Below are 144,179 nucleotides of genomic sequence, written 5' to 3' on the forward strand. Positions count from 1 at the left end.
ACGGAGTACTCAAGCTTCTTCCAGAATGCATATTTTTGTGCTTACATAAAGGAAAGAGAAATTAAGGTGACATACAAAAAATCTTAAAATAAATTCATGTCATAGAATTCTTTCCCCCTAAATCTCATAAAGATTAAAGAGCCCTGTGGCTTTTTTTTTTTTTTTTTTTTTCATTTTTAGACTGGGCTAGATGTTTTTGAGTGTTTCACTGGAGAATTGGAGAAAGCTGGGGAAGCTCTGGAGCAGCTGCAAAAATAATGACTCCACAGCCCTGGCTAGAGAGCTTGGTTGGTAGAGCATCACCCTGAAGCACAGAGCTTGCTGGTTCGATCCTCAGTCAAGGGTACATACAGGATCAGATCTATGTTCCCATCTCTCTCTCTCTCTCTCTCTCTTTCTCTCCGCCCCCCTTCCTCTCTCACTAAAATCGATAAACACAAATTAAAAAAAAGTAATTACTCTACAGCATATTTCAATTCCTAAAAGCTGAGAATAGTTGTTTCTCAGCTTCGAGAGGTTATAGTTCAAACATAGATGAATGGGGATTGTTTGGTGTTTTGATCTGATCTTCATCAGCACCAAGTGAGAAATGTTTAAGTACTTCTGTAACAGTAAAACTTAAGAAATCCTACAAAATCTTAGACTATCATCTTCACTGCTGCACTAGATTGGAGCCCACAATCATTAAAGCAGAGTGTCTCAGGACTCAGAAACATTCATTGTTCACCTTTGCACTCACCAGAGGACCACGTTGTGTTGCTGTTTTGTCTCATGACCTCATTGTACTTTGGAGTGTAAAGCTGTGTCTCAGACTATTTAGAATCTAAATAAGACCAAGGCAAGGCTTAATGACAGGCATTGCAATGTCTACAGCTAAACAATGTGAGTAGCACACTTTATTCATTTTTATTCCTCTGATTTTAGAATTGCAGTTGGATTTTTATAGTTACCCATAAAAGTCCCAAGTGGCAAAGGCAAGGCATGAGCATAAGACAGAGGCCACATCCTGGTGGCCTGTGTGCCAGGCCACCTTGCAGATGTGTTACATTTTGTTTGGCCTTTAAAGTGTTTAAAGAAATTGTTTTTCTGAATTTTGTAGACAACATTTTGCAATCTGGAGAAGTCACACAAACATCTAAATTTCCTGTTTCTCTTGAGAAATCTATCTGGCCACAATGGGCACACAATCCATTTACTGATGAGTAAATGATGCTCCCTTTAAGAGGACACATTGTTCACTTAAAGGAGGCTGCCTAGCTTATTTTTGGTTCCTGCAGAAGCCTAGATATTTGAGTTTGTGACCCTGCAGACTCAACGATGACTTTTCTAATGCTTGAAGTCTAAAGTGATTTATTACCTTGGGATGCAGACAATACACTTATTCCATTTGTTTTGTCAGGTTCAAAGCCACTTTGAAATGTCTCTGTTGAGTTGCTTTTAGAATTTTTGACACTCATCTGACCAGTCTCCTTTGAGCAAATCTTCGTCCTTGAATCTGATTTTTGGAAAGAGTTTAGGGAAAATTTGGAGCCAAGTTTGAGGTAAAAAAAATATGTGTGACTATGAAATGGTGAAAAGTTGTTTCTCTTGGGTGGTTTGTAAGCTGACTCAATAATGTTTTGACAGATCGCCTTTAGTTCTTCCAGATGTCAGTAACCCTTTCCACTAACTATTGAAACACCCAACTTGCGACTCTATAATGCACACGTGACCTGGGTTTTAATTTTTTGTTTATTGCCTTCACCCCCTTGGACCAGACTGAGATCTACTTGGGAAAGATGTACTTTTATTCATCTTTGATTTGGTATGCAAAGTTGGAGGCCAATAATTTGAATTGAAGGATTCATTATTGAATGAATGAATGAATGAATGAATGAGTCAACATAAATGGAAAACATCCCAAGTTGAGTACTTTAAAGGCGACAGAACACACTTTATATCTGTTAAACACCTGTTCTCATTTTTAAAAACAATTGGATATATTCGTGTAGTTAAAGTTAATTGAAAATGAGTTGTTCTGGATTGTATAACTCCTTGATCAGTGAAGGCAGTCCCATTGAAGTCACTAGTTTCCGTCTGACAGGCAAGACTCCCTTCACTGCACATTTGTGGTTTTTCTGATGACCAACGAAATATAAAAGCTGTAGAATCAAAGGTGAATCAACACCTGCTAAAAATCATGGCCTACTTACTGTTCGTGTCCTGGTTCAAAAATAAACTATCAAAGTATTTCAGATGTCATGAAATGTTTGATATTAGTAGCCAACTATCAGCATCAACCTCAGGATAGGGCAACATGATACTCTGAAGCCTTGAATATAGAACGTGTAAAAGAACTAATAAATAAATATTTTAAAACAAGAGCATACCCAGAAATCAATCTCTCTCTCTCTCTCTCTCTCTCTAACACACACACACACACACACACACACACACACACACACACAGTGGAAAACTTCCTCATGTTTTGTAAAACCAGATCTTTAAGGTTGGATGTTTCTCTCTCAGAGTAGCGTAGGTAGTATCGGAGCTTTGAAGGAATTATTGTTCATTTCTACGTAGGAGGGGGGAAAGGCTGCGGTCCCCCATGCTTGTCCCTATAGTCTATTTGCATATTCACCCTTAGAAACACGATTCCGTCCCGACTCCGTGCTTCCCACCTTGCAGCGCGTCCGCTGCATCCCTCCCCTCCTGCTTCTCCCGCTCTATTTTTGGGGCCCCATGATCTCATGCCCTTTGCAGACCACACTGCAATTCCAGTCCAGCCCGCGCCGCGAGGCCACGCAGGGCGATTCCTGCAAGTATTCGGAAGGTGCCCGGGGCGCGGGGAGGGGAAGGCTCTGGGGGAAGTTAAAGACGCGCCCACGTAAAGGACCCAAAATAACCGACACACAGAGTGCCCGAAATCAGACAGGAAGCCAAATAATCCGGGGCGTTGAGTTGCTTTCCCCTCGCTCCCAGCGCCGGGCGGCGGGCCGGGAGCCAAGGGTCTGGCGCGAGGGGCGGGCGCGGCCGGCGGGGCGGGGCTGCCGCGGAGCCTATTAAAGGCGGGTCGGGCGGCGGGGCGGGAGCGCCCGCGCCACGATGGAGCGCGACGGCCATGCGGGGGGCGGGAGCCGCGGCGAGGGCGGGCACGGCCGCCGGGAGGGCCCGGCGGGGAACGGCCGCGAGCCGAGCCGCGGCCACGGCGCCGAGGCGCCCGGGGACCCGCAGACGGCCGCGTCCTTGCTGGCCCCCATGGACCTGGGGGAGGAGCCGCTGGAGAAGGCGGCGCGCGCCCGTCCGGCCAAGGACCCCAACACCTATAAAGTGCTCTCGCTGGTAGGTGCGCGGCGCCCGGGGCGGGGAGGGCGGCGCTCGGCTCCTGCGCTCCGGACGCCGTCAGCACCCGGGCCCCGGAGAGAGGCAGCCGGTGTGCAGCCCGTCACCTTCACGCTCCGCTCTGCGGGCTGCAGAGCGTGCTCATCACTCCCGTTCCTTCACTTTACCCCAGGGCACAGGTCACTCTCACTTGTATTAACTGATGCTTGTAAAAGAGCCTGTTGACGAAAGCAGGCTGCGAACTTTAGCAATATCACCTCTAACCCTCCGAAAGTACAAGGTGTTTAGAAGGGGAAAATGACCAGCCAGCAAAATGTTGGTCTTAGGAACCAACCACCAATAATGTTTTACCCCTGCTGGGTGACCTTTGGATGGCTCTGGGGACAGCGTTGATGATGACTTTTCTGATTCCATTAACTGATTCCACTTGAATAGATTGAACAGAGCTCAAGTTTTACCGGGAACTTTAGAAAAAATACTTTTTCCATGGGCTCTGTTTAGTTTAGGAATTTCCTCGCAGCTGTTCAGAAATTCCATCAATATGCATGTCATATGAGTGTAAAAAACGTTTACGATTCTCTGTCCACTCTTTTAACCACAGGCTACACGATTTTTGTTGCTAACAAGGGTCGTCATTATTCTTCTGCTATTTTGTTATGACAAGTTGCAGGATCCACAGTCAACTTGATGAAGTGTGGGGGTTGTTTTCCAGTCGAGATCTATGGTGAGCAGTGCTGGGCTGAGAGTCAGAAGCATGTGTTCTTGGTTCCATGGCTGTTATTAATTGCCTTGTATAACCTCTCACAAATCTCGGTTTCTTCTGTGTTAAAATGAGGACAACCTCAACCCTGTTGCACATCACATAGGATTTTATTGAGGATCAAATGAGACAATGTATGTAGGGAAGTAAACTGAAAACTTGGGTTATTTTGAAAGATTTCTATGTATACTGTACCCTAAAATACTTACATTGTATGATTGAAAAAATGCTATGTAGGGAATATATTTTTTAATTTTGAAATCTTTTCCTTTCATAAGAATTTTCATTTTCACTATGTTTTGGGTATCATGAAAATGTTAAAGTACTTTGAGGAACCAACATTCCTAGACTAAAGAGATGGTGTCACTCCCTGGCGGGTTAGAGTGTTGTCTGGAAACATCAAGGTTGCGAGGGTTCCCATCCCTGGTCAGGGCACATACGGGAAGCAACCAATGAATGCACAACTAAGTGGAACAACAAATGAATCCTTCTCTGCCTTTCTCTCTCTCTTCCTTTCTCTCTTCCTTTCTCCGTCTCTCTAAAATCAATAAACTTAAGAAAAAGCAATTTAACTAGGACATTATATTAAAAAAAATAAGACATGGTGTCATATTATTAGTATTTAAAAATAAGCCTAAGATTTAAGTAAGTACTTTTATCTCAAGATATATTTTTGCATCAGTATCACTGTTTAAGTTTAGAATACATGCTATTAATGAGAACTTAGTTTTCGTCTAGAGAGTCTTTCTGGTTTTTGTTAATAGGAAACCTTTTATATCTCAGTCACTTAAATTATTCAGTATCAGTACTTTTGGGTATTTAGCACACTGTGAAGTATTCAGTAATTATACATGGAATCTGTTTGTGAACTCCAATGTGAAATCATATCTAAATGCCCCTACTCTCGAATGGTTGCTAAATTTCCAGTTGCTAAATTTAGTTTTTAGATCTTTCCGACTCATTTACTTAGAGATCCACTGTCAATGTCAATAAAAGTCTACCTTTGGAGCATGCATTCCAACCTTTGACCACTGCAATCTGTTGGTGAAGCAGCATTCTGTTACGCCCTGATAATGCAACTCTTGAGTATTTGACATGGAAGTGTTCTAGGACTGACTTTCACAAGTAGAACAATTCTGAATATTTTTTATCTCATTAGGTAGGGTCTTCCGCTCTAACACAAATTGAATTAGAAAGACTTTTTGCTGATGCCTTTCGATAAAATACTGTGGGACGTTAATATCCACCCTAACTTGTTGCTGTGTTTTTTAAACTTAATTTGCCCATTCTTCTTTCCCTGCCCTACTTCAGTACCCTTCTTCCCTCCAGACCTTTTCCAAATAATGCACTTCCCAAGGGAAAGATCTCCAAAAGGAATGTGACAGCTGTCATCAAAGAGCTTGGGGACATGGCTTCTATCTAGAAAAGAGCTGCAGTTATGGGGTTCCTTTTTCGGATTCAGCATGAGCCTACTTCTCATAATGCTGGAGAAATGGGTTGACTCATTGCACCTGGGGTTGAGGTTATGAGAGGACAGCCACCAAGGAGGTCATCATCAAAGGTTTTATCAGCACGATAAACACAAGAGTCGCCTTCAGGAGATAATCAGTGACGACATAACTTTGGCATTTTTCTGAAGGTATTTCAGCTAAACTTAAATGAAATAGGTATGTCAGAGTGGATGCAGAGGCGGACAATGCTGCCCTTCCCTTGCTTCTCCCAGTGTCTTGTTTGATCCCAGGGGATGCTTGCTGGCTCTGCTCTGGGGGCCTTTGATCTTGGGGCCTGGAAGTGCTTGTCCCCAGGCACCAAGTCAGATTGTGGAAACCTCCAAGTTTTCTACTTCTATAGGAAGTAGTGTTCTCTATATGATTCAGTAGTCATGTTAAACACTGTTAAACACTAGACGCCTTTCCTTGGTTCCAAATTAACTTTGGAACTGAAATGTCCACTTGCACTGAGATTGGACTTGAAGACTTATTTGAAATGCTGTTGTTCCTTGGCGTCATTTTAAAGGGTCAGGTAACTTTCAACCTTATGATAGTAAATTTCTCCATTCTCCAGGGAGCTGTTCTGCAACTTTATTTTTGGTTGTGACCTTCTGCTATACGTATGAATGCACGGACCTCTGCATGTGGACAGGGCCTTGTGGGTCGGTGGTGGTGAGGGAAGACTACTTTCACGTTTCAATGAAAGAGTTCTTTCTAAGAGGCAGATGTAGCCTTGTGTATGGCCAGGAGCTGCCATCGTGGCCATTCACATGCAGGTTCCCATTTGATTCGGACAGACGGTAATGAAACAACAGAGCTAAGAACTGGTAGGCCATCATCTTTATCCTAGCTTGCACCCGGCAGGCAAGAAATACACACAGTGGGAAAATACTTCCCTTTCCATTCAGGGCTCCCAAAGCCACTGACTTATCCGAGTTTCCTAGAATCAAAGTTTTCTACCTCAGCAGCCTATTCACCTCTGTTCCCCATCTCCTTCTCTCTGCACAAACTGGCTTCTCCTTCAGCACTCCACCATCTTGGCTGCTTCTCCTGTTCTCCACATGGCCTTTCTCTGCTCTCCTCTCTAACGCTAATCTCAGGAACTGAGAGAGAGCAAGTTCCCAGTCTGCCCCATTTTATAGTGTAGAAATCAAAACCTTTAATCTAATATACAAACAAGGAAGTCTGTGATACAAAGTCATTTAGGGTGGGAAAGCATTAGACTTAAAACTAAGCCTTAGGGCAGGGGTTGGGAACCTTTTTGGCTGAAAGAGCCATGAACGCCACATATTTTAAAATGTAATTCCGTGAGAGCCATACAACGACCTGTGTACGTTACGCATTATTCTTTTTTTTTTTTTTTTTTGTATTTTTCTGAAGCCAGAAACGGGGAGAGACAGTCAGACAGACTCCCGCATGCGCCCGACCGGGATTCACCCGGCACGCCCACCAGGGGCAATGCTCTGCCCCTCCGGGGCATTGCTCTGCTGCAACCAGAGCCACTCTAGCGCCTGGGGCAGAGGCCAAGGAGCCATCCCCAGCGCTCGGGCCATCTTTGCTCCAATGGAGCCTTGGCTGCGGGAGGGGAAGAGAGAGACAGAGAGGAAGGGGGGGGTGGAGAAGCAAATGGGCACTTCTGCTATGTGCCCTGGCCGGGAATTGAACCCGGGTCCCCCGCATGCCAGGCCGACGCTCTACCGCTGAGCCAACTGGCCAGGGCCATGTTACGCATTATTCAATAAAAATTTGGTGTTGTTCCAGAGGACAGCTGTGATTGGCTCTAGCCACTGGCAACCATGAACACGAGTGGTAGGAAATGAATGGATTATAATACATGAGAATGTTTTATATTTTTAACGTTTTTTTTTTTTTTATTAAAGATTTGTCTGCGAGCCAGATGCAGCCATCAAAAGAGCCACATCTGGCTCACAAGCCATAGGTTCCCGACCCCTGCCTTAGGGTATAACAACACTGCCTGCTTACAGCCTGTCCCCCACACCCATTGCAGACTATAAGTGAGCAAACCTATATATCATATTTACAAACATATGTGACCAACATCTGTTTATCAGAAATTTGGATATGAATGTTATTAATTCTGTTAGTTTCTCTCTGCTTCCCCTTGCAACACATTATCTTATTTCTAGAGTACAGCATGGAGAATATTCGAGATAGTTCTCTGCTTTTAATCTGATTTAGAATTGACATTGCCCTTTGGTTTATAAAATTTAACATCTGATCAGCCATAGTTTAGCATTTTATTTCAAAATGACCAGAGGAACTTTGGAAGTGACTGAAGTTGACCTTATTTATCAGAAATTTGGGTGTGAGTTTGTTAATTCTGTTAGTTTCTCTGTATTTCCTCTTGCAACACATATGTTATCTGTGGAGTACGCATGGAGAATATTCAAGATTACTTTTTTGCACCTGAATGGTGTAGCACAGAAAACCTGGAATGCTGAGTTCCCAGGTTTGAAACCCTGAGGTCGCCAGCTTGAACAGACTCTTCAGCTTGAGCGCAGGGTTGCTGGCTTGAATGCAGGATCATTGACATGATCCCAAGGTTGCTGGCTAGAGCCCAAAGGTCGCTGGCTCAGCTTGAGCTTCCTGGTCAAGGCACAGATGAGAAGCAGTCAATGAACAACTGAGGTGTAACTTTGAGTTGATGCTTCTCATTCTTTCCCTTCCTGTCTCTCTCTCTCAAATTATTAAAAAAGAAAAAGTTCTTTGCTCTTATTTTTACCTGAAATTGACATTGGCCTTTATAAAATTTAACATCAATCCAGCTATAGTTTCATATTTTATTTCAAGATGACCAGAGTATCCTATTTATGGTTCTTGTTTTATGTTCTAATAAAATGAGCCAAAGATTTCCAGATACTGATCAAGACTTGTGTTTACTACTGGGACTAACACAGTGCCTTACACTCAGTGTCAGCTTTTGGTTGAATGAATGAACGAATGAATGCACTGCATTTCCACTTAGACTTGGTGACACTTTGGCTTGGAAAAGGGCAAGCTGGAAAGGCTAAATGTGCAACCACTTACTGATATGGCCAATTGAAGGTCAGGAACCCAAATATAAGTGCACTAAGAGAGATTACACTTGGGTATAAATTCAGGGAGGTGATCAAACTGGGATCAAACATTTTATTAGCATACAATGATGATAATTATCACTATTATGTATAGTAATAAATATAATATATATAATCATTTTAAAACAGAGATGGTAACCTGACCTGTTGTGGCGCAGTGGATAAAGCATTGACCTGGAACATTGAGGTCACCGGTTCAAAACACTGGGCTTGCCTGGTCAAGGCACATATAAGAAGCAACTACTACGAGTTGATGCTTCCCACTTCTCCTCTCTCTTTCTCTCTCTAAAAATCAACAACAACAATGTTGGGCAGATAAAATATGTTATGCTCACTTTGTTAAAGATGGCGCTGCCCACGTGCAAGCCCGTTGCCCAGGTGATAATATTAGTTATGCCCTTCTTGCTTGGGATGGACATGATTATGTTAATATGTGTTGGGGGAGGGCTTTCGCACCAAAACGTTTTAAAAGGAATAGAGATCATGTTGTTCCGGGGGAAGAGTGATTATGTTCTAGGACGAGCCCATGCTGGAGGAGAGCAGAGAAAGGCCACGTGGAGGATAGGAGAAGCAGCCAAGAATATGGAGTGCTGAGGGAGAAGCCCATTAGTGCAGAGTTTGTGCAGAGAGAAGGAGATGGGGAACAGAGGCGAATAAGGCTGGTGAGCTAGAAACCTTTGATTCTAGGAAACTCGGATAAGTCTGTGGCTTTGGGAGCCCTGAATGGAAAGGAAAGTGTTTTCTCACTGTGTGTATTTCTTGCCTGCCGGGTGCAAGCTAGGATTAAAGCTAATGTCCCACCAGTTTTTGGCTCCATTGTTTCATTACCTTCTGTCCGAATCAAATGCGAACCTGCATGGGCCAGGCGGCTGTGATGGTGGCCGTGGCTACTGGCTTGACAACAACAAAAAAAGGGAGATGGTAAAGGCAGCTAATGAACTATAAACAAAAGCTACAAATAAGGCCCTTGCACTTAAGAGGCCAAGCAGGGACTCTGTGATAATGGTAACTAGTATTCAGAGTTTGCATCTAGCCCCTGGGCATTTGCTCAGGTACAGACAACCCACGTATGACATCTGACATGTATCGGTAAGGCCATCCTGCAGGTGGAAAGTTAGTGAGCCTCTTTCGCTTACACCAGGGCCTCTTCTGTCTTGATGACTTTGCTGTCACACCCCACATTCAGTCTGTGACTCTGGTCGGGGACTGTTTTCTCCAGCCTTGTTTTCTGAGGCTTCCTCTCCTCTGCCCTGAGTCACATTCTGGTCTTTCTCCCTCAGCATTGCAGCTCAGATGTTTTCCCTCCATGCAGTCTCTTTCTCACGGATACTCAGCCCCTCTTTCAGTGTCTTTCTTTCTCCCTTCTATTCCACTTTTTCAGTGAACCCTGGACACTCAGTTTTGCTGTCCCCTGCCTCATGATGTCCAAATTTTGTTTGTGATGATTCCAGTAGAAAATTTTTGTGACTTTTAAGACATAGAAAATGCATTTTATCTACATTATGGGCTTACTGGACAAGCCAGGGAACATAACTGTGATTCATAATTGTTTTTTGGGTGGGGAGCCAGGGTAAGGGCATGTCAAGTTCCAAACAATTTAGGAACAAATAAGTTTTTGGAATACACCTTGTAATTAGAGATCTGCCTTTGATGAAAATAATCATGCCTCTATCAACCATAAAATATTCTCCAAACAGCAAAAAAGTAAACAAAAATACATTTAGCAGAACAGATACAAAAATTGTTTATCAGAATGTTGACCTAACATGAAAACCCTTTGGCATCAAATAAGAGCTAATTTATTTATTTACCAGGAAAGAAAGTATAGTAATACATTTTAAGAGGGATTTTTTAAAAAAAATGCCAGAATGTTCAGCTAAATATTAACTAGATCACATTATTTTCTGAGTATTTTATTTATCTGAGATTGAATTATAAGAACTATGGTAACAGCTATAATATTTTTCATCATTTTCTTCTTCACTCATAGTTTTTATAATAGGATTTGGTGCAGATGTAGGTAGTAAAAACTTAGGTGATTATAATCATCCCCATAACTCTTAGCAGTTTTAGAAAGTATTTTCCCACATAGTCGGGTTTGTTTTTCTTCTTTTTCTTTTTTTTTTTTCCCCAAGTGAGAGGAGGGGAGATAGAGAGACAGACTCCCACAAAACCCTGACCGGGATCCACCCAGCAACCCCACAACCGAGCTATTTTTAGGACCTGAGGCGGAGGCCCCACGGAAGTTCCCCAGGGCCAATGTGCTTGAACCAGTCTAATCATGGCTGTGGGAGGGGAAGAGAAAGAGAGAGAGAGAAGAAGAAGTGGGAGGGATGAGAAGCAGATGGTCACTTCTCCTGTGTGCCCTGACAGGAAATCAAACCTGGGACATCTACATGCCAAGCTGAAACTCTACCACTGAGCCAACTGGCCAGGGCCCTCTATACTCTTAATTGATCCTCAACACCTCAATCACTTTGAAACAGGAGAGTATGGTGACAAACCTTCTTCACAGATAAGCAAGTACCTGGCTCACCGTGGTATTATCAGGATTCTCAAACATTAGTGTGCATGGGAACCACTTGGGAACTTAACGACATGGATTTTGGGGTTCCAGTCCCAGAGGTTGTGATTTGGAATATCTGGAATTATAATGGAATGAATGTTTGTGTCCAGCCCCCACCCCAATTCTTAGGTTGAAACCCTACCCCTAGTGTGATGTTATTTGGAGGTAGGGCCTTTGGGAAGTACAATTAGGTTTGTATGAGGTCATGAGAGTTGGATTAGTGGCCTCCTCAGAAGAGGAAGAGAAGGGAATCTTTTTCTCTCCCCCTGCGCTCACTGAGCACATGAGGACACGCGAAGGTGGCCATCTGCAAGCCGGGGAAGAGCGCTTTCACTAGGAAGCAAATTGGTCAGCATCTTGATCTTGGACTTCCCAGTCTCCAGGACTGTGAGAAAATAAATTTCTGTTCTTTAAGCCACCCAGTCTCTGGTATTTTGTTATAGCAACTGAGCAGACAGAGACAGCAATGGACCCTAGGAACTTGCATTTTTAACAAGGTGCCTCTGGGTATTCAGATGTGAGTGTTTTATTTACTCTACTTCTAGAAATCATGGGTTAAATTGATAGGCAAAAGTCATAGTATTAGTAAGTAGCAGATGATAAACAAAAGGAATTTTAACTCATATTTTATTCTGCACTAATGGCTATTGCCTCTTCTGTTTGGCATTTGTAATGACAAACCTCTTCTGTTTGTCATTTGCACTGTGCGAAGTCGGTAGCCCGGAGCTACTGTGACTTTCCAGGGTACACATCTTCTGGGAAAGTGGCTTTCTTCTTTTTTTGAGTTTCGTTCTTGCTATGTTTAAAATGTAATAGAGGGCCTGACCTGTGGTGGTGCAGTGGATAAAGCGTCAACCTGGAAACGCTGAGGTTGCCAGTTCAAAACCCTGGGCTTGCCTGGTCAAGGCACATATGGGAGTTGATGCTTCCTGCTCCTCCCCCCACCTCCCCTCTCTATAATGAATAAATAAAATCTTTAAACTCAAAAAAATAAAATAAAATAAATAAAAAAATAAAATGTAATAGAATAGGGAAATAGGTAGGATAGAAAGTTGTTTTGGAGAGAGTGAGTTTTCCAAGTGTTTCTTGTTTGTGGATTGCTCATGTTCTCATCATATCTTAGGACTTTGCACATATTTAGGTGGCAAACATTTTATTCCAAGTATGATTTGGGACCCTTTACGATCATTTTATACTGGCTTTCAGGAGAATAATCCTGAGCGTGTAGCTTGCTCTAAAGCTGGTTTCTTTCCCTTGAAAAGCTTTTTACATTAGCAGACATCTGGAGCTTGTGTTCTCTCATGGAGAGAACTGAAAGGAAACTCAGGTGGTTTTTCATGATGCTATTGTGTGGCCAAATAAATACAACCACCGTGAGATTGTTTTTCAAACAGAGCCTCATTCTCCAGAGTACCTTTATGTGATTTTGGATAACTATGTTTATAAATAAGATAACACAGGTAGAGTCGAGTTTCAGCCAAACTGTTTCAGGTGGCAGTTCTCAAAGCCTGGTGTGTGTATCCCCTGGAGGTCCTTCAGGGGAACCGTGAAATCCACAGGACTGTAACAGCAGCGGTAAGATGTTTGCCCTTTTCACCATGTTGATGTTTACACCGATGGCATTAAAACATCGGTGCCAGTAAAAGTGCTGGCGCCTTAGGGGAAATCAAGGCATGGCACCAATTGTACAAGTAGTCATCCACTTATAATTAAAAAATATCTAGATGAAGCAGTAAAAATGTCCCTAATGAAGCAGCCTTGATTGAATTTCAACAAGGCTAAAGCAGCCTAAATTACCCATCTTTAATATTCTGTATGACAAAGTTGGAACAATGCATAGAACTGCTATGCACTCTGAGAGGCCCTTGTTTGCCGGAGGAAAAGCAGTCGTGCAATTGTTGATGTTGTAAGCTGAACTGGCTGCTTTTTTTCTTGGATCATCATTTTTAGTAGAAAGAACAACTGGCAAACTGTGATTATTCAGACTTGGGTATTTGGTACATATTTTCTCAAAAATGAATGATGTTAACATTCACTTCAAGGAAAACAAATGTATATAACTGTTGCCTATGATAAAACCTGAGCTTTCAAGCAGAAACTAGAATTTTGAAGAACTTGTATCTGTCAGTGTATGCCCAACAGCTTCCCAATCTGGTGAAATGATGGAGATAGGAATGTAATTTTTTTATATGGCATAATGTGACGTGTCAACATTTGGAAGAACTGCATAACTCAGTGAACCAAGTTTTCAAAGGACCATTTCCAATGGATGATTTATAAAACTATGAGGGGTTTAAGTGCCACCTAACATGTAAAATAGACTGATGGATTTTAATGTTACAGTATGGGAAGTTCATTAATATTGTTTCAACTTTCGCGTTGCATGTTGCCTTTAAGAAGTGGCCACTTGTAGAATTTTGGTGTAGCTTTAAAGAAGAATGTCCACAATTACCTGAAAGGCTTCTTAGGGTCCTCAGTATTTTTTAAGAATGTAAAGGGATCCGGAGACCAAAAATTGTGGAAATATCTGCTTTAAAAGAAGGCGTGCAGCATCCAATACTAGTTTAAGAACTATGGAAGGGAGGGGGAGGAGATGAAGGCATAAAAAGAATCAGCTACTTACAACAATTGTATCTTTATAAGTAAGATGCTTTATATATTTCAAAATATTTCTACATCTAGTACCTCCTTTGGAATCATAGCTCTGCCATTATTACCAATACTAGAGATGAAAATACCACGGCTCAGAGAAATTTGGAGGGCTTTCCACAATCACAAAACTAATAAACTTTTTAATTGCATCACTTGAGCTTATTGATGAATGGTTTTGAAGTCAGACAGAATTGGGTTTAAATCCTGGTACTGTTATTAGCTTTTTAAATGTAGGCAAATAACTTAAGTTTCCTGACTATCAGCTTCCATAACCATAAAAAAGATGATAAAACCAGGTTAGGTATTTTTAGGAGATTAAATAGATGTGTATACAAAGTAGCACATAGTGTTCCCTGAATAATTCGTTGTTTTTCTTGTTCTCATTGCTAAGCTTCAGTGTGACTGCATTTGGTTTATTTTTCCTTAGTCAGAAGCCCCTTTAATCCTTGCTACCCAAAGTGTGGTCTGCAGACTTGCATGTCAGTGTATGCTCAACAGCTTCCCAATCTGGTGAAATGATGGAGATAGGAATGTGATTTTTTTATATGGCATAATGTGACGTGTCAACATTTGGAAGAACTGCATAACTCAGTGAACCAAGTTTTCAAAGGACCATTTCCAATGGATGATTTATAAAACTATGCAGGGGTGTAAGTGCCACTCAAAGTGCAAAATAGACCTTGAAAGGTGTAAGTAATGCAAGATCCTGGGCCTCATCCCAGACCTACTAAACCAGAGTCTGCATTCCCATCGATCTCAGGGATTTGCACACTAAAGTGGGAGGAGCAGCATTCTCTAGGCTGGGAAGGCATAGAAGACACAGCAACTGCAATTTCTTCATCTGGGTCTTCTTCTAATCAACGCTTGTCCAGCCACTGACTTCATACATGATGCTACAATAAAAACTAAGAACAGTACTAAATGTCCTTCATGTCTTCAACTGTGTTGGTGTTGGGTTACAAGGCTGCTGCTGCTGATTGCATTTTGCCCCTTTTCTTCCATGGACCTCAGAGGTGCACTGATGAAAGGAGCCCAGTGCTCTTGTCGTGCGTACAGGCCCCCCGGATACACAGTCTCTTACTCCCTTCACTGTGCAGTTTCCATCTCTCAGGAGCCTACCTGTGCTCTCATTTGCTTTCTTGTCCTGGAGTTGCCTTTTCCTGACTCTGCCCTGGCTTGTCCTGTAATTGCTCTTTATTAACTCTCAGCCATGTCAATCTCTGGCCATTGCTGTGATCCGGTTAACGTTTGTATGTTCTTTCCAGTTCAACCATTCATCAGAATATGGAATGGATTTCACTTTACAGCTTACCACCAATAGAGCTCTTCAAAGTTTCCATAGCAGTACCTTCTCCACAATCAACAATACACTTGATGCAAACCGAGACAAAGGAATCTTATGCCTGAGCTTTTTCAGGTGGTGGTGGAGCCGGTTAAATGTCCTTGGCACAAAGTTTGTTCCATAATAACTTACATGGCCAAACACACTGGCTTCCTGTAAAGTGCCATCCAGCATCATTTACCTTAGAAACTTCTGGAGAGTTCGGAGCAGGTGAATGAAGTATATTCAGGGGGGAAAGTATGTGGGTCAGGGACATTATGAATAGACTGTGTTGTCCTTTCTGTTTTGGGGTTAACCAGGGAAATAAGTACAAAACAACTCTATACTTGTACACTATTTAAATATTTTACCGCCCGACCAGGCAGTGGCGCAGTAGATAGGGCGTCGGACTGGGATGTGGAGAACCCAAGTTCAAGACCTCGAGGTCGCTAGCTTGAGCGCAGGCTCATCTGGTTTGAGCAGGGCTCACCAGCTTGAGCCCAAGGTCGCTGGCTCAAGCAAGGGATCACTCGCTCTGCTGAAGCCCCCTGGTCAAGGCACATGTGAGAAATCAATCAATGAACAACTAAGGAGCCACAACAAAGAATTGATGTTTCTCATCTCTCTCCCTTCCCTTCCTGTCTATCTGTCCCTATCTGTCCCTCTCTCTGACTCTGTCTCTGCCACAAAAAATAAATAAATAAAAATTTAAAAAGTGTTTAAAAATAAATAAATAAATAAATAAATAAAAAATAAATATTATACCAATCAGCTCAAAGGAAGTAAATGCGAAGCATGTTGATATATAAAAATGTTTTACATCTGTCATCTCTTAGAAACTTTCGAAGAAAAACAACATTGATTTTTCTGGGATGATTCAGACAAAAGGTTTTGAGAGATAGGGATTGGGTAAAGAGTCTTAAACTTGGAGTCACAGGAATTATTTACTATGTGACCTTTGAACAATTGCTTCGCTTCTCTGACTTTTGGTTTCCTTTATCATAATAAGAGCGATTTAGATTAGGTGGGTCCTTCTAGGTCTAAAATCTTTGCAGAGAAAGCTTACGATATTTTCCTTTGTTATAACAATATTACATATTGCAGAAAGTTGAGAAAATGCAAAAAAGTACAAAGAATCTAAAAATTGTTATCTTATTATATGCTATTTATATTTTGGCTTATTACCGGAGGAGCTTTATTCTGTGTATGGGTCACTTATTTTCTTTTATTTGTACAAAAATGGGATCATATTGCCCATACTGTACCATTTCCTTTTTTCCAATTATGTTCAGTTGTGAATTTACTATTGCTAGAAAGCTTTTCAACATGTCTTTCAGGAATAAGATTTGAGACTTTATTAACATTAGTTCATGGGGTAATCTTTGAAATCATCTCTACGAGTACCTCAGACATAATCAGTCCTCAATAATGTATTATTTCTTTAGTACAGATTTTTAGTTTTATTTATTTCTCTACTCCATTGCCATTGCTTGTGTCTCTTTTCTACGGTTTGATTATCAATTTTCCTAAAATCATGACTTCCCTTTGTTATGATTCCGCTCAGAGTTTCCCAGGGACTGCTACAACATGTGTGAGGAAATGTGTATTCCTACACTCAATATTCTTTTTAGCCTTATTTCTCATCACTTGAGTAACACTCGAGCTTAGTATGAGCAGTTTCATGTGTTCACAGCACTCCTGATGGTCTCTATATAACATATGTGTGTAGTCATTTATTCATCAGTATTTGTCAAGCACTTAGAGCAGAGCCTTGTACACAGTGTTATGTAAATATTTGTTGATTTTATACATGCCTTCATTGAATTTACTCTTTGGCAGACCCTGTGTTAAACACTTTATCTCCTTTAATTCAGTGGTCCCCAACCCCCGGGCCGCGGACCAGTACCGGTCCATGGGCCATTTGGTACCGGTCCGCAGAGAAAGAATAAATAACTTACATTATTTCCATTTTATTTATATTTAAGTCTGAACGATGTTTTATTTTTAAAAAATGACCAGATTCCCTCTGTTACATCCGTCTAAGACTCACTCTTGATACTTGTCTCGGTCACGTGATACATTTATCTGTCCCATGCTAAAGGCCGGTCCGTAAAAATATTTTCTGACATTAAACCGGTCCGTGGACCAAAAAAGGTTGGGGACCACTGCTTTAATTGACACAAGTATGTGAGAGAGCAGGGAGCAAACCTGTTGGCTGGGAAGTAAGTACTGGTCTGGGACGCACACCTCTGTGGGACTCTGTCTTTTCTCTTATAAAGGACGTGTATTACATGCATAACTTGGAGTTAAGAATTCAAAGGGCTCAGGTATTTTTCTGTCAACTTCTGCTCTCATTGCACTTTGCCAGTTTAGAGAGTCGGGCTCCAGGTGCCTCTTTCTGCACGTGATCTTGATGCTTCGCTCTCAGAAATGCTCCGTCTCTGCTGAAACGTATCTTTGATTACCGTCAGCTCAGACTTGTGTGGATTATTTCTGGTCTCTACCCCAGGAGTGACCTTTTCACTTCCCTTTTTATTATGCAACACACTGGGATCCAACTCAATTTATCCTCCCACGAGAGACATTCTTTAGCTGCTCTTTGCTCTGCTCTCCCTTGTCCCTGAGCTAATCAATTGTCACTTAGGCATATCCAGGCCACAGAACTTAGTGGTGAAGGAGCTGGTTCCAGAGCCAGACTGCTGGTGTGTGCGTTCTGTCTCTGCCAATAACTGCTGTTCGTCCTTGGGCGGGTCCCGTCACATCGCTGTGTCTTAGTTTCCTCACCCATAAAACGAGGATAATAACAGTAGCTGCCTCATAAGTTTATGTTGAGGATTAAATGAATTATTATATGTAAATGAATCATAAAAGTGCCCGAGAGACAGTAGATGCTAGATTAGGGTTTATTGTTATAGTTAGTGACTTATTAACAACAAGCATTTAGTTTCTACTGTGTGAGCAGTTCTTTGGAAGAGGTGGGGGCTAAATAGTGACAAGGGGAGAGGAAAGACTTATTTCCTCTTCTCATAGTCCATCCCCACAGGACCAGACATTTATTTATTTATATATTTACATGAAAGTATATTTGACATACAATATCATATTAGTTTCAGGTGTGCAACATAGTGACTCGACATTCATATGCCTTAGAATGTGATCACTTCAATAAGTCTAGTAATCATCCATCACTTTACAAAGTTAATATGATATTATTGGGTATAGTCCCAGGGCCAGATGTTTATCAGAGAATTCCAAAAGATTGTATCACGTCGCAGCTGTGATAAGTGGTGCCTAGAAACTCTGCACAGGGTGTAGTCATAGAGGTCTGAGGAAGTGACAGGCAGGCAGAAGAGGATTCTGAGAGGGGGCAGCAGCCTGTGCAAAGGCCCCGGGGTATCAGGGAGCATAGCCATCTCAGAAAGGGAGAAGGCCAGCATGGCTGGTGCAGAGAGAGGTATGTGTTGGGTGACAGGATGGGAAGGGCAGTCAGGGGCTAGGCAGGGTCTTGCAGACCATTTTAGGAATTTTGTTTTTTGTTTTCAGAGCAATAGGAAATTACTGAAGCTTTTTATCCCCCCCCCCCCACACTTGTTTTCATTTTTAGATATAGTCATTATGGTCCAAAAATTATTTTAGAATAAAAAGAAAGAAATCACAGAAACTTAACTGAGGGCAATGTATTTTTTTCCACCTTTTATGTTTCACCTCTGACCTACTACCTGAATAGGCAAGAAACCTGCTGAGGCACGAAAAGCAATGTCTTAGATAAAACCCTGGTGCTTTACCTTTTAGTAGGCTGTTTTATCCTCTGCCTGAGGGTAGGAAGGGCTGTCCTGTGTCAGAAGCAAACTACTTTTCCTGAGCTTACTTTTAGTTAAGCTCAGGAGCTTAACTAAAAATATTTTTTCTAAATTATTAAATACTTTCACTTACTGAGTCATATCTTTTTAAATCATAGCTTTAAGAAACACAGTTTTCAGGATTATTTTTGCGTGCTGTTTTTCTTCCTTGAAATTCAACTGAAACAAGATGTAATTGAAATATTTTTTTGCATTTAAGAGATTGAGAATTTAAAAGTGAACCCTCAACACAGAAAGTTCTTTGCCTATATTAAATTTAGCTTGGAGTGTGCCCTGGTGTGTGTGTATGTTTCTGTCATATGATAATTTACTCTACTGGCCACGGTGTTCAATCAAAGAAACAGAAGCCATAATTGGTCATTTAATCAGGAGAGTTTAATATAAGAAACAAGTTACAAAAGTGTTGGAAGAGCTGAAAGCCAAACCAGGGATGGCGTGGCAATGAGGCAACCGTAATTATTTCCCTTCCTTCACTGGAATGATGAACTAGGCTGTGACCTTCGAGTGAAGCTGGCCCATTGTGCACTTTCAGCAGCCAGTCCTTTTATTCCTTCATTGACCATTTTACTGTGAGGATGATTCAGGCATATAATCTGGGAGAAGGAGAAAAAACAAATGTGTTCTCTCATGTGGTCAGGGAGCCATGTTGGTTAGGTCTACCGACTTGATAAATTCATCTCTGTTAAGCATCTGGTCATCAGCTCTGTAGACTCCAGAACCTCTCAGTTTTTGATGAGTTAAACAACTGGGAAAGGTGTGTCTGGGCAGTGTGGTTCAGAGACTGTCTTGCAAGTATAGTCAGCTAGATGGTGGCTGGAGTTGCAGCCGCAGGGAATAGAGCATCTAGTTGCCGGCCAGGTATTACTCTCTCCCTTCCTGTAGCTTTAGGACAGGGGTCCCCAAACTACAGGCCCGCAGGGCGCATGTGGCCCCCTGAGGCCATTTATCCGCCCCCACTGCACTTCCAGAAGGAGCACCTCTTTCATTGGTGGTCAGTGAGAGGAGCACATTGACCATCTCATTAGCCAAAAGCAGGCTCATAGTTCCCATTGAAATACTGGTCAGTTTATTGATTTATGGTGTTGTTGTTGTTTTTTTTTTATTAATTACTTTTATTTATTCATTTTTTAGAGGAGAGAGAGAGAGAGAGAGAGAGAGAAGGGGGGAGGAGCAGGGTTTTGAACCGGCAACCTCAGCATTCCAGGTCGAGGCTTTATCCACTGCGCCACCACAGGTCAGGCAGTTTGTTGATTGAAATTTACTTGTTCTTTATTTTAAATATTGTATTTGTTCCCATTTTGTTTTTATACTTTAAAATAAGATATGTGCACTGTGCATAGGGATTTGTTCATAGTTTTTTTTTATAGTCCGGCCCTCCAACGGTCTGAGGGACAGTGAACTGGCCCCCTGTGTAAAAGTTTGGGGACCCCTGCTCTAGGACTTCCCACCTGGTCTCTAGCATGGGGTAGTTTGGGTGTACTCACAGCATGATATCCTTGGAGTAGACTGCTGATGGGGGGTAGGGTGGACTGAAGGCTTTAAGAACTCTCTCTCTGTCTCTGTATATATATAAAAAAAAATTATTTGGGTTTAAATGGAATAACTCTTTAATTTATAGTTCTTTGATTTTAAAATGAAGGTAAATATATTTTTAGCTGTTTTATTTCTTTAGACATCTTGTTTATTATTTTTGGTATTACAAAACTGTGGGTTATATTTTCCTACTTGATTTTTATACATTTATTATCGATCATGGACATAACCATTGTCATATGTTGAAAATGATTATTCTAGTTTCCTCCACTCCAATTTTGCTTGTAGATGTTTTGTTTTGGGTTTTTTGGCTTTACAGAAATTTCTGTGGATTTTCATGGATTCAAATGTATCAAATTTTTTCATTGAATTTTTGAATTTGGCGCAATGCTTGAAAAGTTGTTTACCACCCCAAAATTATAAAAATATTTGCAGAAGGAAAGAGGGGAGGAGGAGAGAGTAAGGGGAGGGTAGGAGACAGTAGGGGTCGTAAATGGTGATAGAAGGAGGCGACTTGGGATGGTGAATACCAAATACAAATATTGTAGAATTGTACACCTAAAACCTATATTAATTTTTTTAACCAGCGTCACCCCGATTAACTCAATAAAGAATATCTGCCCATATTTTCTTCACATGTGTTCATGGTAAACCTTTACATATTAACTCCAGTTGTCATTTTATTTTGTTAGGAGGTGAGAGATAGTAGTGCAGTTCACTATACACTTTACTCAAGATCTTTTTTCTCGATAGATTGTTTTCCTTAAGAAGCTTATGTAAATCAGAAGATTATATAAAGGCCACAGAAAGGTATTTTGCTACACTAACAGTCCTACTGAAGACAGAAGACAGGTACATAAGCCATCAGACCAAAAACAGAGCACTGGTAGTTAATAATTCCGTGATCACTTGTGACATTACCCATTTGCAGGAGTACAGAGAAGCCCTCGTGAGGAGCACAAGGCTGTATGTGAGGAGCTCCTCTAGCCTCCCTGAGTGATCTGTTTTATGTTGGGGTGTTTTCTGTGACTGACCGTGTTGATTAGGCGCGTGTGTCTCAAGATTGAGTGAGGGCACACAAGTCATGGGGTGCAGGATGCCATCCAAGCCGAGTCTCTACTGAAACCATTACTTTATATTATCAATGGATGTTTTATTCTTTGACCTTTAACTTCAAAGAGAAATGGTCTGTGAAAGTACTTGGTGAGATCTGGGAGAAGTGGTTTGTTCACTCAGGCAGAAGTGTAAGTACCAGATCTTCTTTTCTTTGAAAATGCTTGGTACTTTTTGAAACAAGAATGTGTCAGCAGGATGGGAAGGGAGAATCCCATTGTCCTAGATAAATCAGCTCTGCGGAGGTCCTGCAGGGCCCCAGGAAAATTTCTAATATGAAGGACATGGCTCAGGACGTGAGTTCAGGAGGGATCCAGATAAAAGTCGGAGCAATTGTCAGGGAGAAGCAGATTCATACGTATCTTAGTTTTATTAGGGACTGTGAGACTATTCAGTCCAGTCCAATGAAGGGACGACGGGTGACATGATTTTCTCAATACCACAAAGCCCCACATGTCATGCACATCTTAATGAGGGTTATTGGTCTTTTTGTGATTAGGATCACAACTCTGCTATTCTTATATTTTAAATTTAAAAAATGGCAAGAATTTTAACAATTTTCTTATTGTTTATGGTAAAGTACTGGCATTATTTATTTTCTTATGCCAGCCTTACAAATTGACATTTTATTTTAATCTGTTCTTGTAAAAAAATAATATATTTTTCAATGATCATTACCAGCTCCCATGCACTAACTGATAAGAGCTTTCTTTGAGATTTTTTTTTTAAATGCTTGTTTACCAGAATAATTTGTTGAAAATCTGGGAAATGATGAAATGACTATTTGCTTAATTAAACAAAAGTGCCAAAAAGCTTTTTTTGGACTATTAATTTTAGTTTAGAGAAGATTCTCACAGTTTTATCTCCCCAAGAGACTAGTTGAACCAAATGTATACTGTGCTTATTCAAAATAATTGTTTTGAATGGCACTTTCTGTTATTAGTGACTCCTAACAGATTTATATTAGATTGGGGACATTGTCTTCTCTATCTCTCATATACATAGTGTCATACCTGAATTAAAAAAAAATACATATCAGCTGTTATCTTTCCTTTGCACTTAGGAAAGGGTTAAGAAGTTCAGAGCCCCTGATTGGCACTGGGGAACATTTAAGAGAGCCAGAATTTAGAATACTAATAATTTAAGGACTTCTATTTTGTGCCTACCTCCTTCTGACTTTATTTTTCTTCTGTTCTTTTTTTTTTAAAGATATGAGATAAAGAACATAAAGATCCCAAAGAAGAGTGTGTGGTTTTTTAATGTGTATATAGTTCTCTATACTCACAACTAGAATCCACTTTGGTAAAGTCTTTTCTAGTCAGCTTGCCACTGATTTTACCACTCACTAAATATGAGAAGTAGTTGGCATTTTAAAAAATGCAGATTCGCCCTGGCCGGTTGGCTCAGCGGTAGAGCGTCGGCCTAGCGTGCGGAGGACCCGGGTTCGATTCCCGGCCAGGGCACACAGGAGAAGCGCCCATTTGCTTCTCCACCCCTCCGCCGCGCTTTCCTCTCTGTCTCTCTCTTCCCCTCCCGCAGCCGAGGCTCCGTTGGAGCAAAGATGGCCCGAGCGCTGGGGATGGCTCTGTGGCCTCTGCCTCAGGCGCTAGAGTGGCTCTGGTCGCAACATGGCGACCCCCAGGATGGGCAGAGCATCGCCCCCTGGTGGGCAGAGCGTGCCCCTGGTGGGCGTGCCGGGTGGATCCCGGTCGGGCGCATGCGGGAGTCTGTCTGACTGTCTCTCCCTGTTTCCAGCTTCAGAAAAATGAAAAAAAAAAAAAAAAAAAAATGCAGATTCATGGCACTATTTCTGACATAAATTAGAAGCCAGTACTGTTTGAAATGGACTGTTTGTCAATTCTATTAATCATTACTGTAAAAATTGTGTTGATGGATTCTTGGAAAGTCAAACAAAATTTCTGTGATATGTCTTTGAAGCTTGTTTGTGTGGACTTACTACCTCTCACTTTTTTCCTTTTATGTTTGTGGAAAGTACTATACTACTATCCACAGAACAGAGATTTATTTATTTTTTTAGGGCAAAGATTCTTTTTATCTACAGGAATAGGAATCTCTCTGAGGGAAAGTTGTGTGGCTTGCCATTTTAGCTTGTTTGTAATAGAAGGTCCTGGGAGTGCCTTAGCAACTGGGTTTCATCATGTTGTGACAAGTTCTGTCTCACATGTTTGAATCTGTGCAGAACCAAAGGAATTTGTCATTGAGTTTCCCTCTGATATCATTGGCCTTCTGAATGACCCTTTAGTTTCTCTTACAAGCAGTAGTTTGGTAACAAATGGCTTTGTCCCCCAACACCCTAGATATTTGGGGGTTTGTTGTCATTGTGTGTGTATGTGTGGTTTAATAAAATTGTTAATAATTGTTTAAAACTTTATAAAATGACTCTTACATTCCATGTATTTTAGCACCATTTTTACTGTCATCATAGACCTCAATCTATGCTATTCTTTAAGTTGCTAGATTTTGCAATAATGGCTTATTTGACTCTTGATTGAGACCTGTTAATGAAATAATAAACACTATCACTATTCCCATATTTTCCAAAGCTGACATAATTGTAAAGATAAAGGACATTCTGTGTAAGACAGTTATATTAGATATTGTACTGGCACATTAATATTTCTTAAATCTAATTTGATGAGGTTGAACATGGTTGAAAAGACAGAGATATAAAGGATATACTTTGAAACCTATCATAAATTAGAAATAGAGATAAAGTTTTGAAGTCATAATTTTACTCTGTAAAGAAATTGTGGTATTGTTTTGTAGAATTAAACTAATTGAAGAAGAAAATTCAAATTGAATTACATTTCACAGCTCTCAACATTGTTGATGAGAAATGCCCTACTGAAAACTCTTCTGATTGGGTGTTGTTTAATGGAGTAGCAGCAGGTCATCTAAATTTCATGTTTTGTGGACGGGATTATAGATAAGAAATGATTGCTTGTGTTGTACTTTTGTCTCAGTTACATGCTGTGCATTATCTTATAAAAGGTAAATCTAAGTAACATCATTTAGCAAAGAAGAGGTGATTCAAAAAAACCAGTGTACCTATTCTGCAGCTTAAGAAGAAGGTTGGCCCTGGCCGGTTGGTTCAGTGGTAGAGCGTCGGCCTGGTGTGCAGAAGTCCCGGGTTCGATTCCTGGCCAGGGCACACAGGAGAAGCGCCCATCTGCTTTTCCATCCCTCCTCCTCTCCTTCCTCTCTGTCTCTCTCTTCCCCTCCCGCAGCCAAGGCTCCATTGGAGCAAAGATGGCCCGGGCGCTGGGGATGGCTCCTTGGCCTCTGCCCCAGGCGCTAGAGTGGCTCTGGTCGCGGCAGAGCGACGCCCTGGAGGGGCAGAGCATTGCCCCCTGGTGGGCAGAGCATCGCTCCTGGTGGGTGTGCTGGGTGGATCCCAGTCGGGCGCATGCGGGTGGGAGTCTGTCTGACTGTCTCTCCCCGTTTCTAGCTTCAGAAAAATACAAAAAAAAAAAAAAAAAAAAAGAAAAGAAAAAAAAAAAAGAAGAAGGTAAAGGTCTGCATCTACCATGTGTGTTTTAAGCCAATGGTTAGGAAAATAAAAGTGATAATCCTGGAAGTGAATTACAAATTGAATGTAAATGGGGTGATGCAAGAAATAGCTAACTGTGGAATGTTAACACTGCCTCAGTTGAATAGACTCTAGAAAAGGTAGCCAGGGAAATTTACTGGTAGCAAATTTACTGATATAAATGACTTGGTTGTGATGAAAACGATGAAGATGTCTCAGAGGAAGTGACACTGACCCCCAAATTCATATTAAAGGAACTCTTGGAGAAATTTCATAATATTGAGAGGAAAAAGTTGAAGCATTGGAAACTGATCTAAACTTAGAAAGTAACGTGACAATTCACAAAGACAGACAAGATTCTCACTCTGTATTTAAAGGTATAAGATAAGATAGAGCACTGTTTAAACTGTTCTTGAGAAGTTTATTACAAAATAAAACTTCAATTCTCTATGTTTTAAACTGTAGTATATTAAATACAGGTTAGTTTTACTATTTTCTTCATTTCCTTCAATTATATAGATTTATAATTGATTCCTAGTATTTTTGACAGATATTTTAAAATTATGCTTCTGTATGGTTGTGTCAGTTTACCATGCCATCAGAGGTTTAGGAGAACCCATTAGTACTCTCTTCTGATGCCTCGTTCTGTCTCTGCCCTTTTCAGGGATTTGTCCAGGCTCTTCTTCTAATGGTTCCCTATTTTAATAGATATAAATTCACTTAGGTTTTTTGTTTCCTAAGGGAGGGTTTGGCCTAGACGTTGTTGTATTTTAGACCCATGATACTCTTGCTCTTCTTTCCTTCACCCCCAATTTTTAAAAATAAGTTAGATCTGTTTCTTCAGTTTACTTCACCATTCACGTCCTCTTTAGTGCTTGCAGTCACCTGAGAGGAGGCCCCTTGAGGACAGAGGGCATGTCTGTTTTATTACTGAGTAGCCCATGCCTAGCCTAGAGGCTGGTGTATAGCCATTACTCAATGTTTTATTTGAAGAAATATGTCATAAAAGTCACTACCCACCCTTCACCCTGCCCATTTACCCGTTCCTCCCATCTCAACTATCTCCTCATCCTGACTTTTGGGAAATACCACTCCACCTTCCTGTTCCTCTACCCAGTGTCCAAGTCCATTCCCCTCTGCATTTTCTTTATTCCAGCCAAAGTAGACTGTTCAGTATTCATCTGCCGCCTTCCACGTGCCTTCTTTTCTCTGAACTTTTCCTTACGCTAGCCTTCCTCCTAGACGTCTGTTCTGTTCTGTCCTCTTCTCGTTCCCGTAGCTCTGCCTGCAGTATCAGACCGTCATTGCCCCTCTTCAGAGCTCAGCCCAGCGGCTTTCTCTATGATGCGCTGATTTCCCTCTCCCCAACCACCCCAGACTTTCTCCATCACATGCTGTAGACTCTGCAGCAGCTGTGGAGAGGCAACCAGATATGAGCCATTTATTCTATTTACCACCTCCACAAAGCAGAAGCTCCCTGAGGTATCTCTTATTCTTCCTTTCAATGCATAACGTAATTCTTACACATAGTTGGTATTTAATGAATATTTTGTTCCAATTGTCCTCAAAGTGAACTGTCAGGGAAACTCCATCCCACTAAAAATATTGAGGATTGGTATATGGATTCTTCTTCTTTTTCTTCTGACTCACAAATACAAGTTCTGTTATTATTCTTTGGAGTTGTATAGTATATCCACTTATTTTAAAGTGTCAAAGGTCAGAAGAATATAGAATGAGAAAATACCAAAACGTTAGAGCCAGAAATATTTTTAGAGATCCATGTAGTCCAACCCTTTAATTTTACTGTTTTCTTTACTTCCCGATAGATTTATGATTGGCACTAAGAGAGTTTTTACTGTTTGTGACAGATACTTTAAAATTATACTTCTTTAGAGTTGTGTTAATAGACAGTTTATTCTAGAGAGAATAAACTGCTGTCCAGAATGGGTAAGTGACTTGTCCTAAATCATACAAACAACTTGTGTAACATGTGGACCAGAGATGTACCATATTTTTCGCTCCATAAGACACACCTGACCCTAAGACACACCTAAGGTTTTAAGGAGGAAAATAAGAAAAAAAATATTCTGAATCAAATGGTGTGTTAAAATACTTAATAAAATATACCACAATAATATTTCAACAATGTAAACTCAACAGCAGTATTCCCAACCATTAGCACTGTTATTAACAAATGAGAAGAGACTTTAATGTTCAAATACTCTTCTACAGTGTGTCCGTAAAGTCATGGTGCACTTTTGACCGGTCACAGGAAAGCAACAAAAAATGATAGAAATGTGAAATCTGCACCAAATAAAAGGAAAACTCTCCCAGCTTCATACCTATTCAGTGCAGTACGATGTGGGCTCACGCACAGATTTTTTAGGGCTCCTTAGGTAGCTATCCCGTATAGCCTCTACAGACTCGTCACTGACTGATGGCCTACCAGAACGGGTTTCTCCACCAAACTGCTGGTTTCCTTCAACTGCTTATCCCACCGAGTAATGTTACTCCTATGTGGTGATGCTTTGTTATAAACGTGCCGATATTCACTTTGCACTTTGGTCACGGATTCGAATTTAGTGAGCCACAGAACACACTGAACTTTCCTCTGTACCGTCCACATCTCGACTAGCATTGCCGTGTGCTGCTCCGCTGTATACACGGTGTTACATCATCATCTGCACTGCCACATCATCCTACAGAAACTGGGAGGATTTTCTTTTTATTTGGTGCAGGTTTCACATTTCTATCGTCTTTTATTGCTTTCCTGTGACTGGTCAAAAGTGCACCATGACTTTATACTGTAGTTGTCTGGGAACCTGCAGCAGCTAAAAAAAATGAACATTCGCTCCATAAGACGCATGGGAATTTCCCCCTCCTCTTTTGGGGAAAGATGTGTGTCTTATGGAGTGAAAAAGATGATAGTCACCTAATCCTGTCTAGTGCTCATTTCTACAAGCTGCCACAGTGCATTTGAGGGTATTGTTTAGGTTGGTGTAGTTAAACTGTTAAAGGAGGCATCTGATATTCTTGTTGCCTTTTATGGATGAGCAATTAGGCAATTGAGTCTACATAGATTTTTCCTATTTCTCTCTTTTAATTATTACAAGTTCTCTAATAGGATTAATATGCATCATCTGGAAATTTTCTGGCAACATTAACCTTGGATAGCATAGATTTATTGCTAATATTTAGGTAGAATTTTGTTGAAGTATAATATACAAGCAGATTTTTTTTTTTTTTTTACAGAGACAGAGAGAGGGATAGATAGGGACAGACAGGAATGAAGAGAGATGAGAAGCATCAATCATTAGTTTTTCGTTGTGACACTTTAGTTGTTCACTGATTGCTTTCTCATATGTACCTTGACCGTGGGCCTTCAGCAGACCAAGTAACCTGTTGTTCGAGCCAGCGACCTTGGGTCAAAGCTGGTGAGCTTTTGTTCAAACCAAATGAGCCTGCACTCAAGCTGGCGACCTTGGAGTCTCGAACTTGGGTCTTCCGCATCCCAGTCCAACGCTCTATCCACTGTGCCACCTGGTCAGGCCATGCAGAAATATTTATAAAGCATAACTGTGTGGTTTGAATTTTCACAAAGTAAACATAATTGTGTAACCAGCACCCTGATCAGGAAACAGACTGGCATCAGCAAGTTTGAAAACATTTGAAGAAACAAAATATTTGAAGAAATAGAAGGGTTTTGAAGGTATGTAATTTTCTTTTGTCTCTCCACAGGTTTTATCAGTCTGTGTGTTAACAACAATCCTTGGCTGTATATTTGGGTTGAAACCAAGCTGTGCCAAAGAAGGTAATTAGTACAGTGTGTGTTTGTGTGTGTGTTGAAATTTAGCCTTCTTCAGAATTCAGAATGTGATGAGATAAGCATTATGTCCTAGTTTTATGGGTACTCCATAGATATTGCATACTTGAATCTGGTTTAAGCCGTCTTAAAACTCTTTTATATTCTAGCTATGTAATATTTTATTTACTTGCAAAACTGCATCCCAAAACAACAAAGAAGGGCTATGATTGAAAAACCAACTAATCAAACAGAAAAACAAAAAACAACAGAAAATAAATTAAGAACAAAGAAGCAAATGAGCAGACATGGCCAACAGGTTCTGGGGCGCGGCCCTGGAGCCTTCTCCCTGACTCCTCCAGGCACTGCTGGGACCCTCTCTCTCCCCAAGCAGCTATTGCTGAAGCAGCCCTAGTGGTTACTAGGTAACCAGTCAGCATCCCTCGGCAACCAGAAACTTATCTTTACTTGCTCTTAAGCCTTTTAAAATCATAGACATCGTTGGTTTCAAAGCAGTAGTGGTACTCCTAAGCTTCTTCATGTGTTTTTTTCTTTTTATTGAGTGTAGAATTATCCATCATTGATAAGATCACTATAAATAATAAAACAATCACAGTGCATCATAGTATTTTGCCTCTGTGGTAGGTTTTTTCCCCCCCTTTGTAAAAATCATTGATGATTCTCCAAGAATCCAATTTTGAAAATTCTTTTCCTGCTCAACTATTCTGTAATTTGAACATTAGTCATTTAATAAATTGAGTGATTATTAAGCTATCATTTATTGTTGAAATGAATGATAGTAATTTTTTTTTTTGTATTTTTCTTAAGTGAGAAGCAGGGAGGCAGAGAGACAGACTCCTGCATGCGCTTGACCAGGATCTACCTGGCATTCCCACCAGGGGGCGATGCTCTGCCCATCTGGGCCATTGCTCTGTTGCAGCCAGAGCCATTCTTGCACCTGAGGCTAGGCCATGGAGCCTTGGCTGCAGGAAGGGAAGAAGGAGATAGAGAGACAGACTCCCATATGTGTCCAGATCAGGATCCACACAGCAACCACCTTCTGGGGCTGATACTCTGCCCATCTGGGGCCATGCTCACAACTGAGCTATTTTTATCACCTGAGGCAGAGGCTCCATGGAGCCATCTTTAGTTCCCTGGGGCCAGTGTGCTCAAACCAATCTAGCCATGGCTGTGGGTGAGGAAGAGAAAGAGAGAGAGAGGGAAAAAGAGAGAGAGAGAAGAAGAAGAGGAGGAGGAGGAGGAGGAGGAGGAGGAGGAAGAAGAAGAAGAGGAGGAACATGAGGGGATGAAAAGCAGATGGTCACTTCTCCTGTGTGCCCTGACTGGGAATCAAACCCTGGACATCCACATGCCAGGCTGACTCTCTACTACTGAGCCAACCGGCCAGGGCCATGAATGATAGTAATTTTATGTATTTCGTTAATAACCTACAGGCATAGCTCAGAAGTATTGCAGGTTTGGTTCCAGACCACTACAGTAGAGCCAGTATGGCAATAAAACAAGTTGTAATTTTTTTTGCTGGTTGAAGGTCTTGCCTTCAATTTGTAAAAAAATGCATCTGTGAATCACAAGAAAGTGAAACACAATGAAACAAGGTCTGCCTGCATTCAGAGCAAATTAAGAAGCTACAGCCTAGTGTTCACCTGGGTAGTTTTTCTTTGCATGAACTAATTTACCTTGAGTTCAATTTGACACATAAAAATAGCAGTTTTTATCTAAACCCAACATAGTGTGTCTAGTATTTTTAAAAATTACTAGGTGCATATTAATGAGCTTGAAGTACTAGCTATTATTCTAATAGCTTTTCCCCATCCTGGGTTGGGGAAATCTCACTTAATCTACTAAATCTAAAAATTATTGTCATTTCATGTCCTTAACATTGCCTAATTTCTCAGTGTTGTGAAAATTAAATTCTGTGGCAGTGTCTGTCTTGTTGGGTCAGGAAGCTATTAAAGTCAAATTCCTTTTTTCCTGTTAGATTCCATTATTTTCTATGTGTATTTTTTTCTCCTGCTTTTTAGAAAGCCAATAAAATACTAAGTTATTCTAGATATCAAGTGTTACAGCATAAAATTGTTTTTTTTTTAAAGTATTTTTTCCATATCCACCATTTATTCATTTAATGAAAACTTATTAGCACCAATTATAATCACGTGGCTTATAGGCACAGAAGATACATCCTGCTGGGAACAATTTAGGTATGGTCTTTGTTCTTAAAAAGTTTATGGTATAGTGTGAGACTGGGATACTAATCAGATAATCTAGTTATAAATGAAATTAAGTGACTAAGAGGAAGGATAAGATTTTATAAAAACTTAAGAAAGGGAAGTGGACCCAGGCTGGGGAGTTCAGAAAGCTTCTCAGAGGGAGCTGGGCTGTACCTTCAGGTGAACAGGTATTCCAGGTGATGGGGGAGGGTTGGGCTGTACCTGTAGGGGAATGGGTATTCCAGGTGATGAGGGGAGAGCTGGGCTGTACCTGCAGGTGAACAGGTGTTCCAGGTGATGGGGGAGGGCTGGGCTGTACCTGCAGGTGAACAGGTGTTCCAGGTGATGGGGGAGGGCTGGGCTGTACTTGCAGGTGAATGGGTGTTCCAGGTGATAGGGGAGGTGCAGCCTGTAGAATGTGTTTCAGACAATCACATTACATCTTTACACTAAGACTGAAACTGGCCCTGGCCGGTTGGCTCAGCGGTAGAGCGTCGGCCTGGCGTGCGGGGGACCTGGGTTCGATTCCCAGCCAGGGCACATAGGAGAAGTGCCCATTTGCTTCTCCACTCCCCCCTCCTTCCTCTCTGTCTCTCTCTTCCCCTCCCGCAGCCAAGGCTCCATTGGAGCAAAGATGGCCCGGGCGCTGGGGATGGCTCCTTGGCCTCTGCCCCAGGCACTAGAGTGGCTTTGGTCGCGGCAGAGCGATGCCCCAGAGGGGCAGAGCATCGCCCCCTGGTGGGCAGAGTGTCGCCCCTGGTGGGCGTGCCGGGTGGATCCCGGTCGGGCGCATGCAGGAGTCTGTCTCTCCCCGTTTCCAGCTTCAGAAAAATACAAAAATAAAAAATAAAAATAAAAAAAAAGACTGAAACTAAGTCGGGAATTCTTTCTCTTTCTGAAACATTCATAGATAATCACTTGATAAGTTTTTTCTCACATTTGAAATTTGAGAGAACTCCATGGCTGTTTAAGGCAGTCCTTATTCCGACCTTTCTTTAACCATACCATAAAGTATTTAAGTCTTATCAGACCCAGTAGGTTTTGTAATAAGTGAAAGAAAAATTTCTCTTTTTTCCTATGGCAAGAAAGAAAAATCATAAACTTTGTACCTAAGGTAACCTTCTGTTAGTATGTATCAGTTTCCACATGAATTTGTGAAAAGATTCTGAGGTAACTTTGATTATACCAATGGTAATCAACCTGGTCCCTACCACCCACTAGTGGGCGTTCCAGCTTTCATGGTGGGCGGTAGTGGAGCAACCAAAATATAAATAAAAAGATAGATTTAACTATAGTAAGTTGTTTTATAAAGATTTATTCTGTCAAACTTAGTGAAAATCCGACATAAAAGTACTTGGTAAGTAATTATTATATGCTTTAACTTGCTGTAACTCTGCTTTATAAATTTTATAAAGTAAAGTTACTTCCCTACTTTATAAATCACCATTACTGTGGAACCGGTGGGTGGTTAGAAAATGTTACTACTAACAGAGATACAAAAGTGGGCGGTAGGTATAAAAAGGTTGACTACCCCTGGATTATACCATCCTTGTTTTCTTAAGGGGTATTTGGAGCTACTCTATACCAAACTTAGGTGTATTGGTTGATGTTTGCTTTGTGATTCTATAATGATTCGAAACATCTAACTCATTATTCAATATTTTCAGTTAAAAGTTGCAAAGGTCGCTGTTTTGAAAGAACATTTGGGAACTGCCGCTGTGATGTTGCTTGTGTTGAGCTTGGAAACTGCTGTCTGGATTACCAGGAGACATGTATAGAACCAGGTAAAAACGTGCAGGGAAAAACATGCAGCCGTGGCATTAGTAAGAGATCACAAGATGGCTCTGTATCTTTTCGGTATGTGATTTACTTAACTCACTTGAGATTTTTAAAAATTTGGCTTTTATATTTTCTCAGAGAAAAAAATGCACATATTTTGCCATGAAAAATTGTACTGGTGGCAAAACTGTGCCTATTTTAATGCATGCAGAAAGCCTATACCGTCTGATTTGCATTTAAATGAATTTCAAATGAAAATATAAGAATATTTTTATTAGGGGCACTTTAAAGTCAGAGTTCTTAGATGTCCACTTAAACTTTACAATAAAAACTCAGAACATGGAAATTTTTCTCCGTTTGATGTGGACTTCTCTACATATGACATGGAATAACATTTATATGGGAGTGAACCAAATTTAGATTAAAGTTTGAGAACTGTGAAAATGGCTGGTGGAAAAAGCCAGGATCTTCATATGAATTGTATGCTAATTTGCTGTTTGTTCACCTTGCAAAATGATGAGATTCTGGGGTTTTAGTGAAATAATAACAAGTGCCGCCTGCATGTTTTCCGTGAGTTCTGATTGACCTGGTGATGGCAGATTTTGCGGGTGACGAAGAGTTATGAACTCGTGTGCTGTCTTTTACGGGTTCTGTACCAGAAGACAGCAATTCTCTATTGACTTGGCGTGTGTTAAATTTGGACCGTCACGTTTTTGTTGATGTTTATTTCTAGAGCGCATATGGACTTGCAGCAAATTCAGGTGTGGTGAGAAGAGGTTGCCCAGAAGCCTCTGCTCCTGTTCGGATGACTGCAGGGACCAGGGGAACTGCTGCATCAACTACAGCCCTGTGTGTCGAGGTCGGGTCTCCACGTGCCCCACAGGCTCTGCAGCAGCCTGACGTCTTCCTAGGTCTTAGCTGGGTTTTGCATAGGTTTTATTTATTTATTTTTTACATTAAGAGTCATACTTATTGGCCAACTATATTAGCTGAAAAAATATTTAAGAAAATTCAAGCATATACATGAGTAAAAAGAGAGTATGTAACAAACAGTGCATCCACATCCACCTTAACAATTGCTATCTGCACATGGCCAGTCTTGTTTAATCTATAGTCACTCATTCTGTTACCACCCCTTCATGTTATTTTGACATTAGCTGTATATTTAGTGCTGTATTATGGAAAGATCATCCTGGCTGAGTCTTATGTCCCAGGTTTTCTTGTAAAAAATGAAAATAAACTCTGCCATGCCACCCCCATAAATTCAATTTTAAAAAATAGCAACAACTTAGATGCTGAATTTATGACATGAGTAATAGGAGAAGCTTAATTATAGGTTTACTGTTGGGCGCACTATAGCTTGCCGTAACTGTAAATATGAGCATGGCCACAAGATTCAGAAACACAGGTGAGAGAGCTGGTTTATGAATTTCAGGGACTGTGCTTGCATAATGAACACTGTCTCCATACTCCTCGCTACATAGAAGTAAATTTGTCCTTTATGATGGCCTCTTCCTGTCTTAGGAACCATGAGTCTTGTTTCAAATAAACACGGGACTGTAACTTTTCCACTGCCCTTTCTCCTAATTCCTATAAGTGTGGTTAAGTAACTGTTGCAGGCTGTCTGGGAATCCACAGCATAGATCTGGGTCAGAGGGTCTCGGAAAGGGAAGTGACTACTTCCTCAAATTAAAAAAAAATGCTGCAAAAATATAGCAGTGCATGAAACGTGACATCATGTCTGGGGAAGAAATAACTACACATTGCCTAAATTCTTAACAAAAATGATGTAGACATTTAGGATAATATGTTCATTTTATGAAGTATAAGTGGGAAAATATTGAAAATTCAATTTCCTGAAGCATATTAATAAGATTACATTTTCTTTTAAAAAAATAAGTTTTTAGATTTTAGTAGCTGGTATTTTAGGTCATTAAGAGGAAGCTTTTATTAGGACACTGGCAGAAGAATATCTGTTCTGTCCACTTCTGACCCACTTTGTCACTCATTTCAAACTTGATCGCATATTCTCTCTTGTCAGTTTCTGTTGTCTCATGTGTTTACTTTCTCTCCACAGTTAGATGATGAGTTCTTAGCAAATAGACACCATCTCATACTTTTTATATTTAAAAAAAAAAATCTGCCATGCACTGAGCGAGTGCATATGAAATTACTGCAAAAGATAATAGAGTAGTACGTAAACTGTTGTTACTAGGATCCTCTCATTTAGATGTTACAGGATTCCTTGAAATTCCTTGACGTTATTTGGCTCTATTTGAGAGGAAATAAGACATCATGGATTTAATGCCAGAAGATTTTTTTGGTTGGATAGATGGAGAGTTATAAATTTTGGCTGAAAATATGAACAGTTTAAAAATGAAAAAAAAATACCCTTAAGATCTCACATATATATTTGTTATGTCTTAGTCCTGTAATTATGCATATACTTTTTCTTCCTGATATCAACTCTTTGGAAACAGACTTTTATTTTGAAATAGATTGCCTCCCTCTTTTCGTTATATTATCCTAGAATCATGCCCCATGTTGTTATCTATGTAAATGTTAATACATTTTGATTTTGGAATCTGTGATGTGATTGTATTTGTGTTACAAATTTGAGGGACAAACAACCTGTCTGTGAGAGGATGTTACATAATTTTTACAATTTATATTTGTTCTTTTTGTCCTTAGTTTTCACAGTACTTTGTATATACTAGGCCATCACAAGCATTGTATTTGTTGTTGCTGTTAAGTGTGTTCATCTCGATTTATTTCTTTAAAACATTTAGGTGAGAAAAGTTGGGTAGAAGAAACGTGTGAGAGAATTAATGAGCCACAGTGTCCAGCAGGGTAAGATGATATTCTGAGATACATTTATTTTATTTTATTAGAAATACCAACTTTTTTTTCAATTGAAAAGATAAAAATAATAATTTCTTATTTGTTCATTGAGCATGATTTTTAGTCGGGCCTTATATTTGGTACTGGGGATGTAAACATGGTAACAGAGTGGTGTGACCTCTCACTCTGAAAGGGGGAAAAGGAGAGGTCTTGAATATGTAGTGTTCAGCAGTGTCGGGTGGAAATATTTATATTTTCCTTGTTAGGAAGGAAGGCCCTATACTTTTTTTTTTTTTTTTTTGTATTTTTCTGAAGCTAGAAACTGGGAGAGACAGTCAGACAGATTCCCGCATGCGCCCGACCGGGATCCACCCGGCACGTCCACCAGGGGGCGACGCTCTGCCCCTCCGGGGCATCGCTCTGCCGCGACCAGAGCCACTCTAGTGCCTGGGGCAGAGGCCAAGGAGCCATCCCCAGCGCCCGGGCCATCTTTGCTCCAATGGAGCCTTGGCTGCAGGAGGGGAAGACAGAGACAGAGAGGAAGGAGGTGGGGGGGGGTGTGGAGAAGCAAATGGGCGCTTCTTCTGTGTGCCCTGGCCGGGAATAGAACCCGGGACTTCTACACGCCAGGCCGATGCTCTACCACTAAGCCAACCGGCCAGGGCCGGCCCTATACTTTCATTTGGAGTTTGAAAGTTAAATTTGAGCAAATTATAGCTTCTTTTCTTTTTGCCTTTTGGTTCACTTACAAATTTGAGGGACAAACAACTTGTCTGTGAGAGGATGTTACATAATTTTTACAATTTATATTTGTTCTTTTTGTCCTTAGTTTTCACAGTACTTTGTATATACTAGGCCATCAGAAAAGTTTTGTAGAAATTTTATAAAAGATATTAGATATATTTAGCTTTGTTCCACTTGAGATCTACCTTATATAATTTTAGTTATTCATCTTAAGAATTATATTCTTCTTTAAAATGTGATTCTTCTAAACTATTAAAATGTTATCTGTATTTTAGCTTTTGTTTACATGCATAATTTATTTTTGCTTTATGAAATATATATATTTTTTCTTTTGGGAGAATATATTTTGTTGTGTAAAACAATAGTAGCAGCAATTGGAAAACTAAACTCAAACTGAAAAGTTTTAAAAGAGAATTTTTTTCAAAGGAAACTTCTTATATACCCTAAGCTGCCTTTTAAATCCTAGGTATATTGGTAATTTTAGACTTAGTGAATTTTGAATTTTTCTTTTTATTGTAAACATAGATTATTTTTCAATTATAATGTAGACTCTTAGTGGAAAAATGTTCCTCATTTTTTTTTACAAAAAGACCATAATTTAAAACACATTTTATTATACTGGAAATGATTATGCCAGTTTATTGGTGGTCCAGTAAACTGTTTTTATGTTTTCTGTTGACTGGGTATAAATAAATTTATACAGATACGGACTATTGAGACTGTATGCGGCTGATTCTGCAGAGTCAACCAACGGAGCCGTGGGACAAACACTAGTGACAGTTCAGTCAATTATATACACATTTTCTCTTTTTCTGTTTGTGTTTGTGAGTAAGCTGGGGAAGAAGTAGAGTTGAAAAAAAGCAAGGTGAGGAAACACTGGCTCTCAAATTTTGAATTACTGAGTAAATGTTCAGTGACAGGTTTTTCATGGTATCCAATGATATACAACTCTCCTGTCATCTACTGGATATCATTAGAAGCTACAAAATTTCTGAACCATGCCTGTTTTGATGCATTCATGTGACAGTTTCCCGATATCACTAGAAGCTACAAAATTTCTGAACCATGCCTGTTTTGGTGCATTCATGTGACAGTTTCCCATAGTTATTCTCTTTGCTGAGTATATCTTTTTTGCCTCCCTGTTTAGATGTCCACACCACACACATTAACTGTGTGTGTGTGTGTGTGTATTTGTGTATTTGTTTGTGCACGCGCACGCACGCTGTCGTTGTTTCTTCGTCATTTCTTTGGGTCATTTCTTTGTTGTTTATATATTTAAATGCAGTAAATACCTCTTAAACTTCTATGTTAAATATTAATATAATTTAAATATATAAAATTTAAAAACTAAGTATTGTATGTAATTTATATGATAATAGATACCATCTATTAGATTCAAGGAGACACAATATGAGAAAGTGGTTGTTCAGGGAAAAAAATAGAAACAAAAGCATAATATAGAAAATACTGTGTGTTAACATTTATTCTCCTGCATATCGGGAAAATAATACACTTTAGTAACATTTGGTTGGCTTGTGGAATAGAAGAAACCATGAATGATATTCTCTGTATGGTGACTCAGTGGTATGGATATCATATATCATAGATATATGATAAAATGCAAAAGCATGTAAATGAGTATAAATGCTGGGGAAATATCCTTTGTGAGAGTGCTTGCTGAGCTGGTTAGTTTACTCTAGATTACAAACCAACCTCAGTGGAAAATCTTCACTGGATCTGTGTCTTCCTTCTTTAAACCTTTTTTTTTTTTCCTTATTGCCCAGGTTTGAAACACCTCCTACCCTCTTATTTTCTTTGGATGGTTTCAGGGCAGAATATTTACACACCTGGGGTGGACTTCTTCCTGTTATTAGCAAACTAAGTGAGTAACTTCAAAGTTTACTATTGGAGTATCACAATTTCAGTCAGATAGACTAGGGACTCAGTCTTTTTTTGGAAAAGTACTGGCTGAACTTGACTGTTTTATTAAATTTCTCTAATACAGAGTGGTGGTTGGACCTGATGATAAAGAACTAATCTTTAATATTGTAATTACTCTAAAGCTGCCTTTTAAATACTTCTAAGATTATAGCAGTATTTTAGGATTTTTATCTCTTGGCTGATATATATATATATATGTATATATTTACATATATATAAACTTTTTCATATAAGTTTGTATTTTTTCATTGAAAAATAATTTGTTTATGTATTACATCTTAAAATAGAATTTAATAAACTGAAGGTATTTGGGTCATGGGACAACTGTCAGAGGGAAGGAGGATGAGGGGATGGGATCAGAGAAGGTGAAGGGATTAGCCAAATTATATATATAAAACACATAGATACAGAAAACAAGATAGCAAGTCCCAGAGGGAAGAGGGGGAGGGAAGTAGAGGGAGGGGACAAAAGGGTTTGATGGGGCATGTTGTTGGAGGCTAAGGATGTTATTTACAGTGGGACACTTGAATCCATATTTTGTTTTGTTTTGTTTTGTTTTTTTCTGAAGTTGGAAACAGGGAGGCAGTCAGACAGACTCCCACATGCGCCCGACCGGGATCCACCCGGCACGCCCACCACGGGGCGATGCTCTGCCCATCTGGGGCGTTGCTCTGCCGCAACCAGAGCCATTCTAGCACCTGAGGCAGAGGCCACAGAGCCATCCTCAGTGCCCGGGCCAACTTTGCTCCAATGGAGCCTTGGCTGGGGGAGGGGAAGAGAGAGACAGAGAGGAAGAAGAGGGGGAGGGCTGGAGAAGCTGATGGGCGCCTCTCCTGTGTGCCCTGGCCAGGAATCAAACCCTGGGTTCCCGCACACCAGGCCGATGCTCTACCACTCAGACAACCGGCCAGGGCCTGAATCCATGTTAATAAAATAAATTAAAACATTTAATAATAATAAAATAAACATAAAAGAAACTTAAGGTATTTCTGATATGGTACTAGTAGTGTGGATATAGAATATTTACCTTCTAGTTATCCTATAATATCTTGTAGCATTCTTCCAATCTCTTTGTCTCAATCAAGGCCTTAATTGAATGATTATTCTGTAAGTTAGTGATGCAAGAGAATGGTTTTTTCTCAGTATTAATGCCAACATTTTAATTCACATTACCCACCAGTAATATGGGAATCACTTGTATCTTCATTGTTACTGAAAAAGAAACAAACTTGTATATGGGGGTAAAAAGTATAGGACTTTGCTCATTTATCAGTGATCAATATCTAAATAGCTACAGTTTAAACTGGTCTGAACTAGAGGCAAATAAATACAACTATTTTAGTGTTCTGGAATTCTAAAATATTATTTACTAGACTTGAACATCTGAAAATGGTTGAAATATTAAAGTCACTCTCAGTAAATACATATGTACATTTATTCTACTTCTCTTGTGACAAGCCAGAATAATTTGGAAAACTTCTAAAAAATGTTTTAAATTTCTAACTGGAAGAAAATAGTTTTTGTAAATAATTCTTTGACATAAAAGCTCTTTAGTAAAGAGCTTGCATAGGCAGGAAAGGCTCTATCAGTCAGGCCAATGGGCTTTGAAGCTTGAATCTGGCCCATTGTTACCAATAGGAGCAAGGTTCATCTCAGCGGCACCAAACATGGTGTCCTGAGTTGTGAATTAAGTAGCTATAGGTACCTATATGTGAAGTTTAAAAGAAATCAATACACAATTAGCCTAAGTCCTAACTTTAGCTAATTGGGGAATATTGTCTGTAATTATGAATTGTTTGGAAGGCAGTAAGATAGACACCAAGGAACATTTTCAGGCAATGAGGTATAAAATCCTCAAATCAGTCTTTTTCAGAATCTTTTTCAGCTAGTTCTGAATCTATGGGTTGGGATGCTGTTACCCCAGCTACTGCTTCACCCTAGTTTTAATTATACAGATTTAGCCACTAGTGAGTTTATTCTTGTTGTTGTTGTTGTTTTTTTTATACTACCCAGTGCAATTTAGGTATGTGACCACAAAAGAGTAACAAAGATCTAGCAAGCATCATTATTACAAATGCTCCATCTGGAACTTAATGTTATTGATTGGAATGGGATAATTATTTTATTGGCTTAATTATTTTATTTAATGTTTTCTGACTAAAAGAAAAGTTAACTCTAATTTTAACATTGAATTTGAGTTCACAATTTTATACCTGGGTGCTTTATAATTCACCCTGAATTTGTATATGAATATAAATGCCTCCTACCTAGGTTAATTTTTTTAATACAATATAGACTTGTGGTACCAGAGCTAAATGAGGTAAACAGATATTAAGTTGTATTTAATAACAATCTTTAATTTTATTTTTTATAGAAAATTGTGGAACATATGCCAAAAACCTGAGACCAGTCTATCCGACAAAAACTTTCCCCAATCACTACAGCATTGTCACAGTAAGCTCTGCATTCCAACTTTTATATATTCACAGATGTGAGATGCACATGTAGCCTTTTTTGAGAGATTAATTAGATGTCAGATAAGAAAAAAAATAGCTTCTCTTCCAATGTATAGTTAAGCCAGAAAACCTATATTCTGGTCTTGGCTCTGCTACTCACTAGGTGTGGCCTTGGAAAGGTCACTTTACCTTCTAAGTCTCAGTTTTCTCACCTGTGAAAAGAGGTGAATAAAGACCTCAATAACTGATTTCTGGGTCTCCTTTTAGTTTTAAGATCTCTTGATTCTTATAGCCTGTTTTTTCTTACTAGTTTTGTACTGTCTTTTATTTGAGTCCCCAAACTATCTCACACTCAAGTGTTCTCAACCTGTTTTTCCAATCATCTTGATGTATGAGTTTGAGCAAGTCACTCTGTGTGACTCTGGATAGGATTACAGCCCTGTTTTTGTTTCAGTCAGTTTCCAGGTTTAATTTGAATCCATTAAAAAGAAAAAAAAAGTAGAATTCTTTTGGCCTTGAAGCCAGAAAATTAATACTTTAGCTTGCATTCACTGATAAAAGCCATTCTTGTACCAAACCAAAACAAGTTTGTGTTGCACAAATGCTTTATTCAGCAATGCAAAAAGACAGCAGAGCACCTTTTTTCAAAAATTGGGTGGCTGCCCATTTATATAGACCTTTATCTATAACAGTGCTAAGTTATTATTTCCTATTATATAATGTAAAACACATGCTATATAAACTTTGAGTGGGTGGTTGTGTTTTGACAATACCCATTGTTTTGTTTTGTTTTTCCATTGTTTTGTTTCTTGTACCTTCAGTAACCTGTTTCTCTCTGATGAAATTGTTCGGTGCCTTAAACATTCAAACATTCATAACTTGCATAAAACCTGTATTTTATATTTTTTAGGGTCTATATCCAGAATCCCATGGCATAATTGACAATAAAATGTACGATCCAAAAATGAATGCTTCTTTTGCACTTAGAAGTAAAGAGAAATTTAATCCTGAGTGGTACAAAGGAGAACCAGTAAGTTGTTTGTTTTAGCTGCAAAAACAGTTTCTTTTATTGCTCTCATCTGTTTCTGTTACAGGAAAATACCAGATTCCCTGGCACTCTTAATACTACTTCACTGACTATGTCTGTGGGCCTCCTTTTGTAAATGGAGATACATTCTGATAATCCTAACTGCAGTCTGTGTCATTGTATGACAAGAGTAGTAGTTGATTTCAGAACTGGACTCTTGGGTTATTCTGAGCCATTTTTCTTTCTGCTTGATCCTACCTTCTTGTACTATATATTGATAGTAGGATATGGCAGTGGGTGAATGGAGGTAATTTTTTTTTTTTTGTATTTTTCCAAAACTAAAAGCAAGGAGGCAGCCAGACAGACTCCTGCATGTGCCTGACTGGGATCCACCCACATACGCACCAGGGGGTGATGCTCTGCCCATCTGGGGCATTGCTCCACTGTGGCAGGAGCAACTCTAGCGATTGAGGTGGAGGCCATGGAGCTGTCCTCAGTGCTGGGGGCCAACTTTGCTCCAGTGGAGCCCTGGCTGCGGGAGAGGAAGAGAGAGATAGAAAAAAAGGGGGGGGGAGGGGTGGAGAAGCAGATGGGCACTTCTCCTGTGTGCCCCGGTTGGGAATCGAACTCGGAACATCCACACGCCTGGCCGACACTCTATTGCTGAGCCCACTGGCCAAGGCTGGAAGTAATATTTTAATTTACACAAAGCTATTTGTTTCTGAAGAAGGTAAATTTTGACTTCTTTTGTATATGCTAATTTAAAAGATTCTTTCTGGTTGTGATTTAGATGTATCTTTTTTATTTTTTAAAATTGTTAAAATAAGACTGTAGGGTTTATTGTATTGTTTCAATAATCCTATTAGAAGGGAAAAGCATGATGTTTAATTTATAGGTTTATAAATTTAAATTTTAGCTCTGATAGTTAAAGCTCCGTGACTATGGGCAAATTATTTTTTTCTGTGCCTTAGTTTTCTGATATCTATGCTGTGGGTAATGCTATTAAATACCTCATTGGGTTATTTAAGGATTGTTTAAATTACTAGTCTAAGCTTGCTTATAGGAAGAGTACTGTTTAGAACTGTAACAAGCAATAATAAATACTTAATAAATGTTAGTTATATAAGTTAAAATACCAATAAATTGGGCGGGTATATTTGTGAAATTTTCTTTTTTCAAGGGGAACCTATTAAGCAAGGGTATGACTCTAGAAGTTGCAGTAGTTGCCAACTGACTTATGTTCATATTTTTAAAGTTAATTTAATCTTTATTTTATTTAATTTTTCTGCTGTTCAGAGTTATATTAAATAATTATTTTTAAATCTAATTATTGGAACTTATTAACCTTAAAAACATCCCAGCACTGGAGAAGAATGCATTGGTGTTGCATAAACACATACTTTCCTAAGAGATGAGATTTGCATAATTTCCTAACTTTCCTCTGTTATCTTTTCCAGATTTGGCTCACAGCTAAGTATCAAGGCCTGAAGAGTGGCACATATTTTTGGCCAGGCTCAGATGTAAAAATTAATGGAATTCTCCCAGACTTCTATAAAGTGTATAATGGGTATGTGTAGATGTACTCTGTCTGAGATCTGTAACATAAAACAGCTTATTTTTATCTCAGCATCTTCTTTTGATCAAGTCCTAAGCTCTAGCATTTGAGTATAAGTGGGCTGAAAAATGGGAGCTCTCCGAATAAGGACTCTTATCTCAAAGAGTTTTAGATGAATGGCAGAGTAAAACAAGTTGTTTTCTAGAGGTTTTCCGGAAAGCATTGAGATCTCACAAAGGTACCCTTTGAGATCGTGTGGGGTGTGCGCTCTGATCTTTGGGCGGGAATAAGGAGCGGAGTCATGGCGAGAGCAGAGGGCTCAGAGCTGAGTCACAGCTCATTTTAACTGTAGGACAGAAAAGAACTAGGAGAGGACGATGGAAGTATTAAACAGGACACGGGTGGCAATGACTCTGGTGTCTGGAAACACATTATTTAAAAGAAGATATTGACAGCATCTCTGGATTTCTATTTCCAAATTACTTCAATAAATATGCCATCTCATGTAAGAAGCTGATTAGAATAGCCTCCAGCTGATAGTAAAAATTCATGATGTATTGAGAAAAAAAGAACAAAGAAAAAATATATATATATTGGGAAGACTCTCTTCAGGTAATTTTTGTGAGACTACCACAATAATTTTACTTATTTTACATTTAGGCTATTTCTATTGCAAAAGCAATACAACAGTATATTTGGGGGGTGAACAGAAAAGATCATAAATCCTAGATGAGAAATGCATAGTGATTTTTTTTGTGTATGTGATCTTATGCTATTGTAATTCTTTATGGTTCACTTGAGCATAGTGCAGTGCCTCTTCCCACCTTATTATTTGCCTATATTTTCATTCCATGGATGGTAATTGAGACTTTATTGTCATGCGGTAGGCATAGGGGATTCAAATACTAGTGATATATATTCTCTGGTTTCTCAAAGTCTAATAATAGAGGACACAACTAATTGTACCTGGGGGTGGGTAAGCACGCATTCTGGTGAAGTTTTGTGAACAAAATCCTGTATCCTGAGGAAGGTGTAATTAATTATGCTGAGGAAATGTTGTCTGGGGAACTTTCTCCTCATCAGGTGCCTACTTCTCACTTTCACTGAGTCAACAAGTGAGTTCTTCATAAGGTACCCTTTGAAGAGTGTATTGACATGGGGTTTTCATATCCTAGCAACTGTTCTTCTCAGGTGTAGGAAAAATATCCTCAAGTAGAAGACAGGAAGCAAATTTTTAAGCCCAATGACAACTTTCATATGTGTAAAACTTAACTTTTGTTCCTTTGTTGGGAAGACAAATAAAAGTTTCCAAATAAAACTCTTACATGACTTCACATTGATGCATTAGATTGTTGTAAACTTTCCTTTAATGCAGTTTTGTTAAGAAAAATGAGTATATTTTAAACCTAAATAATTGTCACAGATTTGTTTCATTTTGATTTTTCTTAATTCTAGTTCAGTACCGTTTGAAGAAAGAATTTTAGCTGTTCTTGAATGGCTACAGCTTCCTAAAGATGAAAGGTATGTATTGTAAATACTCCTTTGTTTTATAGAAGTTACACAATAGACTACAAGAAAACCTTGCATTGGCTATGAGGTTGTATGTCCAAATAAACACTTTAGTGAGCTGTTTGTTATAGTCACATTTTGAAGAATTTGAAACCTGTAAGTTATTTCTCAGCAAGTTTAGACACGTTACCCCAGGGTTGTATACTTTGTGTTCACTAGCGATTGTTGAATTATTCTTTCCATTCTGTTTCATAATGTGTTCATAAAATATTACATTTTGATACTGTTTGATTTAGACCACACTTTTACACTCTGTATTTAGAAGAACCAGATTCTTCAGGTCATGCCTATGGACCAGTCAGCAGTGAAGTAAGTACATTTTATCAGTGATTACTTCATTAAACGTGGTGACAGCTAACTGAATCTTGATTTGAAGCAGGTTTCTAGACTATTCTGTAAGGCTCCAGATTTCTGGGAAGAGTGAATATTAAGCACAATTTTACTAAAACCAAAGGATGCACTTTAATCAAAATAGGAGCTGGGAGAATTGTTCTGTTTATATTTTCACAGTGCTAACTTGAACTGATGATGAATTATATTCAATATTTTTAATTCCAAAGCTTTTATCCACTCCATATCCTCTACATTGGCCTAAAAACTAGGTGATTTTTAAATATTTTGTAAATGAATGAGACTCCACTTCTAGGAAAAGTTAGGATAATATGTCAAATAGCAGAAAAGGCTGCTTATGAACTCTCCACTTTAGGAAATATATCTCTGACCATTTGGGATCATGCTTCCAACAGAGCTCAGGCATCAAAGGATTAGCAATTTTTTCAAAAATATAGAGAACTGCAAATCATCATTGTTTCATTGAGTGTCTACCAGGAAGCGAGAGAGGGAAACAGCTCATGGACTGAGGCTCTCAATGTAACATCTTATTTGACCGGACACCCTTTTAGGCATTTAACCCACTCCTGGCTATGTTTTTGATTGGTACAGTGCTTTCAAACCTTAAATATTGTTTTCATTTTCTGTGTGGCCATATCATTTTGTACCATGGAGCAAAGGAAACATTTGAACAGAAAATGATGCAAACTTTCCTTGTGCCTCTCAGCTGACTTTCCTTGTGATGTATATTTTATCTGTGGCCTACAGTATGAAAAGACACAGTAAGTAAAGATCTGTAGCGTTGTTGGTCATGCTGAAAGAGAGCTTCATTGTTAGGATCCCTAATCTTAGAATTCTTGTCTAATTATCTTTTTCCCCATAGGATTTTCCAAAAGGCAAAAGACTAGGAAAACACACTCTTTCTTAATAACCAGAGTGTCACTTCCAATTCTCCTCAGTCCTCCTGCCCAGGCAGTCCCGGCTGGAGAGTGTGTATGCCTCCAGGACTCTAGCATCGAGTTCATAAGGTCTGGCCTGTCATGGCTGTTGTGGGTCCTGTGTTTAAGTGTGCTACATGCTCTACATGCTCACTTCAGCAACAGCAGACGAAAGAGAAAAAGCATGCTCATTTTTCTCACTTGAATGTAAAACAGTTGCCTAAACCATCTTTCCCTGGGGCTACCATAGATTTGCCTTACTTAGAGACGAGGGTCCTCTTCTGTGCCATCTCCTCAGAAGAGAAGAAAGTTGACTCTTATCTGGTTCTGTATTTACCCTTTCTACTCTTTCCAGCAGAATCCATCTCTAGCAGCTCCAATTTAGTAATTCCATGTGCCCGTGCTTTGATTCTTTTCTTTAATTAAGCAGAAATGTTTCTTCTGAGAGGTGGGATAAGGAAGATGTGTAGGCAACAATGTGGCGATATTATCATCAGTCAAAAGTTTCATGTAGCTGTTATCTGGGTGTGAGCAATTGGCCAGATGCTAGTATAATTCTCATGCTTTCCCTAGTCCCTGACACCTGAGACACTTGTCTCTGTCAGTTTGGCTGCTGGCAAATCTAAGGATTATTTTGTAATTGCATGGTTATCAGATCATCTGAGTTTTAAAATCAGTGCTGCCTTTTCTAATTCACTAAAAAGTTTGCAAATTACCAGCTTTTTTGATTCATCATTACTCAAGGGTAAACCCATTGCTTTTGAATTATATTCACCAACTTGTAAATTATCTTTACCTTTACTATTACTGACACATCAAAACGCATTTTATCTTAATATTTGAAAATTCCAATTCATGTTGCTTTGATATCTTTGAGTGAGTCAAAGATCATATTGAAGGAGCTTGTTTCACATAACAGTAAAATACACTGACTCTAAATAATGATTAGACTGATTTTGATACATTATAGAAAACCCACGCAAAATATACTAAGAGTTTTCCTCATGAGAGTTTGTAAGGGGAGAGGAAAAGAGAAATGTTAAATGCAATTTGCCAAAACCATTCGCCACTCTGTGTTCTTGTGATATTCATGTGCCAAATATGAAGTTTATAAGGAAATAATGGGTTGTAATTCTAGGAGTTCTTATTTAAAAAAAATAAGTACATAGAAGCATTTAATGAATAATTTTAACATTTTTGAAAATGAGGAAACATTACATTTACACAAATAATCAGAGAAAAACAAAGGGAAGTTGATTTTAGAAAATGAAGTGATAATTAAGAATATATTTGTTTCTGGCCAAATGAATTTGTATTGCTTTGGCCTAAATTGGGTCTGGTCTAGGGAGTGGCATTCCGAACTCAGAGAGGAGAAGGTGATCTGTTCAGCTAATACCATTTCCAAGACTTATGATTGAGCCTGTATAGAATTTAGGTCCTTCTGCTGTGTATGGTCAGCAGTTATTTGATGCCCTTTCTGTGTTCCCTGACTTGTCTTAGACTAATGTGAATTAGTCTATCATAGTGTTTGCATCCACGGAACTTTTTCTTTATTTTCTTTTCTTTTTTTTTTAACAGAGATAGCTTTATATAGGAATAGCCATTAGTGTGGAATGCATCACATAAGGCTGATTTTCTTTCTTAGGTCATCAAAGCGTTGCAGAGGGTTGACAACATGATTGGCATGCTGATGGATGGTCTGAAAGAGCTGAATTTGCATCGATGCCTGAACCTCATCCTCATTGCAGATCATGGTAATCTCAATTTGCATCATTTACCCTTCAAGTTAAATGGTGCCCCCCTACCCAAACTTACTTGGTTGATTATTGTTTCATTATTTTCTTTGATTGTTATAGTTCATTTTTAAAAAAACATAGTTTATTGTGGAAAGTCTTTAGGAAAATATATTATTAAATATAAAGTACAAATGAAACACAAAATTCATAGAAATCTAAGAGCCTGTCTATCAAAATACACTCACCTCCCGATTTGGGAAAGGCTTACAACAGTCATTTGGATAGTTAAAAAAAAAAATCTTTTTTCAATATTAAACTTTGGTAAATCTATTCTAACAATTTTATATTTATTTTGAACTGATTATGATGTACCTTTTCTGGGTTTTTTTGTTGTTGTTTTTAGTATGATAAAAATGATAGAGTGTCTGCCTGGCGTGCAGGAGTCCTGGGTTTGATTCCTGGCCAGGGCACACAGGAGAAGCGCCTATCTGCTTCTCCACCCTTCCCCCTCTCCTTCCTCTCTGTCTCTCTCTTCCCCTCCCGCAGCCAAGGCTCCATTGGAGCAAAGTTGGCCAGGGTGCTGAGGATGGCTCTATGGCCTCTGCCTCAGGCACTAGAATGGCTCTGGTTACGACAGAGCGATGCCCCAGATGGGCAGAGCATCGCCCCCTGGTGGGCATGCCGGGTGGATCCCGGTTGGGTGCATGCGGGAGTCTGTCTGACTGCCTCCCCGTTTCCGGCTTCAGAAAAATACAAAAAAAAAAAATGACTCTGAAGGCAGTATATATTAATTTTGGCACTATTTTAATTTCACTGTTACTATACTATGTATTTTTTTAAGATTTTATTGATTGATTTGAGAGAGAGAAAGGGGAAGGGGAGCAAGAGGCATCAACTCCTAGTAGTTGCTTCTTGTATGTGCCCTAACCAGACATGCTCAGGCTTTTGAACTGGTGACCTCTGTATTCCAGGTCGATGCTTTAGCCACCAAGTCACCACTGGTCTTTATAACACATGCTTCTATATGGCCTTGGGTCTATAGAAGTGAAATGTAATAGAGAAAACAGAAAACAAGTTCTTTTTTATTCAGTGAGAGGAAAGGAGGCAGAGACAGACTCCCACAATGTGCTCTGATTGGGATCCACCCAGCAAGCCCACTAGGGGGCAATGCTCTGCCCATCCGGAGCATTGCTCTGTTGCTCAGCAACCAAACTCTTCTTAGCGCCTAAGGCAGAGGCCATGGAGCCATTCTCAGCACCCAGGGCCAACTCCCTACAATCAAGCCATGGCTGAAGGAGGGAAAGAGAGAGAAACAGGGAGAGAGAGAGAGAAGTAAGAGAGAAGCAAGAGGGGGAGGGGGAGGGGTAGAGAAGCAGATGGGCTCTTCTCCTGTGTGCCCTGACTGGGAATTAAACCTGGGACATCAGTACACTGTTGCTGTACTACTGAGCCAACCAGCCAGGGGCCAACAAGTTCTTTTCATTATTTTTTACTTCTTGTTGTTTGCTTCTGAAATAATTATTGAAAACAATTTCTAGACACAGTCCTAAAAAGTCATAGCCTAAAGAAACCCCAGTCCTGGAATGAGAAAAAATTTTATACTTCCAGTTAATATCCTAAGTGATTTTGGGAAAATAACTAGGTTTTTATATATAGTCAAAAAATGTGATATTCTTCCTTACTTGTGTAAAACTATAAATATATTATATAAATAAGAGGAAACAAACTAATTTTGGATAAAAAAAGGGAAAAGTTTTTTTTTAAATGTGAAGTGGTAGATATAGCTGAGCACATGTTTATTAAATTTTGAAAATGAAATTTTGTTCCACATGTTAAATTTTTTAAAGTTGCAACATCTTTGAGAATTTTTTTTTTAACCTAGGCATGGAACAAGGCAGTTGTAAGAAGTATGTGTATCTGAATAAATATCTGGGGGATGTTAAAAATATTAAAGTTGTATATGGACCTGCAGCTCGATTGAGACCCTCTGATGTCCCAGATAAATACTATTCATGTAAGTATAGCTCTGTGCTAACTTTGAATATCACTATATTTAGAATAGATTTCTCTAAATTACTGAATGTCTAAACTAAGTGAAATCAATTAAACTTAATTTCCTTTTCATCATTAAATTATCTCCAGGGCTTATCTTCTGCCCCTGAAGGAACCTTGCTGGGTAAAGTAGTCTTGGTTATAGATCCTTGGTTTTCATCACTTTGAGTATTTCATGCCAATCCTTTTTGGTCTGAAATGTTTCTGTGGAGAAATCAGTTGACAGCCTTATGGGAGCTCCCTTGTAGGTAATTGTTTTTTCTTCTGTGGCTTTTAAAATTCTCTCTTTGTTTTTAACCTTTGGTATTTTAATTATGACGTGCCTTGGTGTGGCACCTCTTTGGGTCCATCTTGTTTGGGACTCTGTGCTTCCTTGAGCTGTATCTTTTTCCTTCACCAAGTTAGAGAAATTTTCAGTCATTATTTCTTCAACTAGGTTCTTGATTTCTTATCATCTCTCTTCTGCTTATAGTACCCCTTTGATGCAAATGTTATTATGCTTTATGTCATTCAAAAGGTACCTTAAACTATCTTCACTTTTTTTTTTTAATTCTTTATTTTCAGCTGCTCTGATTGGGTGTTTTCTTCTACCTTGCCTTCCAAATTGCTGATTCAATTCTCTGTTTTATGCAACCTACTGTTTACTCCTTCTGTATTCTTAATTTCAGATGTTGTTCTTCAGTCCTTACTGGTTTGTTTCCATGGTTTCTATGTCCATTTTTAGTATTTTTTAAATGTATAAAAGTAATACACAATGGTTATAAAACCTCTTTCAATAACTATATAGGAAATGGCAGTACTCAATTGGGCTCCCAAGTTTCCCATATTAAAACAAAAGCTATATATCTATTTATATACATACATACATAAAATATATATAGTAAATTTTTTTTTATCTGGATAATTTTCTCAAACTTATGTGAAGTCTAGCTAAAAGGATCTTAGAAATAAACTGCTATTGATTTGTAGCATAAGGTATATACAGTAGGTAACTGTGGGCTTGCTATGCAAATGCATTTCCAAAACTATTTTATTTACCTTCTCTTCTGAGTTCTTCTTTGTCCCTTTTATTTCAAAATTCTGAAATTATCAGTAAATATCAAGATTCATAAAGTAAAAAGTGACAGTTTCCCACCCTAAATTTCCCTAATTTACACCTCAGTCTCTCTCTTATAAGTTAAATTTGAAATGTGTCTTTTCAGATATTTTCTATGCATATATAAAATACATTCGTTTTTACATAGTGAAACCATATTAAATCTAGATAGATGGATGCATGAATATTTGGATGTACGAACGGATAGATGGATGGATGAATGAATGGGTAGACGATGGACAGACAGTTGGATAGATGGTCAGATAGGTAAATGGACAGACAAATGGATGGACAGATAGATAGGTAGGTGGATGTTCTGTAACTTGCCTTTCCGTTTAACAATATGATAGAATTTCACAGGCTTGGAGCGGGAGTTCTTAAACATCTGTCTTATTCCTGTCAATGGCTGATAAGTAATTATTTGAATGAGCTCTCTGAAACAAAATTTGGTATTTTAAATATAGGGTTTGAATCTTCCCATCTATATTTTTGTGGTATTTATATTTAAACTTATAGCATACCATCACCAATTATTTTTTATCTTTGTCCCCCTTCAGTTAATTATGAAAGCATTGCCAGAAATCTTTCTGTGAGTATCTTTATTTTTCTATTATCTAATTACTGTTAGCCTTGTATTATATTTAGAAAAGATTCAGTATTTATTATTGGGATTATAAGACTAGGATTTTTGAGTATCTGGACCAACATTTAAATGCTCTGTAGTTTTGAAAGATTTAACAACCTGTCCCAATAATCCAGGTTTGAAAACTTTTAAGAATTGTTTATTGACATTTTTAAATTTATGTGACAGTGTAAGAAATACATAATTAAAAACAATAAAATGGAAAAAAATCTGTAACTGTACCATGTAAATACTGTTAACCTTACCATATATTTTCTGTCAGTCATTTTTAATGCCTATCTTTTAAATAAATTTTTGTTTTGGTGCTGAGTTATTGATACAATATATATTTTACTTGATAGAAAATTTTCACTTTTGGAAAAAATTCTTACAATTATAATTACAAGTGTGTTTAAAAATAGAATCATCAGTAGTAACTCAAATATAATCTTGTGACACACTCTAAGCACCCTGGGACATCTATGCAGTGATTATGACTTTATGTAAAAGTAAGACTATTCAGTAGCTGGGAGTATTCAACTTCTACATCATACATATAGTGAGAACTCAGCTGTTTTTCCATGTGTGACCTACGAGGCATGCTGGTAAAGTGTTTGTGAGGAAACAATTCATATGAAGTTAGAAAGCACTTATAAAAGAAGTTTACACTTAAGAAAATATGCAAATAATCTTTTGCCTTCCACAATTTCAGTGTCGAGAGCCAAACCAGCACTTCAAACCTTACCTGAAACAGTTCCTACCCAAGCGATTGCACTTTGCCAAAAGTGACAGGATTGAGCCTTTGACGTTCTATTTGGACCCTCAGTGGCAACTTGCATTGTAAGTTTTGACAGCCTCCCTCATACACTTAACCTGATCTTTTAGTAATTCAGGGTAACCACTGGGCCCTTTCCAACATTGCTGTTATATGAAAACTGCACAGATGTAATTCTCTATACTCTGCTCCAGGGTTTTTCAACTTTGGCTTCATGATATTTTGGATCAGTTCATTCTTGTTGTGGGGAGCTGTTCTGTGTATGATGGGATCTTTGAAAGCATTCCTGGCTTCAACTCAAAAAACAGAAAGTACTCTTTATATAATTGTAACAACCACAAGTGTCACCAGAAATTGTCAGAAGTCATCAGAAATTGGCAGAAATCCCCCAGCAGGGGGAGAGCACCCAAAGCTAAGAACCACTGCTCTGTCCACTCACATCATAGTGAATTTTTTTTTCTTTTCTTTTCCTTTTTTTTTTTAGCGAGAGAGACAGAGACAGAGAAAGTGACAGGTAGGGACAGGCAAATAGGAAGGGAGAGAAATGAGAAGCATCAGTTCTTCATTGCAGCACCTTAGTTGTTCATTGATTGCTTTCTCATATATGCCATGACCTGGGGGCTTCAACAGAACAAGTGACCCCTTGCTCAAGCCAGTGACCTTGGACTCAAGCCAGCAACCTTGGGCTTCAAGCCAGTGTGACGTTTGGGCTCAAGTCAGCGACCCCGTGCTCAGTCAAGCTAGTGAACCTCCATTGAAGCCGGATGAGCTGGTGCTCAAGCCAGCGACCTTGGGGTTTTGAACCTGGGTCCTCTGTGTCCCAGGTCAATGCTCTGTCCACTGCACCATTGCCTGGTCAGGCATAGTGAATATTTCATATGCTCCAGATTCATTTTACCACATACCATTGTATCTCTTCTGCATATTACAGTTATGCTCATGATATCTTCAAAATCCAGGTAAATATTTGGCAAAAGCTGTTTACCTTATAATAACCAGTTACCTTCATCATTATACACAGTTGTTTTCTCATTCTTGTTATACTAATTCATCAATAAACCTCAGTTAATTGGTGCATTCAGCAAATTATTTGGATAATTAATATGGTTAACATCTCAACACTTTATCATTAACTCTTTATGGTTGCCAGGAAGCCAGGGATGATGAATAGCCCTGTCAAGCAAAACCTAAACAGTGAACCAGAACTTAATCAACAGAATTGCAGGGTCTCCACTTTATTCAAGAGCTGAGCTTTCAATGTTTGGAAGTACTAAAGAGAGAACAGTTCTCATCCTCATGGTAGAACTAATATTTAGTGAACATCTACTATATTTCAATCATTTCCTTAGGTGAAACCATTTAATTTTTACAAACAACCCAACATGACAAAATTGAAACTAAGAGAAGATAATTTCCAAAGTCACAGCTAACTATCACAATCAGTTCCATCTCAATGATAGTGCTATTTTTCCCTCTATAACATATTGCTTTTAGTTGATTTTTCTACAGAATAAAGGGGAAAGATGGTTTCTTAATGCTCTATAAAGCCCAGGTGATTTTATTTACTTTTCCTTGGTTTGTCTAACAAAATATTCACTTATTAATTCATCTTATGTAACATTTAGAAACCCTTCAGAAAGGAAATATTGTGGAGGTGGATTCCATGGCTCTGACAACCTATTTTCAAATATGCAAGTGAGTAAAACGATTGTATTTTTTTTAAAATAATACTAGTTGTATCTGAAGAAAAACTGGTATGTAAAGTTTTAGACTTAGAAACACAAACATTATGTGTCTTGAAGAAGAAGTAATGAAGGATATACTTTCATAGAGCTGTTTTCCCTTGGGCATTTATTAAATTAATAGGATTTTGTTAAAATATTTATATTTCATGTATGTGTCCTATACCTCCTACTAAATTGCCATAATTATTTTGTATATGTTATGCTCCACATAAATGATAATTATACCTATGTTCTAAGTAAAGATAATACCTTAAATTTAACTCACACTTTAAAATTTTTAAAAATATACTCACAATAATTATCTAATTTAATCTCTGCAACACTTTGTGAGGTGGCAGAGTGAGATTTATATTCTATTTTATAAATGAAAATAGATTTTATTATAATTCTGCTCTGAATGTTAAGTCAGGAATTGCAGTAAAGCTAAGAGAAATATCCTAGATGTCCTTATAGATTATTTGAGCAACAGGGGTTACAAAAATTCCGCAAAGTCTATCGGGTATAGTATTTGTCCTTTTAACATAACCAGTTTACATATGTGCATTGCAGATAGTAAAAATAATTTTTCAAGAATTTTAAATTTTAGTGTTTTTTAATTACAGTTGACATTCAATATTCTATTAGTTTCAGGTGTACAGCAGAGCACTTAGACATGTATATAACTTATGAAGTGATTCCCCAATAGGTCTGGTACCTGCCTGGCACCATACATAGTTGATTACAGTATTAGTGACTGGATTCCCTGTGCTGTACTTTACATTTGACCAGCTACATACAGAACTGCAGTTCATAATCTACTACTTTTCTGGTCAATCTAGGCCCTCTTTATTGGCTATGGACCTGGACTCAAGCATGGCATTGAAGTGGATTCCTTTGAAAACATTGAAGTCTATAACTTAATGTGTGGTAGGTATGAACAGGTAGCTTTTATCCCTTCTGAAAACAAAGCTGGAATAGGATGATCAAAAAGAGGTCACTTGATGGGCCCCTTTGTGGAAGTGATGATGAGGCAAGGTCAGCACTCACACTTCACATTTTCTTTCTGATCCAGTCATTGAGAAAAGGCCAAACTTGCCATCTCCACAAGGCTGAACAGCAGTCAAGTACAACACCCAGAGTGGGGAGGTCTGTACATCCCCAGTGCCTAGTACTTTGACAAGACTGGGGCTTAATTTTATGACCACTGAATCAGATCAGCAGGGGAAGCTAGAGGAAAGAGTTTGGGGGCGTGAAAGGTAGACAAAACCAACAGAACCTCCAATAGCAGTAATAGTTGAATGGATGGCAATGTCAGGGTTGTACAGATGAAGATGGACCCATTAGATGTATTCTTGCTTTATTCTCCACCTTCTTAGTTTGTACTTAATTAGTACAGATTGAGAGAGGTTTAGCTGAATCTTTTTATCCCAACAATGATGTGGGTGGGGTAATACATCTTAAGTATTACTTCCTTTTTCTAATAATGATATTGGGCATTTACACAACCTTAAATATGTGCTAAGTATAATTCTTTTTAATGAGTTAATAGATACTAAAGCACTTAAAGCAGTGCCTGACATGTAGTAAGTGTTTTGCTTTATAAGTGTTTGCTGTTATTATTATTAAGAGCATAAGTCTTAGACTTGGACAAAGCTAGTTTTGAATCCTAGACCTATTATGCTTGTAGCTTTAAGACCTTGAGCAAAGTGCTCTGAATACTCATCTACCAAACATGGGCAATAACTTATTAAATTGTTAGGAGGATTAAATAAGAAAAATATATTATCACAGTGATGGGCATATCATAAGCATTCAGCATATACTAACTATAGTTATTATACACATTAAAATTCAGAAATTTTTATAGGGAAGTACAGCAGGTATCTCAGTATTTCCATTAAGAGTAGCAAAGTTAAACATAATCTAAAACCCAAGAGACTTTTATAGGTTTCTTTTAGGTAAAGAGTTAAGGACTCATCTAGATTTGGTTTTAAAAAAAATCATAGCACAAGTCTACTATTTATTTGATGTTGAAACTTTTAAGTAAATCATTACCATTCTTGGAATTATACAGATTTACTGAATTTGAGACCTGCTCCTAATAATGGAACTCATGGAAGCCTTAACCACCTTCTAAAGAATCCCATTTACACTCCGAAGCATCCCAAAGAAGTCCACCCCCTTGTACAGTGCCCCATCACAAGGGTCCCCCGAGATAACCTTGGCTGTTCGTGTGATCCCGCGGTAAGCATTGCTGAGCAGTTGAGTCAGTGTGTATGTTTTCATAGCAGCTTCTGCACAACATGTGCCGTAGACACACTTAATGATCAAATTAAAATTTATGAGTGAGAGTGAAATTAATATTTATGTTTAATTCTAGTGACACAGGCAGCCCTTCTACTGTTGAGTTTTCCTCTACCTTGTTTTTGCAGTTTCACCTGTTTTTTATCCCTGGGTCTTGTGACCTGACCTGCAGGATGGGAGAACTTTAGCTGAATCCCATTATCTCAGCAGTGAGGTCTTGATTTTAAACCTGTCACAGTGTTTATTCTGTAAGGTACATCCCCACCCATTTTAAATTTAAGGACAAAATGCCTTTTTTTTTTTTGTCCAAAATGGATATATGGCATTGCTCCATTTTTCTCTAAAGTTAATATATAGTTGTTGTAGAAGAATGAAAGTATGTGACAAGTTATGAACAAAATTGATAGAATCCCTGAAGATAGAAATTTGGGGAGTAGTTGAGTTTATACTTTTTGTTTTCTTTTAAGTTTTTAGAAAGACTTTAAGAGTAGAGATAAGACTCTTAAGAGCAGCAGTATTCTTACTTTTCAATTACTAGTGTGCTAACAGTTTTGTCTTTTTTTTTTTTTTTTTGTATTTTTCTGAAGCTGGAAACGGGAAGAGACAGTCAGACAGACTCCCGCATGCGCCCGACCGGGATCCACCCGGCACGCCCACCAGGGGGCGACGCCTCTGCCCACCAGGGGGGCGTTGCTCTGTTGCGACCAGAGCCACTCTAGCACCTGGGGCAGAGAGGCCAAGGAGCCATCCCCAGCGCCCAGGCCATCTTTGCTCCAATGGAGCCTTGGCTGCGGGAGGGGAAGAGAGAGACAGAGAGGAAGGAGAGGGGGAGGGATGGAGAAGCAGATGGGCACTTCTCCTGTGTGCACTGGCCGGGAATCGAACCTGGGACTTCAGCACGCCAGACCGACGCTCTACCACTGAGCCAACCGGCCAGGGCCCAGTTTTGTCTTTTTTTTGCAACTGTTATCTCTATCCTTTTACCCTCTTCATCAAAAAAATAATTTTGATGTGTGCAAGATGGTTTTAAATTTTATCTTTGTTCTGTAATGGAATAATTAAGCCTTAGAAGCTTTTTGTTACAAAATTAAAACATGTCTGTCATTTCTTAAAAATAATATTATTAAATTTTTAGATTTTTTCAGTCGTGGATTTTCAGACACAGTTGAATCTGACCATGGCAGAAGGTAAGGCGTGTTTACTCTTGAATTTGAAACGTGGAAACATACTCTTTCTCAACAGTGTGAACCACAGAGAATTGGTTTGGGGGCATTTTTGAGAATAACCAGTAAAATTAATGGAGTAGTGGAGGACCACCTGATGAAACAGAGATTTCTTTGCTTGACAGTCTAGACTGTTAGTCATTGGAAAAGAAGGATATTTACAGTGGAAACAGCATGCAGTATATTTAGTGGAAGCTGAATCATTGTTTATGAATATAGTTCAGGTGTTTTGAGAGTCTGAAGATTATATTTATAGGTTTGTAAGAAATTTCCGATTTCCATTTAAAATACCTGTTAAATGACTGTCTTACTGGGTTCTTAGTTAATTACAAGAGACTATAAATTGACTTATTTATCTAAAGTTATTTCTTCATAACTTCTGAATGAAAATTAGGACTATGCAGACACCTGACAAAATTAGTCAGTGGTAGCTTGGAGGTTCAGTGTCAGTTCAATAGTCTCTGATACACTTTGGCAGAGTCTGACAGATTAAATTATTTGTCTCACAGTTTTTTTCTGCTGGAATAAAAAGGTGAATTCTGCATTATTGTTTACTTGAACTTGTCTGTATAAAATTCTGTAAATGTTCCTGTCAGAGAAATCTTTGATGATTCCAAGGTGTTCAAGTATTGTAAAGATTGACACTTTGGGAATTGGGTAGATATAGGTTTGAATATGAGCTTAAGAACTATATGTCCATGGATAAAAGTATTTACTTCCTATAACCTGCCATTCTCTTATCTGTAAAATGGGTGTATGACTTTAATTCATAGGGTTGTTTAAGAATGGTGTCTGCAAAGAACCCTACAAAGCACCTGACACTTGGGAGCAGGGCAGTAAACAGCGTAGACCATTACTGATTCATTCAGTTTAGTCTCATAATTCCAGTTCCAAACTTTTGCTTCCCAAGTGCACTTATCATCCAGAAGATTTTCTTTCTGGAGTACATCCTGAAGAATAAGTAATTTGCAATAATGTTAAAGAATTTTAGTAATATAATTTAAGTCCTAATTGCTGAGATTTTTAGCAGTTTCATGTATCTTGTGGTATCTTCATATTACATTGCTTTTTCAGAATTTGCATGGGAAACAAGTGCAATGAATCCCTTTTGTTTTCTTAATTGTTTATGGTTCTGCTCTTTGTAATTAGTTTTATTAAGAGTTTAAAAATAAGTTTTCTATAGGGTTAAGTAGAGGAAAGAGTTAGATGAGAGTACCATATATACCAGGGGTCTCAAACTCAACTCAGCATGTGGGCCGCAGAGCAAGATCACAGCCGTTCGGCGGGCCGCACTAGGTCTACAAAAGGCAACTGTTATGCAACACTTTTCTCACTCCAGTTGAAAACAAAAAAAAAATCAGTACAACAAGCACAATCGTACATGCAGTTTACTCAGTGTCACAAAATGACCAGAAACTGTAGTTCGCATCACAACTGCTGTTAACTAAGCTAATATCTAGCTAGGATGCTAGAAAAATGAAAAATACAAGTAGGCCCCTAGGCTTACTTAATTTTATCCAAAATATTTTGAACTTCGTGGATTAGTCTGCGGGCCGCACAAAATTGTTCGGTGGGCCACATGAGGCCCGAGGGCCGCGAGTTTGAGACCCCTGATATATACTGTCATATAATGCACTCTAAGTACATTTAAACGGTGGTTTCATTTTCCTCCTGTGACCCAAGAGAAGGTTATTAAGCGTGGCACTTTACCTTACGGGAGACCTAGAATTCTGCAGAAGAATAGCACTGCCTGTCTTCTCTACCAGCACCAGTTTGTGAGTGGGTATAGTCATGACATCCAAATGCCCCTTTGGACATCCTACACCGTGGACAGAAATGCAAGTATTTGTCACCTCTTTACAACTATATGTGGTTATTGCAAATTATCATTAAGCAAAACATTGAGAATATTGCTTCTCACTGGTGATCCTGGCTCTACAATCAGCTCCCAAATCAGATCACTGAACTGGGAGTCAGAAAAATTCGGGTCCAGCTCTGTCACTCACTAGCATGTGACTTTTGAGACTCAGAGCACTTTTTTTTTTCCTGTGAAAGGAGGGTTGTACAGTACAGGCTTCTCCCTTGCCTTTGATTTACCTATTTTATGATGTTAATTTATAATTTAATAAAATCATTTTTACAATCAGTCATAATTATTTATCTCTAAACACCTGAGCACCAGGATTTCCCTCAACTGCTCAACTCTTAGGAGATCCTCACTGCGGGAGAAGGCTCAGTAACTTCACTGCCTACCCCATCCGTCCATGGGAGACCCCACAGCCAACCAAGGAGAGGCTAGCAATCCTGTTCATCCCCCAGACAAGAGGATTGAGGCTTTCAGAGAAGTGAGGGAAAGGATTCCAGAATCAGACCTCCATCGCTCCTTACTCCTGGTGCTGTGGGGGAAAGACATGATGAAAAGTAGGCCTGGAAAGAATAAAGAGAGCAGGTGAGATTTAGATCTCACTGGGAATGGAAATTTAAAACTAGACTGACCAGATTTTCAGAAACTGAAAGTGTCTGGCAAGCAGTAGATGCCCTTAAAAGATAGAAAGGGGATTTGAGATCACTTAGATGAGTTGGATTTAAAAAAAAAAAAATAGGACTATTGTTAGTATCACCGAGATTGCAAAATAAAATGATAATGGTATGTGTATATCTGATTGGTTTTCAGTTTTCTTATCAAAGCTGCCAAAATTCAGCGTCATCATGACTTCTGAGGTTTTAACATTACACTGCCGTTCAGTGGCTTTTTACACCAGCCTATACCTAAGCTTTTGGTTGTATAGTTGAGTATGGAAGATTGTTTTAGATTTCTAAAAATCAGCAGTTCCCTTTATGAAAGTTTAAAAATTAAGTAAAAAAAATTATAAACAAAATTAGCACAACATATTAGGAAAATATTTGCACATATATGACAAATGATTAAAATCCTTAGTATTGTAGAATTTTGCACTTCAGGTAGAAAAAAAGATGAATACAATAGTAGAAAATGGAAAAATGATGAAGGACATGAACAGGCAGATAAAGCTCCATAATTTTATGATGTAGTTCACCTTTAATATTTACAAAAGAATCTCCTTTTCTGCCATATTCCTGATACCTGATGGTGCTTTTCATTTTGTTCTTCAGGACAGTTTCTCTACAGAAGACTTTTCCAACTGCCTTTACCAGGATCTTCGAATTTCTCTTAGCCCTGTCCATAAATGCTCATTTTATAAAAATAATGCTAAAACAAGTTATGGGTTCCTATACCCACCACGTAAGTTTCTTCCTCTCTGACCTTCCCTTCCTGTTATAATCTTTCTCCCTTTTCTCTCTTATGGGGCAGTGTACATCATCTTATTTATTGATGGATGGAAATTGTGAATGAGAAGTACAGCTATTAGGTAAAATTTTAAAACTAAGTCTAAAACTTGAGAGTTACTGCAGACACTGTAGATAAGACAGTGTTTGCTTTTCTGCCTGTCTTTTAACCAGAATTTAAGAAAACTATGTGAGGGCAGGAAAATGCATCTCGGTCCTTCAGAAGGAAATATCATTTTGTGGTTTAAAAACAAAAGAAGTAATTTGTAAAAGCATTAGGTAAAAGTAGAGCCTAAATTTGCTTGCTTCCTCTCACCAATACACAGCCCTGAGGAATGGCTTTTTCTCTCTCTCTCTCTTTTTTTTTTTTTTTTTTGAGTTAAATGTCCTGTTTTTTAAATGGCAGATTAGTATGCTAATGAAACACATTTTGGGGTCTCCCTATAAAAGCAAAACTCAGAAGGCTCCCGATGTTCAAATACCCTCAATACCAAGTCTCGTCCCTGGAGTAAGTGTCGGAAGTCAGAACCTGGCTATTGCATTATAAAAATAGACCAGGTTCAGGCCGAAAACCCATACAAAGACGCCTTGTACAGCATTTCCAGGCAGACATCCTGAGATGTTTTTTTCTGGGTAGTAGGTGTTGTTCTGAAGCCAGGTATTGTTTTTTTCTTTTCACTGTGAAATGAGTTTAAGGACAGAAGATTGTCAACACAGTATGCCTTAACTTGTCAACACAGTATGGCTTAACTGAAATAAAAACAAATAAGGTAAAATTCAAAAGTGTTTCATTTAAGGTTCTTCTCATTAAAGTGTTTGTTTTTTGGTAAATTCATCTTGAAGAAGAAAACATCCAAATATTTTTTTAAGGGACTTGACCAAACACCTTGCATTTCTCCCTTGAACCAGTACCTGAGAAAGCTTTATGGGTTTAGGATAGTACTCAACTTATTTTTTAAAATATAATTGCATGAAAAAATATAATTTCTAATGTTATTTTGTGAAGAATGAAATAAGTTGTCTTTTTTATTTTCTTTATAGAACTAAATAAAGGTTCAAGTAAAATATATACTGAAGCATTGCTTACTACTAATATAGTGCCAATGTACCAGAGTTTTCAAGGTAAAAATTTTTAACTCTATAAATCTCGTAATTTCAGTAAGCTTCTGTATATATGTATAATAGCTATAAATTATATGTAATAAGACCTGCTCTAAATTAAATGACTAAATATCAAATATATACTTATTGGTGTATTTGACTGAGTATTCAGTATACAAAATATTCTACAAGTCTTAGTATTATGCTATGCTGTATTCCAATTTCTATTGTTCTGCTCTTTCCTTAAATGTTTATAAACCCTTTTTGTGTAAAAGTATATGTGATATTCTTTCATTTTATTTATTATTTAAATTGATTTTTATTTAATTTATTGGAGTGACATTGGTTAATAAAATTATATAAGTTTCAGGTATACAATTCTATAATACATCATCTGTATATTATATTGTGTGTTCACCACACCACGTCAAAGGCTTCTTTCATCACCATTTATCCCCCTTTCTCCCTTTCACCAGCCCCAACCCCCTTCCTTCTGGCAGTTACCTAGCTGTTGTCTGTGTCCATTAGTCTTTTTCTTTTTCCCTTCACTCTTTTCATCCACCCCCTCCACTTCCCCTCAGACAGCTGTCAGTGTGTGTTCTCTGTATGCATGAGTCTGTCTCCACTTTGTTAGTTTATTTTGTTCATTAGGTTCCACATCTTTTTTTAAATTTTTTTATTGAGAGGAGAAGAGGCAGAGACAGACTCCTGCATGTGCCCCAACCGGGACCCATCCAGCAAGCCCACTAGGAGGTGATGTTCCAACCATCTGGGACCCTTGCTCTGTCCCAGATGGCTCAACGGGAGCCATTTTTTTAGTACCTGAGGCAGAGGCCATGCAGCCATCCTCAGTGCCTGGGGGACAACTTGTTCCAGTCAAGCAATGGCTGCAGGAGGGGAGAAGAATGAGAGAGAGAGAGAGAAAGTGAGAGGGGGACAGGTGGAGAAGCAGATGGGCACTTCTCCTGTGTGCCCTGACCGGGGATTGAACCCAGGACATCCACACTCAGGGCTGAGGCTCTACTAAGCCAACTGACCAGGGCCATGGTCCACATCTAAGTGAAATCATATGGTCCTTGTCTTTCTCTGACCTTTCTAAGTTACCAAGCTAATACAGTCTACATGCATTAACTTTCAGTCTGTTTCCCTACATAACTATTTGGAAGTTTTTGGTCATTGTTTTTAATCTTAAAATGAATAATTTTTTATCATTATTAATTATTGCCTCATTTGGCTCTTAAAATAATAAATGTATGTTTATACTTCAAGTTACATAGGGAATTTTAAAATATAGAGCATATAAGGAGATATTTATTCTAATTTACATCTAGAATACTTGTGGATATTTCAAAGGGAACATTCAGATATTAACGATAAATCTGAATAACCTGCTTTGTTTCCATTTGTGATTTCCTTTTATTGCCTAACGATGATATGTGACCACAAAGATCACGATGATGCCCAGGGTCAGGGATGGCTAAGGTGGAGCTGAGCTCAACATCCGTGTCTTAGTCCCTCCACACGCCACAGCTGAACAATGAATTTTTGGCCTTACACCAAAGACCGAAGCCAAACTTGACTTTTATCTCTAATTACTGCAAACGCTAATTTGAGTCCCGGTGCTGATTTATGTCACATGAGGGCATGCTCCTTGTTCTGTTGGAACTGCACGGCTTCCTTCTTGTTTCAGTTATATGGCGCTACTTTCACGGCACCCGCCTGCCCAGGTATGCTGAGGAAAGAAACGGCGTCAATGTTGTCAGTGGTCCGGTGTTTGACTTTGATTATGATGGATGCTACGATTCCTCAGAGACTCTGAAGCAGTAAGATCGTATTTCATTTACTCTTCACAACTCTCAAGCGGGGATTACTGTCCCAATGAGTCATCAGAACCTTTCTATCCGATACTATTCAGATTTATGGATGCAACATTACTGATTATGCTGGAAACCCCTTGAAATTTCTATTAATTTTTTTTTTTGTATTTTTCTGAAGTAAGAAGCAAGGAGGCAGAGAGACAGACTCCTGCCTGCGCCTGACCGAGATCCACCCGGCAAGCCCACTAGGGGGCGATGCTCTGCCTGTCTGGGGCATTGTTCCATTGCAACCGGAGCCATTCTAGTGCCTGAGGTGGAGGCATGGAACCATCCTCAGTGCCCAGGCCAACTTTGCTTCAAAGGACCTGCAGGAGGGGAAGAGAGAGATAGAGTAAAAGGAGAGGAGGAGGGGTAGAGAAGCAGATGGGCACTTCTCTTATGTGCCCTGGCCGGGAATTGAACCTGAGACTTCCACACGCCGGGTTGATGCTCTACCACTGAGCCAACCGGCCAGGGCCTAAATTTCTATTAATTTTAATGTTGTGCTCAGTGTTCGCTAAAATATTTTCTAAATGGAAGGAGTAATGTTCCTCCACCACTTAGATGAGTAACTCTTGAGCTCAGATAAAATACTGAACTCTGCCATTGTTAAGGTAACCATCGGTGTTTAAAATCTCTCTGTGGGGCTAAGATACTATCTTAATTAACATACTTCCAATTAGAAGATGAAGAACCACATGGTGTAGCTAGAGGCATCTGAGTCAAGGAATCAACCGGGTGATACAGCTATAGGCCTTGGTTGAATGTCACAGCTTTGACTCAACTCTGGCTGGAGGGGAATGATGGAGTGATCACCTTGAGAAAACCATCAGTGGTGCTGTTTTTATAAAGGAAAAGTAAACACTTTAGAAAAGGCTTGATTTTTATTAAGTCAATAATTAGAAGATCGTTGGAGCAATTCTACTCTTAAGGCTATGAGAATAGAAGACCAAACCTCCACTGTGATTGAGCCCCTTTCCGAGAACGTCTCTCACAGGCCTACTTACAGATTACTGTTTACATACATATATCACTAACCACATTAGTTTATGAAATCACAATTTTTCACTAATATCCCTTGAGACACAAGGGTCCCCCATAACTGCCTTATAGGTCACAGCAGTACAATCTGTAAAGAAAAGCTGCATACCTTTCCCATTCACAGCTTCAAACAGCATTCTCTATTTTTATCTGTCTTATATACTATGGTTTTACACAAGATTGTATTTGAAAATAAGAATTCCACTACCTTACATTTTCAAAGATGCTGAAAGAAAAACCTAATTTTGAGACTAAGGGAAATAGAATTAAGATGAGGCAAAAGTGTTATTTGGGATACCTGAGAATATGCTGCAATTAAAACAGATGAAGTTCTTGGTATAGGGAAGAAAATCCAGTTAAAGAATTCATAGCATGGTGGGCTCTCTGAAGGAGCCAGAATAAAAAACTCCTCCAATCAGTTCTCTCTCTGTCCGCCATCTATCCACAACCTCCATCTGTCCACAACCGCACAGTTTAGAAGACTATGAGAATGCTTTAGTATCGTAGTTGTAGATATTCAAAAATATTTGTGGCTCTATTCCAGTGAGTAAGGTAGAATTTTTAAAATTCCAAATTCAATAAATTTCTATGGAAAATAAAAATCATTTGAATTGAGTTAATTGACTATCTTCTCATTCTTAATCTGACAGAATAGTTTGAGGTGTTATGATTACTGACTTCTTATAATTCACTTAATTATTTGACTGAATTTTATTTTTAGGTTTGTTGAATGAAAAAATGCTTTATTGAAATACAAAAAGGAAAATAGTCATTTCTTTCTTATAGTGAATATTGTCATATTTTACAGAAACGGCAGACTCATCCGCAATCAAGAAATCCTAATTCCAACCCACTTCTTCATCGTGCTAACAAGTTGTAAAAATACATCCCAGACTCCCTCACAGTGTGAAAATTTAGACACCTTAGCTTTCATTTTGCCTCACAGGACTGATAACAGTGAGAGCTGTGTGGTAAGTAACCTCTGTTAATTTACTTTATAGAAAATAAAAATATATTTGTGTGTGTCTGACATCTAACATTACTGTGGGGGAAAACGTAAATTGAATGTATATACTTTGAAATTAAAGGATGATTTTAAATTTGATGATATATCTTCAGAGAGACCTCCCTTGTTTATTAAAAACACTAAAAGTCAGGTCACAATGTAAAAACTTAGTGATTTCGTATGGCTTGGCCACTAAGTTCTAGGTTTATTTCAAGTATGACATTATTTTTGTTTTAAAATTGGATTTATAATTCCAAAAGTGACAGCACTGTTAAAAATTAGTTTTAAAGTAGTCGTTAGACAATATTTCAAATTAATTTTTTATATATCGCTTTATTATAAAAATCATGTTTGTCTGTAGTTATCATTTTTATTCTTTTGTCATTTGAATGTTTGGAAATAATTTTTTTATGTTATCTTATTTGTTCAGAATTTTTAAAATCTAAATTGTCGTCTTTAAACATCAAGACTCTTCTTCCATGTGCCAGAGCACATGCCTTTAATTCTTTACTGCTCTCATATTAGCTAAGACTTCTCTTCCTCACCAGAAATCTCTGTTTTACCACTTCCCTCAACCCCTTCTTCAGTACACCTGTGTACATGACTGATTCTGATAAGATGTAGTGTTTGTATCATGCATTTGCACACATCATTACCTTGGATCCTCAAAACAACCCTATAAGGAGGGTGAGGGTAAGAGAATCAAGGTTCAGATGTTAAATAATTTGCTCAGTTTACCTGGTAGGGTGATGGTAGAATCAGAATTTGAATCCAAGTTTCTTTATGCTGTTTCCCATATGCCTTCTACCATCCCATGTTGCTTAACTTTTCCAACAATTTTTGACCCCACACCATTCAAATTTCTTGCACCAATTTCTTGCACCAAAGCAATAAATGAGCATCTGATCCAGGTATACTTTTCTTTCCCCAAATTTGATACATCTAATTAAATAAACATGCATAATATATATTAGGTGGTGAGTTGCTCAAGAGCAGGGATTATGCCTAACTAACAAATCTTGTGGCATCTGCTACAAGTGTCAGAGCTGATTAAAATTGGGGACATGGAGAACTTGTAAGGAAAGTGAACTGACTGTTTCCCAGTGACTTTTCTTCTTTATTTCCCACCCTCATAGCATGGGAAGCATGAATCCTTATGGGTTGAAGAGTTGTTGAAATTACACAGAGCTCGGATCACAGATGTTGAACACATCACTGGACTTAGCTTCTATCAAGAAAGAAAAGAGCCAATTTCAGACATTTTAAAATTGAAAACACACTTGCCAACCTTTAACGAAGAAGACTGATGTATATATATCTATTTTTTTATTACAAAAACATACCCAACATCTTTTTGAAAGAACTTTCTATTTTATACAGTCCTCTATTCACACTGTTACATTGTTTGGAAACTGTTGACCAGCGTTAGAACTGGGAATCCTCTGTGAGACGACCTTCTCAGGGAAACTTGTGGCCTCAGCATAGCAGGAGGAAAGTGTTCCTGTCGAGTCTGGCACGTGTTTGAATGTGTAAGAATTGTTCAGATTTGGAAATAAAGACAGACCAAACCTAAAACTGCTCTTCTACATCTCTTAAAGGCAGAAGGAGCCTGTGAACATTGTCTGGACACCAGATATTCAAATCTTACTATCATCAATAAACTTTATGGAGCTGGCAACACCAGACTTGTGAATAGGATTGGAATAACCCATGTTATGTTAGTATCATCACAAGAATTTGAAAGTGATTTTGAAATTTCATTTATTTTCGTTTTAATTAAAACGTTAGGAAACAAAATATTTCTGAGGTTCTCAAAAGCCAAAATATATAATCCTGTGTTCTTTTATTATGATTGGGTTTCTTCAAATTTAATGGCTTTAACAAGTTAAATCTTGAGGAAAGATCTGTGAATTGAGTATATTGATCTGTTATAAAATTTTTATTCCACATTTCGTACCGAAAAAGAAAAATATTCCCATCCTGCTCACTGGTAATTCACATAGGTTGAAAACAGGTCTAAATGTGGTTATTTTAGACTATTAAGTGTCTTACCTGGGTAAAATTTCAGAAAACTTGTCAACACACACAAGTTGGCATTTTTTGTCGAGATGGTAGAAAATATGCACAAAAGTGACCCCACCAGCAGCAGAGCTGTACTGAGCCTAGCTGCTCATTCTGAAGCTCCATAGATTTGAAGACAACATGTTAACATCACCTCATATCTACTTGGTGATCATGGTAAATAAACCTGATTTCACTACTGCATAGACTGTATTCTTTAGTGCCAACCTGTGAACCTTCAAAGGCTACATTCACTTTTAGTCTACCCTGGGTCTAATTTAGGTGTTCTATTAGTACACCAAAGATTTGTATTTGTCCTTTTGATTATACTTATTCTTCAACAGCCTCGGGGTCACAAAGGCCTTTACATAATACAATTTGCATCCAAAATTATTTAATAATATAGAAAGTTCCACTGGTTTTTGTTTTCATTCCACAGATCTCTGAAGCGATATACATTCTTTTTTTGTTTTATTTTCTATCAGTTGTTCAGATTGGCTAATTACTATTGTTTTATCTTCAAGTTCACTGATCTTTTCTCTGTCTATTTCATTATGCTGTTGAGTTCATCCTTTTTTTATATTTCAGTTACTGTATTATTTCTAAAATTTCCATTTGGTTGTTCTTTGTATCATTTAGTGCTTTACTGGGAATTTATATCTCTTTGCTGAGACTTTATATATTTTTTTATTTGTTTTAAGAATGTGTGTAATTGCTCATTGAAGCATTTTTATGGTGGCTGCTATGAAATCCTTGTCAGATAATCCTGACATCTGTGTCATCTTTATATTGACATCTGTCATCTTTTTTCATTCAAAAAGATTGTCCTGCTTTTCAATGTGTTGAATGATTTTCAACTGAAACCTGGATAATTTAGGTATTATGTTATTTGACTCTGGATCTTATTTAAAACTTCTGTTTTAGCTGAGTTTCTCTAATACCCTAGCAGAGAAATTAGGGATATTGCCTCATTATTGATACGTGTTTCCTACTCAGCCTCCATTGACACTTAGGGTGAGAGGGGACCCTTGTTGCTACTGGACATGGTAGGAATTCTCTCTGATTGACCTCCATTGATGCTCTTCTGGCTGGAATGTACAGGGTGCCTGGTATTGCCCCCATGGGTGTCCACTGACACTGTGGACAGGGCCGACATTCCCACTTTATCATCATCAAGTGGGAATGAAATTACTAGTTTCCTACTCAGCGTTCTCTAACACCACCTTGGCAGGATGCTTGGGGCACCTGATCACAGCCTGACAAGGGTAGAAGTCTAGGCTCCCCACTCTGTCTTTGCTGACATGGGTGGGGTCATGGTCTTTACTGTGGTGTTTGGCTGAAGTGGAGCGGCTATTGTTTTTTCTCTTGCTAGACTATTTTTATTTTGTTCTTTTGGTTAGATAGAGAGAGAGTGGGACTTTTATGGGGCTTTTTTTCTGTCTGTACTTGACGTTTCCAGGTTGCTGACTTTGTCACTTCCAAGTCTGGGATATATGAGCTAACAAGAAAACTCGGGAACTCATCACCTTATTGTTTTTTGGGTCACTTGTCTGTCTTCCCTTCACCTTTCAGAATCTTTCTATGTTTTATGTATAATAACCAAGCTTTTCATCTGTACTTAGCAGAAGGATATCTACTTCTTTATGAAGTGCCTCATTGATTTTTATCTTTTTCCAAACATATGTGGACGCATGGTTGCCTCTACATGAAGCATCTTAGCAGATCTTGATTAAATGGATAGAATACCCATCACCTTTGTCAGATACCAGGAATGCAAAAAGTAAAAAAGCAAAACAAACAAACAAAAAAACCTAAAAAACAAGTTACAATCCTTACAGTCTCGGAGAGAGAAAAGAGGTAGCTGAAATGCAAATGATCCCTAAAAAAGAGTAAATGTTGTAAATGGAGCCATGGGTAAGGTGCCAGGGAACACAAAGGAGGCAGGATCGATGGTGGCTTCTCAGGAAGTGGTGACATTAGAGCTGGGACTTGAAGGGTGTACTGGAGCTCTTCAGGTGAATGGGTGAGGAAAGGACCCACCTGGGTGGTTTTATTTTTTATTTTGCCATTTACTTTTACTTCCAATATTTTCTACAAGTATCACAATGACCCATTTGTAATATACAGCTATTTTATTTTTCTCGCTGTGTTATAATAATCTCCTTTCTCAAAGGATGTGTCAGACTATAGATTCTGCACTGACTTTTTAAAGCAAGTGTTATTCATATCTTTTTCTGTTTAGCTTCTTTCCAGTTGCTCTTGTACAGTATTCCTTTTTCTGTTCTCTTGTTTTGAAAGAGATCCCTTCTTTCACTCTTCAATCAATTTACAGCATAAGGCTAGTCACAACCTCCCCAATTTGAATGGTGAATTCACATGACCGTGTATGGAAACGGTCTTACTTTCTTCAATAAAGAATATGTTTTGCTTCTCAAATGCTAAGCAAAACTTTTATCCCTAATTTTTACTGTCATGCCTCTGGTCAGCACTTCTTGAATGAGGTAAGTAACCTTCACATAAAAGTGCTTAGCTAGTTAATCTATACATGGCTGGCAAACAATCAGGTGGAACTTAAAAATACTTTCAGATATTAAAGAAGTCAAACCTTAGGGGGAAAGAAGGCAAATGTTCAGGTTCTAGCAGGGCAAGTAGATATGTAATGGCCTGGTCCTGTTTAAGGAGACGGGACAGACGGGGATGGAGCCAAACCACCCACTCCTGCAGGGGAGGCTCTTACCCTCCTTGACATTTCTCTGTCGTTTGCTACAATCTCTGTCCTGCCCTGCTCTGTGGGTATGTGCTTATCTATGACAGGAGGTGGCATTTGACCTTTGAAACTAGAAATGATTATTCCACTTCATGCTGAATGAAGCCGATCACAGGAATGTGGTGTGGGTGCTTTCAGAAACATCAAGTAAAATTTTATCATGGCTACAGTCCAAAGACATTCTCCCTGGATTTTTCACCAGCTTAAGTATTGTAAGATAGAAGAAAAAAAATCTACAGAATATAAGGATCTCTAAGCTAAGAAATGTAGATGTACAAATAAAAGTTGTTTATACAGAAGCTTGGCTGCTTTCCTATTTGTGGTGTGTGTGTGTGTGTGTGTGTGTGTGTGTGTGTGTGTGTGTGCTGGGAGGGTGGGGACAGCAGGTGGGTGGTGGTGTTTCTCCAGGGACTGATACTGAGTGCAAGGGTTGTGGACAATAAACCACAGCTATATTGTTGGAAGGAGAAAAAAAGATCCAAAGTTCATTTCAGGTTCACAGAGTAAACATCCATTTCTGATCTGTGACCTATATTCTTGTTTTGGGTATTTTAATTACATTTAATCATACTTCCAGGTAAAAACAAGCGACAGGGATATATAAATATCCTTCCAGTACTTAGAATGGTTTAAAACGAGAGGGAAAGTCTCCAACCTGTAACTTCCATAAATTTTTTTTCAACGTGAAATTTTGCATCTATTCTCTGCATTGTACATAAACAGTGAGTGAAGGACAACTAAAGATGTTTACTAGAAGTCATATCCATACCAGAAGCCATAGATGCATAATGTATGGGTTAGCCTACTAGAAATGAGTGGATCTCTGGAACAGCTCATCTATGGGATGCTAAAAAGAACTAATATCATAAAAGAAGTTCATTTCATCCCACCAGAAGCTATTGTTTTAAATTTAACTTCAAATTTGCCCACTGTGGGTGAAAAGGGGGGTATGTCCAAGTTTGGTGACCCAAAATAACCTCACAGGATGATCTCATCATAAATTCCTAACTGGGCAGGTCCTGGTGGGTAGTCGCATCCCAGGCCTATAACTTCTTTACTAAAAGGTTTTTAAGCCAGTCCTTCCATTTCCTTGTGTATATGGATTAACACCTTTAAAGGGGCAGAAGCAATCCTCTTCTCCAGACCATTTGAAGGTGTATCTGCCCTCAAGGGAGCACATAATCTTGTTAACGTCTGTAGTGAAAGTTTTTAAGGCAACCCTGTTCATTGTTCTTAGTATCCAAATTAACACCTCTTTGAAACCATAGATGTAACATCCCTCAAAGGGAGTACTAACGCTCAAGAGAGCACATAATCTTGTTAGCTATCCTGTAATCCAGTCCCCCACACTGCTTCCTCCCATCTTCAGGTAATCCTCTGCTCTCTCCTGAATTTCAAATGTATAAGAAAAGCTGCAGACCTGTCCCTCTCCAGAGCATTGGAGATCTTGCTCCCTGGCATACGTCATCAAACGCTTATAAAATTATCTACAGGTTTGGTTATTTCTTATATCAATAGTACTCAGACCCTCGATGCTAGATCCGAACAGTGCTTGCTAAAGGCCCTCTGAAACCATAAAAGAAAAGAAAAGAATTTCAAGATGGTGTGGTTATAGGCATAAAGGGATTGTTAGCCTCCGCTTGGGGCTTCCAAGGACCTGGCAAGTATCCTAAAGAGAACACGTTACCACAAAACTCATTAGGAAATTGAGAAGTTCCAAGAAGCTACACTATCTAAACATTTTTCAACCTGTGTTTTGTTAAATTTGTTAAGACTGTATTCTTTGACTTTATTCCCCCAAACTGTAACTTGGATGAGATATCAAGACTGTGCTGTTTTACAAAGACAGAAGTTCAATACTGTGGGATTTTTTCCCCAGGTGGTTGTAACTCGCATTTGGTATTTAGCATATATTTCCTAAATTGATAGATTTCTTTTCATGTATTTATTGTCTCTTATCCAAAGTCATCTTTTAGTAATAACAGAAAGTGCAGTGCCAGGCATATACTAGTTGCTCAATTAAAAAAATATTTAGATAAAATAAAAACCAATGAGATAGTCCTACCAAAACACCTTTTGAAATAGCAAAGGAATCACAGGTCATGGAAATGCAACTAGAGCAGCCACACAGAAACGAATTATTCTTTGCATTCCTAGTTTTTAAATGCCAGATGGTATTTTCAATGGGATATTTTTTTTAAAAAAAGAGTTCATTCATTTATAGATATCTTCCATGCACAAGGCCAGAATAAATAAATAAATAAATAAATAAATAAATAAATAAATAAATATCAAGCAATGCCATTGAGGGGCCATGCACAGTTGTTACATTGACTGCATCCTGTGGAAAGTGTGATGCCTGATGCACCACCAAACAGGAAAGAATGAAGTATTGAAAGTTTTGACATCTCGAAGGAAAACCTTTCTACAAAGCACATAGTGTTTCTCCAGCAACAAGCTGCTGCTGTAAATATTCACCAGCAATGGCGGAGACACCCAGGAGCACCGCTCAGTTCTCATGTTCATCAACTCAGATAACATGTTCTGCTGTGAGGAGAGGCACACCAGCCCAGAAGGAAACAAGCAGGTGGGATAGCAACCATATCGGAGCATCTGAAACAAGCAGATTTCAGGCAACTTGCTTTACCAAAGAAGAGAAATTTTCCCACCCCTTTCTTCCTCTCTCGGAAATTCAGGGCCATGGAATTTAGCATTGGGGATGTACTACTGAACAAAGAAGTATCAAGTGTGTGATGGAAGGTTGACAGTGAATAAACTCAATTTGAATCAGTACTATGATTGTGATAACAAAAATTTCTGAAACTAGATCAAATGTGATCATTATATTAATAGCGACTTTTTCCTGGCTGCTTATTTTTCTTCCAGACATTGTGTTAAGTGATTCGTATATATTTTCTCAACAACAATTCTGTAATGTGAAAATCCTAATCCTAATCCTGGTTAGTGGCTATTTTTTGTAAGGGATTTGAACCCAGGTTGTGGCAAAGCTCATAAAAGTATACTATATTGCTTTTTTAATAAGCGTATTAAAAATGTTCAAGTTCTCCATTTTGCTTGTTAGTTCACTTTATTCATTAGATTCCACATGTGAATAAAATATGGAAAAGAAAAAAAGAAAAAGAAAAACGCATGCGCACAGACGACAGTGTGGTGACGGCCGAGGGAAGGAGGTCTCAGGGGTGGCGGAAGAGGGTGCAGGGGGCATAAACAGTGATGAAAACGGCTTGATTCGGGTGGTGAACGCACAAGATGGTGGACAGATGATGTGCTGTGGAATTGTGCACCTGAAACCTGTATAATTTTGTTAACCAGTTGTCACCTCAATAAAGTCAATAAAAAGGAAAAAAATACTTTTCACAGAATGTTCAAGTTCATCAAGTTCCACTGCATCAGTAGTTGAATTCTACAGCAGCTCCTGAGATAAGTATATTAATAGCTGAAAGATCATCAATAAAAGAACACAAAAAAACAAAACCAAAAAATGTTAGCTCTCAATGGAAACAATGTGCAGAAGTCTGGATTAAGGCGGTTGTAGGAAAGAAATGCAAAAAGCAAACAAATGTATAAAAATGTTTTAGCTGCTTGACTGGCCGTGGTTCAGTGGATAGAGTGTCAACCTGGGACACTGAGGTCCCAGATTCAAAACCTCAAGGTCGTCAGCTTGAGCGCGGGCTCATCAACAAGATCCCAAGGTCGCTGATTTGAGCCAAAGGTCGCTGACTTGAAGCCCAGGGTAGCCTGAGCAACGGGTTACTGACCCGTCTTGAGCTCCCCATCCCCCAGGCACATATGAGAAGCAATCAGTGAACAACTAAAGTGTCACAACTACAAATTGATGCTTCTCATCTCTCTCTTTTTCTATCTTTCAAAAAAAAAAAGTTTTAGCTCATTAATTAAATCACAGATATGCCAATAACATATTTTTGAGCTTACCATATGGGAAATGATTAAAAGGTACAGATCTTCAGAATTGAGAAGTTAATGGGCAGTCATGCCTTGAGGTTGACGGCACAAGCTGCTACGATATATCTGAAGGCAATTTGATAATTGTGCTCTGAAGATCTAAAAATTGTTCATAAACCATGGCTCATATTTCAGTTCTTCACATTTATTCTGAAGAAGCCACTTTACAATGTAGGAAGATACAAAGTATCTTAGATGCTTGATCTAAATGGTTGACTCTTATTAGAGAAATAGTAATATAGTATATGCATATAATAGAAATCTCTTTCAAATTTTTTTTTCTTTTTTTTTTTTTAAATAAATTTTTATTAATGGTAATGGGATGACATTAATAAATCAGGGTACATATATTCAAAGAAAACATGTCTAGGTTATTTTGTCATCAAATTATGTTGCACACCCCTCGCCCAAAGTCAGATTGTCCTCCGTCACCCTCTATCTAGTTCTCTGTGCCCCTCCCCCTCCCCCTAACTCTCTCCCTCCCTCCCTCCCATGTCCTCCCTCCCCCCCCACCCTTGGTAACCACCACACTCTTGTCCATGTCTCTTAGTCTCATTTTTATGTTCCACCAATGTATGGAATCATGTAGTTCTTGTTTTTTTCTGATTTGCTTATTTCACTCCTTATAATGTTATCAAGATCCCACCATTTTGCTGTAAATGATCTGATGTCATCATTTCTTATGGCTGAGTAGTATTCCATAGTGTATATGTGCCACATCTTCTTTATCCAGTCTTCTATTGAAGGGCTTTTTGGTTGTTTCCATGTCTTGGCCACTGTGAACAGTGCTGCAATGAACATGGGGCTACATGTGTCTTTACGTATCAATGTTTCTGAGGTTTTGGGGTATATACCCAGTAGAGGGATTGCTGGGTCATAAGGTAGTTCTATTTGCAGTTTTTTGAGGAACCACCATACTTTCCTCCATAATGGTTGTACTACTTTACAGTCCCACCAACAGTGAATGAGGGTTCCTTTTTCTCCACAGCCTCTCCAACATTTGCTATTACCCGTCTTGTTGATAATAGCTAATCTAACAGGGGTGAGGTGGTATCTCATTGTAGTTTTGATTTGCATTTCTCTAATAACTAATGAAGCTGAGCATCTTTTCATATATCTGTTGGCCATTTGTATCTCTTCCTGGGAGAAGTGTCTGTTCATGTCCTCTTCCCATTTTTTTATTGGATTGTTTGTTTGTTTGTTGTTGAGTTTTATGAGTTCTTTGTAAATTTTGGATATTAGGCCCTTATCTGAGCTGTCGTTTGAAAATATCAGTTCCCATATAGTTGGCTGTCTGTTTATTTTGATATCAGTTTCTCTTGCTGAGCAAAAACTTTTAATTCTGATGTAGTCCCATTCATTTATCTTTGCCTTCACTTCTCTTGCCATTGGAGTCAAGTTCATAAAATGTTCTTTAAAACCCAGGTCCATGATTTTAGTACCTATGTCTTCTTCTATGTACTTTATTGTTTCAGGTCTTATATTTAGGTCTTTGATCCATTTTGAATTAATTTTAGTACACGGGGACAGGCTGTAGTCGAGTTTCATTCTTTTGCATGTGGCTTTCCAGTTTTCCCAACACCATTTGTTGAAGAGGCTTTCTTTTCTCCATTGTGTGTTGTTGGCCCCTTTATCAAAGATTATTTGACCATATATATGTGGTTTTATTTCTGGGCTTTCTATTCTGTTCCATTGGTCTGAGTGTCTATTTTTTTGCCAATACCATGCTGTTTTGATTATCGTGGCCCTATAATATAGTTTAAAGTCAGGTATTGTAATGCCCCCAGCTGCATTCTTTTTCCTTAGGATTGTTTTGGCTATTTGGGGTTTTTTATAGTTCCATATAAATCTGATGATTTTTTGTTCCATTTCTTTAAAAAATCTCATAGGGATTTTGATGGGAATTGCATTAAATTTGTATATTGCTTTGGGTAATATGGCCATTTTGATTATATTTATTCTTCCTATCCAGGAACAAGGAATATTTTTCCATCTCATTGTATCTTTTTCGATTTCCCTTAACAATGCTTTGTAATTTTCATTATATAGGTCCTTTACGTTCTTTGTTATGTTTATTCCTAGGTATTTTATTTTTTTTGTTGCAATCGTGAAGGGGATTATTTTTTTGAGTTCGTTTTCTAATATTTCATTGTTGGCATATAGAAAGGCTATGGACTTTTGTATGTTAATTTTGTATCCTGCGACCTTACTGTATTGGTTTATTGTTTCTAATAATCTTTTTGTGGAGTCCTTCGGGTTTTCGATGTATAGGATCATATCATCAGCAAAAAGTGATAGCTTTACTTCTTCTTTTCCGATATGGATGCCTTTTATTTCTTTGTCTTGTCTGATTGCTCTGGCCAGAACTTCTAGCACCACGTTGAATAAGAGTGGAGAGAGTGGACAACCCTGTCTTGTTCCTGATTTAAGGTAGAAAGTCCTCAGTTTTATGCCGTTTAATAGAATGTTGGCTGATGGTTTATCATATATGGCCTTTATCATGTTGAGATATTTTCCTTCTATACCCATTTTGTTGAGAGTCTTAAACATAAAATTGTGTTGTATTTTATCAAAAGCCTTTTCTGCATCTATTGATAAGATCATGTGGTTTTTGTTCTTTGTTTTGTTGATATGGTGTATTACATTAACCGTTTTGCGTATGTTGAACCATCCTTGAGATTCTGGGATGAATCCCACTTGATCATGATGTATTATTTTTTTAATATGTTGTTGTATTCGGTTTGCCAGTATTTTGTTTAGTATTTTAGCATCTGTATTCATTAGAGATATTGGTCTGTAGTTTTCTTTCTTTGTGCCATCCTTGCCAGGTTTTGGTATGAGGGTTATGTTGGCTTCATAAAATGTGTTTGGAAGTATTGCTTCTTCTTCAATTTTTTGGAAGACTTTGAGTAGAATAGGAACCAAGTCTTCTTTGAATGTTTGATAGAATTCACTAGTATAACCGTCTGGGCCTGGACTTTTATTTTTGGGGAGGTTTTTAATAGTTTTTTCTATTTCCTCCCTGCTGATTGGTCTGTTTAGGCTTTCTGCTTCTTCATGACTCAGTCTAGGAAGGTTGTATTGTTCTAGGAATTTATCCATTTCTTCTAGATTGTTGTATTTGGTGGCATATAATTTTTCATAATATTCTACAATAATTCTTTGTATTTCTATGATGTCTGTGGTGATCTCTCCTCTTTCATTTTGGTTTTATTTATTTGAGTCCTGTGTCTTTTTTCCTTGGTGAGTCTTGCTAAGGGTTTGTCAATTTTGTTGATCTTTTCAAAGAACCAGCTCCTTGTTTTATTGATTTTTTCTATAGTTTTTCTGTTCTCTATTTCATTTATTTCTGCTCTGATTTTTATTATCTCCTTTCTTCGGCTGGTTTTGGGTTGTCTTTGTTCTTCTTTTTCTAGTTCCTTAAGGTGTGAAGTTAAGTGGTTTACTTCGGCTCTCTCTTGTTTGTTCATATAGGCCTGAAGTGATATGAACTTTCCTCTTATTACTGCTTTTGCTGCGTCCCAGAGATTCTGATATGTCGTATTTTCATTTTCATTTGTCTGTATATATCTTTTGATTTCTGCACTTATTTCTTCTTTGACCCATTCATTTTTTAGAAGTATGTTGTTTAGTTTCCACATTTTTGTGGGTTTTTCCCCCTCTTTTTTGCAGTTGAATTCTAGTTTCAAGGCTTTATGATCAGAAAATATGCTTGGTACAATTTCAATTTTTCTAAATTTGCTGATATTGTCTTTGTGGCCCAACATATGGTCAATTCTTGAGAATGTTCCATGTACACTAGAGAAAAATGTATACTCTGTCGCTTTGGGATGAAGTGTCCTGTAGATGTCTATCATATCCAGGTGTTCTAGTATTTCGTTTAAGGCCACTATATCTTTATTGATTCTCTGTTTGGATGACCGATCTAGAGCCGTCAGCGGTGTATTGAGGTCTCCAAGTATGATTGTATTTTTGTTAGTTTTTGTTTTAAGGTCAATAAGTAGCTGTCTTATATATTTTGGTGCTCCTTGGTTTGGTGCATATATATTAAGGATTGTTATGTCTTCTTGATTCAACTTCCCCTTAATCATTATGAAATGACCATTTTTGTCTCTGAGTACTTTTTCTGTCTTGTAGTCAGCATTATTAGATATGAGTATTGCTACGCCTGCTTTTTTTTGGGTGTTGTTTGCTTGGAGTATTGTTTTCCAGCCTTTCACTTTGAATTTGTTTTTATCCTTGTTGCTTAGATGTGTTTCTTGTAGGCAGCATATAGTTGGATTTTCTTTTTTAATCCATTCTGCTACTCTGTGTCTTTTTATTGGTAAGTTTAATCCATTTACATTTAGTGTAATTATTGATACTTGTGGGTTCCCTACTGCCATTTTATAAATTGCTTTCTGTTAGTTTTGTATCTAGTTTGATTCTTCTCTTTTGTTTTTCTATCATTTGTTTTTGTTTGTTTGTGTTCCATACTTCTTTCCTCTGTTGCTACCTTTTTTAAGTCAAGTGTTTTTGTGGTGGTTTTTTTAAGGGTGGTTACCATTAAGTAATGAAAAGGGTACCTACCATATTCATTGTAGTACCCTATCTTATAAGTATTTCTGCACTTCATCGTCCTTTGCTACTGTTAATCTCCATCCTCTCCCCCCTTTTTTTCCTTTGTTGTCACAGTTTAAGTTTGGTTTTATTGTGTTCTTGGTGGAGCTGTTACTTGTGGTGTTGTTTTCTTTTGTTCTTTGAATCTGGTTGGAAAACCCCCCTTAGTATTTCCTGGAGTGGGGGCTTTCTGTTGATAAATTCTCTCATCTTTTCTGTATTTGTGAATGTTTTTATATCTCCTTCATACTTGAAGGATAGCTTTGATGGGTATAGTATTCTTGGCTGAAAGTTCCTCTCTTTCAGGGCTTTAAATATTGGGGTCCACTCTCTTCTAGCTTGTAGAGTTTCTGCTGAGAAATCTGATGATAATCTAATAGGCCTTCCTTTATATGTTGTACTCTTCTTTTCCCTGGCTGCCTTGAGAATTTTTTCTTTGTCATTGGTTTGTGTCATCTTTATTATGATGTGCCTTGGAGTGGGTTTGTTGGGGTTAAGAAAACTTGGTGTTCTGTTTGCTTCTTGAATTTGAGGCTTTAGTTCCTTCCACAGGCTTGGGAAGTTCTCGTCTATTATTTGTTTGAGTATATTCTCCATTCCATTTTCTTTCTCTTCTCCCTCTGATATACCTATTATTCTTATGTTATTCTTTCTGATGGAGTCAGACAATTCCTGTAGGGCTTTCTCATTTTTTATTATTTTTGAGTCTCTTTCTTCTTCTCTCTGTTGTGCCTCAAGTTGTTTGTCTTCTATTTCACTAATCCTATCTTCAATCTGGGCTGTTCTGTTAGCTAAGCTTGTTACCTCGTTTTTCAGCTCGTGAATTGAGTTTTTCATTTCTGTTTGATTTGTTTTTATAGTTTCAATTTTCTTGGTAATATATTCTTTGTGTTCATTGAGTTGTTTTCTGATCTCCCTATATTGCCTTTCTGTGTTTTCTTGTATATCTCTGAGTATTTTTAACATTTCTATTTTAAATTCTCTGTCATTTAGCTCCAAGGCTTCCAATATGTTAAGTCTTTTCTCCATAGATTTTTCCACATCTATTTGTGTTACCTCTCTTTCTTTTGTATCCATAATATTCGATTTCCTCTTTCTTATCGGCATCTGAGGGTAGTCTTATTGATAGCACGCAGGCGCACTCCCTGGCGGCTTGAATGAGCGTCGCTGTGGTAGCTTCCTCCACACCCTCGTCTCTCAGATTCAACTGATAACAGTCCTTTTGCTTTCAGTTTGTGTGGAACTCCGGAATGCTCCGAGGATAAATTTTTCTGTTTCTAGTTGATAAATTTGTTGTGATTTAGGGGAGAGCTGTCGGACGCGCTTCTCACTGCGCCATTTCCGTGACGTCACTCCACCCTCTTTCAAATTTTGATGTTTATCTAAATTTACTAAAGTTAAAAACTACACAATACAGGAATTAGAAAAAAATTATGGCTTCTAAAATAGGGTATGATCATTTATCCATTTGGTGAAAAAAAAATAGAATCCCTCTTTCCTCCTCTTTCCACTTCTCTTCTTATCCCTCTCTCTTCAGTTTCCCCACAGGCTTTCTTCTCTCCGGAAGTTATTTCACTAAAATATTAACAATGATTATACCTGCACGGTGGGATTTGGGGTGATCCTTATTGTCTTGTTTCTCTATAATGCATTAATTTTATAATCTGGAAAAAATAAATTCAGAAAATTTATTTAGGCAAAAAAATATTTTTAATTTTATGAATTATCAATTTGGGCACTGATGGCCACATATACCATATCTATACATGTGGTAATCAGTGTCCAAACAGCAGAAAGTAGGGAATAAGAGGTATTTCCTCATTGCTTTGCTATTCATTATAGCGCTGCTAATACAATTCCAAAAGGCCCACGCTGACTTGAATTCTGCCATGCTACACAATGTTCTTTTTGTCACCTTTCTTTCCACTTTGAACTGTTTGTTTCCGCACCTGCTCACGTGCCTTCTGGTCCCTCGCAGAGGAATTATGATTCTTTCATTTTTCTTCTGGCCTGACTCCTCACTTTCTCCAGGGCTTTGTTTTCTTAATTATTAATCCTTTTCTCTCTCACACACACACATCTGAGATTCCTAGCTCTGCACTGCTCTGTCTCTCTGCTTTGTCTATGTCCCCGTCTTTCCATTTGCCTACAGTATTTACTCAGTTGTAGCTGCCCCCCCACACACACACACAGGTTTTCACAGCCTTCTCCTCTCATTTGGGACAGGACCAATAAGGGACTGGTTTTCACTTCCTGGCTTTATTTCCTTACTAAACTCTCCCCCTTTTTGAAACTCCAATCTGTTGGTTTCTGACAACCTCCCCAAACCTCCCTACCTCCCATAACCTCTCTTTTAAAAACTAAAAATGATTTCTTTTCTTTTCTTTTCTTTTAATAATTTTATTTTTAATGGGGTGACATCAATAAATCAGGATACATATATTCAAAGATAACAACTCCAGGTTATTTTGTCGTTCACTTATGTTGCATACCCATCACCCAAAGTCAGATTGTCCTCTGTCATCTTCTATCTAGTTTTCTTTGTGCCCCTCCCCCTCCCCCTTTCCCTCTTCCTCTCCCCCCTCCCCCGTAACCACCACACTCTTATTAATGTCTCTTAGTTTCACTTTTATGTCCCACCTACGTATGGAATAATGCAGTTCCTGGTTTTTTCTGATTTACTTATTTCACTTCGTATAATGTTATCAAGATCCCACCATTTTGCTGTAAATGATCCGATGTCATCATTTCTTATGGCTGAGTAGTATTCCATAGTGTATATGTGCCACATCTTCTTTATCCAGTCATCTATTGATGGGCTTTTTGGTTGTTTCCATGTCCTGGCCACTGTGAACAATGCTGCAATGAACATGGGACTGCATGTGTCTTTACGTATCAATGTTTCTGAGTTTTAGGGGTATATACCCAGTAAAGGGATTGCTGGGTCATAAGGTATTCTATTTTCAGTTTTTTGAGGAACCACCATACTTTCTTCCATAATGGTTGTGCTACTTTACATTCCCACCAACAGTGTATGAGGGTTCCTTTTTCTCCACAGCCTCTCCAACATTTGTTATTACCTGTCTTGTTAATAATAGCTAATCTAACAGGTGTGAGGTGGTATCTCATTGCAGTTTTGATTTGCATTTCTCTAATAACTAACAAAGATGAGCATCTTATCATATATCTGTTGGCCATTTGTATTTCTTCCTGGGAGAAGTGTCTGTTCATGTCCTCTTCCCATTTTTTTATTGGATTGTTTGTTTGTTTGTTGTTGAGTTTTATGAGTTCTTCGTATATTTTGGATATTAGGCCCTTATCTGAGCTGTTGTTTGAAAATAGCATTTGCCATTTAGTTGGCTGTCTGTTTATTTTGTTATCAGTTTCTCTTGCTGAGCAAAAATTTCTTAGTCTGATGTAGTTCCATTCACAATGATTTCTTAATTGACAGATTTAATCTTTATTTTGGATGTTTAAAATATATACTGTAAAGGAGAATCATAATCATTTTATATCTTCTACAGTTATCATCCTGTTTACTTTATTAGCTTCTTGCTTATTCCATTCATCTTTTCCTTTCACATTTTTGATCACTGTGATTATCACAAGCATTTCTATATACCTTTGATTCCATTTTTTAGCAATGTTTATTTTCTTCTTTGCTATTTGTAATGTACATCTGTATTATTATTATTTCTTTGGGCCTGCCATCCTTTCTTTTTAAAGTTTCTTCTATTGTTTTAACATATCTTCTTTGAGTTTATATTTACTTATTGGATTCATGTTCCAATTTACCTGTTTTATAATGCGAAACATTTTTGGGGAGTATTTCTTTTCGTTCTTGACTTATGTTTTCTTTCTAGGTGGAATAGGTGGAATGAACCAACCATTCCTTCCTTCTTTCCTTCCTTCTTCCCTTCCTCCCTTATTTTCTTCCTTTCTCCTCTTTTATACTGTAGTATATTTGCTGAGTTTAATGACATTTCTTTTTATCTTACTCATGATTGACATTCATTTTTATTCTGAGATGGAGTGGGTGACCGTCTTCCAATATTGTTTGAGAGTCATTTGTTTTGTCCTTTAAACTACAGTGTCAGGGAGGAACATTTTGTGTCCTACTGACTTTTTAAAAACCCAAGGGTAGATAGGGATGGAAGAAAAGATGAATTGAGTTTGTCTTAGGGTTTCTATGATATTTGGGCTCTTTCCCTCTTCAGAAATTGTGGCTCACAAAAGGTTCATTTCATCTGAGGTATAAACAATTCTTGAATTGGACAGTCTTGGGCTTTGGCTCATGTCCTCAATTTAGTGCATGCCTTGGAGATTTCACGTCTCTGTCAACCTTATTTTCTCTTCTCCTCTTTTACCAGAGTAGTTCCCATTGTGTTTCCCCTTTCACCACAGTAGTAGATTGTTTTCTTTTTCCATCCTGTGTGCCCCTTTGCATTGTGACTTTGCTGCTCCATCCCTGAAATGTGGGATAGCCTTGTAACTTACTTTGACCAGACAGAATATAGCAGAAGTGATCTCTTTATTGATGAGGTCACCTTGCAGCTTATACTTTCAATTCTATAAACGCTCCTGCCACCACGTAAGGAAGCCCAGGCTAAACTATTAAATGATGAGAGACTTTGAAGACCAGAGGCTCAACTCAGAGCTTGAGTCAAGGCCCCATATCAGAGGGTTAGGCTATCTTATATTGCCCTCCAACCCTCATGGGCCTACCATGAGACTACAGCTGTATGAGTGGCCTCAGATGAGACACTCAGAAGAACCACCCAGCTGAGCACAGCCACAGAATTGAGAGAGATCATTCTTTGAAGCTGTTATGTCTTAGAATGTTGTTTCTATGCAGCAATATATAATTGGTATCTGAAAGCAGTAGTGCTATAAGAACAGCTTAAAACAATGGGTTCAGACAGTGGGAAAAGACTAGAAAATGGTGAGGAGACTGTTGAAGGCAGAATAAAGGACTACCTGTGTTATGTAAGCTTACAATTTTTTTGAAATCTGTCTTCAGTTGTTTGTGAAACACTCTAATGGTGACAAGGCTGAGTTTAAAATTAAGACAACAAGTTGTTTGCATGTGCCTATTGATTTCATATTTAAAAGGACATGTTGATGCATAACTATGTTCTTTGCAGCAATATTCACAATAGTCAAGGGGTAAAAGCAACCCAAATGTCCATTGATTGACGAATGTATAAAAAATGTGGTAAATGCACACAATTAAATATTCTTCAACCTTAAAAAGTAAGGAAAGAACTGTCCCATACTATAACATGAATAAATCTTTACACCTTTGTTTTTGTTTCTTTTTAAAGATTTTATTCAATTTTTCAGAGAGGAGAGAGAGGGAAAAAGGGAGAGAGAGAGAGAAGGGGGAGGAGCAGGAAGCATCAACTCCCATATGTGCCTTGACCAGGTAAGCCTGAGGTCTCGAACCTGCGACCTCAGTATTCCAAATCTATGCTTTATCCCACTGCGCCACCACAGATCAGTACATGAATAAATCTTGAGGACCCTATGTTACGTGAAATGTCAGACACAAAAGGACCATATTATATAATTCCACTAGTATGAGGTATCTATAAGGAACCCAAATTAATAAAAACAGAAAGTAGAATGGTGGTTAGCAGTGGCTGGAAGAGAAGAAAAGTAAAGAGTTGTTTAATGGGTATGGGGTTTATGCTTTTTAAGATGAAAAGTTCTGGAGATCTATTACATAACAATAGGAATATACTCAGCACCACTAATCTGTACTTTTAAAAATGGTTAAGATGGTAAATTTTGTTATGTGTTTTCTTGCTGTTGTTGTTGTTTTTTTTTTTTACCACAACTTAAAAAATAAGGAGGTGGGATGAAGTCATTTTGACAGGATTGATATTAAGTCCTGAAAGTAGATGGGGATTTGCAAGTTTATGAATATGCATCACAGCAATAATAAAAATAACAGCAGTAAAAATAATAAAAAAAAAACAATTGTCGTTTTTGAAACATAGTTCTATAAATGTAAAGCACTGAAATTAAACATTGGAAACTCCTGCAACCAGAGATAGAACGTTAGATTCCAACTATCAACTAAGGAGTAGTTCTCCCCCTGCTGGCTTGTCTTGGAATTGTTCAACTTTAGGAAATGAGGACAGACTGTCTCAGTAGGATTAAGTTCTTTCCTTCTCTAAAATATTTCCTTTAAACACACAAAAATTTCATAGCTATTTTTTGAAATTATTCACTCATTCATTCTTCTATTTTTTGAAATAAACATACAGTTAATTTGTATATAGCTCACTCATTCACCAACCTTTGTTTAAGCCCTAAGACAGGGGTCCCCAAACTACGGCCCATGGGCCGCATGCGGCCCCCTAAGGCCATTTATCCAGCCCCCGCCACACTTCTGGAAGGGGCACCTCTTTCACTGGTGGTCAGTGAGAGGAGCACATTGACCATCTCATTAGTCAAAAGCAGGCCCATAGTTCCCATTGAAATACTGGTCAGTTTGTTGATTTAAATTTACTTGTTCTTTATTTTAAATATTGTATTTGTTCCCATTTTGTTTTTTTACTTTAAAATAAGATATGTGCCGTGTGCATAGAAATTTGTTCATAGTTTTCTTTATAGTCCGGCCCTCCAACAGTCTGAGGGACAGTGAACTGGCCCCCTGTGTAAAAAGTTTGGGGACCCCTGCCCTAAGATGTGCCAGGCGCTGTGCTACCAGACAGGTTGCAAGAACACCATTGATGTGGATCTGTGTTTGAACATTAATGAATGTATAAAAAAATGTGGTAAATACACACAATAAAATATTATTCAACCTTAAAAAGTAAGGAAAGAACTGTCACATTCTATAACATGGATAAATCTTGAGGACCCTATCTATGTTAAGTGAAGTAAGTCAGACACACTATTATTAAGTGAAATAAGTAAGAACACATGTGTGTCACATCACATGGAGTGACTTAGATGTGTAAGTTATTAAAGCAAAGGCAACAAAGAATTGTAAGGGTGATAGAAGTCATTCATGGAAGAGAATAGAATAATTGAGGCATAAGGCAGGTAGCTGGGTGAAAAAGGTGAAGGACTAAAGCAAAAGAAACAAAAGAAAACAAAACTCATGGGCACAGACGACAGTATTGTGATTGCCAGAGAAAAAGGGAGATGCGGGAGGTAGAAGAGGGTGAAGGAAGAAAAAATGGTGATGGAGGGAGACTTGGGATGGTAAACTGACAGGTAATGCACAGATGTTGTATTATAGAATAGTACACCTGAAACCTATATAATGTTATTAATCATCATGCCAATAAATTCAATTTAAAAAGTATATTTAGAAAATGTATTCCTGCCTTTAAAATTTATTAAGAAGAGTTAATTTGATTATATATTATATATGGGCACACAAATATATTAATTGTCAAAAAGCATTCTTTTTTTCTAGTTGCATTTTTTAAAAGAACTTTTAATTTTGAAATAATCACAGATTCACAGAAAGTTGCAGAGATAGTACAGATTGTCCTTGTATTCTTCCCTCCATTTTCCTAGTGATTCCAGCTTCAAAACAGAAAATTGACAAGGGTATAAAAGAAAGTATATCGTTACCACAAAAGCCTCCAGTGCTACCCTTGTTAGTCACACCCACCTCCTCCCTCTCCATCCCTAACCTCTGACAACTGGTAATCTGTTAAAAGTGGATATTGGCCCCTAGAGATAACATATAATAGCGAGACATAGATATGAAAATCTTGTAAATAAAATGCTGAAATTATATATATTTAGGTATATCGTCATTTCAAGGATGTTATAAATATATAGAATTGTACAATATGTGAGCTGTTGATAATTGGCTTTATTTTTCCCCCCACAGTACAGCATCCTTAAAATCATTCCAAGTTTTTGCATATGTAGGTTTACAGTTATAATACAAATAAATAATACAGTAATTAATAAATAATAATACAAATATAAACTCTGTGTTTCACATACTCACACCTGTGTATCACTTTTGACCACTCCTGTGTATGACTAGTTTGTTCATTTTCAATTGCTGAGCAGTATTCTTGTTATAGATGTACATAGTTTGTTTAAATATTCACCTACTATAGGACGCTTTGCTTCTTTCCAGTTTTTAGCTCTTACTTATAAAACTGCTATAAACGATCTCATGCAAGTTTTTGTGTGGACCTAAGTTTACAATGCTCTGGGATAAATGCCCGGGAGGATGGTTGCAGGGTTGTATAGTAAGTGTATGTTTAGTGTTTTTGAGAGACTGCCAAATTTTTCAGTATGGCTGTGTTATTTTATATCACCATCTGTAATGTATAAAATATCCAGTATTTCCTCATTTTTGCCAGCATTCTAGGTTGTTATTACATATTTTTTTGATAAGTGTGTGATATCTTATAATGATCTTATTGCATTTCCCTGTTTGATAATAATGTTCAATATGTGCCTATCTGCCATCCATAGCCTCTTTGGTGAAATACTTTTTAATATCTTTTGCTTATTTTCTAATTGGACAGTTGGTTTTGTGTGTGTGTGTGTGTTTACTATTTCATTTTGAGAATTCCTTACAAACTCAAGGTATGAGTTTTTTGTTTTTATTTTTTATCAGATATGTGGCTTGCGAGTATTTTCTCCTAGTCTATAGCTTGTGTTACATTCTCAACAGGGTCTTGTGAAGAACAAATGTTTTAATTTGATGAAGTCTAATTTATTCTTTTAAAAATATTTTATAAATTATGCTTTTAGTGTCAGGTTGAAGAAATGTTTGCTAATCCTTAGATACTGAGTATTTTCTTTGGTTATTTCTTCTAAAAATTTTATAGATTTACATTTTCCATTTAAATCTATGGTCTAAAAATTTGAATTAATTTTTTGCATAAAATGTGAGGGTTAAGGCAGGGTTCATATTTTTGTCTGTGAATATTCAGTTGCTCCAGCACTATATGTTGAATAGGTTATCCTTCCTGTGTTGCATTACTTTTAGACTTTTAACAAAAATTGGGAAAGACGGAGCAATTTAGAGATCATCTGGTCCTTGAGTGCGGCAACCCTTCAGCCACCAGATGGCAGTCAATGATTATGGGAAATACTCTAGTGGGCATCGGTGTAAAACCTTAGCGTTTCCTTAGGGCTGTTTGGAAAGGGTAATTCCAAGAGCATCATTGGTCATCATACTAATCTGAAGTTAGTTTTTAATTTGAGTATCATCTGAGATACTGTCTTATTTGATGTCTTCAAACGGGTGAAATTGTACCCACTGTTCAAGCACAAAGCAGATTGCCAGCAGGGCTGCTTTAGTTAAACAGGGACCCGGAGCCCACTTCTCAGTGTGACCCTGCCCAAACAAATCAGACCTTTGGGACTTTGAAGACCTGGCTTTGGCTCAGGTTCTCATGGGAAGAGCCCACCTGTAATTATTTCTAGTCATCTAGATGTCTGACAATCATCTCAAATTTGACATGTTCCAACCAAGCAGTGGTGTGCTGGATACAGCAGCCTTTATGGGTTCATAAGAGCCAATTGATAATTTGCCAGAGATTTTGCAAGCTGGTTGACTTTGCATTGGTGGTTTGAACTTGGCTTTCACAGAAGTGTTTATAATAGAAATCCTCTATTGCTACAAACCAGGACCTTCCATCAACTCCTGCTGGTTGTTAAATATTGACCAATATTCCTCTGATCCAAATACACTTGCTTTGGCTTTTAACAATACCCTTTTCTGCTTATACATCCTACCCATTCCCAAACCTCAGATTATCTCACTCTCCACAGCCCAGTTCAAATTCACCTCCTCCCATGGTTAACCAATATTTGACAATGGAGCCAAGAATACTCAATACAGAAAAAACAGTCTCTTTAATAAATGGTGCTGGGGAAATTGAATATTCACATTCAGAAGAATGAAACTGGATTCCTATCTTACATCACTCACAAAAATTAACTCAAAATTGGTTAAAGACTTAAATGTAAGATCATAAAACTCCTAGAAGAAAGCATAGGGAAAAAACTTCTTACCATTGGTCTTGATAATAATTTTTTGGATATGACATCTAAAGCACAAAGCAACAATAGCAAAAATAGGCCTGACCAGGTGGTGGCGCAGTGGATAGAGCATTGGCCAGGGATACTGAAGACCCAGGTTGGAAACCCTGAGGTCCCCGGCTTGAGCACAGGCTCACCAGCTTGAGCGCGGGGTTGCCGGCTTGAGCGTGGGATCATGGACATGACCCCATGGTTACTGACTTGAAACCCAAGGTCACTGGCTTAAGCCCAAGGTCACTGGTTTGAGCAAGGGGTCACTGGCTTGGCTGGAGCCCCCTGGTCAAGGCACATATAAGAAAATAATCAATGAACAAACGAGGTGCCACAATTATGAGTTGATGCTTCTCATCTCTCTTTCTTCCTGTCTGTTTCTGTCTGTTCCCCCCTCTCTCATTAAACAAAACAAAAGAAGACAATAGCAAAAATAAGCAAGTGGGACTACATCCCACTGAAAATGTTCTGCACAGGAAGAGAAGATCAACAAAATGAAAAAGCAACCTATAGAACGACAGAAAATATTTGTAAACCTCATATCTGATAAACGGTTAATATCTAAAATAAACAAGAAACTCATATGACTCACTATCAAAATAATAATAATAATAATAATAATAATAATCCAATTTAAAAATGGGCAAAGGACCTGAATAGACATTTTCCCAAAAAAGACATCCAAATGGCTAACAGGTACTTGAAAAGGTGTTCAACATGCCTGGTCATCAGGGAAATGTCAATCAAAGCCACAGTGAGCTAACACCTTACACCTAGCAGCACAAGTATCTTTAAAAAGACAAGCCTTAGCAAGTAAGTATTGGTGGGATGTGGAGAAAAGGGAACATCTGCACTGTTGGTGCGAATGTAAATTGGTGCAGCCATTGTGGAAACAGTATGGAGGCTTCTCAAATTTTTTTTTAAAAAGAACCAATATATGATCCACCCATCCCACTTCTGGATATATATCCAAAGAAAATGAAATCACTCTCTCAGAAAGTTATCTGCACTCCCATGTTTGCTGCAGCATTACTTACAATAGCCAGGACATGAAAACTGTCTAACTGTCCATTATTTAACCATAAAAAGAAGGAAAATTTTCCATGTGCAACTATTAGTCCTTGAGGGTATTATGCTAAGTGAAGTAAGTCAGCCAGAGGAAGACAAATACTGTATGTTCTCACTCTTAATGTGGAATCTAATGAAAGCTGAATCCATAGAAACAGAGAGTGGGGGGAAGTAGTTGAAAGAGGTCAAAGGGTAAAAACAAAACAAATTCACTTCCTCATGTAGCGACACTGAACTTGCTCGCCTGCCCTGCCACTTCCTCCCCTGAGTCACAAGGTAAAATACCCTTATTTTATAGTGTGTGTTTCTCAAGAGTCTAGTGCCTAGGTACTAGCCTGTGAGTTCCTAGAGGGGACTTTGAGGCCCGTGTCTGAGACGACGTAGTAACCTCAGTAGCTCTGGTAGAACCTGGCACATACTGGATGCTCAAATGGTTGTGGTTTTGGTTATTGCCACAGAAGGACTTGGCGTTCTTTGACACTCACCATCTGACCCCAACCAACTTATTAACATCACTTTGTATGTCTCCTCTTCATTCAGCCTGTTCTATTTATTACATCTTACTCAAACCATGACTCTGGTGCCCCATGGGCACCTCCCATCTTCTTCTCCAACTCTGTGTGTGTCCCATCCTGGCCCTCTGGAGTGTCTTTCCCCTTTTTCCTCAAGGTTTCGCTCAAATGCCATTTTTTTCTCAGGACTTTTTTTTCTCCTCATTCTTTAGATTCCGCTATCCTCCAAGTAATCTGATCTCTCAACAGCATGACTCTTTAAATGTGTCCACTAACTCCTGAAATTCCATTAAAAGGGGAAACTGAAATAATCCACTGTGGTTGACTGGACCGCAGCATGGAATGCCAGAGTTCACGAAGAATATTCTGAGAACCTTGCCAAAGTCACTCCCTTGTCCAGACCAAACAGGAGTGTGAATGATGGATAGAGATTTCGGATGTGGGGTGTAATGAAGGGGAGGAGGACTCGAGTTCTGTCTATTTAAAGTGGTTGCCTGCCTGGCTGCTAGCCCCGGAGGTGAGAGGGCTGTTTGTGCCGCATCCCTATCAAAGCAGCCGGCAGCACTCTGCAGACCAAGTCGGCTAGCCTTCCCCAAAACCATGTTTGGGGAGATATCTCTAGGGAGGGAATTTTGGTCTGAAGCTGGAAGAAAGAAAGCCTGAAACTTAACGGAGAAGTAAAAGATAGATCAAAACGAAAAGGGCAACAATTTTGAAGTGGAGAAATGTCTTGTGAAGCGTAAACATAGTGGCTCTTTTAGGCGGCGTATGAGAGTTGTGCTGCTCACCCTTTCATTAGTTCTCTTCCTGTGCCCCACTGGGACTGTCGTCTGGGGGTCAGCTGCTGCCTTTCGTGCTTCTAGCCAGCTGGTGTCACTACTCAGGCCCTGGGGTTTAGGATTCCAGGAGGACAGGTCGCTTAGCAAAGAGCTAAAGCAGCTTTGTTTCAGGAAAACTTTTCTATCAATCACTTATCAAGAATTTGTTGAGCACCTGCCATGTGCCAAAAACAGTGACAGATGCTGGGGGAGGAGGGACACAAAAATGAATAGATGGTGTGTGTGTGTGTGTGTGTGTGTGTGTGCATGCTTTGGATAAAGGTGAATGGTTTTCATTTGTCTGGGAAGACAACATAAAGAATGAAGTGCTTGCTTATGTTAGAAATGCTACCATCTTCTGACTTTAAACTCCCCTCACTTACTCTTTAGTTCAGTTGTACACACTTTTATTAAACCCATGCTATGTGCTGAGTGCTTTGATAGGCCCTAGGGATGCACACTTGAATGAAATATCAGTCTTCTTCCCTCCAAAGAGCTACATCTTTCCTTTATTCACAAACTTTTTCATCACTAACTAACTGATAACTCCTGGAATCCCTGATCAAAGATAAACAAACTTTTCCAATGGGAAAGGAACACTATACACAATAATTATGCTTCCCCAAGCCTAGATATGGCCTAAGATCCTCTCAACACAGAGCTTGATGGAGCCACTATGCATCATAACCATGCTCTGTGCCTAGAGCAGAGACTATTTCTCAGCCACACCTCCATCCCTAATTGGTGTTCTGTTTTTCCTTTCTGTTGATTCTCTGGGATCTAAAATTCTTGTTTCTTGTGCCCCCATGTTCCCTTGTAAAAGATTATTTTAAAATTTGTTTTATAATTTTGAATTGTGAGCTCATCTTTATCTCTGGAAATCCTCTACAGCCTGGTTTGGGAAATGTGTCCAATTCACTTTAGTTAGGCACCCTGGAGATATGAGCATCTTGGAACTAACTTTTACATTAATGTCCCAGCTTTGGGGATCCCCACATGCCATAGTAGTGCTATTTTTTTCAGAGAGAGAGAGGGATAGACAGGGACAGACAGACAGGAACGGAGAGAGATGAGAAGCATCAATCATTAGTTTTTCATTGTGCGTTGCAACACCTTAGTTGTTCATTGATTGCTTTCTCATATGTGCCTTGACCGCGGGCCTTCAGCAGACTGAGTAACCCCTTTCTGGAGCCAGCAACCTTGGGTTCAAGCTGGTGGGCTTTTTGCTGAAACCAGATGAGCCCGCGCTCAATCTGGTGACCTTGGGGTCTCGAACCTGGGTCCTCTGCATCCCAGTCCAATGCTCTATCCACTGCGCCACCGCCTGTTCAGGCAAGTAGTGCTATTTTAAACTTCAAATTACTTATGGGAAAGCCCATGGCTATATACACTGGAGGAGATTTTCTTACTATCCACACAGACCAAACTATTTCTTCTGCATCGGTGAGTGGATTTTTTCTGGTTTACCCTTTCAGTGAGAGTTTGGTACAGCAAGCGTACTGGCTTTCATGGGGCAGGGGTGTCTCTATCTCCTGGCACCAGGGCTTCAGATTCTGAGTTCATGTGGGTGTTAGGACCCCAGACTGTTGGTTACTAAGACTGAAAACCCTCTTCTCTCCCAAGCAGCTTCAGTGGTATATGCATTTATAGCTGTAGTTTTACATTTCTTTTGATTTGAAGGCCCTGTGGAACAGCCTTTCTTTCTCTTGAGAGTTCAACACTGGATTTTAAAGAATGTTGGCTATATTTACCCAAAATTTCTAAATTTTTACTGGGAGAATGTTATCTACTGCCCAGAAACAGAAATCCATTGAGCAAATCTTCCATACCTAACATCCCTCAGGCGGTCCTTAGCATCCATAGACACACACAACAGGGTGAGACCTGTGACAGCTCCTGCTTACTGGATTATCTGTATCTCTACAGGTCTAAGTATGAAAGACTGAGACCCGGCTAATTCCTCCCATGGCAGAAACACTATATCAGGCATGACACAAATAACCGATTTCAGTGTACAAATAAAGGTAGTTTTCTTTATTTCCCTGTGAAATCATTTGAAGTCCAACTGCTTTTATTGAAATGTCTAGAACCTCTCTATTGAAGCCTCGCCCTCTCCAGCGAATCATTCATTAACCTTTAGGCATATTGACACAAAGGGGATCAGACCTCTTTCAAGCCCCAGACCGCTATTATCAGACATTGTCACATGGGGTCGCTGTTGAGCATGGGTCCTGCAGAGCCCAGGGGTGGTGGTTTATTGCTACAACTGGCTGAAACCCTGATTTAGATAGCTAGGTTGCAGCTCTTTTTAGTTCACTCCCAGATTCTCAGCAACTGTTTTCTAAAACTGTGACAGAGTAGATGGTACTGAGGGGCTTTTAGCCTCAGCCAACTACTGTGCCAAACCAGCTCTTTCTCACCCAGATTCCCCTGCCCCTCTTCTTTTCCATTAGTGTTTAGACTGAATGTATTTCTTCCAAGGGTATTAAGCTCCCTGTTTAGTTCACTTCTCACTTAATAAAAATGGTAACTTTCAGTGATATAGTGCCATACCATTTCATAATTCATTGATAGCCAAACCTATTCCAGGCCGAGAGCACGAAAGCCCAGAGAGGGGAGGGGACTTTCCTGAGGGAATTCCACACGTTCATGGAAAACTGGAACGCTGCTGTTCTCTGCACCCCACACCACAGCTTTCAGACATTAACTCTTGCCACACAGACAGCAGTTTGAGGTAAAAGCCAAATATCTTCTATTTACATGAACCCGGACTTATTTAAGTGGAGCTCCCCTCATTAATGGTGTGTTTTTGATCCTCTGGATTCTAGTAGCTGCAAACACATTTGCGGTTCCCAAAGTATGGTCCCCGGACCTTAAGTATCAGAATCACCAGACAGCGTGTTATCAATGCAAGTTCTCGGGTCCCACCCTAACCTACTGAGTGAAAGATGCTAAGGCTGGGACCAGCAGTTTTTATTATAACAAACCTTGCAGGAATTCTGATGATCCCTGAAGTTTGAGAAGCTCTACCTTAACACAGAACAAAACAAAAAACAATGTTTTATTTCTAAGCCACAAAAAGGAAGTACCAACTGTAAATCAAAATTAATAGTTCAGTAACTATACAACACAAAACATCTAGTCAGCTAATCACAGTTCTTACGTGTTTAATTGGGAATGTGAGTGCATTTTAACGTTTGATATGTGTAATAAAGTTTCCAAAGTATATACTTTGATCTTATTTTTTTATTTAATTCTTGAATGTGGATACTCTTCATATAGCAATTCTGCTGATGAAGGTTAAAAATGTGGGAATAATAATCATTTATTTCCAGTATGTTCAAATGACCATGAATGTCAGTGTAATTAAAGGAACAGTTAAATAATATATTGCAGTAAACTCCCTCTAAGTGTCTCTTAAAAATAAATTATTACAAGCAAGCAAGTGAAATAAGAATAAAAAACAAAACTCTATATAGTTTTATTAGCCTCTTGTGGTAGCATGGTGTCCTTTCTTTCTTTCTTTCTTTCTTTCTTTCTTTCTTTCTTTCTTTCTTTCTTTCTCTCTCTCTCTCTCTCTCTCTCTCTCTCTCTCTCTTTCTTTCTTTCTTTCTTTCTTTGTATTTTTCTGAAGCTGGAAACAGGAAGAGACAGTCAGACAGACTCCCGCATGCGCCCGACCGGGATCCACCCGGCATGCCCACCAGGGGCGACGCTCTGCCCACCAGGGGGCGATGCTCTGCCCACCAGGAGGGGATGCTCTGCCCCTCTGGGGCGTCGCTCTGCCGCAACCAGAGCCACTCTAGCACCTGGGGCAGAGGCCAAGGAGCCATCCTCAGTGCCCGGGCCATCTTTGCTCCAATGGAACCTTTGCTGCGGGAGGGGAAGAGAGAGACAGAGAGGAAGGAGGGGGGGTGGAGAAGCAAATGGGCGCTTCTCCAATGTGCCCTGGCCGGGAATCGAACCCGGGTCCCCCGCACCCAGGCCGACGCTCTACCGCTGAGCCAACCGGCCAGGGCCCCTTCTTCTCTTTCCTTTTCTTTTTTGGGAGAGAGAGAGAGAGAGAGAGAGAGAGAAGCATCAACTTATTGTTCTACTTAGTTATGTATTGATTGCTTCTCATATATGACTTGACTGGGGATTGGACTGGCGACCTCAGGCTCAAGCTGAGCAGGTGACCATGGCTCAAGCTGGAACCTTAGGCAAACCACGGTTTCAACAGTTCCAGGTCAATGCTCTATCCACTGCGCTCCCAACAGTCAGGTCTATTTTCTTCTTATTTACCTTTTTTCTAATGAATCCAGGTTAGATGTTTATGTAACTTAAGGTAGAAAGGAAAGAAAAAGACTATTTACTGATGGCTTATCATATATCAGCTATTATGTACTAACACATAATAAGTGCTTAAAAGGATCCATTGAATGCAATACTAAATTTGATACTCATGTCGACGTACAAGGCACACACTATTGCTTTCTTTTACAGATAGGAAAACTGAGGACGATTAAATTACATTCGATGGTCACATAATCAGTAAGTGTAAATCCAGGTTTTAATGCCAGTCTTTGAAGCACTAGCCACTCATGATTTTTCCACAGTACCATAATACTGCTCTGAGAAGTAATATTAATAGTGAATATTGTCTCTGGACAAATTTTACTGTGCAAGAAACATTGATGCCATTAACTATTGCTTTGGGACCTGGGAATCGGTGAAGTAATTTAGCATTTCTATGCCAGTATATGTAGGCATACGTACAAACTAATTATCCTTTATGTATGAGAAATCCAGATTTGTTATATTTGAATTGAACTTCAATAGTTGATATTTAATTTTTTTTTTAATTTTTTTTTTTTTTAATTTTTTTTTTTCTTCTGAAGCTGGAAACGGGGAGAGACAGTCAGACAGACTCCCGCATGCGCCCGACCGGGATCCACCCGGCACGCCCACCAGGGGCGACGCTCTGCCCACCAGGGGGCGATGCTCTGCCCCTCCGGGGCGTCGCTCTGCGGCGACCAGAGCCACTCTAGCGCCTGGGGCAGAGGCCAAGGAGCCACCCCAGCGCCCGGGCCATCTTTGCTCCAACGGAGCCTTGGCTGCGGGAGGGGAAGAGAGAGACAGAGAGGAAGGAGGGGGTGGGGGGTGGAGAAGCAAATGGGCGCTTCTCCTGTGTGCCCTGGCCGGGAATCGAACCCGGGTCCCCCACACACCAGGCCGACGCTCTACGCTGAGCCAACCGGCCAGGGCCAATAGTTGATATTTAAAAGAAAAGTGTCTTATAAAAAAATAATCTATTTTGAGTCATCATTACCCTGTTGCCTCTTATAAGATTTTAAATGCAGCAAGTTCCTTCAATCTGTTTTGTACTGGTTGCTTAGAGGCAGTGAGTAGCCACTGCCTGATTTGTCAACAATACAGAGTCACCTCCTAAAAACAGTGTTATTGCTTGATCATAAACCTGTATGAGTGAATAGCCCATAGATACCATTGACAGTTAATAGTCTGTTATTGTGGCTGCAACAAGGGCAAATGTAATATGAAAGGTTCAGCTCATAAACATTCCTTTCACCCAAGTCTCTACTCAGATACCTGGAAATACATAAAATGGTCCAGCGCTTCCCCACCTGCTAATTTTCTGTCCTCAGTATATTAGGAATGAGTTTAATGAAGAAATGAAGATCAACTTATATAATTGGCTCAATAAGAAGCTCATCACAGCAAACAAGATCTCTCATTTATTTTAATCCTTATGAAACTGTATGAATATTTATTCATATAATGTTCTTGACATGTTGAGAAGTAGAAACAGGTTATTAAATCATTTGTACAGCATTTGACCATTAAAAGTTATATTATTAAACAATCTAGAGGATTTACATAAATATATCATAAAGCAACACTATTTAATGAAAATATAGGTAATTAAATTTTAAATATGTAATTTAAAATTTTCTGTCATGTTTTAAAAATAAAAAGAAACAAGTAAAATTAATTATGATATATTAATATATTCTAAAATATATTTATTTTAAATTTATATAATTATATATTTTACATAAAATATATAAATATTTAACATATTTATAATTAAGTATATGTTAAATCAATTTATTAATATATTAACACAGGCTCTGGCTTGTGGCTCAGTGGATAGAGTGTTTTGGCCCAGTGTATGGGCATCCCGGCTTTGATTCCAGGTCAAAGCCCTCAACAGAAGCAACCATCTGCTTCTCTCCTCTCCCTCTCCTCCCTTCTCTCCCTCTTCCCCTCCTGCAGGCACTGGCTTAGTTGATTTGAACATCGGCCCAAAGCGCTGAAGATAGCTTGGTTGATTTGAGCATTGGCCACAGACAAGGTTGCCAGGTGGATCCTAGTTGGGGTGCATGAGGAAGTTTGTCTTACTATCTCCCCTCCTTTCACTTAAAAATATAGATAGATGATAGATAGATAGATAGATAGATAGATATAAACACTATATTAATCCATAATAAAATATATTGATACATTTTATTTAACCTAATACAAATTTATTATACCAACATGAAATCAATATAAAATTATTGACATATTTTACATTTTTTCATACTTAAGTGTGTATTTTACACTTAAAGCCCATTTCAATCTGGAAACTAATTTTTGTGAGAAATATTTGATGTGCTTAGATTTCATAAAATTTATAGTTGAAAATACATTTATATGCCCGTTAGTCTGATTGCATGTGAAAATTTTCCATTAAATGAATTGAGCATCAATTTTAAAGTTAAATTAATTAAAATTAGATCAAGTTTTAAAATTAGTTTCTCAGTGATGCTAGACACATTCTAGTGCTCAAAAATGACATGTGGCTAGTAGTTATATTCTGGACAGTATAGCAGTAAAATTATTTCCATGAATTCTCAAACTGAGTGATCACTTCTAGACCTCAGAGGATGGCTGTTGCTGTTCTGAAATCCAAGAGAGCTGAGGCTCTGTCCTTTCTCTGCTAGCTTGTCCTGCTCTTAACACCATTTCTTTTCTATAGGCTCAGTCCCCTTTGTTAGGCTTACAGTGTACAATTACAGTGATGACAAACTGTCTGATTCCAGGGGACATCACTCATATGACCACCAGAGGTCTTCAGATGGCTCCCTGACCCAAAGCCTGGCCTGATGGGTCAAGACATCCAGAACACCCTTAGCCCCAGCTCCTCCCACCATCAGCCTTGATCAGGATGTGCTCTCCTGCATCTCATTAACCTCCTTCCAAATCTGCCTGGGATTGGGAGAGGCAGTCATGCCTCTTTTGATATTACTTCTTTCCAGAAGAGCCGTTTACCATGAACTGACATCTCAATAATAGCTCCATGATAAGATACCACTTGAGAAAATGTCCTGTCCTCCCATCTCGTGATGAATAAGGGATGAGATTAAGCCTGGGATCCGACTCATCATCCTGGTCTTCTTGATCAAGGCATCGTGACTAAATTTGAAAAATATTTCTATTAAAAATATGAAACAGCCCTGGCCGGTTGGCTCAGCGGTAGAGCGTCGGCCTAGCGTGCGGAGGACCCGGGTTCGATTCCCGGCCAGGGCACATAGGAGAAGCGCCCATTTGCTTCTCCACCCCTCCGCCGCGCCTTCCTCTCTGTCTCTCTCTTCCCCTCCCGCAGCCAAGGCTCCACTGGAGCAAAGATGGCCCGGGCGCTGGGGTTGGCTCTGTGGCCTCTGCCTCAGACGCTAGAGTGGCTCTGGTCACAACATGGCGACGCCCAGGGTGGGCAGAGCGTCGCCCCCTGGTGGGCGTGCCGGGTGGATCCCGGTCGGGCGCATGCGGGAGTCTGTCTGACTGTCTCTCCCTGTTTCCAGGCTTCAGAAAAATGCAAAAAAAAAAAAATATGAAACAGTAATTAGAGTCTAGAAGGTCTTTTGCTGAGATTAAGTGAAGAGACACCTGATTTTATTATTAAAGAAAAGCTATGGAAACAGTTTTCCCGATGGTATATAGCAACCATCTCTGCTCAAAATCAAACAGAAATCTAGTGATCCTCTTCAGACTGGAAACCTGAATTCAATGAGAAATGGAAAAAGGCAGAGGGATGTGAGGCTTCATCACAGTCAAACAAATCCTTTAATCACTGAGGCCACGTGACTCTAAAAGTAACAGCGTTACAGTAAGGATAAGGCAGTGAAAGCAGGATATGAAAATCACCTTGGATCTTGAGAGCAGAAGTGCAGTTCACCTGTAGCAGGATACGCTTCAACAACTGACCAGTTTCCATCAGACAAGTCAAATCGAGATAGAATCACATCAGAAAGGATAAAGGCTTTCCTGGGGTCAAAGTCAGCAACATTTCATCGAAAGTTCAGGACAGCCAAATGTCCAAAGGAAGAACCCTGGGGCCACTCAGGGAAAGAATGCCTCCTGCAAGGAGTCTGGAAGGGTAGGTAGCTACAGGGGTGGCTCAGAAAACAGAGGGCAAGAATGATGTCAGTCTGGCGTTCTAGAGTCTCTAGGAGTAGTCATTTGGAGCCAGAAAGTGAAACGCACTTTTTTTTCCCCCCCCTAAGACCAACCATAAAGAAATGTGCTATACTTAAAGGTCATCTTTTCAGCAGCTCTGACCTCCACGGGGGGCACAGAGACACCAATGACTGCAGTGATCTTGCTGCTTAAGCAGTCCTTCCCACCCTTCTTTTCATTCACTCTTATTTTCAGGCTTAATCTCAAATGTCTCACTTGTCCTGGGATATCACATATAGATTCTACTCTTTGACCTTAGAACAATACCTATCTCTTCTCAAGGCTCTGTCTGGGCCCTATGTTTTGAGGATGGGTTTTTCCTTGCCCGGAACAGACAGTTTTGGGCATCTTTGGGGTTATTTAATTCACTGAGCAGCATAGGCACAAATCCTGCAGTTCATGAGCTTTACAGAGGCCCACAAAAATGTTTGAGTCCTGAAAAGAAAGTATGTACGGGCTTGAAATAATATTAAGAAAACCCTTAAACATTAGAAATAATAGATGTTTAATTAAAATCTACAAATACAACCCTATGTCAGTCTTATTCATTGTCAAATTTAGTATTTATATAACTTTCACTGCACTTGAATATAATTTTAAAAATTAGAATTTCTTACTTTGAAACACATCATAAGTACATATGGTAGTAGCTGATAAATGATAGCCAGCCATAAATCAAATTTTACCTAGAACCAAATAACTTCAAAAGTGAAATTATAAGCATCTTTTCAAAAAATTTACAGCGGAATTTTATAGATAGTATGGGTTTGTTTTGATATCTTTTAGATGATGCAGACTGTAACCTCCATTGTGAAAAAAAGAACTCAGGGCCTAGCAAGGTCTTAAAACGACCCTGAAAACCACCCTCTGCCCAGCACATCCCTGGCCATTCCCATTCCTGGATAAGGCAAGTCCACGTAGTAGGTAGTGAGGCTTGTCAGAAAGTCAATGGAATTCACAACCTGGAAGTATTCATTTCTTTTTTTAAAAATTGAATTTATCGCTGTGCCACTGGCTAGTAAAATTACACAGTTTTCAGGTGTACAATTCTACAATAGGTCTTCTGTACACCGTGTTGTGTGTTCAGCTCCTCCAGGTCAAGTCTCTGTCCCTCACTATTTATCTCTCTATAGCCTCCTCCACCTCTCCCTTCCCCCTCTGGCAGTCACCATACTGCTGTCCATGTCTATGAGTCTCTCTCTCTCTCTCTCTCTCTCTTTTTTTTTTTTTTTTTTTTTTTTTGCTGGATGTAATAATTTCTAGCAGTGAGAAGTTTGGCAACTTGATTAGCCTCTCAGAACTTTCATTCGAGTACGTAGAGATTCCTGGGAGAATTACCTAAGTCGGCAAAAGGATGTGATACCTAGTAGGATAATGGTATGGTGTAGATTAGAGGGAAGGTGGGTTAAATCTTTGTCCCCCATGGGCGAACAGACTTGAACAGAGGAACAGACTTGAGCTTAAGATCAAGGTCTGAACTAAGAAGTGAAAAACTGCAGGAGCCCTCAGAACTTCAAATCTTAAAACATTCAATGTAAGCCTAACCAGGCAGTGACACAGTGGATAGGGCATCGGACTGGGGCGTGGAGGACCCAGGTTTGAATCCCTGAGATTGGCAGCCTAAGTGTGGCCTCATCTGGTTTGAGCAAGGCTTGCCAGCTTGAGCCCAAGGTTGCTGGTTTGAGCAAGGGGTCACTCGGTCTGCTGTAGCTCCCCAGCCCAGGCACATATCAGAAAGCAATCAAATGAGAAACTAAGGTGCCGCAATAAAAAATTGATGCTTCTCATCTCTCTCCCTTCCTGTCTGTCTGTTCCTATCTGTCCCTCTCTCTTTCTCTCGCTCTGTCTCTGTCACACACAAAAAAAATTTTTCAATGTAATATATTCGTGGGCAATACACTTTAGATGATTTTGCTAATTGGGTCTTGTGGTGAATTGCATTATTGTTCCCACTGACTCATTCCTTTCCTTGTTAAATAATGATGTATTCTCCATAATTATGACTTGCAGAGCCACCCTATGGGCAAAATATACTTACTGCAACCATGTCAATTTGGCCACGTGACTTGCTTCAGCCAATGGAAGTGCTAATGCCACATCTAAGCCACAGATTTAAGGACAGTTGTGTGATTTGGCTTTGCCTTTTGTCTTTTCCCCTCCACCTCAGAAATGGTGTTGTGTCCCAAATAAAGCTGCTTTATCTGCCTGGTTCCTGGAATGAGAAGGGACATGGAGGTAAGCCACAGAAGTGAGGTACAGCTGCTAACATGGAACTGTGCAAAAATTAAATGCTTGTTGTTTTACTGAGATTTGGGACTGATTTATTATGACAGGAAGGTTGATTAATACACGTATTCAGGAGAAAATCTCCCCCAAGTGAGATTTCTCATTGTTCTTTTATTGATCTAATTTGAAAAAGATAATTTTTTTTTGCATTAATCAGCATGTTACTCTCTCCCCAGAATCATGTTGTGCATACTTTATGGTAATTAGCACTTTAACAGAATTAGAAAATTGATATTAAAGGCAATCCCTGTCCCACACATTTCACACAGCCACAAGGCTCCATGTCAGAATGCTGGCAGTGAAGTCATGGAGATATTTGAACAGCTAGTAAAGTTACTTATTTGTCCTCTAATGATATCTTTTGGGATTTAATGGTGTCGGCATTTTGCATTTTTCAGTTACAAGTGTGAAATATTCTTTGTTGCCAATTTTGGAGTGTTAGGAATTCGTTGCAAGGTTCTTTCTACATTTCATAGAACATCAGCATTAATTAAATCAACTCATTTCCCAATGGCTTAATTTAGCACACTACTTATTTCTCCACAGTGTGACTCTATTTTTTTTTCCCTCTGAGCTCTAGAAAAATAAAGTTCTTGACTCAGATGAACATGACCTTTCATCAACGATAGCAAAATAACAACTACTAAGATTTTATTGTTCTTGTTGTTTCTGTTTTATTTTCATTAACTGAGTGAATGCTACTTTAAAATTTTCTTGGTGCAGCATCTGGTCCGGTAGTGAAAATTTAACAGAAAGAATGTCTCTTTCTTGGAACCTTGAAACTATTGCAGTAATCAGAACGTTTTTGCATTCTCCCATTGCCCGCAAACCTGTCCTTGTTTGTCTTTTCCACTTGCCTCACTCATTCATTTAGCAAATACATTGCTCACAAAAATTAGGGGATCAGGGAAGGTTCAGATACTCTAATACTTTCAGCCTTTTGTATAATGCATTTTAACCGGGGAAATAAAAGTTGGTTTTGCATCTCATTTGCATAATTGAACTTTCTTTGACTTGTTTGCTTTTCTGATGTTCTTGTTTAATAAAAAAATCAAATGTTTCTTTTTTTATCGCTTCATATTTATTTTGAAATATCCCTTAATTTTTGTGAGCAGTATATTTATTGACTACATGTCATGTACTGTTCTATACCCTACAGCTATAGCAGAGGAGAAGAGAAACAACACCCTGTTCTTTTGGATTTAACCTTAAAAGTTCTTAGAAAAAGATCTGCCTAGATAGAAGGATAGAAAGTCCGAACACCACAAGGCAGGATAGAAATGAAAGCACAGAAGGAATGGTCAAAAGGCAGTCCTGATGAATGAAGCTAGAAAGTAAGAGAGTGTCAGGAGATGAGGCTGGGATGATTGGGAACACCTAGATCATGGGACTCTTATGAACCACACTAAGGAGTTGAAACTTTATTCTAACCATAATGGGAATCCATGGAAAGATTCGTCTTTGAGAAAGATCACTGTGGCTGCGGAGTAGAGAAAGGACAGGAGAAGAGCGAGCAGAAGACAGGAGACCTATGGGAAGGCTATTGGAGAAGGGACAGTGTGACAATGACTGGAGTTTGTGGCAATGGTGGTAGGAAGAAGTGACTAGGTTCAGTATGTATTTTAAATGCAGAACTTGCTGACTAGTTGTCTGTGGGGTGTGAGAAAAAAACCAGCAAAACCTCAGCTTTTGGCATGAATGATTAAATAAAAGCAGTGGCATTGCCAGGCATGAGAAAGACTGGGGAAGAAGCAGATTATTTGAGGGGACAGGGTTCAGGAATGATTATATACTTTAGCACATGAAGAAAGTGTTGTATGGGCAAATTATCTGTTGCTGGAACTACTGCCCATAAGCTTGTTATCCTGAAGGCTGCCATATTTCTTTCTGGGTTTCAAGGGTTCACAAGAGCCACCTGGACACTCAGGTAGGCCATTTTAATTGGAAGTCAGGTGAACTTGGAAGAAAAACAGTCTCCTAAAAGTAATCTGTTACGATTCTCATTATAAAAAGGGAGAAGGGCTAAAGACCCAATGGAGCAGGCGGATCTGTATCGTATTATGCATAGAGTGCACGTCTGTTTGTTTTTGTTCTGGTTGTCTGGCTGGCATCTTGATAATTGTACTCAATTTCTCCTTAGTTCAGGGGTTGGCAAACTATGGCCTATGGGCAAAATTTGGCCTGTCTCCTGATTTTGCAAACAAAGTGTTGTTTGTATAAAACCATGCCCATTCGCCGATAAAATGTCCATGGCTGATTTTGAGTGACAACAGCAGAGGTAAATAAGTAGAGACTGTATGGCCCTCAAAGGCTAAAATATTTACTGTCCAGCCTTTTACAGGACAAGTTTGCCAGTTCACTGGTGTCACCATCATCCCCCAGCTGTCAGTCCATGTGCTTTGGGTAAAACTGACTCTACTCACAGATTCCATGATTCTCCTGGGCTCAGCCAGCCTGTTCATTCCTCTGACTGTCAATCACGGTGAGTGATTGGTCCAGGGCTGAACCCGTCTCCCGTCACCAGCACATCGTGGGGTTTTCCCCCTCTTAAATGTGAGCACATAGGTAAAGGAAGCAGAGTTAGGTACTTCTTTTCCCCTATAGAGGTTAAACTCTGACAAAATCCCAATAAGTTAGGGTCTGGTAAAATAATTTTCCCTGAAGATTGGCCTTATTAAGAAGAACAAAGTGCTCTGGTGTATTTAAAAATGGTTACTTTTCAGGTGGGTACCAAAATTATCAGGGGGATCCTTTTGTAAGTTATATAAATGTCTAACCACTATGCTGTATATCCAAAACTAATATAATGTTGAGTGTCAACTGTAATTGAAAAATGAAAATGAAAATATTGTAGTAGTAAACAAACAAACAAAAGAACTGCAAAGGGAGAAAGAATAAACAAATAAAAGCGTCACTTTGCCTTTCCCTCTGCACACAGCAAAAGTGAATTTTCCTCCAATATTCACAGAGCTCCTGGAGGTAAAACTCATAAATATATGTGCCCCCTCTCCTCATAATGGGGTCAAGGACTACTTTCTTATAAATAAATTTCTAAATGGAAGTTAAAATATTTGAATGTGGGTGAAGAGAAGTGGAGTGTTTCTGCCTGGGTAGCACATAGATTGATAGTGTTATTACTAAAAATACAAGATCATAAGGAGAAGCTGGTTTTGAGGGATATTAAGACATTGTTTTAGTGTGGACCATAATAAACCCAATAGTATGTCTCTTTTTTTTGCCAATATAGAGGATACTTCACTGAAACATGTTTAAACAAGCCGCTCCCCTCAAAAAACTTCAATTAGATGGTCCAGACCTGGCTCTCTATCAGATACACCCAATGGTGTTTCCAGTTAACATCTCCCAGTAGTCTCTTGGCTGTCGCTCTTGGCAGTAACGGCTTCTATTGGTCACTACTCCCAAGAGTGTTAGCGTGAGCTTCCATAGCGGCAGCTTCCAGTGGCCACTCACATTGTCATTGATCCTAACCAGCAGCAGCACTCCCCAGCAGACCCTCCTGCTGCCAAACACTGCTCCAAGTGACTGCCAGCAGCTCCTGACTTTTATTTCTGTGGACTCCCTTGAAATTCTAAAAGGTTCCATTTTAAAGGACCTCAATCTCCAAATCTTCTCAGAAAAGCTTCTGATTCTCCTCAGAGCATTAGACTTCCAGCACCACTGCTCTACGCCAGCCCTCAATAGGCTCCTTATTAAGCCCTCTGGGGGCAGTTACAATGCCTCACTGGTTGTCAAAGTCCTTTATATCTGCACTGACTACTCTATATACCTCTGGAAGAGAGTCCTGTGTAAACAGAGACGCTGAGCTTCTGGCTGAAAAGACTGATGAATGTTTTTTCTTCATTGAGGGGTCCTCTATGTACTCCAATTAGCTGAGCAATCTGTGTGTAGGGGAGACCACTCAACACCCATGTTTGAAACTGTGTGACAAAAAGATTACCATAATTAAGCAGGAAATTTACAAAGACTTAGACCTAAAAGATTTAAAGCCACTAAATATTGTATGACTGAACTAAGAATAGATATGATATTACTCAGGACTTCATTCCTGTTGCTTTTTCTATTTTTATCTATCATCTATCTATCTATCTATCTATCTATCATCTATCTATCTATCTATCTATCTATCTATCTATCTATCTATCTATCTATCTATCTATCTATCATCATATGATGTTTACCAAGGTAGAACACATAAACTGGCTTTCCCAACTTCGGTAGAGCTCCTGTATTGGTCAAACTTTTTATAAAAACCGCCCACTTTTGCAGTGCTGATCAACCTGGTCCCTACCGTGCAACCAAACAGCACCGCGATTGGCCCATCATGAAAGCTGGAACGCCCACTAGTGGGCGGTAGGGACCAGGTCTACCAGCACTGCAAAAGTGGGTGGTTTTTATAAAAAGTTTGACGACCCCTCACACCCTATATGTGTCCTTTCTCTCATCATATCTCTATATCAAGGCATCTATGCCAATGGAGTTCTGGGAATTGCTCTAGACCTCTCAGAGTTTCTTAACAAAAATATGCAAACTTAACCTAATAACCTTGAGTTTAAAATTATGAGTGGCAGGAAATCATCTTTACACTGGAATTCATTTGCTCAAATTATGGGCAAAATTTTAAAACAAATAACTAAGTAGCATTGAAAAAAAAGGCAGTCATGTAGAAAATATTTCTTAAGCCCTTAGATTTAATGCCATTTTCAATACTTCATAATAGCGCACTAGAGAAAGTATTACAAATACTGAACACAGATCAGAAAAAATTTAGCTAGAGAGGAATTCAGTCTGGAGAGATAAATAAGGAGTTAGATCTACCCTCATTTTTAAAAAATTCCTCTGGAATGACATAAAAGAATATTTGAAAAACGATTAAAAAATAATGGTGTATCTTTTTTCCAATGGTAAGGGTTTCAATTTTTAAAGACTTTAGTCCCAAACATAGAAGAATTCCATATGAACTGGGTTGAAAAATGAATAACAGTCAACATAGTTAGCAGTGAATGATGATGTATGAATTCAAAACTTTTATCACAATTTTCCAATTCAAATTACTATATTGAATATTGAATTACACACAGTTTGTGATTAATCTGTATTTCCTAAGTTCTAGATTCTTTTTATAGCACGCATCACATCAGCAGTTAAATTTGGGTGTTTTATGTGTTTTCTATATTATTTTTATAAAAATGATAATAGACTGAAGGTCATTTGAAAATTCAGGATAATGAGAACAAGATGTTCCTCATCCAATTAGATTCATAGAACTTATTATTATTCCCTTTGTCTTTATTACATCTTGGACAAAAAATTTAATCACTGTAGTGTTTACAGACCACACTTTTTAGGGAAAGGACCCAAATGTCTTAAGTGACATTCATTCATGAATCATGGTTTCTCGTATGAAAGTGAGTATGTACAGAGTAATTATTATTATTATTTTTTAAATCAGACAGCTTGGATTGGTTTGAAATTTTTATTTATTCACATATAAGTAAAATTGATTGAAACCATCACCTTCTCTTCCCTTCTTTCCTTCCTTCTACCTTATCCCAGGGTGCTTCATTAACTGGGGTCTCTAGTTTTTTGGGGTTTTTTTTTTTCATATTTTTCCGAAGCTGGAAACGGGGAGGCAGTCAGATAGACTCCTGCATGCGCATGACCGGGATCCACCCGGCATTCCCACTAGGGGGCGATGCTTTGCCCCTCTGGGGCGAGGCTCTGTTGCCTCCAGAGCCATTCTAGAGCCTGAGGCAGAGGCCACAGAGCCATCCCCAGGCCCCGGGGCCATCTTTGCTCCAATGGAGCCTCGCTGAGGGAGGGGAAGAGAGAGACAGAGAGGAAGGAGAGGGGGAGGGGTGGAGAAGCAGATGGGCGCCTCCCTTGTGTGCCCTGGCCGGGAATCGAACCCGGGACTCCTTCCTGCACGCCAGGCCGATGCTCTACCGCTGAGCCAACCGGCCAGGGCCGGTTTTGTTTGTTTTAATTAGGTAAGAGCAATATGGCTCAGAACAGTTTTTTGTTTTTCGTAAAAGCGGGGGGGGGGGGGGGGGGGGTTGTTGGAGTTTTTTTGGTTCTTTTACTATTTGCCTGTCCATATCCTGTTGAAATGCGCACAAACATAATGTAATGTGTTGATAACTCTCATTGCTGAAGTGGAACTTTACATAGTAAGCCGTTATTTTCCACATGGGACTCCAGACACCGTCGAATCTCGTTGTGCTCTATAATTACATGATGTTTATTGAGTCCCATGAAATATACATCAAATATATAGTTTATAGTTTCTATTCATTGCTTTCATTTTGGAAGTATGTCTTAATGACTGTGCCTGCTGATAAGCTAATAAAACATGAATGTTGGAAAAGGTCAACCTGTCTTCTGAGATTTAAATAAAAATTGGCATGAGTCCACTTGACGTTTAAAAGGGAAGGCCAATGCCTCTCTAAGATACTGGTGCATTTTGCGAGACTTTCTTTTTATAGGTACTTCTAGCTTTGAGTTTCTATTTTGTGGTTTTAAGATTCATAATAAGAAATGTATATTTAGTCTTTGTTCCTGTTTCTAGGATAGAGCTCCAAAACCCGTGGTTGTGGGAACCTGATTTATAGCTAGTCTATTAGAAATACAGGTAACAACCTGGGCCTCTTTTATTCAGCCTAATGGCAGTAGTTTTTTTTTATTTGAGGGTTGGGGGTGTGTGAGAAGAGAGAGAGAGAAGCATCAACTCATTGCTCCACTTAGTTGTTCTATTTTTAGTTGTGTATTGATTGAGTGCTTCTCATTTGTGCCCTGACCAGGGGTCAAACTCATGACCTTGGAGGTCAAGGATGAAGCTTTTTACAGAGTCACCAGCCAGGGCCAGTTCTTTTCATTAATGTATATTATTCCATTGCATGGTTATTCTACATCTATTCATTTATTGATATACATCTGGGTTGTTTTCAGTGTTGGAGTGGGTAAAACTACTTTGAGAGTTGTGTATATGTATTTTGTTCATTTTTCTTGGATCTATACCTTTACTGTGACACAAGTAGATATAGGTTTAGTTTTAGTAGATACTGTCATCAAATTTTCTAAAATTATATTTCTTTAAATTATACATGTTAAGTGTGCTGACAAAAACTGTGTAGTATTTGTTGATCTAAGCAAGTCTTAATATGTTTTGTATCCTTGAGATGTAAATTGTAATTAATTGATGATACTCTACATTTCTTACTTATTTATCTTTGACTATCTTTTTAACATCTAAGTTATGAGATAGTCTCCATGTTTATTGCTTTAGATCCTATATTTAGAACTGGAATCTGACTTAGTATTTTAAGGATATATTTCATGTTGTTTATTCATAGTCTTAGCAACAGTCTATATATAATCAGTATGATTCATGAGGTAAAGAAGAGCTATTATTAACTCATGTAGGAAAATCTTCCAGGATTTTATTTATGGCATGGGAAAATTAGGTAAGATAATATACTGAACATACATTAATATGGAAATGCTCTAGAAGTTATATGTGCGCTGCACATGCTTCTAGGCACATGGCTAATTAAGGAATGGGGCTTAAATAGCTAAGCTACATTGATTTATGTATTGTGAACTATTTATCCAAATTGAAATCATAAAAAACACTAACATTTTTCTGCTTATTCATGGCTTTTTTAAAATGAGGAGATAAAAAGAAATTATTTTAAATATCTTTTTTTCTGTTTATAAAATAGTACATGGAATATTTGGAAAAATACAGAAAATTATAAAAAAAAAGAAAATGAAATTACTTTCAGCAAACCATCACAAGATGAACACTATTAATTAAGAGATTTATTTCTTCAAAAGTCATCTCTGGTTTATTTCTGGAGTTAGTGCAGGGGCCAATCTCTTCTGAGGCACTGTGAGATACGCCTCACTTTGAGATCTACCAAAGATATAATACTGAGGTCATTATAGAAAGATTACATTTTGAGTATAATGAATAGGCTTTTTACCATTTTTAGGTGACTAATTAGGTTTTTTCTTTAACTTTCATTATGAACTAATGAATTTAAGGATCACTAATATACTTAATGTGCATAATTTTTATTTTTATTATTATTAAAGTTTATCCTTATCAAATTGTCCCATCTTCAACAGGATCTCTTTAATTTGCTTCCTGAATCTTTTTGATACAGTCTTAAAAGTCCTTGTTAACTTCATTATTATACAATATGAAAAGATATTCCAAACGTAAATGTATTTATTTTACACATTTGCTAGATCTGAAACCAGCCATTCTCCAAGTAGCTCTAGTTTCTTTTCATGGAAAGTTATACTTCAAGAGCACTATCTGGGCCTAGAGTTACTCATTGCTCTTGAGTTGACATTGCATCTAATCATTTTCAGTGAACAGAAGTAGGAAAAAAATGTGTGTGTATGTTTTAAAGATAAAATGCCAATTTTATCTAGTTTATCCTAGTTTATGCTAGTATTTAATTCAAATGCAGACTACAGAATTTTGCGTAACCACTTTTATATTACATCTGTATTTTCTGACTTCCTCACTAAGAATCTCAGTACTTACCAACGCTAGAGATAGAATGAGAATATCCATAATAACTCATTTGCTTTATTACACATTACACACCTGACGGTCTCAGAACATTAGTATTAATCATACCATCACCACCAAGAAAAACAGTTAAATGTTTGAAAGGGGACTCATTGTTATCTTTGTTCTCTCCCCCACCTTTAATGTTTGCAGTGGACACTGTCAGACCTTTATTTAGTTGCAGTTCTATAAATAAACTGTATTAAATGCTTACCACCAATCCCTGGGTTGATATATCTCAATCATTTAGCTGCCTGAGCTTCTTTTCTAGTAGGTTCCTCAGGAACTGCATAAAGAAGAAGCATGCCCTGAACTCTTGCATGGTTTTTTGTTTGTTTGTTTGTTTGTTTGTTTTTTGTATTTTTTTTTACAATTTGTCTTCTTGAATGTCGTTTTTGGAGGATCAAAATTATTTGGCTCACATTTTCTGTCCTTGAGTTTCTCAAATATGTTATTCAAAGTTTCCTGATATAAAGTGTTGCTGTCAAAACACTGATGATGAGTTAATTTTCTTTTACTTTATAAAGCTCATGTTCTTTTTGCCTAGATGTTCTGATGGTTTTTTCTTTTTCTTTATATTTCAGTAATTTTACTAAAATGTATCTTGGTGTTGCCTGTTTTTATTAGGTACAAGACATGCTTTATCAATATGTGCTTTCCAATCATTTTTTATTTCAATAAAATTTTCTCGATTCATAGTTTTTAGCTTTTTCTTGTTTTTGGTTCTCAGTAACTCCTACTATCTATCGGTTGTATCTTTTTTGCCTATTTACAATACTTAGTACTTATTCTGGAAACATTTTTATTTTTTCTTATTTATAAATTTTCTCCTCACCATCTATTCTTCTTAAGGAATTATCTGTTGTATTTATTCACTCTTGTGTTTCTTCTAGTTTGGTATATTTTTTTTCTTTCCAATTTCTTCTTGAGTTTTCTTACTCTATATCTAAGTTTTATTTTCTGATGTATGTTGCTATTTTATATTATTAGTTGTTTCCTTTTTATTATTTATGTCTCATGCCATTTTCTTTTTTTTGTGACAGAGACAGAGAGAGTCAGAGAGAGGGACAGATAGGGACAGACAGATAGGAAGGGAGAGAGATGAGAAGCATCAATTCTTTGTTGCAGACCTTAGTTGTTCATTGATTGCTTTCTCATATGTGCCTTGACTGGGGAGCTATGGCAGAGTGAGTGACCCCTTGTTCGAGCCAGCGACCTTGGGCTCAAGCTGGTGAGCCTTGCTCAAACCAGAAGAGCCTGTGCTCAAGCTGGAGACCTTGGGGTCTCGAACCTGGGTCCTCCACATCTCAGTCTGAGGCTCTATCCACTGTGCCACTGCCTGGTCAGGCTGTCATTTTCTTTTCTTTCTTTCTTTTTCACTCAGTGAGAGGAGGAGAGGCAGAGAGACAGACCTGAGACATGCACCCTGACTGGGATCCACCTGGCAAGCCCATGAGGGGACAATGATTTGCCCATTTGGGGCATTACTCTGTTGCTCAGCAACTGTGCTCTTCTTAGCACTTGAGGCAGAGGCCATAGAGCCATCCTCAGTAACCTGAGCCATCCTAAGTGCCCAGGGTCAACTTGCTTCATTCAAGCCATGGCTGCAGCAAGGGAAGAGAGAGAGAGAGAAGTGAGAGGGGGAAGGGTGGAGAAGCAGATGAGGACCTCTCTTTGCCCTGATGGGGAATCAAACCCAGGACATCCACACATGGGGTCGACGCTCTACCACTGAGCCAACCAGCTAGGGCCTAATATCATTTTCTTAGTATTATTTTATTAAGTAAGTAATAGTTTTGACATATTTTATGGGCCTATATTTCTGACATGCTTTTATTATCTGTAAGGATATTATTCTGCCCTTTAGTTGTTTTTGTCTTTGTTTTTCTTCATATAATAACCTCATATGGGATTTGGCTTTGATAATTTTGTCTTCCTATTTTTTATGTGTGAAATTAGTTTTCTTGAACATTGTTCAGGAAGGTGGCTTGGTTTTGATAACTTTCCTAACTTCACAGATTTCCCTCTTTTATTGTGTTTGTGCAATATTAAAAATAGGACAGCTTTACTGCTGAGTTTTTGAAACTTGACTTCTTTTCAAATTTTTATCTGGACCTTTTTTTCCTCAATATCTTTGTTGTCTCTGACCTGTTAAATTTCAATTCTGCTCTCAGGAGTGTGTAGTTCTTTCTTGGGGAAGAACCTTGGTCTGTATATCTGCTGGAGTGGGCAAAACCATACCAGTGTCAGTCGCTGCTCTCAGATTGGTCTCCTTCGTTTCACTGTTGGCTATTTTGGAGAGTTCCTGTTCTCAGAAGTATCAGAGACCCTCGGGCATCCTTTTGCTTTTCCCCTACACGTAGGCTGACATAGTGCAGGACTTGCAGGGGTTGATGATTTTACCCCACTCGTGTTTTAGGGTTTAAAAGATGCCTTGCCACCTCTTTTTAAAATAAATATTGTTTATGGGGTTATCATTTTGCTATCTAATTCCTCTGTTGTTGTTGGTTTTTTTTTTTTTTTATGTGATTTGGAAAAATCTAAATTCTATGCTTTTATTTCTACTTCTATCTTCCTAGAATTCTCAAATTCCTTGGAAAACTATCAGCTCATTTCTCATGGTCCTTCACCTTTGCCACTAGGCGTCAATTGACAGCAAGGAAAAGTGAACTAAACACAATGTACTGTGTGTGTGTGTGTGTGTGTGTGTGTGTGTATGCATGCACATGTGCATGAGGATTTATTTGGGGGATGGGAAGTAGCCGCTGACAGCACTGCTATATGTATATGTGGGTATATCCTAAAAGTTCAATGTTTTGACCAAGAATAATTTTCACATTTTAAACACACGTTTTCCCTTTGGTGTGTGTCCTGAGCATTTTTTGTAGGACTAGTCTTTCTTTTTAGATGTATTTTTGTCTCTTGAAATGACACTGGCACTACAACATTGCCAATTTCCCTGTGATGGGTTTAGTCTGTCTGTAACTATTTTTTTGTCAATAGCATCTACAGCTTTTTTGATCTGGAAAGAATTGGGCTTCCAGTTATGCTTGGAGTATTTCTGTTTGCTACTTACTTTATTTTTCAGTAGAGGCCTGGATGGGTCCACCATCATTTTTTTTTTTTTTACATATTGCTTTTTTTTAAAATTTTATTTATTCATTTTTAGAGAGGAGAGAGAGAGGGAGAGAGAGAAACAGAGAGAGAGAAGGGGGGAGGAGCTGGAAGCATCAACTCCCATATGTGCCTTGACCAGGAAGCCCAGGGTTTCGAACCGGCAGCCTCAGCATTTCCAGGTTGACGCTTTATCCACTGCGCCACCACAGGTCAGGCCCCACCATCATTTTTATACCAGGCCTCCTAAACAATTTCATTTTGTTATCTACAAACCACTTGGTAAGCTATTGATGTTGATCTGAAAAAGCCAAAAACTTAGGGAAATGAAAGATTTGCTTGTAAGAAAAATTTCTACAATGTTCTAAGTTTCCTTAAAAACTTAGGCAAATGAAAGATTTGCTTTTGAGACAAATTTCTACAATGTAAAGAATCAAAGCTTTGCTTATCTTCCCTTTTCTAATTATGCCATTATTCATTTGTGATTTGTTTTCATGACAACTGCAAACAGAATTATACAAAATAAGATTAAATTGCTTCATCTTAATGCAGATTTAATATTATACTTTTCAGATTTAACAGTAAGATATGAAAGTCAGAAATAGATCTACAGTAGAGTATGCATTCAAAAAATAGTTGTACATTTTCTATGTGCAAGGCAGTTTGTGATGTGAAAGGTTGGAAATTAAAGACCTACAATGGCCAAGAGGCACTAAATGTAAACAGTACAAAGGGTAAATGGTAGGGGTTTATGGAGACAAGTAACCTAGGAGAATTGAATTTGTCTCTATAAAGTACTGTAAAGATTAAAAAATGCCTGTTTGCTCAATATAGTGTATATTCCTCCAAGTTTATATTTGACTCACTGTGAAATACATTTATGTAAAAATTCTGTTGAAGTGATTAAGCAATGTATTATATATATTTAGAAAATTATAGGTGAATTGTTTTAAGATAAACTTCCCATTTATATGCAAGAAAACTGAGAAATGCTTAGAGAATAATTCAATAACGAAGCTGTTTATAAAAAATATATATACTTTATTTTCAACTAGAAAGGTGCAAACATGTAACTTTTGGTCACACTCTCAACAAATAAACTGTCCAAAAAACAGTCATAGTCAAAGTAGAAACAAATCCTTCCAGGTGGAAAAACTGATCAACTATATAGAGCCACTCATATTTTCATAAAAGCCATTTGTTCATTAAAAGTAAGGCTATCACATTTTCAACCTCCAAATTAGCCAAGGTCATCTCTGGCTCACCTTCTGCAAACAATCTGTTTTGATGGACTGTCACTCTAACTGAGCAGAATTTCCATTTGAATATCCATTTCATGCTTTGAATTATCAGACAAGCTTTACGTCTTACCTATGGTGTGTTCAGAACTGAGGCTAACATTTGAAATATCAAAGCATTAAAAACATAAACCAAAAGGCACAGACAACTTTAAATTAACTTAGATAACTGTACAAATATATATATATTATATATACACAATATTTACAATATCAATAAAAAAAATCTGGCTTGTTACAGGCAATTTAGCTTGCCACAAGCTGTCCAGTCTAATAGACAGGATTCTGATTCCTGAATATTGTCATTCGAATCAGAATGTCAGAGCTGAATCTGCTGTTCTGACTTAAAGAACTTCACTCAGCCTCATGATGGCAGAACACACATCTGAGCTGTCAGCTACAGGCTGGAGCTACGGGCAGGTCAGTGAGCATGCTAGAGTTTCCCTTCTCAACAACACCCCAAATAGCAGGCAAAATACTACTTTTAAGATTTCAAGCCCTCCCACCGCTCCTAAAGCCACACCTTAGCTATACATTCTGGTGCTAATGTAGTACCACTGTCAAGTGTTACTTTCTTCAAACCAGTGTCTGGGGTTGATAAGATTATTCGTTTGAATGTCACATGGCACAATATTTTGAATGTGGAGGGGATTTTTCTTCTCCTCAGTTAGAAAAACTGATTTAAATAACTTGTGCTACTAAAATCATGTTTACGCAAAAATGAGATGTGAATCAGTTCAAGTTACAGTCGAATGAGTTAATGTCTCTCACTCCCTCTGGCTTTATGCCATGTCTCCGTACATCTTCCTGTAGTAGAGTGACTCAAAGATGTCATTGTCTCCGGGACAGTTGTAATGGCAGGCACAGGTCTTGATGAACATCATGCTCCTTTTCATAACCTCACCGTCAGGGCACTTGAACTCCACGGGAAGAGTGGTGGTTCTGTGCGGGGTGCAGCATCGGCCATCTGTGCAGACTCCGCAGAACTTAGCCCGGTATGACTTCACGCTGGTGCAGCCGGAAAGCTCAAACTTGACAGGCTTGGAGATTTTGGGGGTACGGATGCACTTTTTGCCCTTCTAAGGAAGAGAAAGGAAAAGAAAAAAGTCAATGACTCTACAAGGGGAGTGGCCTTCTCCAACCTCTGTGTGTTCTAGGCTTATGTTGTCTGACTTGTGTTTATATTTTAAGGAGAGGAAGTTTGAGTCTCAATTGCCAGTTTTCCAAAAATAGGCATAGCCTCTTTTGGGATGTCTTGAATGAACTAACACTGTGGAGGGTTTTGTAGTGGAAACTGGTGGTTTCTATTACACAACATCTCATTCCAGCAGAACAGCACGATGGTTAGACAGATATTTTTGGAGATAATAAACCTCTAAAAGCAAGGGGGAGGGAGTAGGAGACCTAACTTTGGTCCTATCCACTATCATTTCATGAAAATTAGTTATTAGGAGCAGAGCATGTACCTTAATGTTCTCTTCTAGGTCAGCTTCACAAGGCCTGACCAAGCAGAGGCGGCTCTGCTTCTCCAGCCTGCAGAAGGCGTTGTCGTTGGTAACCCGGGTGGAGATGCCCATCCCACAAGTCTTGGAACAGGCACTCCACTCTGTGGTCTGGACCAGGCAGTTGGCCCGAATCATAGTTGGGTCTGGGCCAAACGTGTCTTCCAGTCGGTAAGCTGGGGGAGAAGAGCACACAAACACAAGGTAATAAAGATGCCAGGATAAGACATTTCCCCCTTCCCTTGGCAAAGTTAGGACTCAGTCCCTGGAGGAGAATTGCAACAGACTTAGAGAAAGATTCAACTCACCAGCAAGGGCAGGGCCAACCATGGTGTGGTCCTTGGGCTCATCGCACACCCACTCCTCGCAGCATTTCCCGGGCAGCTTGACCCTCCGCGGGAAGGGGCAGTCAGGACTGGGCAGGCGAACGTCCATGCTGCACAGGGGCACGCAGCCCACCGCCCCGTCCAAGCAAGTGCACTGGTATTTGCAGCTGCTCTGGAAAGACTCGCCACTCCGGTACACCGTCCCTCCGAAAACGCAAGGGGCACCATCTTTGGCTGAAGGAGAGAAAGGAGAAAAGAGGGGATGCGGGGTCAGTAGCGGCTCTGGAGCAGGGCTCCAGGGGGCGGGCTGGAAACAGCCAGGGGAAGGGACGCAAAACTCGAGAGGCTTATTGACTTATATTTTTCTGGCGGGAAGGTGGGCGTGAGGGAGGAGGTGGCGGGTCACTAAGTGTCCCTGGCACCTCGACCGGCGGTGGCGGCAGCGAGGGCAGGGGGCCCAGGAGGGGGCTGCAGGTCTTACCGGTGCACACGCCGATCTTGCGGTTGGCCGGGGAGCCAAAGTCGCAGAAGAGGCCCTTGTGCGGGTCGCAGGGGTCGCGCTCAGTGCACAGCTCGCCCAGTTGCTTGGCGCACACGCGGCAGCAGCCGCAGCCGTCCAGCACCAGGCTGACGCCGGCGGGGCAGCGCGGCGCCGGGGCCGCGCACTGGCACTGGCCGCCGCAGTCCTGGCCGGAGGCGGGCTGCGGGGAGGAGAGGGCGGTCAGCCGGCGCACGCCCCTCGCGCCGCGGGCCCTCCCTCCGCCCGCCGGGCCCTCCCCTCTCCGCCGCGTCCCTCCCCAGCGGCCCCGACCGCCGCGGGGGTCTCCACGCGCTTACCCGGCTGCAGAGGGCGAGCAGGAGCACGAAGGCGAAACGGACGGGACCCAGGCCGGCGGCGGACATGGTCGGAGCGCGGCGTTCGGAGGATCGGAGGGTCGGAGTGTGCAACAGGGCGGGCGCGGCGCGGTCGGCGGGCTCGGCCGGAGGTGGGGACCTGGACGCGCCGGGGGCTGTCGTGTCGGGAGCTGTCGGCCGGGGCGGCTGCCGTCGGGCTGGAGGCGGTCGGTCGCCTGTGGTTGCAGTTGCGCTGGCTGCCTCCTCTCAGCGGGGAAGAGTTGTTGTGTGAAGCTGGGGCGGGCGGCCGAGCCTTTTATACGCTCCGGGCGGCTCCGGCTCGCCAATGAGCTGAATGGAGTCCCACACAAACAGGGACATTCCTCGCATTCCTCCCCACCTTCCTGCCTCATCAACTCACACCGGATTGATCCTGACCCCTTGACACTCAGCATTCCTCCCGTCTGAAAAAGCTGGCACACTCCAGCTCACAAAAAAAAAAAAAAAAAAAAGGCTCAGTAGTTCCAGCACCAAATAGGATATTTTTCTCCCTTGTCTCTTCGCACCACTCCTGATTTATATCATTTAAAAACATATCGGCAATTATTATTTATACCACTCACTCACGTTTCTAATAACTGTGCCTGTTCTACCCACTAACAAATCCTTCTTAGGATGTAGGTAACTAAAGAGGCTAACAGCATGGATTCCTTAAAAATTTGAAAGTGTGTCTTATTTATTATATTTTTGTCACGATGTTAATTTTAGAGGCTGTCTGCTTTTGAAACTCACCAGAGAGCAGAAGAGGAGTTCGTTGCTTTTAGGCTGAAATCCCCACGGAGCCTACCTGCAAACCCCTGAATTCCATACTGGAGGGGTAGGAATTTGACCTTGAGTATCTTGGGGTAATGGTTTGGATGCCTATTGCCAAACAAGACAGAGAACAAAGCCAGAGGTCTGAATATGTGTGCAGTTTTCTGGGGGAGATTTCCAGCATTTTTGTGCTGTTTTTTCTAAAAAAAAATGTAGCAGTTTTATTGTTGGGGTATAGGGAGGGAGAAGAGAGGTGTGGGCATCAATATTTCCAGAAAAACAATCTTGTTACGTCAGAACAGATGATTGTGTGTTAGGTAGGTAGAGGTTCTGGATGTTGGGGTGAGAACACAGGAGTGGGAAGGGAGGGGAATTAGGCAGCAAGGGGCCAAGGAGAAGGTTGGGGTTTACCTGGGGTGTTGAAAACCATTGGTGGGTCTGAGAGATGAGTGATTTTTCTTACACTCAAACCTATAATCTTCAAATGTGGATTGTACTTGGTTTGTCTTGCAGTAAAAAATCTCTTTATATAGCAAGAACAGTGTACTCCATTATATCTGGTTATGAATTAAGAGTGTCAGTGAATAATATATTTTAGTGACTCCACACATCTATGAATAGTGATTATGACTTCTTATTACCCAAGGAGTATACAGCCTCGTGGGATGAGATCAGGTCAAGGAAAGAACAGGTTTTATACCCTCTGCTTGTGTACAGATGTAAAATATGGCCGTTAAAGTCAAAACCTAGCTCCATTTCGTAACATGACTAGTTCGCTTCACTAAGAACTCAGTTAAGGAACTGTGCTTTCATTTAGAATCTATAGTTTTCTTACTTTTTGTTAATAGCTCCAGTTACCATTTTATATAAATAGAGTGATTCTAGGGCCATGCCAGTTGTTTTTTTCTACTGTAAATGCCACATCATTTGACAGTGGTGTTACCAATGAGTTGTTGATGCTTCATTTTATTGATTAAAGGTAGCCATATCTGTTTCTGATGTGAAGACAAGCTTTCAGAAACAACACTGTAGATTTCTAAGTTGAAAACAGCCTGTATAAACTGGTCATATATTTCTTTTCAGAGTCTCAATTCATTTTGTTGAAAAATATCCAAGACAAAAAAAAAAATAATAACCACTCCAACTTCAGTGTAGACCACATCATCTGTGGACAATTACTTTGTTAAGCAATCCACATGTTGTACAGTGTAGTTGCGTGTCAACAGTGTGAATGGCCAGCAAAGGGGGCCTCTGGAGCTCGGGAAGAATTTTCATCATTGTTATTTAATGTTCTTTCCAAGCATTCCTCAAAGAGAAGAGGCCTAAACGTTCCTATTTAAAGAAGGAACATTCCAAGTTATGTTAATAGCCACATGTGTATTAAAGGCAACTTGGCCCCCAGCTGTTTCTTCCCTTGTGGATGATTTTAAAAGTCCAAAATATGTGGGAAGCCACAGTGAAATCTTTCAAGACCTAAACCCCCAATTACATCTACCACTAATAGTTGGAAAGGTGTGGTCAATGGGGAAGGGGAGGGATGTGAAGTTCTAACCTCACCTAAGGTGGGATGTGGGCTCAGTGGTGAACTCTCTCTGCTTGCAGGGTGAAGTAGATGGGACAAAGGTGGGGAAATTTTGAATCTTCGGCTTCGTGTGAAACAGTTAAGATTTTCATTCATGGAAGATATAAATTCCTGGACTGGTTTACATTTGGGTGACCTAGGCTGTATTCTTGGAACTGCCATTCACAAATCCTAGGGAAGTCACAGTAGGAGTCATATTCCCAAGTTTCTGTTTATAAAATGATGGTCATAATGAGAATATTTTTTATTTCATAGGGTTAATGATGGTTAATTAAATTAAAATTCTCCAGGAGTTGGTACTTTACTTTTTTTTTAAGCCTTTCTTGATATTCTCTTTCTCCACGAGCATATCAAATATATTGATATTACCATTTTGCTTGACCTGTGGGGGCGCAGTAGATAAAGTTTCAACCTGGAACACTGAGGTCACTGATTCGAGGCCCTGGGCTTGCCCAGTCAAGGCACAAAAGAGAAGCAACTATGAATTGATGCTTCCCATTTCTCTGTCCCCCACCCCCAAAATCAATAAACTAAAAAAAAAAAAAAAAAAAAAAAAAAAAGCATTTAAATATATTATCATTCTGTTCTGATGGTAAAAATATCATGACATTGTATATGATTTTACTATGAAAGTAACATGGTCCCTCAAAGTCTTAAAAGTCCATAGCAGCTCCAAGTGGATGGTTTTAATATTGGCTAAGAGAAAATAAGCATATTGAAATATATGGAACATGGAATCTCAGAATAGAAAAAAACTCTGTGCGTTATGAGGTGCATGATTAAAACTTCTTTGAAGGGTTTAAAGTAAAAGATTATTATTGAGAGAGAGAGAGAGAGAGAGAAAAGGAGAGGGAGAGAGAGAGATGACACCCAAGACATTCACAGACTCAGAAGTATGTTTATATTGTGATACAGGACATCAATGCCAGGAAATTCAAAGGGAAGGGCTGACACTCGGTCCCTAACTCATGCCATGGGATCTGAATTCTTGTACTATTATAAATGACTCAGCAAATGTTTGTATGTGCCTGGGCGGTAAAGTGGAAATAGTGGCTTCTTATAACTCGTCCAACTCTGACTTATCCCAACCTTTTGATTGACAGTAGGTCTAGCACTGGGAGAAAAAGGTCTTTGAATTTGTGTGCAGAATGGTTAAGATGCACTAATTTTGTCTTGTAAGCAAGTGTTTATCTAGCAAATACTTTTTAGAAAGCATTTTTTTTCCCCTGGTAAAATGAGGAATTCACTAAGCTGGCCACCGAGCCCTGTTTACAGAGCTATATAAGGTATGTGTGTGTCTATGTGGGCATCATTTGCGCAGGTCGTTTGGTTAAGTCTTGTAAGATGTTCAGCTGTGGATGTACTACATTCCTTCTCGTATGTTTTTTGTTGTTTTTCCCCCCTTAAAAAAAAGAGGTTACTTGATCAGGTATCAGACATAGAGAAAACCTGGCAGGACTACAGGAAAGTGGCCAGACTTGGAGTGTTTGTGTACTTAAAGAAGGAATTTTGCACATTTTCAACTTTGAATCCTGGACATTTCTTATAAGAGCAAGTAAGAGTCTGTGCCAGCCCTCAAAGCGGAAATCAAAGCTCCCAAGGAAACATACTGGAGGAATGTGACTTAGAGCCAAGACACATACGCAATACATACACTGAGCTGTCAGATTTATAGGAAGTCTGGCCGTGTAAGGACATCTGGACAGTGAGTGACTTGTCGTGGTGGAGGTTTGGGAGTGGGCTTCTGATATTTCTAGCACACCTCAAATTCAATTATGTAAATGAATGTGCCAGAAAGCTTTTTGAGAATTTTAATAGATATTATCCTAAAGACTTCAGGGACCCTGGCTCGGTTTTCATTGCCTTATATTTGCTTAAGATGAAGGTTAAAGAGAGGATGTACTCTCTGGGAGTTCAGAGGTGGGAACACAGCACGGATGTTTACTATCTAAATTACATTCATTTCCTTCATGCCTTTTCCCTCTTATAATTAGTTCTCTGGCTTTCTTAGGATATTTTCTGATGCAAAGGTATTTGTCCGAAGGTAGTCAAGGTTGTTTCATGTGGCCTGTGTTTTATGTTTGTTTACTTACTTGTAGATGGAATAGAGGGTTAGCAGACTAAGGAAAGAATTTTTTTTTAGTATAATATTTTCTTGAGTTTACTACTTATCTAATTTATTTTTTTAATATTATTTTCCAATTACAGTTTACATTCAGTATTATTTTGTATTAGTTTCAGGTGAACAGCATAGTGGTGAGACATTCATGTACTTTACAATTTACAAAGTGTCCCCTCCAAAGACTTCCGGTACCCACCTGCCACCATACATAGTTATTACAGTATCATTGACTATATCCCTATGCTGTACCTTAGATCCTCATAACTATCCTATAACTACCAATCCATACTTCTCAACCCCTTCACCGTTTTCACCCAGCCCACCCAACATTTCACTCCTCTGGCAACCATCGGACTGTTCTCTGTATTTATGAGTCTGCTCTGTTTCATTTTTTTGTTTATTTTGTTCTTTAGATTTCATACATAAGTGAAACATATTTTATTTGTGTTTCTTTGCTGACATATTTTACTTAGCATAATACCCTCTATATAGGTCAATCCATGCCGTCACCAATGATAAGATTTCATTCTTTTAAAATTTTATATATTGCCTGACCTGTGGTGGCGCAGTGGATAAAGCGTCAACCTGGAAACACTGAGGTTACCGGTTCAAAACCCTGGCTTGCCTGGTCAAGGCACATATGGGAGTTGATGCTTCCTGCTCCTCCCCCTTCTCTCTGTCTCTCTCCCCCCCTCCTCTCTAAAATGAAAAAAAAAATTTATACATTTATTTATTAATTTGAGAGAGAGAGAGAAACATAGATTTGTTGTTCCACTTATTTATGCATTCATTGATTGATTCTTGTATGTCACTTGGCTGGAGATCAAATCTAAGATTTCATTCTTTTTTTATGGCCAAGTAATATTCCATTGTATACATATATCACAGCTTTTTTATCCACTTGTTTATTGATGGGCACTTGGGCTGCTTCCATAGCTTGGTTATTGTAAATAATCCTGCACTGAGCATAGGGTACATATATTTTTTTGAATTAGTGTTTTGGGTTTGTTCAGATATATACTGAGAAGTAGAATCACTGGGTCATAAGGCAGTTCTACTTTTAATTATCTGAGGAACTTCCATACTGTTTTCCATAGTGGCTGCAAAAATCTTCATTTCCACTAACAATGCACCAGGGTCCCCTTTTCTCCACATCCTCATCAACACTTGTCATTTGTTGATTTATTAACAATAGCCATTCTGATAGGTGTAAGGTTGTATCTTATGATTTTAATTTGGATTTCTCTGATTACTAGTGGTATTGAGCATCTTTTTGTATGTCTATTGACCATCTGTATGTTCTCTTTGAAGAACTATCTCTTCAGCTCCTCTGCCCAATTCTTAATTTTAGGTTTTTTGGGGGGTTTTTTTGATGTTCAGTTGTATGAGTTGTTAATAAATTTTAGATATTAACTCCATTTTGTAAGCATAATTGGCAAATATCTTCTTCTATTTATCAAGTTTTCTTTTTACTTTTTTGGTTGTTTCCTTTAATGTGCAAAACATTTTCAGTGTAATGTAGTCACGTTTATTTATTTTTTCTTTTGTTTCCTCTGCCTTAAGAGATATGTCAGAAAAAACATTGCTAAGAGAAATGTCAGAGATTTTACTGCCTATATTCTAGGAAATTTATGGTTTTGAGTTTTACATTTAAGTCTTTAGTCCATTTTAGAGTTTATTCGTGTGTATGGTGTAAGAAGGTGGTCCAGTTTGACTCCTTTGATTAGTTTAGTTAGAATTCTGTGCTGCCTCTAGTTGGCTTGCCTTAACCCGAGATGATCCTATAGAACAGAGGTCCCCAAACTACGGCCCGCCGGCCACATGCGGCCTCCTGAGACCATTTATCCGGCCCTCACTGCACTTCCAGAAGAGGCACCTCTTTCATTGGTGGTCAGTGAGAGGAGCATAGTTCCCATTGAAATACTGGTCAGTTTGTTGATTTAAATTTACTTGTTCTTTATTTTAAATATTGTATTTGTTCCCGTTTTGTTTTTTTACTTTAAAATAAGATATGTGCAGTGTGCATAGGGATTTGTTCATAGTTTTTTTTTATAGTCTGGCCCTTCAACGGTCTGAGGGACAGTGAACTGGCCCCCTGTGTAAAAAGTTTGGGGACCCCTGCTATAGAACATGGTGCTACTAGCGGTGGTAACGTGTCTCTAATAGTTTTCCTGACAGATTAGCAACTCAAAATTTTTTTAAAATTTTATTTGGACAATTAAATTTAAGAGGTGACATTGATTAATAAGAGTACATAGGTTTCAGGTTAATGTTTCTATAGCATTTGAACTGTTGATTATATTGTATACCCATCACCCAAAGTCAAGTCATTTTCTGTCAACGTGTATTTGTCCCTCTTTACTCCTTTCCCCCCATCCCGTTAGCAACTCAAGCTTATTACAGTTTAGCAACCAGGAGTTTTTAAGAGTCGTTGGTTTTATCATCCTAAATGAGAAGAGTCTTCTTGGTGATACTTAAGTGATAGTGAGTGGGAATGAAAAAGAGTAGCGATAACCATCGTTCAGGTGTGTAATTTGGTGAAACCGAATTAATAAACTTAAGAGGAAGAAGGAATTGAAATAGATAACTTATGTCAAAGAATGAGAGTAAGTTAAAGGGTCAATATTTGAAGGGACTAGTGTAAATGTACATGAATGTGTCCCTAGAGATTCTGTGGAGGGTAGGAAGGTGTGGACAAACTAAACCAGGCCCCATTGGTTCATTCTTTCCAGTGTGCTCCCACTTTCTGTCAAGAAGCCTGAGACCCTTCTCACAACTTGAAGGTTCCCTGAAACAGTTTTTAGAAACCATGATATAGGGCCCAGAGGACTGGCTAGAAGGCTAGAGGTGTGAGTTCCATACCTGACATCTACCAGCCATGTGAGCTCAGGGATGGCACTAATCCTCCCTGAGCCCCAAATTATCCAACTGCTCATAGTTACTTTTCATCCCAAGGAGACCATATTTATGAAAGTAGTTTTACATGATGTATTAGGATTTTAAATTTACCTGTTTCTTCTGTTCTTCAGTGGCTCTTCCTTGCCCGTAAGGACTAAACTTAAGTTGCACAGCGAATGGAGCATTCTCTAAGCACCAATGTCACCAGATCAATCCCAAGAATGCTGACTCGACCTAGAAGCCACTGCTTAGAGCCCTGGTCAGGGCACATATGAGAAACAATCAATGCGTGTACTAAGTGGAACAGCAAGTTGATGCTTCTTTCTATATAAGGTATGTGATTCTCTCAAAAAAAAAATAAAATAAAATAAAGGGACTAAAACCAACTCAGCTTTGACTATAAAAGCCCACAAGCCCACAGTCTGACTTTATAAAACCATTCATCTTTGCAGGAATCTGAATGTTAAAACTCTGTGAGAGCTGAGAGGAAATCTAATTCTACTTCAGTTTTTAGATTAGATGCTCAGAATTGATAGAGATATTTAACAAGGGAATGTTTTTTGTCTTATGCCTCTAATATCCCTTACATCATCTGTATAGAAGAAATATGAGAATATATTTCTCTTTTAATCGTAGGTTTTCAGGATACCTACAAAGAAATTCTTTACCCAGCTTCTTCTCTCTTCTTTTTTATTTTATAGTTTTCATTCCATTTTGGGGGATATAAGGGTTCCAAATTGTCCTTTTTTTCTTCAATGAAAGACTGTGATACTAATCCTTAGGTAAGAAATGGTGTGTAAATATTAAAGAAACTACTAAAATTTTGTTACTGCTTGCATCGATAATGTTACATGATGCCACAAATATTTTATAATATATATATATTTAGCATTTTTCTTTCATTTCATTTTACAATGTGAACCGTGGTATGCTGCTCGTGACAACCAATTTTTCAAATTAAGTGGACCCTGGTAGCCAGTACATCTTGGAATGCTGAAAACAAAGTGGTTCAAATTGTTCAAAGAGTTAAAATATTTTCCTACCTGTGAATCTTTATTTATTTATCTATCTATCTATCTATTTATTTATTTTACAGAGACAGAGAGGGAGTCAGAGAGAGGGATATATAGGGACAGACAGACAGGAACGGAGAGAGATGAGAAGCATCAATCATCAGTTTTTCGTTGAGACGCCTTAGTTGTTCATTGATTGCTTTCTCATATGTGCCTTGACCGTGGGCCTTCAGCAGACCAAATAACCCCTTGCTCAAGCCAGCGACCTTGGGTCCAAGCTGGTGAGCTTTGCTCAAACCAGATGAGCCCGCGCTCAGGCTGGCAACCTCAGGGTCTCTCGAACCTGGGTCCTCAGCATCCCAGTCCGACGCTCTATCCACTGCGTCACCATCTGGTCAGGCCCTACCTGTGAATTTTAAAATAACTATTCTTATGGGAATCATATATTAAAATCAGAACATATGGATAGGGCTTTTTGGGAAGATGTCTTACCTTCTAGATTGGTGCTTACACCATTCATGAAGAAGGAAAGCACATTATTTAATCTGTTGACATCATCAAATTAAAAGAAAAGTAATGCATTGTTTAATTTGACATTAGCGTGCACAATGCGAGTTTTGTGTGAGTAACTTAACAACACAGCTTCGTAGGCTCTGTCTGAATACCTGAAATGGATATCCTATATGGCTTTATCCCCTTCTGTTTATGTAGAAACTTTGCATTTTAAAGCTTTTTCAAAAATACAATCTCACTTCAGCTTCATAACACACCTGTGAGGTATTATTCTCTCCATTTGCAGATGAGAAAATTGAGGTCCAAGAAGGCTAAGGAACAACACCAGCTTGGTTACAGGTGGAGCAGAGACATGTGAATTTGAATTCAGTTCTTCTAAAGGGAACACATTCGCTTTTCTTCCAAATTCCACTGCTTCTTTGCTGCAAATTCTGCATATAGTGATCTGTGTTCTTAAGATAGTTACCTCAAATCTTCTTAAGCTTCTTAAAGAGCACACCCTGGAAGGCATCTAAAATACTGAGGGCTAATTGGCAGAGCCAGCATCATGCTGTGGTCTGAGATAAGCCTGAAGTGGAAAGATAATATTTACTGATCTGTGTTAGGAGAGAGGACCTTGGACTTAAGACAAAGATTTTTGTTTTTAACTATTAAGATTTTTGTGACATTGCTGTCGACAGATGTGTTGCTTCTTATCCACTAATGAACTGGTGTAGCTAAAAATGGAAAAATGAATCAAGATGGTGGGTGTGCTTTGGGAGACTTAATATCAGGGTGTGTACTACTGTGACATCAGCTTCAGCCCACACTGAAAACGTTCAGTCGTTCAGTCTCTAACTGAGAGCGATCTTGTTTAGGCCGAGACTCGGACCAACCACAGGCATCATAAAAGTCTTCTTGAGAACTTGCATCATTCACTGATAAGCTACTCTTATGAATCAAAATTATGTGACAGAGACAGGCCGTCTGCATCGAAGCAGTGTCTACTATAAACAGATCTTTTTCACAAGTATCCCTTAAGAGCCGTGTGCCCACATGTTATTGACAGAGTGCTTCTCTCATGAACTTTATCTCCAGTGAAAGTGCACTTCCCTGAAACTGAATTGAGTGTGTGTATTTCAGGCTTACAGCTTTCCCCTCTCTCCTTCCACCATGGAATGATTCAATTTGAATTACGACTAGTTTTATATTAATGGAACGAGGTCTATGTCATAACTACACATGGCAGAGCTTAAGAGTGCTGTCTAGGAATGGTGGGTTTATAATGAGGGAGTTTTACTGATCCATGCATGTGAGTGAAAGTTACCAACTTTAGCATAAAGTTTCATATAACCGTCGGCTTGCTGATGTCTGGAAATATTTCACTGTCGAGCCATTTCTCACATGTAGGTGGTGAAAGCTGATTTTGTCCACGTGAGTCCTCGGTGATGTTTTCATCTTTTCTGACTGCTCCCCATGGATTCTTCTTACTCCTGTATTTTGCCCTGCTGTTTCCATATATGGTTGTTTCCTGAAAACCCGACTGCTTGCTTTCAGCCCTGTGGGTAAGTAAACAAACTTTCTGTCCGATTTGACTCCGTTTTACTTTGCACCGGGACTGGGCACTGCCACAGACGAATAGATCCCCTGTTGGCTTTGACTGCTTTACAGGCAGGCCTTGCTCTCCCCAGTCAAGCAGATTTTTCCTGGCCAGCTTCTGTGGCTGACCGAGGAGAGTCTCTCTGATGTTCTCTTCTTCTCCATTGAAGCCTGGCCTTAATCTTCAGAGGGCTCAGGGACTCCAAACTCCTATATTTCTCATGCATCACATCTAACTTTCCAAAAAGGGAAAATGACCTTATACTGAGCACAAATAGCAATCCAGAAAGTCACTTGGTTTACAATAAGTGCGAAGGACGAGGGGAAGTCTTAGACTCTGCATGAAGGCGGGTGACGAAATACATTGACAAGAACATCACCTGGCATCCTTCAGAGAAGCACCGCTGAAGTTTTCTTTGCTCGGGGTTTCCTATTTTTCTTGGCAGTGGTGGGAGTAGAGAAATACTACTATTTTACTATTTCAGACAGCTCAATATTCAATCAAGCTAGGTCTGGAAAAGCAGAGGAAAGATACCAATAGACGATTAAAACAAAATTTTTTGGTATTTACATCTACTTTTAAGATCCCAAAACTAAAGTCTGATAAAATAAACTGGATTTATGTTTTAGCTAAACAAGATTTTCAATGATTCTAGTTCTATATCCTGCTATAAAATTTTATTACTTTAAAATAGATTAATTCAATAGTTTTAAGTACCGGTATTTCATAAAATTAGCCAACACTTCAGATTTAGCTATGCTTTTTATTACCTTGATTTTAAATATCCTATGAATAGACATAATATCAAATTGATTTGGCGATGGAATTTGATGGACTCTGAATCTCTCTTGCTGACTACGGCAGGAACAGTCTTCTCCCTTCTCCCATTATTTAGCCATTCTGTTAAACGCCTAACACTGAGCAAACTGCTGAATCTTCCTAAGCCTCAGTTGGCTCCTCTTAGCTAATAGCACCCACCACATAAAATTGTTGTGACAATTTGTGAGGATCAGATGCCCCAAATCGAGTATGATGCCTGTCATAGAGTAGGCACACAATAAATGTTCGTTAAAGCAAAATAAAACTTTTCTTTTAGTTCATCTCTAAATATTTTCTGATACTAAATTTCTGCCTTAGCATATTGCCAAGTATTAGCCCATAGCCCACTAGGTTTTCTGGGTCATGCATTATGCAGATTACATGGAAAGAAAAGAATGTTGTGATAGTTTCTGTTGACAGCCTTTTTCTGGAAAGACACATATAACCATTGTTATGTCACTTGTGAATGGGCTATGAATTGTGATTCTATTCTAAAGGATTCTTTTTCTTTCTTTCTTTTTTGCTATCAAGTTGCCATTGAGGGGAATATACTTAAGTTCTTTTTTTTTTTTTTTTTTTTTTTGTATTTTTCTGAAGCTGGAAACGGGGAGAGACAGTCAGATAGACGGGATCCACCCGGCATGCCCACCAGGGGCGATGCTCCACCCACCAGGGGGCGATGCTCTGCCCCTCCGGGGCATCACTCTGTTGTGACCAGAGCCACTCTAGCGCCTGGGGCAGAGGCCAAGGAGCCATCCCCAGCGCCCGGGCCATCTTTGCTCCAATGGAGCCTTGGCTGCGAGAGGGGAAGAGAGAGACAGAGAGGAAGGGGGGTGGGTGGAGAAGCAAATGGGTGCTTCTCCTATGTGCCCTGGCTGGGAATCGAACCCGGGTCCCCCACACGCCAGGCCGACGCTCTACCGCTGAGCCAACCGGCCAGGGCCTATACTTAAGTTCTTAAAGGATACAAAGAATACAGTTAACGAATTTGATACCAATTATTAAGAATCCCTTATCTAGAATATCTAAACAGATTATATATATCAATGTTGATGAGCAAGTAGAAATTTTTATGATAAAATAATAAATTAGACTACTGTTCAATCTTAGATTTAATAATTTTATGATAGTTGCAAAAACAGTGCCTGGAAAATATCTCTGTCTGACATGAAGAAGTGAGCAAGTGTGTGTGTGTATGTACACTTGGGCAATATTAGCACTATAAGAGAAGGAAGGAAATTTAAGTTCCTAATTTTGCCATTAAAATCATGAAGGAGAGAGAGAAAGTGAGTTAAGTGCTAATATCTGTTGAAATGGGATCCAGCCTCACCACATGGATGATACTGAATGCATGTGTACATATGGGGACATTTAACCTTATGAAATTCAATAACTAGACAGGACAATCCCAAAATACAGACAGCTGTGCAAATGGAAAATGAAATATCCCTTTCAATAATACAATTGTATTTAAGCTGCAAAAAACCTGACTTAATTTTATAATACTAATAGCTTAGGAAAATTGGATAGAGAAACTTAAATGTTCCTGTTATTAACTGGTCTTCTGATCTACATTATTTGCACGCTCCAATTTATTCCCGACTCTGCTGCCTGAAGAATTTGTCAATGCAGAGTGCTTACTCACCTGCTTAAAGCCTTCCCAGGGTTTCCATTGCCTTTAACATAAGGCCCCTTGTCAGGTTCCTGTCTTCTCCAGGCCTTTCTCTCACTGCCCACCATTCCTGCCTTATTCCCTGTTTTCACCTCCAATTTTACTCTGGTCAGTTCAGTAACTTCAACTTTATCATGCTGTTTCATACCTTTATAACGTGCTCATTTTGCTCATTCAGCACTTGGAGCAGCTATAAGGTGAGTTTACACCGAATAAACTTTGAGATAGTGGGAACATGTTTTCATATTTGATCCAGTACTTGTACACTCACACATGCACATAGACAATATTTTATAGCCAAATATTTTATAGAAACAATGTTTATTGTTACTATATGTGATACTTTTGGTATGTTAAACTTTGTTACATTTCATGTTTAAAAAAAATCATTGCCTTTTACTTCCAAGCTTATTTTATTGTCTAACTGAACCCATACATGAGAATATGCTCACACCCTCGTGAGTCTGGAACCCCGAGTATCAGGATAGGCTATTTGAATAAGCAATGGAGGGAGTGGGGAGATTGTGTGAAGATGTAAGGTTTGGGATGGCTGTGGACATTTTGGGACCAACAAGGGAGCACCTGTGTTGGCTGGGAGACCAACGTGTGGAGTCTAAGTGAACTACAGCACAGAACTGAGACAGAGAAAAACCCTGGGATGCTGTACTAACTCAAGTTTATCAGTTTCGGGACTTGATGGGTCTTTTTTCCTTTTTTAATGGTTTCTGGATATTGTACTATAAAATGTCCTAGCTGATACAAATATCACCACTGTGAGAGCTTCCTTCCTTCCTTCCTTCCTTCCTTCCTTCCTTCCTTCCTTCCTTCCTTCCTTCCTTCCTTCCTTCCTTTCTTCTTTCTTTCCTCCCTCCCTCCCTCCCTCCCTCCCTCCCTCCCCCTCCCTCCCTCCCTTCCTCTCTCCCTCCCTCCATCCCTCCCTCCCTCCTTTCTTTCCTTCCTTCCTTCTATCCATCCATCCATCCATCCATCCATCCATCCATCCATCCATAATGGAATACATAGCATCTTGGGACAAAGGCTTTCTAAAAGTTCTAAAATTTTGGAATGGTGATAGTATAGAAATCCCTTTGGTTTAAAGACAGTTATCAAAGATCATAGGGGAGCTTACTGACAAATTGGTACCTTTTTTTCAAGTTTCTAAGTAATTTTTTTTTACATTTTTTTAAAAAAAATTTAATTATTAATGTTAGAAAAAGGAAGGGGGGGAGACTGACAGATAGTCAGAAACATCAATCCGTTTCTGTATGTGCCCTGACCCAGGATTAAACCTATGACATTACTGTATGGGTGTGATGCTCTAACATACTGAGCTCTCTTGTGAGAGAATGCCATTGTCTTTTGGGGAAAATAAAAGTACTAAAAAAACCCTAAGGTAATTAAAAAAATAAAATAATAATCTAGTCTGCTGTGGTGACAACACCAAAAGTCTTTTTCTTTGCTCTAGACAGTCAGGGGCATAAACACTATTTCTAATAGTTTAGCACAAAGTTGCCTCTTTCCTAATGTGCACTGTAAAGCCAGAAGGCATGGCTACCATCACGGCTGCCTGGCCCATGCAGGTTCGCATTGGATTCGGACAGTCAGTAAAGAAACAAAGAAGCCAAAAACTGGTGGGCCATTATCCTAGCTTGCACCCAGCGGGCAAGTAAAAACACACACTGGGCTCCAAAACCCACTCACATTCAGTGCTCACAAAGCCACTGACTTATCCGAGTTTCCTAGAATCAAAGGTTTCTAGCTCACCAGACTTATTCACCTCTGTTCCCCATCTCCTTCCTTCTCCCTGCACAAACTCTACACAAACTGGCTTCTCACTCAGCACTCCGCCATCTTGGCTGCTTCTCCTGGCCTCCTCCACGTGGCCTTTCTCTGCTCTCCTCTCTGCTTTCTCCTCTAATCTCAGGAACCAAGAAGTTTCTAAGTAATTTAATGTATTTCTTGGAAATTGAATTTTTGTGAATAACCTATCTCACAGCATCAAGTACAAACATATCTACCATTGAATGAATTCTTTATGTAAAGTTTGGGAACTAACTCAAACTTTAAAATATTTTATAAATATTCTATATTCAGCTAAAATTACATAATTACTGAAGTCTTAGTAACTATGGTGATTTATGTCATAGCATATTTATATCAATTCATAGGTAAGCATCTTGTATTTATTGGTTACATAAATAAAATTTCTGAGACTCATGTATTCATAACTGGTAACTTTATATTTTCCAGAATACTGTGAGATACAGTGTTTATGTTATTCAAGCCAATAATTTATTAAGTGAATAATTTTCTAGAAAATTAGATAGTAATATTAATAAGTGTTTAAGACAAGTTGTTAATTGACTGGCTGATGTAATTTAAAAAATTAATGTAATTGTCAAAGTTTCCTAACCTTAAATATATCTTAGTATGGAGCTCTTTTATCCTAATAAATCTATTCAGTCAGTCATTTGTTGTTGTCTTTCTCTCAATGAAATAAATAATTCACCTGACCGGTGGTGGCGCAGTGGATAAAATGTTGACCTGGAACTCTGAGGTTGCCAGTTTGAAACCTCGGGCTTGTCTGGTCAAGGCACATATGTGAGTTGATGCTTCCTGCTACTTCTCTCTCTCTCCTCTCTAAAATGAATAAATAAAATTCTTAAAAAAACACAAGTTTTAAAATGAAATAAATAATTCACAAATATTTTAAGCTTTTGCGACATTTCTAGTATTGCATTAAGCACAGTAGGATAGTAAAAGCTACCTACATGTTGTTTACAAGGGGGTCATGATCTATCTGCAGAAGAACATTATATATGGATGAAAAGTTAAGCCAGTTATCCTTCTAGATGGGAACCTCAGGGCATCGAAAACTCTGGAGGATTGGCGTGATGCAGTATTTCACGACCCTGAAATTAGAACTTTTGAGGAACTCTGAAGTACAGATTCAGATAGCGTTGCATACTGTAAGGCTCAAGAACTCTTTCTCAACTGTCAGTGGGTTGGTGGTAAGTCATTATGTCTTCATGAGGGGATATAGCACTAAATGTTCCTTAATGAAGAGGAAGAGAAGTGGTCAACATGGAAAAATCCTGATGTGACTTTTTTATGGACAAAAGCTGAGTTGAAGGACAAGGAAGAGAGTAGCAGCAAGGGCTTTCTAGGCTTTTGGGAATGGTGTGGACAGTCTTGACTGTGCAAATTCTGTGGTGTGTATGCAAGAGAATAAACGGGCTTTTTTGATCCAAACCAACATGGGAATGAATTGGAAAGTTTAAGGAAGAAATTGCAGTGCAGGAACCAGAATCCTATTTTTTTTTTTTTTTTTACTATAATGTTGAATACATCACTTACATTTTTTTTATTCATTTTAGAGAGGAGAGAGAGAGAGAGAGAGAGAGAGGAGAGACAGAGAGAGAAGTGGGGGAGGAGCTGGAAGCATCAACTCCCATATGTGCCTTGACCAGGCAAGCCCAGGGTTTCAAACTGGTGACCTCAGCATTTCCAAGTCGATGCTTTATCCACTGCGCCACCAAAGGTCAGGCTACATCACTTACATTTTTAGTCCTGTATTCTTTTGAAGCTTATATATTTCACTTCATAATGGTTTGTAGGACATAGAGAATGCTAAAAATGTAGATTTATAGGGTAAAATGAAGAGAGCCTCAAAACTAAGAATTAGCGATGCTGACATCATTGTTATGCTTTTGCTCTCCTCTTGCTTTAATAAACGTTATCTCTTGTTTTTTTTCTCTGCAAATTGTAAAGTGCCAGGCATATGGGGGAAGAATAGAAAACACAGTAAATATTTGTTGAATAATCCATCTTTTTTGAGAACAGAGATTATATATATATATATATATATATATATATATATATATATATATATATATATATTTTTTTATGCTTCTCCATGACTCTTTCTAGGATGCTTTACACACAGTGGACATTCAATAACTATAAAGTATGAAAGTGTTTATATTATCAAGGAGCAAACATGGCTAAAGTGAATATTACGTGGCCAAGTTGTCTGACAAATTCATTCATTCGCTCGGTAATGGACACATTCACTGAACACTGTGCTAATGCAAGGACTATTAGTCTAATGGTGATTTTAGCAAGAGTTTCATGTCTTAATGCCTTTCCACAGGCTGGCCAACTCTTACTCATTCTTCAACTCTCAGCTCACATGTCACTTTCTTCTTGGCATTTGGACTGGGTTGGGTGCTTATCCTTTGTCTAACTGTATGGTGATTTGCCTTGTTCCTTACCCGACAGAGCTCCACAAGAGCAGCATTGAGTCATTCACCTTTATGTCCCTCGTACCAAGCCCAAAACTTTGTTTATAGATGTCCCTTGATGAGAGTTTGTGGAGTAAGTGTTTGTGGAAAAAATATAATATTTAATGATGGTGTTGTCAGATATCTGGCTTTGAACTGGCAATTTGGCTTTTAAGTATTGTGTCCAGAAAACGAACTGGAAAAAAAAAAAACTTTACTAGAATTATAACAGTTTGGAGACAAAAAAATGATTGAACAAGAAATACTAATTAAAGTCATAAAAAGGCAATATAAATACAAGGGTAAATGTAGTTTACCGTTAGTAAACTCTTCCTATTGTGAGGATGAGTGCATTTTTATTGTGACACTTTTACTGTGCACCTAGTGTTCCTGTTGAGACTTGGCAGGCAGCCCTTTCAGTGTGCATTGACTGAGAGAGCAGGGCAGCAGGGACCTGGGAGACCGTCAGTTCCTCTCCCAGGATCATGTCCCTGTCAGAGCCAATAAGTGGCACAGCCGGGATTTCCACCCGGAGTCTCTAACTCCCCAAGTTCCACAGATATTTCCAGATAACATACCACCTTTTAGAAAGTAAAGAGGATATGGTAACCTATGAATATATATCAAATAATATGGTATATTAACAACAAAGTAGAGTATTTTCTGTAGAGTTTTAATGCTTACTTGTTGTTAGATAAGGGACCACATGAATGTGTCTGTGATTCTTAAAAAGAGGAAGAAATCACTCTTTTAGATTTAGGATCATTACAATCAGTTAGAATTACATATAAATATGAAGGTAAAAGTCTAAAATTGGGAACTTTTATACTTTACATTTTTTTGTAATTATTGCATCTTACATCATACATTCTTTTGTTTGATTGTATAATAAGAAAAAGTAACAATTTTCCTATAAAGTACACTTGGAAGAAATTATGACTTTTGTCTAATGTATACAATATTTTCCTTGAAACCAGCATAAATACCTATCACTTCATTATTTTCATATTGAACTTTCTTTCCCTAAATTTAAAAAGCCTAATTAAAGTATAATTGTTAATGAAGGAATGATGTTTATTCAAAGTTTAGGTAATAAAAACTGTCTTTTAAAATACCCCACATCAATAACACTTTAAGTCACTTTCATTGAGAACCAAGTAGAGATTTCTACAACTGTCTGAATGTTATGAAGGTGGGTGATTGTTATTTTCGGGCAATCTGACAATTGACTTAGAAGATGAATAGGTAAAACAATATAGAGTCAGTGTTGTATGTGTTGTTTGTGTGTATCTCTTTCTCTCTCTCTCTCTCTCTCTCTCTCTATATATATATATATATATATATATATATATATGTGATATAGAACATTTAATTAAAAGTAACCCAAACTGAAAATTCACTATAATTGGTGGCTTTTTTTCCTTTTAATTTTATGCTCATTTAACTTGTAGACTAATTCTTGATGCATATGTTTAACCCCAACTTAAAAAAAAAAAGATGCAAAGCTCAGGCAATTTCTATCTCCACTCCCCACCTCTTAATGAAAAAGATAGATGTGTTTAAACCCACATATTTCACTGATTTGACTTATTAAAGCTCCATTGACTTAAATAGTTCCAAAGCTCTACACATATAAATGTTAGCAGATAGTGTTATAAGGCCAAATCTTAAATGCAAGGGAAATGTAATGTTCACTTTAAATATACAGCTAGCATATTTAAGAATAGGAGTTTTCTTTTTACCTTGTCATGAAAATAACACAATGTTCTTTGGTTTCAGATAACAGATTGAAGAAGTTACTGAACGAGCCTGACATCCTGCTATGAAAAAGGTAAGGATGAAGGGAAGGAACAGTACCTGGGGAAATTCAAACATATCACATATTCATCACATCTTACTATTTAATATCTCCATTTGTAAACTAGATTTTTATTTAACATAAATATAGTGAAAAATTATGTGCTTTTACTTTTAAGATTTTTTTCTGTAAAAATAAAAGGCAAGGCATTTGTCCTACAAGATAAATAAATAGCATTTGCTAATTACCTTCTCTTCTAAGTATGGCCTCTCTAGAGTTTATTTAATGTGGTTCATCTTCAGAAAGTTGCCAGGCAATGACAAAGACTCATACAGGAAATGCTCACAATTTTATCTATAGGAAAAGTCTCATGAAATAAAGGAAAACATTCTTAAACTGTCTGAGAATAGTTTTTTTTAAGCTCAGTTTAGGGTAGTGTATTAGAAATTAAGGCATGGCAGTTATTCCTTTAATAATAATAATTATTATACCAGCTTTGGTAATCAACAACACAATTGACATGACTTCCTTATGCATTTTTATGTAGACACAATTAGAATGGTTTTTCTCCCCGTGAGGCTTGGAATTTATGTTAAGACTTGTCCAAAGCCAAAGCCATTAGCTGGTTAGTGGCAGAATGGGTAAGTAAGTGCATGTTTCCTCTGTCTCCATTACTTTTTTATTCTCATTACCTCATTCTGTTTAATTTACTATAGGGAAATATATTCAGAAGAAAATAAAAATAAATAGAAAAGAGTAGAATGAATTCTGATCTAGGACTGTTATCTTTAGTAATTTCCTAATACTAAAAAATTTGGGGTTCAAGTGGAAGTTCACTTTCTGGAATAGGGCTTCTCAGTGTTCCCGCGACCTCTCTAAAAAACACTGTTAGCTCAGGATAAGGAAGGACCATTAAGCGAGAAGCAGGAGGACAATGTTTTGTATTAGTAAAAACTTCATAAACCAGGTTAAATTAGCACTGTAGTTCATAAATTAAATTATTTTTGCTTTGAGACTTAGACTTTACACTAAAAAATATTTGTCAAATTGACTAAGAAGTCCTTTTAGACGTGGCCTTCCTTCTCAGAAAACAAGTATTGTGATGAATTCAGGGTAAATACATTTAAGACATGGATTGACTATTTATTATATGAATTTAAAAGTTATCAAAGTCTTGAGAATTTGTTTTAGAAAAGTCTGCCAAAAAGCAAGCACCAAGAAAGTAGTTTTATTTTTGGTTCTAATTATAAAAGTTGACAGCTTTTTTTTTTTTCACATCTGGTCAAACATATTCATAGAATCAGGGACTCGTGGAGTTGAAAACATCTTTGGGATCATGTGGTCTTATGTTTTCCAAACTTCTACCCATGGCCCTAATGACACAAATGTAATCTTCTGCAGAGCCAAGAGGAGCTGCTGTGCTTGCTGCAAGGGAGGAAGCTGGAGCTGGGCTTACCACCTGCAGACCCTGGGCTCTGCAACACAAGTACACCCCCCCCCTGCTTTACCGGTGAGGACTTTGGCTCTGTGGGTAAGGTGTCATGCTCGAAGACCGCGTCCCAGACAGACAGCTGCAGAGCCGGTTCTCAAGCAAATATTCTTTCTTCTGCTGCTCTTTTGATTGCACCCTGTATCTGTCATGGTAAAGAATCTACACTTTAGAACCCTTAACAATGCAGATTTGTCTCTTTTCTACTTTCAGTATAGAGTCATATATGATGAGGAAGTCCGTTTATTTTTCTTTTTAAAGATTTATTTATTGATTGATTTTACAGAAGTGGGGGAAGCGAGGAGTAGTCATAGTTGCTTCACTTAGTTGTTCATTGCTTGCTTCTTATATGTGCCTTGACGGGGCAAGCCCAGGGTTTCGAACCGGCAACCTCAGCATCCAGGTCGACACTCTATCCACTGTGTTACCACAGGTCAAGCCAAAGTCCATTTAACTTGATATCAGCATGATGGGCTTATCTCTGGACCAGCACAATTTCCCAAAGTTTAATCAGTTAATTTATTATTTGCCTGATTACCTACTTTGTGCTGGGTCATGCTGAGCTCCATGAATATCATGCTGATAAGTACTCTATCTTTTCCTTATAAGTATAAAAGGAATAGAGAGACACATAAATAAGTATTGCATCTCTTGTAGCTGCTTAGCTGGAAAGTAAATACTGTGTTAAAGATGATTCTTTAAACATTAAAATTTAATTGTTATATATATATGTTCTTTTCATGGTAAATACAATAGATATATTAGAAAAGTAGGGTAATTAATTGTTTTTTTATTTTAATGTTTTTAGAGCAAGAACTATTTCTTTGTAAATGATTTTTATTAAGTAGGTAATTTACTTATTGTTGTGAGTTGCAAATTCCATGGGCTGGTGGTACCAGGACCTCTGTTGAATGGCTAGTTGAATGATGAGGTTGAATAATGCTGAGAATGGAAGAATCTATCTCCTGCAGCCTAATTCAGTGGAGCCTGAAGGGGTGGTGGGGTGGTGGTGGATTGTAGATGTCCTGATAGAAATATTCCTACTTATGTAATTACTGATGGCAAAGGTCATTGTTTTCTCTAACTAGTCAAAATTGCTTTCAGCCTTGAGTATTTCCTCTCAGTGATTGGGCTTGATTGATTAGCCATTATCTAGACAAAATAAAGGCCTTCCTTTGGCAGGAAAAATTAATTGGAATACCAAAAACCCATGCAGATGGACTGGGCCTCATTTTGGGATTCCTTGCCATCTTGAAGCCTTGTTCATAATAGAGTTTAGGGTTTGAGGATCACCCTACCTTACCAGTACAAGTGCTTACTTAACTGTCTGCTACCTTGACATTAAATTGTGCCTATCTTTGTTTGCGACAGTAAATAAGGCTGTTTCTATCATAGTGGGCTGTCCACAACACAGTGAAATCTGCCTAACCTTACTCTACTTTTGAGAATAAACTCAAACAATGTTTATTCTCTACCAGGAAGGTATTGGATGCCCGTGTCATCATCTACGTGTCTGTGCTTGCTTCTATCTGAAAGTCACCTTAATCTCTAAGCATTCTGTGTAATAAAGTTTGTACTGAAGGCTTCAGTTTCCATAATGGAGTCACTTGTATTGGACAAACCCTTCTACAATAATGACTGTAAAGCTCAACAGAATATGTGAGGCAATACAGTGAAGGCACTGGAGAGTTAGGAGATAAGAGGGGTCACGGGCCTTGAGAGAAGAGAAGCACACAGCTGAACTTAAATTCTCCTTGGCTTTCCTATAAGGAGAGCATTTTTAAAATCGTAGCACAGGAGAATGAAGTACAAGAGTGTCATTGTTACTGGACTAAAGAGAAAAAAGAGTTTGCAGCAAACAAAGTGGCTAGGACAAGAGGGACAAATTTGTGGAGAGAAGGAAACCACAGAAAGTAGCCCAAATATCAGCATATAACTTCTGCTCAAATCCTAATCTGCAGATGATCAGGTCAAAGACCCTAAGAAACCTTGCACAGAAGAACATCTGGCTGGCCAGATAACTGATTTTGGATATCTATAGCCTCACAGTGCTGGGGAGAAAGAGGGAATTCACCAGCTGCCAAGAAAAAGGGGTATTGGGACACAGCTCAGGCTTTCAGTGGACATCCTGTCTGTCAAGCCCTGGGAGTAGGTACCTCACTCTGGGAAAACTGAAATAGATAGGCCCTAACAGAGCTTTAAATTAAGCCTATATAGGATCAGGTGATCTACCAGAATTTTTCCACCCCCTGAATGTCAGAAAAAAATTTAGCTCTCTTTGAAGGAAGATATTATTTAGAGTCTCCATAATGCTCATCATTCAATAAAAAATGACAAGACTTGCTGCAAAACAGGAAGAAATAACCAAAACTCCAGAGGAAAAAAAAAACAACACAATAAATCCATGGGTGATTTAGATATTGCAATGATCAGATAAGGACCTTAAAATAACTGATTAATAAAATCAGGGAAATGGAGAAAATGATGTACAAAAGAGATGAAAAGATGGATAACTTTTGAAATCTATTTAATCAAATGGATATTCTTGAAAATGATAGTATTTGACATTAAGAACTTTGGATGTTTTAACCGCCAGGTGAATACACCAGAACACAGGGTTTAACAAACCAGAAAACAGGTCAAAATAACCTAGGATAAAAGAGAAAACAGACTATAGCATAAAAGACACATAGTACACAAACTGACTTCAGAAGTTACTGTTCCCCAAAAAGAGATTTTGCACTTTGGAGCTCTATGAATTGTTTTACTCTAGACTATTGGATGCTATTAGAAACATACTTAGACACATCTAATTCCATTGCTGATGCAGATCATTTGAAATTTCAAGGAAACTTAAGGAATTGGGACATACTTGGGTTAATTTTAATTTTTATGCAAAATCTGTTTTCTATAAATGGTATCATTGCCAAAATTTGACTTCTGAAAAGAGAACAGAGTGCAAGATTTTGGAGAATAGGAATAATCTGGATCAAGTTTTCTTTCTATAAGAAAAAACACAATGGACAGGAGTTGGAGGGCTGGGTGAGAAAGGCAAAGGGATGAAGGAAAGAAAATAAAACCTTATAGACACAGACAACAGGGTATGGATGGCAGGAGGGAAAGGGGGCAGGGGAGATTGAGGAGGGAAGAGGCGGGACAAATGGTGATGGAAGGAGACTTGACTTGAGGTGGTGAGCACAATACAATATGCCAGGGGTCGGGAACCTATGGCTCGTGAGCCAGATGTGGCTCTTTTGATGGCTGCATCTGGCTCGCAGACAAATCTTTAATAAAAAAATAATAACATTAAAAATATAAAACATTCTCATGTATTGCAATCCATTCATTTCCTACCGCTCATGTTCATGGTTGCGGGTGGCTGGAGCCAATCACAGCTGTCCTCCGGGACAACACCAAATTTTTATTGGATAATGCATAATGTACATGGGTCATTGTATGGCTCTCATGAAATTACATTTTAAAATAATATGTGGCGTTCATGGCTTTCTCAGCCAAAAAGGTTCCCAACCCCTGCAAGATGCAGATGATGTATTATGGAATTGTACACCTGAAACCTGTATAATTTCATTAACTAATGTCACCCCAATAAAGTCAATAAACATTTTTTTAAAGAATAAATTAATATGTCCTTGTTTTAGTTCTTTCTTATTCTGGTTTTAATTTTAAACCATTTGGTTCATCAGCAGATCCCTGTGCCCTCCACTTTCTCCTGTTTTCTTTGCTTTCTACTTTTGATCTGTTCAGTTCTTATGCTCCTTGATTTTTACTATATTAAAATTTTATAAGGTTTTTCATTTCTGGAAAGTTAGGCAGAGAGCAGAATTTTTGATCCAAATCTTTGTAATTTGCATCATGAGAACTGTTTCACCAGTTGCCATGCTTCTTTTATGGCTTTCAAACTATTTTTCTTGAGGTTTTTGTGCACGGCTTGTAGACCCACCCTGATACTGTTGGGCAATGATAATGTACTCTGACAACAGTCTTACTGGTACCTTTGAACAAGGTAAAAATATGGAAGGCAGATTTATGAAGATGTTAATGGAAAGTGGATAGCATATTTTATCTTTCCTGTTCACTGATTTTCAACTAAAATTAACCAAAAACCAAAGTTTGGTATCATAAAACCTTGGCGATTTTATGTATCTGGAAATGGCTTCAGACCTAGAAATAATATTGTGTTTCCTCCCTCCCTTACCCTTTTCACCCCAATCTTCCCCAAAATTTTGATGGCAAAGAGGTTTCTCTGGGCACCCAATAACACACGAATTTAATTGTAAATGACTAATTACCCCACAGTTCTGCTAATGCATGATGATGACCCAATTTTTGAAGGTATGTCTTTTTTTTCTTGATTATAAATTACTTTAACAGCTGTTATGTCATGAAACTTTTTCAAAACTTGTGTGAAGGAGAAAGAGACAGATTTAAGTCAGCCTATTTTCAGGGTAGAGGAAGGGTAGACTAAGGGAGAAGAAGTGACTCATTGAGGGCAATAGCTAATGAGCATTAAAACCAGGACTCGTGCCTTTGTTACTGTTTGGTATTGACACCCTTCCTTAGAAGGTTTGGGTGAACTGGTAGTGGATACAGGGAGCATTATTATTAAAATGCTTTTATAGTATAAAGTAAGACTATGACAACCTTGAACCCATACTAGATACAGATTATACTTGTGAAAACTTTCCAGCGATACTGGAAGAGAGATGTTCTTCAGCACAGATGCCTTTTGCAGTTTGAATCCCTAAATAATTCTGGGAATTGGGACAAGGCAAAAGTTTTAGAAATTTGTACTAACCTTGGAAAAGAGAAAATGAATACCTGTATGTGGTTTGCAAGTTCAGGAGAATGTTCCTAGGAATAGGCAATAAAAGCTTGTCCAGTTAGATGACATTTGAACTAGAAAGAGCTTTGTAGATCCAATTATTTAAGCTGTCCTCCAATAGGATGCCAGGAACCTAG

At 38.7% G+C, this 144,179-nt stretch overlaps 2 protein-coding genes and 1 long non-coding RNA gene across 5 annotated transcripts; 2 read left to right on the top strand and 1 right to left on the bottom strand.

Annotated features, from left to right (window-relative positions):
- The first annotated feature begins 3,077 nt into the window (after positions 1-3,077).
- ENPP1 (ectonucleotide pyrophosphatase/phosphodiesterase 1) lies at positions 3,078-71,443 on the top strand. Its single transcript, XM_066247732.1, has 25 exons — positions 3,078-3,321; positions 29,003-29,075; positions 32,962-33,078; positions 33,807-33,932; positions 35,863-35,923; positions 38,443-38,540; positions 40,974-41,053; positions 41,966-42,085; positions 43,540-43,649; positions 45,093-45,158; positions 45,443-45,515; positions 48,120-48,228; positions 50,093-50,224; positions 51,916-51,947; positions 52,693-52,820; positions 54,381-54,450; positions 55,319-55,406; positions 56,554-56,723; positions 57,919-57,970; positions 59,690-59,844; positions 61,139-61,268; positions 62,354-62,434; positions 64,104-64,236; positions 66,119-66,281; positions 67,453-71,443. The coding sequence occupies exons 1-25, from the start codon at positions 3,085-3,087 to the stop codon at positions 67,621-67,623; spliced, it is 2,775 nt and encodes a 924-aa protein (XP_066103829.1). The 5' UTR covers positions 3,078-3,084; the 3' UTR covers positions 67,624-71,443.
- A 44,243-nt stretch (positions 71,444-115,686) lies between these two features.
- CCN2 (cellular communication network factor 2) lies at positions 115,687-118,820 on the bottom strand. Its single transcript, XM_066248289.1, has 5 exons — positions 118,622-118,820; positions 118,266-118,485; positions 117,767-118,018; positions 117,423-117,634; positions 115,687-117,035 (listed from the first exon to the last, which is right to left on the bottom strand). The coding sequence occupies exons 1-5, from the start codon at positions 118,685-118,687 to the stop codon at positions 116,739-116,741; spliced, it is 1,047 nt and encodes a 348-aa protein (XP_066104386.1). The 5' UTR covers positions 118,688-118,820; the 3' UTR covers positions 115,687-116,738.
- Positions 118,821-119,356: 536 nt separating this feature from the next.
- LOC136316379 (uncharacterized) lies at positions 119,357-142,799 on the top strand. 3 transcript variants are annotated; one of them, XR_010727693.1, is made up of 6 exons: positions 119,357-119,495; positions 126,165-126,366; positions 128,949-129,103; positions 137,692-137,743; positions 138,258-138,351; positions 139,112-142,799. It is a non-coding gene; the product is annotated as an uncharacterized lncRNA (long non-coding RNA). The 3 variants fall into 3 exon arrangements; XR_010727694.1 differs by lacking the exon at positions 138,258-138,351; XR_010727695.1 differs by lacking the exons at positions 119,357-119,495; positions 126,165-126,366 and adding an exon at positions 128,692-128,850.
- Positions 142,800-144,179: the final 1,380 nt, after the last annotated feature.

This window comes from Saccopteryx bilineata, chromosome 12 (genome assembly GCF_036850765.1).
Source record: "Saccopteryx bilineata isolate mSacBil1 chromosome 12, mSacBil1_pri_phased_curated, whole genome shotgun sequence".
In the NCBI taxonomy this organism is placed as follows: domain Eukaryota; kingdom Metazoa; phylum Chordata; class Mammalia; order Chiroptera; family Emballonuridae; genus Saccopteryx; species Saccopteryx bilineata.

What these genes read in the sequence shown, in the direction of transcription:
- ENPP1 (XM_066247732.1), top strand. Translation starts at nt 3,085, where the DNA reads ATGGAGCGCGACGGCCATGCGGGGGGCGGGAGCCGCGGCGAGGGCGGG. An exon ending in CCTATAAAGTGCTCTCGCTG is followed by an intron (nt 3,322 to 29,002) that starts GTAGGTGCGCGG and finishes GTCTCTCCACAG; the next exon opens with GTTTTATCAGTCTGTGTGTT. An exon ending in ACCTATTTTCAAATATGCAA is followed by an intron (nt 54,451 to 55,318) that starts GTGAGTAAAACG and finishes TGGTCAATCTAG; the next exon opens with GCCCTCTTTATTGGCTATGG.
- CCN2 (XM_066248289.1), bottom strand. Translation starts at nt 118,687, where the DNA reads ATGTCCGCCGCCGGCCTGGGTCCCGTCCGTTTCGCCTTCGTGCTCCTG. An exon ending in CAAGATCGGCGTGTGCACCG is followed by an intron (nt 118,019 to 118,265) that starts GTAAGACCTGCA and finishes TCTCTCCTTCAG; the next exon opens with CCAAAGATGGTGCCCCTTGC. An exon ending in ACCTAGAAGAGAACATTAAG is followed by an intron (nt 117,036 to 117,422) that starts GTACATGCTCTG and finishes TCTCTTCCTTAG; the next exon opens with AAGGGCAAAAAGTGCATCCG.